This window comes from Glycine max, chromosome 10, assembly GCF_000004515.6.
Source record: "Glycine max cultivar Williams 82 chromosome 10, Glycine_max_v4.0, whole genome shotgun sequence".
In the NCBI taxonomy this organism is placed as follows: domain Eukaryota; kingdom Viridiplantae; phylum Streptophyta; class Magnoliopsida; order Fabales; family Fabaceae; genus Glycine; species Glycine max.
This window is the reverse complement of record NC_038246.2, coordinates 42,873,088-42,979,296: the sequence shown is the minus strand read 5'-3', so window position 1 is coordinate 42,979,296 and position 106,209 is coordinate 42,873,088. Positions and strand designations below refer to the sequence as shown.

At 31.4% G+C, this 106,209-nt stretch overlaps 11 protein-coding genes across 15 annotated transcripts; 3 read left to right on the top strand and 8 right to left on the bottom strand.

The window, feature by feature from the left end:
• Nucleotides 1-4,700: 4,700 nt before the first annotated feature.
• On the bottom strand, nucleotides 4,701-11,054 carry LOC100782028 (NAC domain containing protein 50). Its single transcript, XM_003536238.5, has 4 exons — nucleotides 10,521-11,054; nucleotides 10,049-10,338; nucleotides 9,510-9,722; nucleotides 4,701-5,549 (listed from the first exon to the last, which is right to left on the bottom strand). The coding sequence occupies exons 1-4, from the start codon at nucleotides 10,756-10,758 to the stop codon at nucleotides 4,893-4,895; spliced, it is 1,398 nt and encodes a 465-aa protein (XP_003536286.1). The 5' UTR covers nucleotides 10,759-11,054; the 3' UTR covers nucleotides 4,701-4,892.
• Nucleotides 11,055-24,879: 13,825 nt separating this feature from the next.
• On the top strand, nucleotides 24,880-30,129 carry LOC100500172 (ras-related protein RABC2a). Its single transcript, XM_003536237.5, has 6 exons — nucleotides 24,880-25,354; nucleotides 26,418-26,486; nucleotides 27,599-27,664; nucleotides 28,539-28,660; nucleotides 28,874-29,002; nucleotides 29,681-30,129. Exons 1-6 carry the CDS (start codon nucleotides 24,895-24,897, stop codon nucleotides 29,783-29,785), a joined length of 951 nt encoding a protein of 316 aa, XP_003536285.2. The 5' UTR covers nucleotides 24,880-24,894; the 3' UTR covers nucleotides 29,786-30,129.
• Nucleotides 30,130-32,259: 2,130 nt separating this feature from the next.
• On the top strand, nucleotides 32,260-35,354 carry LOC100820318 (monocopper oxidase-like protein SKU5). Its single transcript, XM_003535434.5, has 9 exons — nucleotides 32,260-32,415; nucleotides 32,511-32,620; nucleotides 32,775-33,045; nucleotides 33,215-33,335; nucleotides 33,425-33,785; nucleotides 34,011-34,379; nucleotides 34,652-34,908; nucleotides 35,041-35,206; nucleotides 35,297-35,354. The coding sequence occupies exons 1-9, from the start codon at nucleotides 32,260-32,262 to the stop codon at nucleotides 35,352-35,354; spliced, it is 1,869 nt and encodes a 622-aa protein (XP_003535482.1).
• A 2,555-nt stretch (nucleotides 35,355-37,909) lies between these two features.
• LOC100819786 (zinc finger protein ZAT5) lies at nucleotides 37,910-40,081 on the bottom strand. Its single transcript, XM_006589288.4, has one exon. The coding sequence runs from the start codon at nucleotides 39,879-39,881 to the stop codon at nucleotides 38,811-38,813; it is 1,071 nt and encodes a 356-aa protein (XP_006589351.2). The 5' UTR covers nucleotides 39,882-40,081; the 3' UTR covers nucleotides 37,910-38,810.
• Nucleotides 40,082-46,586: 6,505 nt separating this feature from the next.
• LOC100780944 (60S ribosomal protein L6, mitochondrial) lies at nucleotides 46,587-48,033 on the bottom strand. The gene is made up of 2 exons (XM_003536236.5): nucleotides 47,893-48,033; nucleotides 46,587-47,185 (listed from the first exon to the last, which is right to left on the bottom strand). Exon 2 carries the CDS (start codon nucleotides 47,160-47,162, stop codon nucleotides 46,854-46,856), a length of 309 nt encoding a protein of 102 aa, XP_003536284.1. The 5' UTR covers nucleotides 47,163-47,185; nucleotides 47,893-48,033; the 3' UTR covers nucleotides 46,587-46,853.
• Nucleotides 48,034-49,832: 1,799 nt separating this feature from the next.
• On the bottom strand, nucleotides 49,833-66,391 carry LOC100780405 (pullulanase 1, chloroplastic). Of its 2 annotated transcripts, XM_003536235.4 has the most exons (28): nucleotides 66,099-66,391; nucleotides 65,845-65,989; nucleotides 65,660-65,712; nucleotides 65,429-65,537; nucleotides 65,058-65,194; nucleotides 64,764-64,963; nucleotides 64,437-64,586; nucleotides 63,673-63,733; nucleotides 63,232-63,352; nucleotides 62,585-62,675; nucleotides 62,409-62,502; nucleotides 62,170-62,265; nucleotides 61,898-62,038; nucleotides 61,448-61,498; nucleotides 61,023-61,093; nucleotides 60,782-60,874; nucleotides 60,404-60,494; nucleotides 58,892-58,963; nucleotides 55,274-55,330; nucleotides 53,509-53,577; nucleotides 53,297-53,353; nucleotides 53,136-53,210; nucleotides 52,365-52,453; nucleotides 52,088-52,165; nucleotides 51,758-51,896; nucleotides 50,835-50,944; nucleotides 50,657-50,756; nucleotides 49,833-50,226 (listed from the first exon to the last, which is right to left on the bottom strand). In XM_003536235.4, exons 1-28 carry the CDS (start codon nucleotides 66,291-66,293, stop codon nucleotides 50,116-50,118), a joined length of 2,856 nt encoding a protein of 951 aa, XP_003536283.1. In that variant the 5' UTR covers nucleotides 66,294-66,391; the 3' UTR covers nucleotides 49,833-50,115. The 2 variants fall into 2 exon arrangements, with proteins under 2 accessions (XP_003536283.1, XP_040861766.1); XM_041005832.1 differs by lacking the exon at nucleotides 66,099-66,391 and having other exon boundaries at nucleotides 65,452-65,537; nucleotides 65,845-65,934.
• Nucleotides 66,392-76,948: 10,557 nt separating this feature from the next.
• LOC100819249 (uncharacterized) lies at nucleotides 76,949-79,707 on the bottom strand. Its single transcript, XM_003535432.4, has 2 exons — nucleotides 79,602-79,707; nucleotides 76,949-79,451 (listed from the first exon to the last, which is right to left on the bottom strand). The coding sequence occupies exon 2, from the start codon at nucleotides 79,419-79,421 to the stop codon at nucleotides 77,361-77,363; it is 2,061 nt and encodes a 686-aa protein (XP_003535480.1). The 5' UTR covers nucleotides 79,422-79,451; nucleotides 79,602-79,707; the 3' UTR covers nucleotides 76,949-77,360.
• Nucleotides 79,708-80,511: 804 nt separating this feature from the next.
• LOC102664161 (probable disease resistance protein RF9) lies at nucleotides 80,512-85,473 on the top strand. 2 transcript variants are annotated; one of them, XM_006589287.4, is made up of 2 exons: nucleotides 80,512-84,934; nucleotides 85,232-85,473. In XM_006589287.4, exon 1 carries the CDS (start codon nucleotides 80,762-80,764, stop codon nucleotides 84,914-84,916), a length of 4,155 nt encoding a protein of 1,384 aa, XP_006589350.1. In that variant the 5' UTR covers nucleotides 80,512-80,761; the 3' UTR covers nucleotides 84,917-84,934; nucleotides 85,232-85,473. The 2 variants fall into 2 exon arrangements, with proteins under 2 accessions (XP_006589350.1, XP_006589349.1); XM_006589286.4 differs by having other exon boundaries at nucleotides 85,186-85,473.
• A 2,136-nt stretch (nucleotides 85,474-87,609) lies between these two features.
• PHR18 (MYB-CC domain-containing transcription factor PHR18) lies at nucleotides 87,610-90,943 on the bottom strand. 2 transcript variants are annotated; one of them, NM_001253220.3, is made up of 6 exons: nucleotides 90,555-90,943; nucleotides 89,164-89,240; nucleotides 89,010-89,064; nucleotides 88,719-88,797; nucleotides 88,552-88,621; nucleotides 87,610-88,284 (listed from the first exon to the last, which is right to left on the bottom strand). In NM_001253220.3, the coding sequence occupies exons 1-6, from the start codon at nucleotides 90,733-90,735 to the stop codon at nucleotides 87,823-87,825; spliced, it is 924 nt and encodes a 307-aa protein (NP_001240149.1). In that variant the 5' UTR covers nucleotides 90,736-90,943; the 3' UTR covers nucleotides 87,610-87,822. The 2 variants fall into 2 exon arrangements, with proteins under 2 accessions (NP_001240149.1, NP_001354508.1); NM_001367579.1 differs by having other exon boundaries at nucleotides 88,719-88,788.
• A 4,036-nt stretch (nucleotides 90,944-94,979) lies between these two features.
• On the bottom strand, nucleotides 94,980-95,955 carry LOC100306362 (uncharacterized). Its single transcript, NM_001250699.2, has 2 exons — nucleotides 95,834-95,955; nucleotides 94,980-95,726 (listed from the first exon to the last, which is right to left on the bottom strand). The coding sequence occupies exons 1-2, from the start codon at nucleotides 95,882-95,884 to the stop codon at nucleotides 94,995-94,997; spliced, it is 783 nt and encodes a 260-aa protein (NP_001237628.1). The 5' UTR covers nucleotides 95,885-95,955; the 3' UTR covers nucleotides 94,980-94,994.
• A 6,400-nt stretch (nucleotides 95,956-102,355) lies between these two features.
• LOC100778812 (SHUGOSHIN 2) lies at nucleotides 102,356-105,228 on the bottom strand. 2 transcript variants are annotated; one of them, XM_003536232.5, is made up of 12 exons: nucleotides 105,014-105,228; nucleotides 104,575-104,735; nucleotides 104,440-104,477; nucleotides 104,232-104,340; nucleotides 104,106-104,129; nucleotides 103,921-103,989; nucleotides 103,787-103,834; nucleotides 103,565-103,655; nucleotides 103,418-103,475; nucleotides 103,136-103,305; nucleotides 102,994-103,051; nucleotides 102,356-102,887 (listed from the first exon to the last, which is right to left on the bottom strand). In XM_003536232.5, exons 1-12 carry the CDS (start codon nucleotides 105,072-105,074, stop codon nucleotides 102,545-102,547), a joined length of 1,230 nt encoding a protein of 409 aa, XP_003536280.1. In that variant the 5' UTR covers nucleotides 105,075-105,228; the 3' UTR covers nucleotides 102,356-102,544. The 2 variants fall into 2 exon arrangements, with proteins under 2 accessions (XP_003536280.1, XP_006589348.1); XM_006589285.4 differs by having other exon boundaries at nucleotides 102,994-103,305; nucleotides 105,014-105,194.
• Between the last annotated feature and the right edge of the window lie 981 nt (nucleotides 105,229-106,209).

Genomic DNA, 106,209 nt, shown 5'->3' with positions numbered 1-106,209 from the left:
GAGAAGAAAAGGAAAAAGAGGTAGAAAAAACCTTAATCTTGGTGAGTGGATGTGCTGCATGGCCACTTCATGATCTAAAACATCATATCAGGATTTGCAATCACTGCATACAATAACAATACAACAGAGTAAAAGAGTGCCACAATTATTCTTTTGTTAAATTGGTTTTTATTACGTTCTCTAGACACAGATTATAACAAGAAGCTTATGATAAAATCAACATTTAGCACTCCTATATCATAAACACACAACATTAAGCACTTTATGTTTTGACAATATATATTATGGGGATAAATATGAGAGAGTAAAACAGTATACAAGGAATGAAAGGTAAATTACCATGGTGTTTCATGATGCATAGATCGAAAGGAAGAGATAACAGGGGAAATCTTGCCCTTTTCTCCATGCGTTCACCATACTTTCACTTAATATATTTGAAACCTTAGCTTAAAGTGGTTATTGTTAATGAACATGATCAACAAGGGCCTGAAAACAACAACAATAATAATATAGCAAAGATAAAATAATTCTACTTTATGAAAGTACAAAATCAGTACCTGAAGCTCCATGGCCAGTGTCCTGGTGTTGCCCTTCACCCCAACCAAGTCCCAAAAATACTGACGAAACATGCAGAATCAGAATAATATATCGTGTTTGATTATTGAAATTTAAGAATCTGTTTTTCCAGTTTTCCTTGGTTATAAGCTCCGAAAGATACAACCTTTAGTAATATTTTAGTCGTAATCAAATACTTAAGAAAAAAAATACAGAAACTTGTGTGAACCAAACAATAACGGTTAAAACTTTTTGATAATGAAGAGGGTAGGTAAATTAAAAAGCTTATCCCCAGTTCGATTAGTCAACAGGTTATGGCAAAGGCAAACAACGGTCATCTTAAATTATTTCTGGAAAAAAGAAGAGATATGAACTGTCCTTGTTGTTCATGACTCAACCAAGAAGGGTAAAGGCCAAAATAGAAGAGGAAGAGGATTCAAAATGTTATTATGGTTAGGGTTTTAATTGGTTAATAAAAACTAACTATTAATATTTATTTATAAAAAAAAATATTTATTGGTCGGGTGAACAAAATAATTAAACCAGCATCTGACCGTATTAATCCCATTTTTTAACCTGAAAACCCGTACGTGCTCAAGTAATTTTCTATATTTTGTACTAGTATTAGAGTAAATTCCAACAAAACTCTTGATATTTTTTCAAATTGCACATAAACATTTTTTTATCATTATTGAAACCTTCTTTGGGATATAAAATATAATGATTTGAAAAAAGAAATAAGAGAGATTAATGTAATATATAAGAAGTATCAATATAACATTGTTAAAATAATTAAAGAGTTTAATCGTGTAAAAAAAATATTACATGTAATTTTAAGAAACCTAGCTTAAAAGTATTACAGCTGTAATTTACTTGTTGCAAACTTACTGCTTCCAAGTTATTTTGGTAATTGGCTTCTTGTGGGCTTACGCCTTAGTTTTGTGTTGTTTCTTTTCTAACTGATATAAAAAATATATTTTTGAAATATTTATAAAATTTATATGCAATAGAGTTTCATATTAGAGAACGAGATAAAGAATAATTTTAATACAAAAATGATATTGGGAACACTCAATTTTGACTAAGTTTTTTATTATTTATTTATTTTAAGATATTGATCTTCTCCTTTTGTGTGTATAAAGAATATATTTTAAAATCTCGCTTTTATTTATTTTATTCATCGCTTAAAATTGTCCTTTTAAAAAACGTTGTTAAAATCACAAATGAATTTTACCTTTTTTTTGTTTGAGAAAAATCCTGAAATGTTAAATAATGAAAAAGAAAACGCAAAAAAAAAAAAAAAAAAAAAAAACAGTAGAAGTTCAAAGAACAATGTTTTTCAACAAAAAGAAAAGAAAGAAAGAAAGAGGAATGTTGCAATGTTGCAAGATGGTGCATGCTATTTTGGATTAGAGGGAAAATGATCTTTCTAGTGTCTCCCCATCTTTTCCTTTTCTTGCCCAACACTGCACCTTATCCTGCCTCTACGTGCCACATTGCCACCTCTTCCTTTTTTTTTTTCTTTCACTGATACAAAATTAACTAGAAGCAAGGTAAAGGGGTCATGGAGGCGAGGGATCTTTCATTTCAGTTTTTTTTATCAAGTAACGATATTTTGATACTTTAATTTCTATATATATATATACATTTTTCTAATATACTTTATTTTCTATTGCATCAAGTCACCTGTTATATAGCAATATTTATTTTTTTATCACTTTCTTTCTTAAGTGTTGAATAGATAGCTAGGTTGTTGGTTGTACAAGAACCAATTTTGTTTTTATATGATCAATAGTCAATACATACGCTAATCTTTTATATATTCTTTTTCACGTAGTCTCTAGCTAGCACACTATCTTCTCTCACCCAGACATATATATACCTATATATCTGCACGTACGATACGTGGTTTCTCTGTCTATTTTACGTGGTTTCTCTGTCTATTTTCTCACAAACAGCACCACTGAGGCAGGGACATTAGTATTTCACAAACACGTAAAGAAACCACTCACAGAGGTAACACATTTTGGGGAATCGACTCAGAGAGCACAGAAGAGAGAACACTAGTCATTATTCTTCCTTTCACTCAGCCATATATGTAGCACTCTCACTAGCTATTTTCAAAACTCATAACACACTCGATCTCATTATTCTTCTTCCAGCAAGAACATAATTAACCAACCCAACAAGCTACCATCAAAGAGCCATTACCCCAGAACAGAACGGCGCCTCCACCTTGAGTTTGGTCCCTCGCTCTCACTTTACCTTTTTCTATTACTTCTTTGTTTCTTTCATTTCACATGCATGCATGCATGATGATTTAGTTTTATTCGTTTATTCACTGTGTGAGGTTAGGTCTCCTTTATTTGGTTAATGTTTGTCATATGCCCCTCGCCGTGTGTCTTCTCTATTTTGTTTCATCTTCTCCATGCCCTCAGTCCTGGATAGTTGCTTTCATATATTTTGTTATTATGCTTAGTAAATACAAGAATAAATCATCAACTTAGATATTGGATTGATGAATATTCAATGATTTACAGGCTGTGTATGACGTGAAAGCAATACGAGTGTATAATAAACATTTTCTTTTCATTTTATTTTATTTATTTAATAGTATTTTATAATATTAAATGCTAAATTGAATACGCTTTTGTTACCATATATGTTGTATGTGTGCAGAAATTACCAAAAGAAATTAAAAAGAATAAAAAAAATCTGAATCACCATAATAAAAATTCAATAATACTTTAATTAAGAATGTTCCCTATTTATAAAATAATTATAAAGATTATGGTAAACTTTATATTTCAGAACGTATGATAAAATAATTAGAACAATTAGAGTGAAGTTCTTATATGAAAAAAAATATATAATCAGGATCCTTGTATCCAAAAAAAATAAATAATACTGCACCAAAATACAATCAGGATCTAGTTTTTATAATTATATGAAATGATAATTAATGGTCATTTTCTTAGAGGAGGAAGGAATGAAAAGAAAAAAAATTTTAAAATAATTCAATGAATCCCCCATACATTGTACCAGCACATTATTATAATTCAAATATTTATTTTATTTCATTCCATTCTACTCTACTAAATTATGCATAAATGAAACCTCAAAATAAATAAAAGGTCGATTAACTGCAACACTATCTAAATTCTTAAAAATCTAAATTCTAAATTCTTAAAAAATTTGGAACATATGTTGTAGTAATTTAATAGTCCTAAAAATCTTAATAATAAAATATTTTAGCTATTAAAATGCAGTGTTTATATAATTAAAACAAAGGTTCAATAATAGCCACCTTGATGCAATTCTGATTTAGTTGCTACGAAAGCCATACAAAATCAATGATAGCTACTTATTTTGATATATTTCATGGGCAGGACTGGTCGATAACAAATGAGACTTATTTTAAATTTTTTAAAAAAAATATATTGGACCTTTTATTTTTACTTTATAAAAATTAAAAGCAAATATTTTTTTTTGTTGGTAGACTTAAAGCTTGTGGTAACCAACAAATTATTAATCCGAGTGATCATAGAATCGATCTTCAGTAAAATTTTAAATTCGAGTCTTATGAATAACATGATTGAAAAGACAGACTACACTAAAAGTGATAAGTCAAATTTTTCAACAAAAATTAATTATCAATAAAATTAATAGATACTCTATATTAATGATATAAAAAAACTAAATAAAAACATAAAGTCTAATTGTTTTATCATTGACCTAACCCTCATCATGAGAGCCTTTAAATAAAAGATTAAATATTTAAAATTAAAAAATATCAACATACAAATATTTTTTTACAAAAAAAAAACGTAACTCCAATTGTCTCATTGCATAGAACCATACTTAGGAACAAAGATTATCCTGGTCAATGTCAAAAAAAAATTTCAAAAAAATTTTAAATAAAAAACAAATAATAAGCTTTTTCATAGACATTCTCTTAATATAAAAATAATAAAAATCTTCATTTTCATTATAATTTTGTAAATAAAAGGGGTTAAAAAAATATTTAAAATTCATTAATATTTTTCCTAACGAACGTCATAAAAGAACCATCAATTTTCCTATTTTCAGCTATCAAATTGAGATGCTAATCTATTCATTCAGAGAAGCAAGAACTAACATGGCCATTTTCACAACACTGGGAAACTGAAAGTCATATGATACACGATGACAAGTTTTAAATGATAACTTGACAAGTTTAGCCAAAGAAACGAACTACAATTCTTACTCAGAAAAATAAGAAAATATCCGGAAGACCGAGCTTCATTACTCAGTTTTAACTAACTTACACTGATACAAGGGATTGGCATTGCCGATTCCTAAGGATTTTGGGCCACCATCCTCTTCAAATCCTCATTTTCTTTGCTGAGAACGTCGACGCGAGACTGGAGAATGTTAATCATTGCTTGTGTGCTCATCATCTCAAACCTCATCGTCTCCTTTTCAACTGAAAGCTTCTGCATCTCACTCTTCATTTCCTTGATGAACTTTGCGCAGCTTGGAGGCATGGATGACTCAAGATTTTCCACGTCAAAATCCGGTGTCTTAATTGAAGCAAGGCTGTCCTTTGATTCAAGGGACTCTAGCAGCGAAAACTCCACCAGTGCGGAAAGAAAATGTTTTTTCGGTGCAGTGTTGGTGGCTGTGCCAGCAGCAGCATTAGTGGTTGGGAGTGCAGTTGCAGCAGTAGTTATTGTAGAGGAGCACGGATCCTGGCTGGTTCGGATTGAATCTCCAGAAACATGAGAGTTGTTGGAGTTCAAGTTATGCCGCCTTCGTTTGTATATTTGAGAGAAAGGCTTTGGATTATCTGTTTGAGGTGAAGGGTAGTCATCCATGTGCTTACAATTATTATCATCCTTTTCGGGTGATGGATACTCAGCCATGCTTTCCCTCTTGCACACAGCTAGAAGATTTTGAGTTTCTATAGGAAGCTTGTTCACATCAAAAGGAGCTTTGTTGAAAGATTGAGTGTCCTGCAACAATTAAAAAACAACAAAATGTGAAGCCAATGAATGGAACTTAAAACAGACAGTCGGTAACTCTAGATCAAGATCATCAAAATTCAGATCCTTGTTGAAGATTTTGAAGAACAAAGGGTTGATATAATTGGCATACACCAAAACAGAAGTTGCATTGCAATAACAAAGACATATTTTTTTATAAAGCAGCATCATACCAGATGATGTGATACGGGCAGAGCATACACCCATATTAATTGGTACTAGACTCCTAATCCTAATCAAATCAAATAAGGAAGTATAATGAAATCTAGAAAGACATGGAAGACCCCTACCTGATATTAGAGAAGAGAGGAATGACTGAATTGTTTCTCTTGATTAAAATGTAAAAAATTTGTACACATATATAAATCCTGATGAGGCTACCCTAAGCAAGGAAATAAGGAAAAAATCACAAATTAAAACTGTACACAATCAAACCCCTAATAACAATAATTACACTCACAATTCTACTCAAATGGATACAGATAGTATCTAATCAAATATAGCCATGCCAACACTCTCCCTCAAGCTAGTGAATGGATATCTATCATTCTTAGCTTGCAAGTAAGAATTTGAAATCATTCTGTGGAAAGCCCCGGGGTAAACACATCTACCAATTGAAGCCCCAAAGGGATGTGTGTGGTAGTTATTAGACCACTCTCTAACTTTTCTTTGATGAAGTGTTGGTCTATTTTTATATGTTTGGTTTTGTTATGTTCCAGATTGTGTTCAATATTGATGGCAAAGTTATTATCACAATATAACCTTATAGGTTTCTCCTACTTTATCCTGATGTCATTGTCATCAAATATGATCTTCATCTATTGCACCTCGCAAATTCTATGAACCATAGCTTGAAACTCCACCTCTGCACTCGACATTGCAACCACAGTTTCTTTTTACTCCTCCAAGTCACCAAGTTTCCAACCAAGAACATGTAATATCCAAAGGTGGATCTTCCATCGCATAGTCTACATTTATGTATACTTCCATGGGTAACTTTTCTCCCCAGACTTGTCATGAAGTATTGAAGAATCCTATTTATTGTTTGTAGATGTCCTTCACGTGGATCATGCATGAATTGAGTGACCACACTTGTCACATAAGCAGTATATGATCTAGTATGGGCCAAGCAAATAATTCTCCCTGCCAGTCTCTTATACCACGTCTTCTCTATATCAGAGCTCTCCTTTTCACTTCCTACTCGGTGATTCTACTCAATGGGCACTCTAGGGATGATAACACTTGTATACCTTTTTGTTTGATGCTACCCAATAAAAACAGACTTGACAACCCAAGGGTCTAACTTGCTACGATTTTGGTTGTAAACATAAGCAAACGAAGTACAACCAAACACATGAGGTGGAAGACTAGTTATAATATGAGAGGAAGGAAAGAAGGACAACATGTGTTGTATCAAAATACTGCCATTCAGGACATGAGAGATTGAGAAGGCAGCCTATTGATCACACAAGTGCTAATTAACATTGCTTCTCCCTGGTAAATTTTGGGAACAAACATTTGGAAGAGTGTGAAATTTTCTCAGTATCCAAACCCTACTGAAAGTGTGTGAAAGAACCCAAGATAGTAGGGTTGTGCAGTCACTTCACATATGCTTTATTTTACATGCAGTGTTTAGACTTTATTTGACAAGAGAAAGAACAATGCAGTCACAATCTAAAATTAATCAGTGTTCAGACTTGTTCATCATTTCTTTAATTTTTCCCTCTTTGTTCATTTTTCACTTTTGAAATTTCATTTTTCCCCGTCTCTCCTCTTCTTTACTTCTTTCTGACTTTCTCATTAGGTGGAAAGGTCCCAAACTCACCCTTAACTTGCTATGTCACATCATTGTTGCAAAAAACTTCACTAGATGCAAATCTTCACCCAGTGGCATCATCCAAAATCAACCCATTGCTCAACCTTAATGGCACCTAAGTCGAGTATCTACATATCCTCAGTCACATTAGTAGACATTAAGCGAACTCTTACCAGTCATGGTCAAAGAGCAAGTGTAAGACGCCCTATTAAAGGAGATGGATTTCTTTTCAAACATAGTGAAGAAATCGTAACCAGCTCAACCTTAATGGCACCTAAGTCGAGTGGCACCCTTAATGTTTACTGTGGATAGTATCCAAACTTTTGTGGATTTTCTCCATTCTACCAAGGAACAATTCTTCCCCAAAGTTCACTTTTCCTTACCCAACCTAACTCCTACATAGGTACACCCTCACAAAGAAACCACAGAATTTTCTAAAAATGCAAAAAAGAAAAGGTAAGGTCCTCTTGGTCGCCAACTCACAATTTGGACTCTGAAATTCTCAATGTTGGGTTTGTTGGTTGAGCTAGAAAGGTTGTTCTTTGAATATCTGCCACTATAATAAGTCTTGGGACATTTACTCCAATGGGGCAAAATGGGTCTCTTTAGTACTCATCTTTTATAGCTAATTTGTGGATTAAGGTTGTTGGACTAGCAGCATCTTCATCATTGTGTTGATGGCAACACCATGCCCAACTAAATCAATGGCCTTGGACAAACTTGACAACCACATCTGGTTTTGTCTTTGGAAGGGTTCACACCTTCACAGTAAAGAGGAAGGCCAGTGAAACAGATTAGTTCCTACGGATGTAACCACAAATTTAGCATCTTTCATTTTCACCTTTTTTTTCAAGCTAAAATGGCCCTTCACCCTAAAACGATTGCTTGCTCATTTCTCTCCCATTGTCTTTGGTATCCAACAGGTAGTTTAAAGAATCCCATGATCTTACACAAACTCTTAAATAAAGTTTCCACAATTCCACAACATGCATCAAGAATTTTCATGTTGCAAGATTCCTCTGAAGATAAGTACATAAGGTAAGTAAAAGCAATCACCTATTTAAGAAAGCTCAATGAACATCCAACATTCAAGATGAAAAATTGTGCAACTCAAAAGCAATCACCTATTTAAGAAAGCTCAATGAACATCCAACATTCAAGAGGAAAAATTGTGCCACTCAAAAGCAATCACCCATTCAAGAAAGCAAAGTGAACAGAGAGAGACGAAGTATTGTGTCACTTGAAAGTGATTCTGGCATACCAAACAGTATCTACTAAAATTTTATTAGTGCATGGATCTATTTTTAATGCTCAAAATCTTGGATTTTTGAAAAACAAATAGCAAAATCCATTGAATCAATTGATATTTTTTATTTGAATTGAATCAACTGATATAAGAGACTAAGACAAATACCCCAAAAAAACATATAACTTACAGCATATAATTTTTTAGTTTTGGAAAAAAGGAAAAGAAAACATTAAGACAACAATAGACAAAGTAGGGGAACATGAAGGATAAAGAATCCACCACGGGGAGAAAAGAGAAACGGACAAAATACCGATGTGGCGTGGGGAACACTATTATTGCACATTTACAACTGACATATGATCAACATATTAAATAGAAACTGACCGTTATCGATTTTACTATTGTTTTTAAAAAAGAACAAAAGAATCATTTCGGCTAAAAGGAAGAAAATACAGTGTGTTTGGAGGATGAAGAGATCTCCTTAATAAGGAAGGCTCAAAATAACTAGAGTAAAAAAAATGCAACAAAGCTTCCCAAACCCATGGCAGAATGGTTTGGGAAGCTTTGTTGCATTTTTTTTTACAATGGCTGCCATGGTGGAATGAAGTGGCGGATTTTTTGCCAACCGCCATAGGCAATTTGTGAAGGGATGTCAGCTATGTCAGTGCCATAGGCCACAATGGTGTGTTTATATGATGGAACATTGGCCTTCCACCGTTGATAACACTTTTTTCTAATGAATATTCAATGATCGTAAATAAATTAAATGCAAAGCATCAATAAACTTATTCCAAGAAGAATCCACAAAATTAATCATTAATAACAAATATTGAATATACACTCAAAAAACTTGGAGGGAACTAACCTGCAAAGCACCATTTCTCCCTTCGGCGCATAAAACACCACTTTTGCCTTCAACATGTGGTTGGTGGGCAAAAGAGCGGTTATCCCCAGGGTCTGCCCCTGGAACCATTCCCGATGCGTCATCCCACTCTTCTTCAATGAAGGGCGCATACCGTTGCCCATTTGGGGGTCCTATGTTATTTTTGTGAAACACTCTACACAAAACATACGCATCCTTCTCCATCGAACAGAGAAATGCACAAAAATTATTAACCATTTGTAACATAATAACAATGTCCATATCGCAGTACATAGCAAACTATTCTTGCAACATTTACTAAAGAACAAAGCTCAAACACCTGCATCCAAGTGTCATATACACAATTTTTGGTTCGCCGGGATTCGGGAACCACGTAAAATAACTTAAGCTAAACTACTCTATTTTATCAACAAGAAAATGAGGAGACCCCCTATTTGTTGCAAGGTAACAGCACAAATTCATACGGATTAAGTCCATCTCAGGCTTCAATTTCTAAAAATTAATTCTGTAATCTCACTCACCTGAGGCTGAGAGGATCCAGACCCAGCCCTCTCAAGCTCCTCTTCAACAAGCCTGTACTCATGCATGACCCAGTTAGTCCTTTTCCCATCAGGAGCTCTGCCACTATGAAACACCAACGTTTTCTTCAGCCCCACGGTCCTTTGGTCATGCCTCACTGGTCGATCATTCCCAGTGGCTTTCCAGTACCCTTTGCTGGTAGCCCTGTTCATCCTCCCACCATTCCCATATTTCTTGTCCAGTGCACTGAAAAAATACCACTCCTGGTCCCTAGTCTTCAACCTTGACTTATCTACACAAACATTCAACCCACAAACATCCACAGGAGGCAAAAAACATCATTAAAAAAAACCCAGAAAACCCATTAAGGTAAAGCACCCAACAAAAAAAAAAACACCCCAGAGAAATAAGACAGCAAAGATTTCAAATTTAAGCAGAGAAAGGTGGAAATAAAGTGGAAATAGTGAGACTGACCTGCTAGGTCCCAGGGTTCGCTCCTGTATATGTCAACCTCGGATATGGCATCAAATCGGAAGCTTTTGCCAGAAACCTTGCGCTTGAGGTAATAGATAACGAGTTCCTCATCAGTTGGGTGGAACCTGAAGCCAGGAGCAAGAGAGGTAGGTGGTGCTGGTGCTGGTGGCGGCACTGGGTTCACTGTGGTGGTGGCAGTGGTTGGTGGGGTTGGAAGGCACATAGTTTCGCGACCCATGTTGGAAGAGAAGAAGCAGCAAAAGGGGGTGTGTGCTGCGGTGGATGGATACGGTGGGATTAGGGCTTCAGTGCTGAAGTTCCCTAAGCCAAACGGAAAAGATGGGTCTTTGATTGAGGATCAAGCAACAAAAGAAGGGTACCTTCAATGACAAGAAATTCTAACACTTCGTGGCCTCCAGATATTTAGATTTTATATTTTTCATCTTTTTTATTTTAATTTTAATTTTAATTCTTCAAAAAATCAGAGAAAAAAAAAAAAGGTTGTCTTGTGGTGTGATTGTGCTGTGTTGCTGTATCTTTTGAAACTCAACAACCCAAAAATAATCCGACCATTTTATTTTGTTTGGATTTTTTTTTTACTTTAGTTGGATTGCATTACTTAAATGAATAAAATAATTAAATGGTGTGGATATGGATTCATCGGGACTTTTTGGGAAAAGGCATCTTTTACCGTTTTACTGCTATCGAATTGGGAAGTGAATAAATGAGATGATTTCCTTCTCTTTTATTCTTTGGGAGGAAAATCATTTGGGACCATCCTCGGCACATTTCCCATATATGGCCCATCGTGGTTATGGTTATCATCTTGTTTCAGGACCAAATAAGTATTGTACCCCTCAAATTATATTATTATACTTTTTTTTTATACAACCTTATAAGTTATAATTCAAACATTTTTTTTACATGATAGTTTTATATTTTTTAAAGGAAGTTTTTACCATGATTTGTTACAGTATGAAAGGTTAACCTGTTTTTTTGCTAAACTCAACCTTCATGTAATTTTGTGTGCTTATTGCTAGCTTTGAAGTTGGTCTCTACTATACCAATTTCTACTTTTTACGTTAGGATGTCTTTGTTCCTGATCTAAAAGGCAAGGGGACGGATGTCACGTGCAAAAATTCAGAAGTCAGTATCAAACTAAAAATATGACTAGAGAATAAGGCATGCGTGAAGTGTATAACTTTGTAGGTTTTTATATTCTTTTTGTAGGAAATGTTGACTTGTATCTGACTTAAGGTCTTGAACTAAAAGGTTCAAAATATATATTTAATGTAAATTAATTAAATCATAAGAATCATGTATGTAATTTATTCATGAATTTATTTTATTTTTAAATTCATTAAGTGTTGAGTTATTAAATTAATAAAATTTCATTTAAATCAATGGTTCAAATAATATTCACTATGACTTTTATGATAGAGCTTGTAAAGTTTTTAATGCAAAGAATTCAACTCATATTTCATATTTTTGTCGTTTTTTTATTTTTTTATTAGATCGATATGCATCAGAAAGAATGAATTTGATTATTCTTATCTCTTTTTTTGCAAAAAGTCAGGCCAATTTAGGTTTAAAAAAGACAATAATAAAGATTTTAAGATTCATCCTCAATCCTTATACATACTTGTCAGGTTTTATTAGGTTCATGGAAATTCAAATAAAAGTTATTATGGTTTTTAAATTTTATTAAGGGTTGAATTATTAAAATAATTAGATTTCATTTAAATCAATGGTTGAAATAAATATTAACCATAAAATTTGTAAAATATTTAATGCTAAGAATTCAATTTATGTTTCTTTTAGCTTTTTCATTAGATATTTTTTTTCTCGCAAAAAGTGAGACGGATTCAGATTTTAAAAATGATAAGATAAAATTTTAAAAGTCATCCTCTTACCCATGAAGTTTTACTAGGTTTGAAAAAAAGTCCACCAGAGTCCAATTACAATTTTATTTAAATTTTATTAAGTGTTGAGTAATTAATATAATGAAATGCCATTTATATAAATGGTTCAAATAATATTGACCATGACTTTTATAGTAGAGTTTGTAAAGTATTTAATGTAATAAATTTAATTTTTGTCTCATTAATTTTATTCTTTTTTTCATTCTTATTAGATTGATAATATGCATGATAAGAGTGAGATTTAACTATGGCAGGGCAAATTCGGGTTCAAGATTAAAAAGCAAAGGAACAACATTTTAAAATCCACCCTTATACCTGCCAAGTTTTTTTATTCAAGAAAACCCACCAAAAATCGTTACAGTTTTTAATTTTAATTTACTCATACAATTTTAAATAAATTGTATATGTAATTATTATTATAATTCAAATTATTTGACTATTAAAATAATTAATTTATATTTTCAGTAATTACAAAAATAAAAACAGAAAATACTATCTTTTATATATATATATATATATAAACGAATCAAATTACTTCATAGCTTTGACTTTCTTTTATTTCAAAGGATGATTAAAAAATATATTTTTTAAAGTGCAACATGATGGTCTAGTGGTGGAAGGCTCATATGAACCCATTTCTACAAATCATATAAAACCCAAACCCATCAAAGTATATTTTTTTAATTTTTTTTTTTCAAATTTTTTACAAGATACCTTTAGATATACTTGTAAGCATATGCACACTCACGCACAGGAACACATTATATTTATATATATATATATATATATATATATATATATATATATATATATATATATATATATATATATATATTAAATTTAGATATCCTTGACCATGAGTTTTATATTAGAGTTTGTAAAGTATTTAATGTAATAAATTTAATTTTTGTCTCGTCAATTTTATTCTTTTTTTCATTCTTATTAGATTGATAATATGTATGATAAGGGTGAGATTTAACTATCAGTATCTTTCTTATTGACCATGACAATATATTATTTAACACCTTTTTAATACATTTTTTTAGTCACCTATTATTAGTACAAAGTACATCAATTAGATATTTATAAAATAAAAACATCAATTAGATATGTCAAAGATGATTTTTTATTGAAAAATTTAGTTTGATGTGGAATTTTCACTCTCATTAATATTTCATTTTCATCCACGAGCCTTAAGCACAATATCTTGCTTTAAAAACTTAAGGTATGATTTTACTTAAACCTATGGCAAACCGATTCTAACACAACCCTTTAAACATATATTTTTATCATCGATAGTTTTATTAAAAACTAAAAAAAAATATGAAATTTAATTGTTATCCACTGTTAGTATAAAAATTTAAAGCTGTCAACTAAGCAGTAATAAAAAAATATTGATTAAGGGACTAAAAGAAATAAGTATTTAATGTAAAAATTAGGTGAGAGCATAAAAAAATATCAATAATACAATTTTGTCCATCCCAATAAAAAAAAAACTTTTTAATTTAACGTATTTTATCTTAGTTTTTAAGAATCTTACAAATTTTACATTTGTCATTTTACTACTAACATAATTTTATTTTTTTACTCTTGAGTTATTACTTTTTAACAAATTTTATCCCAAATTCATAATTTTTTGATAAATTTTAATTTTTTAACAAATTTTATCCCAATTTTTGTGTCTATTAATAAATAAATAATAAAGAAAAAATAATAATAAATTTTTTAAAAGTTGAAGATAAAATATGTCAAATTGAAAATTTAGGAATAAAATTTATTATAAATTAAAAATTAGAGATAAAAAACAATCATGTCATTTATATATATAAAAAAAACTTTCTGTTATTGGAAAGTGTTTGATCCTCCTGGTTCAGCCTTGGCCATTGTTGTTCCAAAGTTGGACAATAATTTGCTTATTTTAAATGTGTGCAAAAGGCAGGGGGAAATTTTAACCTTTGAGAAATGGCAATGATCAAAGATGAAAGAAGGAAAGAGTGAAGAGAAAAAGGCATTGGTGGTTGGTTGGGTTGAGTGCAAGGTGTGTGTGGTTGTGTAGTCCTATCCAAATTCTACAGCCTTTTCCTACCTGTCTGTTTGATTTTACCTTCAGTGATTGAGTTGAGTTGTTCGAGAATCTATCACTATAATCCATTATCCAACCACACACGTTCCAATCAGTTATCAGTACACACCTCACTTTAGCATTTATAGTAACTATATTATTTTCTTACTTCACTTTTTTCTCCAGCCTATTTTACCCTCCTATTATATCTTACTCCTTATTTATTTACTCATACTTATAATTATACCCATTATGTGAACAAAGATTAAATGCCTAATATGGTGGACATGGACCAGTACCCATTTTTACTTAATCTAATTGTGTAATGCAATTTTATTATATTAAATATAAACTTGTCTAATAAAAATTTAAAAATTGTACTTATTTTGTTTTGTATTTATAAATGTTAAGAAAATTCTCAATTTGATTTTTAATGGGTTGTTCACTTTGTCTATTTTTTTATTTCTATTTTCTTTTTAATGAAAACTAAAAATGATGTAACAAATATGCTTGATAAGATTTTTTTAAAAGAAAATCATAAGTATTTTTACAAACAAACTTTTTTGGATGACATTTATAGTATGTTTAGTTTAGAGGATGAAAATAAAAAAAATAAAAATAGAAAGAAAAAAAATTGAGTATAAAAACTGTAGTTTCTATTTAAAAAGTACAATTTTTTGTCTAGTATTATTTTAATCTTATTTTCCAAACTCACTCTTAAAAACAAACTTAATATTGGAAGACAAGAAAATGTTTCCAATGTTTTTTTTTCTATTTGGTATATAAGCTCCCGAGGTGAAATTGTAAAAATGCTCTCCTCCTCTATTGTTGCCATCAACAATTCTGATGTCTTTTTTTTATCAAAGTCTTCCTTGAGAATTTTTTTTTTATTTTTTTATTCATTTTTTTATTACTAAAAATTTTAATTTGATCTCTTAAACTTCAAAATTAAGATAATATTATCATTTCCATTTAATTGACACCCATGACAATAATTTCATAAAACAAGTGTTAAATTCTTATTTTATGTCGGCTAACAATATTAAGTTGGGATTGAGATTTTAAATATGGTTGGTCTAAGAGTAAAATAAATAAAGTTTAAGCTTTAAATGTATTGACAAAAAAATATTTTCTATTGATTTTTATAAAACAAAAAAGGTTACATTTGTTAAACAAAAATGTGTAGTATATAACTCTCTCTTTTAAAGTTAAAAAAACTCTTAAAATTTTCTTTAAATCACATCCATTGGACAGCCTTGGTTTTAAATTTTAAAAAAACAAAAAGCACAAAGAGGATGATTAGAGATAACGAAAAAATATGTATTGTATTTTATTATAGATTAAAAATATATATTTTAATGAGTATTTGGACTAACAACTAAGGTAAAATAAATTAATTTTATTTTACTTACTTATTAATGCCACATGAGTAGGTGATAACTTTAACTTAGGGGTATATGTAATTTCAATTTAATTAAATAACTTTAATTATTTTTAAGTTAAGTTATTCTAATATAATTTTAATATAAATATAAAATTCAAAATTATTTAATTTTAGTATAAATATATATTTTAAAAGTATTTTTTAGTACAACAATGTGATTTAAATTTATTTATTTATAATTTAATTTTTTCAAATTTTTTACACGATATTTTTAAATATACTTGTAAAGATATGCACACTCATGCACAGAACATATCATATATATATATATATATATAATGTATATTTAAAATAAAAGAAATTATAATTGATAAACTTAAGACTCATGTATGACACAATTATTACACTAATAAATTTAAAAATTACTGTAAACATAATGTATAACATTTTTATATTTAATTAAAATATATTAATAATACTAAAATATGCTATTATTTAATCACAATTTACTAAACCAATACTGTTAGTATTATATATTAAAAATAGATAAATTTAAAAGCAAAATAAATTAAAAAAAATAAGAATGAAGACAGGTGGTGTACATAAGCATTAGGATGAGTCCACGTGCAACACATGCCCTGAGGAGTGATTATAAAATCCAGACAACAAAGACCCACGCGCATCCCTTTTCTGATTTTGACTCTGAGCAATCAGACCACTTGTTTCACTTCACACCAGTGTTAAAGCTATAATTCACCTTCGGCTCTACTTGTTACGCAAGAAAACAAAGACACTAATATAAATTATAAAGAGTTTTTCTTTTCTTAATAACTTTAGAGTGGGATAAAGTTATCTTACTTTTTATTTTTTTTCCAAAACCAAACATTATTTTGAAAAGGTATTTTTTTGTTGATTTTTTTTTAAAAAATATACTACTTTGTGAAAAATATAAAAATATATTTCATATAAGTTTTAGTAATATTAGTCTGTATAATTAATTTTAAGTAGATAATAATAGAAGTTTACTCAAAAATTATTTATTGAATGTAAAATATAAAAATTCATATAAAATCTTATAAAATATTTCACTTCTAATTTCTTAAAATTAATCCTAACACATTTAAAACATTACTACCTATGTTCCATATAGTTTGAAGTTTAAGATTTTGACACATATATTAAAAAATATAATTAACACCTTGAATTTCATAGAAAATATCATATAATTTTTTAATATATTCTCTTTAGATTCCTATATAATAAAAACTAATTAATTTCACATTAATTAGAAAATTTGATTAAAATCATTTAATTTTATTATTATGAAGTAAAAATAATAATATTATTCCTAAGTTGCTATTCCTTGAAATTTCATATCATGAATTATATTTTTTAATGATCAATAAATATATTGATATTTAAAATTAATTTATAACTGAACAAAATTATTACAAATCCCTAAATAATAACACATATATTCAAATCTTAAAAAATTATTTTTTTAACACTTATTTTTAAAAATTTCAAATTTAATATTATAAATTTTAGCTTACTAGACAACCCAAGTGGATCCTAGAGTGATTCCTTGTTGGCAAAGTAATGGATTTGAATTTCAAATGTAATACTCCTTTTCTTTTTTATCATTATAACTTACAAGGTTCTTACAAATTTTTTAGTCATTTTTTTAATTTTTAAATACATTAAATATTTTTTATATATTTTTATTTAATTATTCTCTTCAAATATTAATAAAACACAATTAAGTGAATATAAAGATAAAAAAAAATTAAAATGATACTATAAATAATTAATATATTTAATATGATTAATTAAATTAATTATTTTTCTTAAGATGTGTCAATTAATTGAAATAGTCTTATAATTAAAAAAATAAAAAAGTAAATAATAGGATAGAAAATAAAAATACACACAAAAATATAATATTATATAATTTATTATACTTGTGCATCAGCTCATTTCTTAATTAGTAATATATATTTTTTAGAAGGAATTAGAAATATTTAGCATTATAAAGAAATACATTTTTTTATAAAAATGCTGTGACCCCTTTATCTTTAGGAATATGCATAACCTGTCCCTTTCACCATTTTGATCTGATTGGAGCTTAATTTTCATGGTCTAAATTTTAGAAATTAGACTTGTATTTTTGAACACGACTTTACATTATATTTAAGTTGTGATAATTTTATATTTTTTTATTTAATATCATCATAAGATATTAGATTAGGAAGATTTAATCCTATTTAAAATTCCTTACTTGTTATCCACAACAGTATATTGTGTGAGACAATAGTGTATTTTATAAAAATTACTATGATTTTTTTTTATAAATTCAGAATGTGTTGATAATTGAGTTACATTTATTGAATATTGATATTCTTTATTTTTTTAACAATATTCTGTATTTTTTTTTAAAATATACTATATATATATTTTTTTGAATAAGATCAATAATATTTTTTTATTTAATATTTTATGTTTTGTTTCTTTTATCTCGTATTGATTAGTTTAAAAATGAGTGAGAAAAGACTGTTACAATGTACATGTTATTTCTAAAAAAAATCATCAATTTTTATTCTATTAAACAAGTCTTTTTATAATATTTTTATCTTATTAAATTTTAACTAACAAAAAAATGCGTCCTAAAATAGATTTGTTAAAAAAGGTTACCACATTACTCGTCTAATTCTTACACAACATAAAATTCAATACAAATGGATATTTTTCACTCGTCTAAAATACTTAGTAAATACATTCATTTTAGGACTTAGGTCCTTGAAAAATATAATTTGTAGTTTTATTCCTATAAAATTGGGTTCATTTCTAATTCTTATATATAATAAAAATGACATGCTTTTAGTTTCATACTCAAATTAAAAAACAAGTAATTTTTGTAAATTTTAGAAAGGAAAAGCAAATGACTTTTTTATAAAAATAAAAGAAAACACATTTTAGGGATATACAAATGCATTTAATCTTTTGTATAATCTATAAAATTATTTTGTTGCAATCTGCATCTAAATTTAATAAATATATTACAAAGTTTAAAAAATGAGTGGAAATGGGTGCTTCACATCATTATCAACGGGCCAAACATTAGCACTTAAATAGTAGAGAAAGTACACGTTGATGGGTGGGTGATTAGTGACGTTGAAGAAATTAAACAAATGTCACGTATATATGTCACTATCCCCTTATATTTCCTGTCCCCAGCACGGCATCATTTCTTCATTCTTCAACATCTTAGATAGGTTCAATTTTATCCTCCTTTCCTATTTGTATAAATCTGCTTCCTCTGAATAATCCTGCCTTCATTATTTGGGATGTGGGTCGCTTTCTTCAACCCTTAATAATTCAGAAAGATCCATTCATGTTATGTAGTAAATCTTTGTGATTGCTACATCATTTTTTTTAATAGAATATCAAGTTAATTCAATCGATAAATCATTTAATATATTTTATAACTATGTATGTAAATTAAATTTTATATAAATTCAACGGATGTTTGTATATCATTTAGTTAATTACTTTTATTTTAAATAGTATGTTGTCTATTAAAATAAACTAATAATTTTTTTACCCTGAATTAGATATCACAGCACCGGAATCACTTAGTCATATGCTCATATTGTGTGATTGTTACTATCCAAAAAATATTACAGAGTATTAATTAGTTTTTGACTTATATAAAATTTTATAATGTTAATGTATTTTATAACAACTAACAACTGCACTATTCAGAAAAAAAACAGCAGTGTAATTGTAAAAAAAAATGATATATCTTATATTTTAAGGGAATAAATTATGTTTTAGCTTAGTTAAAATTTATATAGGATTATTATGGGAAAAATATATAAACATTTCACTAAAAATAAGCTTTTAACATACACCACTAATTTAACCGTGTTTGTGAGACAACACCATTACAGAAAGAAAAAAAAAGAGTTAAAACATTTAGTCAATATTCATTCAAGAAGTGCTATCTTTTCCATTTTGTTAAAGGTCAAACACCTTGAATAACATTTCCTTAAAATGTAATAACTGTATTAGAGATTGTTAAACCATAACAAAAAAGGAAAACCATCATACTATAAAAAATGAGTCAACTCTTATTTTAATCCACACCGTCGGTTTGTGTATATAATATTAAAATATCAGCAATACATCCCTATCCAGAAGATTTATGCTTCTTTCATCCCTAAACACTTTCAATTAAATTATTTTATTCTCTTCCTATTTGTTTCCCCAATTCCCCTTTCTTCCTTTCTTAGGCCTAACCTATATATACTTCCTTTTCCATCTCTTTTGAGCATTGTGTCTCGTCATTGGAGTCGTTTGAAATCCAAGTATTAAAAGCCATATATAGCAACACCTCCATTATGCCACCCAACAATTGACACAATCGATCTTCACTGTCCAAGCCCCTGCTTTGTGTATTAATGCACCCATGGATGAAGCTTGCTAAACCCCCTTAGTTGTTGCGTGACTAGAAAACTGCCCCACATTTATCGATATAGTTAGTGTAAATGATCAATTAGATATACCCACATTTGAGGTTGTTCGTTGGTTATTTAGTTTGAGAAAATTAATGATATTTTTTTTCTTTAAGATGATGGCAATTCTTAATTTCATCTTTACTATTGGTTGTAGAAATATTTGGAAATTAAAAGATTCATTGTTCGTGTGTGGACAACTGGGCATGTATTGTGTGGACTCTATGGAGGAAATGAATTTTGGAAAATATAATTTAAGTTGTTGTGTGGAGTCTGAGGACACACAATAGCTAGTAACATGTGGTCACAGGAATAATTATAAAGTACGATATTCATTTTGGGTAAATTGTGTGGGTACATGGCTATCCTCTATATTGCTACACGAGTTGACTAAAATAATATTTTTTAGAGATATAGCTTGCCACAAAATTGGCTTGTGTGACCACAATTAGAAAAATTATTATAAATACTTAATTTGACTTTCATATTTTGTACTTTTTACCTTAGAAACTCAATCTAGTACCCTGTAGTCTTTACCATTTTGTGAAGTTGTGCAATGCTTAAAACTTGAGGAATCAGAATGAAGTTATTTATCAACTTTTCATCTTTTTCTACATTATGTGTAATTAATTTCTCATGTTTTTTTAACAGAATTAAAATTCTCATGTTAGAGAAGGATGAATTTTATTTTAATTCTTTTATATGTCTTAATTTAAGTTTAGATCTTTTAATTGTGTGGTTCCTTCCTGCCAAAGTTTCTACGTATAAATAGTTAGGAGATTTCTTAATTTTCCTTATTTAATACGTAATTGGTTTAGATCCACCTAAGGGTTTAAGGTTATTGAGTTCCACAAATTAAAGAGGTTAAGTATTAAGGAATGGAATCTGATCTAATTATGTGAATTTAATATTCAATTAAGAGACATATATTAAGTTGAGAGGGATATTAGAATACACATGAAGAAGAGTAAAAAGATTCTAACTCTGATGCTTGTTGACCATTATTTCTCAATTGTTGTGTGATGCATTCCATAATTTCTTTGTGTATATATTGTTTAATGTAGATCTCCCATTTTTTATAAAACAAAATTCCTTCATCCATTATTAATTAATACAAATGATACATCCACTAATTTTACACACATCAAGGACTTGATTTTTCATCATAATTTTTTTTCTTCAATGCCTTTATTTTTTTATTAATATTCTAATTGATTTTTTTTACTGGAATATTCTAATTGAAATTTATTATGCTATAACAGTGAAAAAAGACCAAATTAAAATTGAGATCATTATCAACTCACGCTTTGTTTTCTACCGTACTTTATCACTTATTGCAAGATATGAGATTTAAGTTTCAAATTCAAGTAAGATATCATGATATGTTGATTTATATGGATTAGCCTCTGAACACGCAATAACGAACATTGCTTTTCTATGGGCCATTTTTAAATGTTTAGTACTGTTCTGTTAAGTACTTTAGTAAATACATGATGTGACAGAATGCATTCAAGAAAAATAAATAGAGTAAAATTACCATTTTATTGGAAAATATGCTTGTAATAAAAAAAAGTTGACTAATAGAATTTTAGACTCTTCAAGGATTACATATATCAAATTATAATGGTATCATTTTAATAATTATTATATCTTTTTATAATTTTTAATTTGATAATATTTTTTAAAATTTATTATTAGATTAAAAGTTATTTTCCCATATATCACATATAAAAAAATTCATATTAATCTAAAATTATTTATTATCTCTTTCATATAAATTAAAATCAATTTAATATAAATATTTTAAAATATATTAAAATATGAATCATTTAATTATTATTTTTTATTATTTAGTTTTAACAAAATTTGGTATAAATAATCTTAATAATATGTAGATATAATTCAAATGTTGAATTAATAAAAATAATATAATTGTTCTAAAAGTTATACCAATGTAATTTAATGTTTCTCTCAATTCTTTTGAATTATTCATCATTTATTTTTTATAAAATTATTCCAAGACTAATATCTTGAGTTACTGAAATCAATTTAAGAGATTAATCTCTTCTAATATATTTTATTTTTTTTATACGTACGAATCATGATGATTCTATAATCATATATTTAAGAGATAATGATATTTACCAACTACGTCACCGTAATTATGGAAAAGAAAAATATATGAAATATAGAATAACATCAAATATATTTCATCTATTTTATTCATTTCTTTATATTTTATTTTAAATAATCTAAACAGTGATTAATATCATGTCATTCAACTTTACCTAATTTCGTTCAAAATTCAAATCCATAATCCAAGTAGAATGATATATCAGTTATCACTGCGCTGTTTGTTGCACAGGGCAAACTGGCGTGGAGTTGCAATCATGCATAGAATCAAACATGAGTCCTGCATCAAGATTACGAGAGTATGACGTGGAGTTTCCATGACCTTTTTGGCTATATATCCCACTTCTATGGACTTTTGTGTGGTTATCCCAAATGTTGTGTATTTCTTTGATGTGCTCAAAATTGTGGGTTTAATACAAGTATTGTTTGGAGGTTTGCAGAGGAGGAGCGGATAAAAATGTACAACATGGATGATTCTGTGCATCTTAATAATAATTACTCCTTGTGTTAATTTCCCTTTCTTTCTGCAAACAATTTGTATTTTGACTTTGGACATTATTCGGCTAATTTAAAACACATTAACTATTAATTTGAATATATTTTGAGAATATAATTATACATTAACCGTGTAAATTTTTTTACATCATCTAATCACAACTATCATATAATAACTTATGATAATAATTTTAAAAATTATATTAACCACGATTATATTAAATCCTAAATTAAAATATTGTATATTGTCATACCATTAAACTCATATTTTTTAAGTTTTTAATTAAGAATTATTTTACCAATATTAAGAATCACATCATTGATACGTGGTAAGAGACGAGCATAAGACGGAGAGAGTTTTTCTTCCAATTGAAATGACAAACGTGGAAACTTCCATAAGCACGGAATTGATATATTGCTTTTGCTTTAGTTCTATGTTTATTTTTTTAATGTATTAGTTATATTTGCTTTGTTTCTGGCTTGTTGCGTTGTTTGGAATTTCCTTCTAAGAAGGAAATTTCTGTCGAAAATGACACCCTTTATTGCTTCCACGAAAATGACATTTACGTCTTCTCAAGGAAAATAAAAATCTGGTGCAGTGGAATTATGTTAATTAATTTCAATAATTCGATAGAGGACACTAAAATCTTTTTAGTACATTATCATTTCACTTTTTGTGAGCTTATACATCACTCTACTTAAATTTTACCTACTAATCAAGTCACCTAGATTGCGTTAAGGGGCACTTTAAAAAAAAAATAGTTTTGACCAAAATTTTAAATTATTTGCAGCTTTTTCCGGTCATTTTAAAACACATTGAAATACCAATTTAATATATTTTAAATAAATAAGTTATTTAAATGTTTTTCAAAATAATTGATATACAACACACTTGTTTAAGCATGAAGTCACCTCTTTATCAGCCAATTAAATTTAAAAGTAACATGATTATGACAAACATGAAATATGAATAAACAGATATTTTTTATCTAAAAAATCAGCAAACAAAATATATATTATCATAGTACAATGGATACCTAAAATCTGTTATAAATCCTTATCCATGTGAAATGTATTCCCGTTAGATTTATTCATGTATGAAAACAGTTATAAACAAGCTAACCAAAGTTATAGTCACATGTAAGTATCATTTCGTATTTATCTGATTACCCTCAATTATAGGTAAATAATATTAGAGAAAAAAATAGTTAAGAATATCGAAATATTTATTTAATCTAGGAAAAAAAATCAGTTATTGTTCATGCTAAAAAATACATTTTAGAGAGAAACTTAAAAAAACCTTAGCTAATTCTATTAAGGTCGCTTTTGATATACACACTTTTAAAAATCACTTATCTAATTCTATTACGGTTGCGTTTCTATAAGAATTAATAAAAAAATAATTTTAAATATTTTACACCTGAATTTTTTTTCCATAAATAATTTTATGAGTAACAAAAAATAAAAGTTTTGTTATATCCTGGTTTTTTTTAAATTTCAGAACATAAAACAACAATATTTATCCCGTGAATTTTTAACGAATGAATAAAAGGACTTAACGTGTGATCTAATGTGATAATGGAGGTATGATGTTTAATTATACCATGTGTTTTCTAATGATTTGATACCAATATTAAAATATTTAAAAATAGTTTTTATTAATTCTTATAATTTGTTTTATTAAAAGATATAGGTTAAAATTAATTTTTATTAATTCTTATACATGGACATAAAGGAATATAAAATGGAGTGAGTAGTTAAGAAGAAGGAAGTAGAAAAAATGATGATGGTGTGGGTGTGGTTATGTTGGGTAAGTTAATCAAGTAGTGTGTGTTTTTGAGTGAGAAGGAGACAAAACTCTAATATGGCCGGCATGCTTGAAAGAAATGTTTGTGTACAACAAGAAACGGCGCGTGGACTCAATCCAATCTATGACACATTAAAAAAAAAAGTGCATAAGATAGAAAGAAAGAAAGAGGACATTTGTCCTAACCATTCTGAACAGGTTTTCTTTCCTAGACCAAACTCTCAACCGCTTGGACTACCTGCCAACTTCACCTCCTTGTCTCATCTTCTCTTCTCTTCCTTTTTTGTTTCTCAATTCTTGAAAGTGAGAGATAATCATCATGGTGGAGTGATTCTTGCTCAGTTTGGAAGCTACAAAAAGAAAGAAAACATGGGTTCTGCTTCAAGAGTTGAAAGTAGCAACTACGATTACTCCTTTAAGGTTTTGTTGATTGGTGATTCTGGTGTTGGCAAGAGTAGTCTTCTTCTCAGCTTTATCTCCAACTCTAACTCCATCAATGACCTCTCCCCCACTATTGGTACTTTCTTTCTTTCTTTCTTTCTTTCTTTCTTAGGAAAATGGAACAAGGTGGCATAGGATCATATATACCACGTTCTTGCATATTCAACACCTTTATCAAGAATTCCTTCAAACAATGATGAGGGTCTCTTTGTTGACAAGTGAAAAGTTTCATAGAGTCATGCATTCTTGTGGAAAGTACTTACCGAGTCGGCTTTCTTTCTGTTTTCACTTTTCAGTTATATTTATGGACTTTTGGTCTTTCGCGTATTTTATTCCAATTTGTGGTTACGTTTTTTATTTTATTTTTTATTTTTGATATCCGGATCTTCTTGTTGAACCTTATGCCAATCTTGATTCTTTGGATTTGGTTTAACTTGTGCCGGAGCAATACTGTGTCAAACTCATTTTGCAAACATCTTTTATGATTGTAAAAAAGAAATCTTTTAGATGGTCTACTTAGAATTGAAATTAGACGTGGTCATACCTTGTGGGAGTGTTTGATTTGATTTTTGTTTTTGTTTTCATTTTTAGTTGATTTCTAAAGAAGCACCATATTGTTTTCATTAAATTTTCAAGATTCTGTGAATGAAGTTTTCTTCGCAAAATCTTGAAAACGGAAAACGATGTGAAAAACAATGTGGCATTTTTTAATTATCAGTGAAAAAGATATGTTGCAAAAGAAAATACGTAACATACTAAACACTTGCTTAACTTTTTGGGGTTCTATGCCATTCGTTTAAAATTGCTAAATCACTTCATTCATTTTTTGAGGATTTTTTTTTTTGTTTTCATGATCACAATATATTATTTGGAACTTTAACTAATTGATCCATTGCATATGGTTAAATGGTGCATTTGTCTAGTGAGGTGATGTTTAGGCCTTAGACCTTCTTTGTTCATAGTCTTTTATTTGTCTGATACATTAAGCTGGTTATGGTTTATTAATTTTGAGGCATTTGACATTGAAGTTTATACTTCCTTTATGATTGAGTGCTTCATAGCATAAGGAATTTCACACTGTAGTTTTTGGTGTCATCACCTTGTTACATACTGAGCTGTTGATTCTTTAATCATTTAAGGTGTGGATTTCAAGATAAAGCTTTTTACAGTTGGTGGTAAAAGATTGAAGCTTACTATTTGGGATACAGGTAACTGATTTTCTAGTTATTTGATCACATTTTCTTTTTTGTTTTGCTGAAGAATTTTCTTATATGTATGCATGTAGTTAAGTATTTTCCTTTTTCTAACTCAATTGTCTGTTCATCTGGGAAAATTGTTGTAATAATAATATTGCTTTCTAGTCTTTGTCGTTTACTATAAACTAATATTTCTATTAGAAGTGATGTTTTTAAGATCACATTTTGTCCAGTTAAGACTTAGCAAAGGACAGGGAGATGTCAGTACAACATTACTTCTTTACCAAATTAAATATTAAGATTGGGAAAACATGAAAATAACTGACATATGAGGATAGAGTAAGTGGGAATGGTAATTCCTTCTACCTCTTGCTGAAACGAAAAGAGTTACATTAAATTATACTTTTATCTGAACATTCAGACAATTTTAAAAGGAGTAAAATATAATGTCAGTGAAATTCTGTTTTATTAGTAAATAAACTCTAAAAATGTCTTCTTCTCTATATCATCTGGGTTGTTAATCATGACTGAAGCAATTAAAGAGCCTTGCACCATACGGACACAAGCATAATTTCGTTGCTTTGATTTGAATATTATCTGTTTCTTAAAACTCGCTTGGACTATGGTACTGATAAGTAAAGACAAGATGTCATTAGTCTCTTACAAAACAAATTTTACAGGTCAGAGCCTGAGTTTTTGTCTCTACTGCCTCCTTCTGTCCAATAGCAAAGCTTTTGAAGCTAAATTTAGTGATATAAAACTTTAATCTCTTAATTTGAATACATTTTCAAGTCTGAAGTTAAAGCCTATAGCGTGAATGTGGTAACACAAAAGTTACTGAAGATTTAGACCCAGTAAAGTAGTTGAAAGTTACTACAACCCAAACATGTCTAGGATAATGTTACGGGAAGGTGATATCTTAGTTTAGTTTCTACATTCCAGTCTTAGTTGGTTAGGATCAGATTGCTGTCTCTGATTGCAGAAGAAGCTATCTTTCCCATACTGTCAAGATCTATGGGGGTACACTATGATCACTATTACTTGTAAATTGAATTCTGTTTATACGAAACCTTGCAATGGTGACTTGTTGCAATTAGATTATAATCCTTATTTATTTTTTGCAGCTGGACAAGAGAGGTTTGGAACAGTAATAAGTTCTTATTATAGAGGCGCACATGGAATCATTCTTGGTATTCTATCTATCTATCTATATATGAAAAATGAATTTATTTAGTTTTGTATATACTAAGGTTTATGACATTTAAATATGTATTTTTATGAAGGTTTATTTTTATAATCTATGGCACACATTTGTGCAGTAGATGGTTTTTCTCTTCTTTTTAACTTTATAGTTAGTCATTTATAATAGTATCAAGGTTGTATAAGTAAATTTGAAATGCACACTTATTTACAGGTTATTATTAACTAAAACAGTAAAAAATTAAACGTCAGTTTTTTTCGTTTGTCTTCTGTTTTGATCATTTGTCCTGTAAGCTATGCAGCACTACTCTTATTCGTATAATGCTTGGATGTACTAATATCTTCTGGAGGTGCATTTTTGCTATAATGTGTGCGATAAACTTATATATCTTCTCTAAATAGCTTGCCCCTCCACCCTTCCCCTTTTCCATCCTGTTTCACTGCTTTGTTCATGACTTCATGTAGATTACAGTTTTGAATACTTGATACTACTAGAGAGAGACAATTTTTGGGCTATTGGTTGAAACACTATGCATTGCCTCTAACCTGAACAATTAGTATTCAAAACCTGAACAAGTATTCAATTCACTTGTGTTTATAATAGGCGAATACTGGAACCAATTGCCGCATAATCAACTCCAATCAATGACCTAAAACCCATACTCAGTCAATTAAATTTGATTTTAATCAGCACTTCCTAAATTCATTGAACGTTCCTTAATGATTTTCTATACTATTTAAATGGTTAAGTACTTGAAAATAATGCTTGTATTTACAAAAATGTGGTGCTCACTCTTTATGCTTTTCAGTATTGCCTTTTAGTGTTGACATCTAATAGCTTTTCTCTTCCAATTTTCTATTTAGTCTATGATGTGACACGACGTGAGACATTTACAAACCTCATCGATATATGGGCAAAAGAAGTTGAGCGTTATTCAACTAATCATGGTAGCATCAAAATTCTTGTTGGCAATAAGGTGGACAAGGTAAATATTATAGTGAATGGGTTAGTCCTTTCCTTACTCAGGAAAAGACAAACAGAAACCATACAGATTATGCTATTTTTTTCTCATACTATTCTAATTTTGAAGTAATAGTTTGTTTCGGAATTAGAATAGAACTTCAATTTGTTCCTCAATATTATTTTGGTGCATTTCACTGTTTGGATCTTGAAGACTTTCAGTTGTATAACTTTTCAGGATAGTGAAAGAGCTGTAAGCAAAGAAGAGGGTATGGCTCTTGCACAGCAACATAGATGCTTGTTCCTAGAGTGTAGTGCTAAAACTAGAGAAAATGTGCAGCAATGCTTTAATGATCTCACATTAAAGGTATAATATGATCTTATTACATCTCAGGTGCTGTAGTTTCTTTGTTGTACTCTGCTTTAGCAATATTCAATTTGTCATATTGTATGTATAATAAAAACTTTATGTTTTTTCATTTTCATATAAAACTAAAAGAATTCACATTCAGGCTTCAGCAGTTTCTAGTGTCATTTTGTAGAGCATGTATCTCTCAAATTTTACTTTTGTTAAGACATGCTAGAAAGAGCATGGTAGGGAGTAGGGTCATATATGGTATCATCTACACTATGATCGGAGGTTTTGGTTAACTGAGTTGAAGATGCACTTCTAAATAATATTTTGCATGCACATAGAATAAGAACTGAATTTCTTTTATTTTTTCCCCTTAATAAAAGTTCAAGAAAGTGAAGTTTATGCGGTTGTTAAAAGTGGTTCTCTAAATAGGTTTATGCATTTGCTCTTTTTTATTATGATTATGATTATACTGTTTTGTAATTAGATGTCCCCTTCTGGTCTTAGAGCTGAAAATATCTTCACCTCGATGGCAAGAAAACTGACTTCGAATTTCAAATTTAAACTACCATCCTAAGTGCCCCTGCATGTCAACATAGTTCTGTTGTGACCAAACTTCTAATTTTAATTCAAAACCTTGTATTATTAGAAAAGTACTAACTTCTTTGTTCTTCCATTTAACATTTACAGATATTAGATGTGCCAGGTTTAAGGGAAAAGGGGTCTGTTGCAGTGAAAAGACAAAAGCAAAAACACATATATGAGACATCTCAAAGCGCTGGTTGCTGTTCTTAGTAAATATGCTGCAACATGATTGTGCAATAGATTTTATAATAGGGATTACTATATATAGTTACTAGCAGGTCTTTTGTATCATATCAAGTGTCACAATCACATAGTTTGGATGATGATATGCTCCAATATTTTTTCCAAGCCTATTTCCTTAACTTCCAGAAGATGATGCTTGAGATGGATATTGCCCTCTCATTATCTTGTGGAGCCACATCATAACAAATTTTGTGTTTTTCAATATATTGTGTTTTTTTTTTCTCCCTTCTGTTATAGTTTTGGAAACACTTACGGTATTGTACATCTTGTGTAAATATATCCCCACTGTGAATGTATTAGGGTTGGTTTGAGATTTGGTTCAATAGGATATACAGCAAAGTTACGAGTACTATTTTTTGGGTTTGGTTTACCCCCTTATAACTTTGGATGAGAAAATATTTTGTATTTCATATCATATCTGCATTTGTTTTCAAACCTCAAAAGCACTGAAAGTGATGTCTTATTTTTAAAATTTCTTCATAGTACTATAAGAATTATCATGGCATGGGAACGTGTTGAATTGCCTTAAGGGTACCAGCCATCATTCTCTCTCTTTTTCACTGAATTTAATACCTTAAGATTATAACCATAATACAAAAAAAACTAAGTCATTTAATAAAAAAAATCTTAACATCTTTGTACAACAAAAATTGTAAAATTACTGTGTGATAAATATGGAACTTCCTCCCCCTCCCCTCCAACACAAATATAGTGATGTTTTTCCTAAATATTAACTAAATTCATGTGTGATAAAGATTCATTCTGTTGTAATTCAAAATGTGAAATAAACATTCTTATCTGCATGGTGATTTTTTTATAGTCTTTTTTGGTGAAATTGAATATACTTAACATCTACTCCCTCCATTAAAGAATAACTGATGTTTTAGCATTAAGCCAAAATTTCATATTAATTGATGTTTTTAATTGTCAATGAAATTTTTAACTTTTATTCCAAATTTACTCTCAAAAATAAATTATATTAATATAATGATAATGATAATGATTTTGAATATTATATTTGGTTTGTCTAATTGATAGGATTAAACAATCTCATATTGAATAATTAATAAAGTTAGATAATGATCTTATTTTGAATTCATTAATAATGCTATGAATATTACATTTAATGTTTAGTTTTTAATTTTTCTTCCATATCATTCATGTGTAATTTATCTGAGAATTTGAATTTTTGTAATCTAGAATTCATTGTTTGAATGTTTTTTTTGAAGAATTTAAATTTTTAGAATTTTAAAACAGAATTTTAAACAACTAAAAATGTATAATTTTAGTTTCCTTCTAGAAGGTGAGAAATTGAAATTCTTTTTTATGAGATGAGAGATGATAATCAAGTTTAATCAACTAGGGATCTTTATTCTTTAACGAAAATGTTTGTAGGCATCTTTCTTCAACTATAGAGTTTTTAACAATTTTCTTAACTTTTAATCTTTTTTAATATATCAATTTCATCTTTATTTTCAAATTGAATTTAATATATATATATATATATATATATATATTAAAATATCAATAGTTAAAAATAATCTTGTATCACAATATAAATTAAAATATTAAAAAACTTTATCAATAATTTATAATATAATTTATATTTTAAAAATATTTAAGTGTGATTTTAAATTAACTTATCCTTCTCTTAATTTATTACATGATAAACACAGATTTTTCGAAAAACACGTCCTTTTTTCATTCGTGTTGTGCTAGATGGTAAATATTGATTTTATGACAAACCATGGAGATATTGTGAGGTTACAAAAGAAGTCCATGAACTGGCATGGGAAGGAGGAGGGTAAATCACGTCGGAGGCAAAGTGGTTTCAGGAGATTTTAGATCAAGGACTCATGTAATACATTTTATATATATATAAAAAAGCTAGGTTCTTGTAACATAAAGCTAAAAATTAAAAATTAGTAATTTTAAAATTATCAAAACAGATTACTTTTTTCAATAAATGATTACAAAAACAAACATTAGTCCAAATTCAAAATGTTACACTTTGGCTGACTGTTCTATTCGAATTTATTCAAATTCTTTCGGACTTTTATTCTTTATTAGTATTTTAATTAGTGTAGTGTACGTGATAAATGTTTATTTTAAATAATTAAAATTTATAATAAAAAATATTTTTAAATATATAAATTATACTATAATTAAAATTCATAATAAATAAATTTTTTTAACATATAAATTATGTTTTAGATTTATTAATTTATATTATGATTAAAGATTAAATTGAAATTTAATTTAAAATTTAAAATAAAAATAAAAATGATAGATTAAAGAAACAAGACATAACTATGTCTAGTTTATATTCCCAGCAGTCATAACTATTCAAATTGTTAAGGCCTGGCTCTTGAAATCTAATGATCAAGAGGCACTAGTAGTCAGTCACATACAAAGCAAGAAGAAGGTGTGGTTGCGTCTCAATGGCTGCTGGTTCTGCTGGTGCTCGATTTAAACTTGTTACATGTGCAATTGTGCTGCTACCATTCCTTGTCACAATAGCCACAAGTGCTGATATATTCCTTGATTGGCACGTTTCCACAGACATTAATTTAAAGCCCGTGTCTACTGATCAACCAGTAGGGATTATATTCATAGCCTTTGATCTATTCATCTTTTTATTTGTTTTTAGTCCTGCTTTGTTGCCTAATTTCATTGCTTATATGATTGGCAGGTTATAACAATTAATGGCTTGTTCCCTGGACCCCTTATAAATGCAACAACAAATGATGTTGTTCATGTCAATGTTTTCAACGATTTGGATGATCCCTTGCTGTTTACATGGTATTTAAAATGTATTCCTCTCTTTCTTTGTCTAACAAATCATAGTTTTACTATATTGAGAGGCATTAGAAGGTCACTGCTAAGATTAGTATATTTTGAATTTCTTTGTATTTGAGTCATGGACTAAACATATAGAATTTTGGTTCTGATGTAGGAATGGCATACAGCAAAGGCTGGATTCATGGGAAGATGGAGTGTCTGGCACAGACTGCCCCATCCAACCTGGCAGGAATTGGACTTATGAATTCCAAACCAAAGACCAGATTGGCACATTCTCTTACTTTCCTTCCATCAATTTCCTTAAAGCTGGTGGAGGGTTTGGTCCAATTCGAGTCAACAATCGACCCGTGATAAGCGTTCCTTTTCCAAAACCTGAGGCAGAGTTTGATCTTCTGATTGGTGACTGGTACAGCAGTAGCTACAAGGTAACTAACTCACTGCTTTTTTGTCATTTGACCATTGATACTCACTTTTGAGCATTGATATTATTTATTATTTTTATTATGGCTTTAACAATTCCTTAGAATGCTACTCCACTTTCTGATGTTTTTTTATTTGCTAATAATGAATATATTGGATATTTTTTTCAACCAGGATATTAGGTCCAGGTTGAATACGTCAGATGTTCTTCCTCCTGATTGGATGCTAATAAACGGAAAAGGACCATTTATGAACAATTTATCTCTATCATATGAGACATTCAATGTTACACAAGGTAAGAAGTGCATAAGAGAAGTGTGAATGACTCACACTTTATGATCATGTTGTCTGTTAATTTAAATCCTTTTCGGTCATGTGTCACAGGTAAATTATACTTGCTTAGGATATCAAACGTAGGGACAGCCTGGAGCTTCAATTTCAGAATTCAAAATCATCAAATGGTTTTGGTTGAAACTGAAGGTTCTTATGTCAACCAGATAGAGTTGGAGTCTCTTGATGTTCATGTCGGCCAATCCTACTCAGTTCTTGTCACAGCAAACCAAAGTGCTGCTGATTACTACATAGTGGCCTCTCCCAAAATGAGTAATGCCACAAATAATAACACTCTTGTCGGTGTTGCTATACTTCATTATGATAACTCTACCGCACCGGCTACTGGTTCTCTCCCAAGTGGTCCTGATCCATTTGATGTGCAATTTTCCATCAACCAAACAAAATCCATTAGGTAATTGCATGTCACAAAATGGTGTTCTGTGTGCTCAAGAAGAGCTGCTCTAATTTCCTGTTTTTGTTAGTTTTCTTAATGTCATCATCATACTATAATAATATTAGCAATATAGCAATAATGCCTCTTAACAGTTTTGAGCAGTTATGAAAACTTAAATCTGAATTTGACGTTATAGTTAGAATATATGCAAACATTCACATTGTGGGTTTATTTATATTGTAGGTGGAACCTCACTACTGGAGCTGCAAGGCCTAATCCTCAGGGAACGTTCAATGTAAGAAATGTGACAATAGCTGAGACTTTCATTTTCCAGGCATCAACAGCAGTGATTGATGGGTTATCTCGCTACACTGTCAACAATGTGTCTTACTTGACCCCAAATACACCACTGAAGCTTGCTGATTACTTTTCTAATGGAACTGGAGTATATAAACTTGATGCTTATTCTAAGAACACTTCAAATGCTAATGCTGTGCGTGGAGTTTTTGTAGCCAGTGCGTTATATAAAGGGTGGACGGAGATAGTGCTCAAAAACAATTTAGACATCATTGATACTTGGCATTTGGATGGATACAGCTTCTTTGTTGTCGGGTAAGTGTAACATACAAATACTGCATTAAGTCTATTTTAATGCAAGTGGTTGTTAAGTAAATTGCTTTTCTTAACATGTGTCACTATACAACCTGATCATGTAAAACTTATACAAGTAAGGCAACACATCAAGTATTACAAAATTTTCTATAGATATATTGACATATTATTATGATCTTGAATTCTTTGTCAGCTCAGCATCATTATATTTTGTTGTATATGAAATTTTCTGGTTGTTAAATAAATGTTTATGACTAATGTTTTGTGTTTAGGATTGGGGAAGGAGAATGGAATCCAGAATCACGGTCAAGTTATAACCTTTATGATCCGGTTGCTCGCTCCACTGTGCCAGTGTACCCTGGAGGGTGGAGTGCAGTTTATGTGTACCCTGACAACCCTGGAATATGGAACCTGAGATCACAGAACTTGGAAAGCTGGTATTTAGGCGAAGAGCTCTATGTGAGGGTTTATGATGCTGATCCCAACCCTGCCAAAGAGAAGCCACCTCCACAGAATCTCCTTCTATGTGGTCAGTTCATAGTTAAAATTTCAAAGTTTCTTCTACTTGTCCTTTTTTTATCTCCTTTACAAACTTTCTTGAATTATTTAATGATGAAGAAAACAAAGGCTATATGGTATTGATACTTGTGAATGTTCACAGGCTTGTTTCAACCTTCACCTCCATCATTGAAGGCACATAATCCAAATGCTCCTTCAGTGTCCCCAGCACCAAATGCTCCCTCAGTGTCTCCAGCACCAAATGCTCCCTCAGTGTCTCCAGCACCAAATGCTCCAGCATCCAAGGCATATAATCCACATAGAACAAGGTATTTTAAATTATTTTTTGTTGAGACCATTTATGTGAAATGCTTATAAGCTAATTAATACGGGTTCTTTCTTTGTAATACCAACAATAGGCCTCTGATTGCTGTGATCACCACTGCCTTGTGTTTCCTCTATATTGGTCTCCATTAATTGAGAAAGTGCACCCTTTGCTAAGGAGCTAGATGGAAGATATGCAGACCAGCATTAAGGATAAAGTTTCTACAGTGTTTTCTTTTTCTTTTCTTTTTTTAGTTCTTGGTACATCAAGAATGGAAGTGTTATTCTTAGATCATACTTGGTGGGTGTTTCTTAATATACAGAACGATGGAAAGTGATGCATGCTTTAGGTTCAACAGTATGCAATGGCGTCTTCATTGGCATATTACTAACAAACATTTTTCACAACTTTATGCTTTATCTTGTCCTTTTTCTCATGCATGTAATTCTCTCGGTTCTATACTTAAATCATGATGTTTCCAATTTCTTTGATTGATTCTCTTAATGTTCACTCTCGCTAGACTGACCTATCAAATCATATAGGTATAAACGGCAACTATATTTCACCAATACCTTAATGAAAACGAAATTACTCTATGCTATCACCGATTGCAACTATTTCAAGACTATTTTGGTCTTAGCAGGTTAGAGATTATGAGTGTTTTTTAATCCTCACTCAATCAAAAATTAATTCTGCTTGCATTATATGTTTGTTGCTGGTCCAAGAAAATTTTACCCACATTAAGAAATATATATTTGTGACCAACAATAGGTAGTTGAGATGTTGATATATAAATTGTATAAGTAACCTGTTTCAATAACTTGTTTACAAAAGACCAGTAAATTTAATAATATGTATTCACTGTTGGTGTATCATATTTTGAAAATGAAATGGTATTTATACATTAGTTGTTGTGTAAGAATATATACCCAACTGAAAAAGACCAAGACACTTGTGAGAGATGCTTATTGAAAAATATACTAATATAGTTATTAAAAACAATATGATCGATGAGTAAGAAATAGATACTTAACACAGAAAAACTGAAGTGTCTAATATAGTTGAACTTAGGATCCGAAGTATCTTGTCACACGCAAAAGTAACATATAAAAGTGGTAGGTAAAGTGTGGGGTAGAGGCAAAGTATATTGAAAATGTATACTCTGCGTATAGTCTACAGTTTGCCCCCAGAAATAGTTTTGAGTATACTCTTTTGTCTTAGCATAAATCTAGGTGTAATCTTAAGTAACAAAAAGCTTTGTCTACTCTAAGTCTAGCAGTAGTTGCACAAGCAAGCTCTATAATAGTTTCGCAAAGAATGTTTTTTTTTCCTAAGAAAATCAAGAACCGAGAAATATGAATGTAAATAAAAGAATGAAAGTAGAATACCTTGCTAAAACTAAAACTCTATAATACTCTGCTTGGTCTTTGCACTTCTTGTGACAAAGTCTTGCTATTAATATATAAATACTTTTTTGCTGTGCAAAAAAAAAAAATGAATGTAAATAAAAGAGGTTAAACGAGGTTAGGAAAATATAATGGTTTCCATTTTAGATTGCACCACACGTATTCGTATAGGACACTAAGGATACTTAAAATATTCTCAGGTGTATTTTGTATTCATTTGCATCAATATAAATGGAAGTATTATAATATATTAAATAAGAATTATAATATGAAAACGATTTGTGTTTATTTTTAATACATTAATTTTTTCAAGTGAAATAATTTAATTTCATATACTATATTATGTTCTGTCTTATATTTTTATAATTTTCTATATGTTCTTGTTAATGTTATATATATTCATGTCTTATTTTTTTGTACCAAAAAAATTGAAACAAAAGTGTCTTTAGCACTCATATAAGAGATGTATGTATGGCTTTTGTTGCTTCGATAGTTTGTTAACAAAGTTATTTGGGCCGAGTTCAATTGCTATCTTTCGTTATCTGGATCTCATCGTATATTAGTAGAACGACATCGTTTCAGGTCAAGTATTGAGTATTCTTGGTGGCTGAGCTTGATGAATCAAGAGGACCACATGGTACCAATTAAATCTGTCTCATAAAATTTAGAATTCAATTTTCATCCCCATCCAACTTTATAGTGACTTTAATGTTTTAAATTCATTTTATTTTGAGGGAAAAAAGGTCATCCGATGTTTTCTTAAATTAATAACTGATCGATTCATTTCTAATTAGAAAAACTGAACTATATTAAATTCATCTCATTTGATTGCATTTGGTTCCATCTATTCTTGACCAATCGTTTTTTTTTCTTTAGAATATTTGATCCAAATTCAACCTTTTCTTTTCATGATCATTTAACAAAAATTGGCAAGTGAATCCCTGATTAGCAACCTACTCAACTTGGTAAAGTTTGGTCAAGTCACCCGTGCCCCTCTCTCTTCATTTTTAGCATATTTATTATGTTATAAACTCATTCTGAGTAATTATAAATAAATCCTCAACTTGATTTACGTGATCTCATGCTGCGATTGACTTCTTAACAAAAAAAAAAAACATAAAAAGAAAATAATAGAAAAGGAAATTTGATTATACAATATTTGTATATTAATTAATCTTACAAATACAATGGCCTTAATTATAATAGGTTGAGTGTAAATCTACGCTTGTGGAGTAACTCAGTTTTCTTCACGGCCTCTTTATACTTCATCAGAAAGAAAAGAAAGCAATGAAATTGAAAATCTCACATAGTTTATTAATATGTTAAATAACTTAATTCAACATAATTGTGATCTTTACTTTGGTTTGTGGATTTGATCCACTCTAATTTTGGCACTTGTTAGTAGCTGTATCTAAGCCAATTTTAAGGATTCGGAGGAGAAATTGAGGGTTGTGAATGATGAATGAAGCACTGGATGATGCTTTCATGAGGTTGCTTAGGTGTAATGAGTAGGCAATTAACTAGCACAGAGAGAGAGCAAGCAAAGAAAAGAACAAAATTATCTGAACAATAATAATATTTTTTAATGACAACATATTGGTAAAGGAGAAAAAGGACACCTTGAGGATTCATGTGGGAATAACAGTTACTCACACTGGCTTTCTTACTTACTGGCTTTCCCTACTTGTACTTTATTTCCATGACCAATATGAGGGGACACAAACACACACACACTGAATGAGAGAGAGAGAAGACATGTTTAATGTTTTCTTGTGGACAAAATAAAGAAACTTAAACAAAGACTTTTTTGGATAGTACCACTACCAACACCCTCTCTGCCTCTCTTTCTCTCTGCAGTCATAATACATCACATTCTCTGGCCTAACACCAATGAAAAAAATAAATAAAAGAAGTGAAAAAAGATACCCCAACATGCGCTATCCATGAGTTGGAGAGGTTTTTTCAGAGAACATATTAAAACTTTTCTCCAATAAACAAACTGAGCTCACCCTTAATAATCACCATGGCTCGATCAAGTTTACAAAGGATCAAAAGAATCATCATGTAATGTAAATTTTTGATAAATGTATAGATCAAAAAAGAAAAAAAAAATCAGATCATACGACAAATGTATGGCTAACTTGCACATTAACCCCAGTTTCGTTTGGTGATCATCTTGAGAAATGCCAATCTAAAACCTTGTTAGTAATGACAATCAACCAAAGCTGGTACGGGGAAGACAAGACTTGTTTGTTGCTGTTGTGGCTGTTGTTGTTTTTGTTCTGGATGATGATGTTGTTGTGGTTGTTTCTGTCCATGTTGTTGTTGTTGTTGCTTGGATGCAAAGGCAAACTTGGATTCTCTATGATCATCTTCAGGGGCAGGAAGGTTGAGATCCAAATCCAAATTCAACACATTCCTTTTCTTTCTGGGGTGATCTTCTTCTGGTTCCAAAGCCAACGGGGTGAAGGAGAGTATGGTGGCGGTGGGGGTGGTTCCGACCGGAGCGCGGTGGCGTCTCATGTGGCCTCCCAATGCCTGTCCTGATGTGAATTCAGCACCACAGATGGAACACTCATGCACCTTGGACTTGTTGTTGTTGTTGCTGCTGCTGCTGTACAAATTCCCATTTGTATTCAATTGAATGGAAAATGGTGACTTATTGGTCTTCAATTGAAACTCTTCCTCATCTGATGACAAAAGATGTTGCTGTTTTTTCTTTTGGCCAATAGCCATCAATGCCTTAGGCTTCTTGTGACTTGCCCTGTGGCCTCCAAGTGCTTGAAATGAAGGGAAGGTTCTGTTACATGTCTTGCATTCATAGACATAGTACCCTGCCCTGCTAGACCCCAAGGTAGCAGCTTCCAAGAATTTCCTACTGTTGTGCTTGGCGTAGCTCATGCCGGCGTCTTCCTCGGCGTGTTTCGGGGATTCCCGGGATTGTCCTTGTGCTAAAAGGATGAGGCAATTCGCCATGTCCTCCTCTTCATCTGTGATGTCTTGTAATTCTGCAGAAGTGGTGGGAGTGCTGTTGATGTTATTGATGTTGTTGTTGTTAATATCTTCATTTTTTATGATGTTGTCATCATCAACATTGTAGCAATCTTCTTCTTTTTCTCCTCCGGTGGAAGAATTGGCGGTGATGGAGAAGGGAATAGGAGATTGTGGCCTTACCCTTTTGGTTCTTTTTCCTTTGGCAATGTTGGTGTGATCTTTGGAGCCCCCAAAAGAGAGTTCTTCTGGTGCTTCCATGTTGGTTCTTTCTGACACCATCAAAGAAAGACTTAACCTTAATAAATAAATAAAAAAAACAAATAGAGAGAGAGAGGCTAGGAGGGTTGTAATTGTAAGGTAGCAGAGAAAGGAGAGTAGGGGTTGGATATTATATATAGATAGGGATTAGGGAGTGAAGGATATAATAAGTCGGAGGGAGTCAAAAGCCACCCAATACAACAGTAACTGTGAATAAGCCCAGCAATCCAAGTTTTGGAAGTGTTTATTTATAGGATAGTAGGGATTGGGAAAATTTAGAAATGAAAAGAGAGAATATAGCACTCGAGAAAAAGATAGACCAAAAATAATTTAATTTAACAGAAAGTGGTCAAATTTGGAGAGAGTGGTGAAGGGGGGAACAGATTGGAAAGAGTGGTTTGTTAAAAACACAGAGTCCGTCTCACACTCTCTTTCTCTCACTTTGCCAACGCACTTTTACGAAATGAAAAACCTACCCCAACCAAAGCTTGGTGGCACCATATTAGCATGCTTCTTTTTTACCTCTATTTATTCATTACATTAGACTCCTAGTCCAAGTATTTACTATTTACCACCCCCACTCTCACATTCATGGGGTGGATTTCTCTATTTCTCATTCTATATATAGCTCGCATGTGACTCCAACCTCTCAATCTTTTTCACTACCAATTTGACTCATTTGTAAACCATAAAATACAATCCAAATTTTATGCTACAAATTGAAGCTCTCTTCACTGAATTAGTAATCTAAACCACATAAAAGGTTCAATAGTAAAATTTATGCCCACAATTAATTAACCTTGTTAGTTACTATTACTATAACTTTTAAATTGAACTTATCATCAATCTATATAATGATTGTTTGTTTCACTTTTATGGGATATTTGAATGAATGTGAGATATGACTTATCATAAAAAATGTTGTCATGAAGGCGCGTGAGGGGCATATATTTGGTTTAGTTACTAACACGTCTTGGTGAAGAAAGAGATTTAGAGGGTGATATACATGTGTGTACTAATTTTAGAGAGAGGGGTGGAGGGTGTGAAGGAAGGGAAGGAAGCAATAGCCCATTACTTTGGCTCAACGATTTGTGCACGAGATGATTGGAGTGCAAGCCTGGAACCACGGAATCTGCGGTGCTCCCTTCTCTTAACTTTTTTATTTATATTTATATTACTCTCTCTTATTATGCTTGCTTTTGCATTCTGTCATGCTTGCATGACCACACATTCCATGGACTTCTTGTGCTTTTCACTCTCTCTTCTCTTTTATGCCTCAATTCTGGTCAAAGACTCATCTCAAAGAGGAACTCTAACTGTAACTAACAAATTTCAGCCTTCCTTTTCCCCCTTTACTTTCCAAAATTCCGTTTCTAAAAGTATTATGAATAAGCCAAAACATTTGTAAGATGTGTAACATGCTCTAATCTTAATTTCAAACAAGATCTCCTCTCCTTCCATTCATTTTTTAAAAAATAGAACATCACTAAATAGCCAATGTCCCGTGATATCTGCTTGTGAAATCTTTCTCTCATCCTACAAGAAATTTTATTATATTAGGAGAAACAAAACTTAATTTAATAATCTTTAGCCCTAGTGCATACTTTTCAAAACAAAGTTAAATAGAAATGGAAGTGTAAAAATATTTATACTATTAACTAATTAGAAATTATTACTAATATAATTTTTTATTGAATGACAATGTAGAAAAAAATTATATATATTATTTATTCTTCATAAAAAATAATCTTTAATTATAAGTGTGAAATATTCTTGTTTTTAGAAGTGTTTACGAAAAAAAATCAAATAAGACCTAAATAAACATAGAATTCTTCACAATTTATTCAGGGCAAGTTCAGGTAATTGATCGGTGGACAATGGTTGTTTTAAATATAGTATACTAGTATTAGAATTCTAAATAATTTGATTCTCTTATAGAATTAAAATATTTGTTTACTCTTTTTTTAGTAGCTATGGAGATAATGTAGTGTGTTACTCAATATCCACCTAGCTAGCTACTAAACAGGGCAAGATAGGGACAGAAGTTTTTTTTTTTTTTTTCTCAAAAGATTTCACTGAAACGTTTCACTTGTCGAGTTTAAATAAGGTACAATAAGGTAGATAACACTTTCTATTTGTCCTTTCATCTTCAAGTTATTTTCAGAAAGTGAGATTAGAACATGAGTTAACTGATATTTCTTTTCATCTTATGTCACAGAAGTTTCCAATAATGTTTACATATAAAATAAGATTCAGATCTCTGTTTTCAATACTTTAACTAGGAAAGCAGAGTTGCTTGATATAAACACGCTTTATGAGTCTATCGCTCTCTTTAGTTGTAACAAAAGGCCAACATCAAAATTGGATTAACTTTTCATTTATAATAACTTTTTAATCAATACGAGTTTTTTTATTCTTAACTTACATAAAAGAATGTACTTTGAGCTTGTAACTTGTAAGTGTTTATGGGAAAGTTAGACGTGGATTTTTTTAAAAGAAAAACAAAATACAATTTGTTTAAGTTATATGAAAAGCTTAATTTATAATATTTCTTTCATTCATTTTATTTTCCTATAAGTATAACGTTTATTCATTTGTTTATCCAAATTAACTCTAATGATAATTAACAATAATAAAAGGCTCACGATTAGTTTTTCTCCCCTTCCTTTTCAGCAGACCTATATGAAATATTTTTATACAAACATTTTGCTCCCAATCATTGAGTTCATGTGAAGTTTACTCACATGTAGATCTAATTTTATAAACTATATCCTTACATCCATCCTCGTACTATATGATTAATGACCAAAACCTACTCAAATTCATGTGAGATATCCAAAAAAAAAAAACATGCCCATATTAATCTATAAGGATCAATTTATTGTAGGATGAAAAGTGATCCATGAAAACCCAAATAACTAAAGTGATTAAGTGAGTGAATCCAATCATGCAAGTTGTATTCTCCTAAACCCAATTTGCTTTTCAGTTTTAACTATCAGGCAGCAGTTTTCTATAATTAATGAACATTTCTTTATCTTTCTAGCATGAGCCTTGTATTAATGGCGTTTTTTTGTCTATACTATAGTAATGGCATTGACATCATACAGTGACCTTAAAGTATGAGGTAGTATGAGAAAGAAGTTGATCATGAAATTAAGTGAGAGATAACGTACACCCATGGATTTGAAAGAAAGTGACTATTGCATTAATTAGTCTAAAACCATTGTAACCAAGAAATTTGAAAATCTCTTCTAAATAATTTTCTCAAAACGCATATTCTAATTAGGAGATGTTTCAATGACATGAATAAAAAGAAAGGAAAAACAGAGAGAAAATTATTAAGAAAAAAGGTTGAAGTATTATTCTTCCTTCTTTCAAAATAAAATAAATTTGGTCGGGAATAAGGATATAAGCAGGCAACGAGCTTAGAAGAGTACAAATAAATGACAAAATTGAATGAAGACTCGTGCATCTTAGGCCATAAAAATTAATCGATGAGCGACTTTTTTTTGCTGCAAATTAAGTATTGGGTAATGATGAAAGAGAGGGTGATAGTTTACTTGCAAACAAGGGAAAAAGACAGATACAAAGGGAAGAATTCTAATATTATTTTACTCGAAGAAAGAGTTGGGGAGGAGGTTAATATGCTTTTCTTTATTTTTAAATGCGATTATGTTAACTAGCTACTATTATATAGGTAATAGATTAGAGATTTAATACATAAAAAATATTGAAAATTTTGTACTGATAATATTAAATGTTATATCTAATATTTTTTTTCCTTTTTCTAATAACTACCCCTAAAACAACAGTTAAAAGTAATTTGTAAATGATAATTTTGCTTCTAAAGATTTTTTTCTATCTTAAATATATTTAAAAACTTTATTTAGTGAAATAACGTTTTTTATTATTTATATTATGTTAAGTTTTTTTAATATATCATTACTTCTTCAGGAATGTCATGTAGAGTGAAATCTTTGTCTTATCATTAGTAGTTAGTTAATTATTGTCTTTCAATAATGGGTATGCATTTGAAGGAACTTTTATACAACTTATGTAGACTTTAAAAAATAGTTTATATTTTCTTAAAAAATAATTTATTTCAATAGTATTTTGATGGAATTATTAAAACAAACTTATTACAACTTATCTTGATAAATTTTATCTCTTCCATTAAAAATAAATAATAAATTATAATATCATTCGGTGATAAATGTTTTTTTTTTCTGTGATGACCTTTTAGTGTGATACATGTAAATTAAAATTGGTCTATTTAGCACCACAATCCTCCATGATTCAACACTGTAAAGCCAACATTGCTACCCTGCGTTTTTTGGGTAATTCGAAGAGCTTGTTATATATTTTTATCATTTCTGTGAAGTTATTCTATTATCCCTAAATTATCATAATTAATTGTTGGGAGGAAAACAAATCGGGTCGTTCATTCTCTCACTAGGGTGTTACGATTGTACTCTAGCCACCATTTGTATTAACTCTTTTATCATGAATAAAATAGCATAATTGCCTTTTGCATAAAAAAAAAATCATCACTATTTTTCTTAGTACTTTCTTTTGTATAATTTTTTTTTTCATCCCATTCCATCCTCATTTTCGAACATAAATTTTCTCTGAATTGTATCCTTGTTATTATTAGTCTTGACATCATTCTTCAAATGGATAACTAGTCTTGACATCATTCCGCTTACAAGTTACAACTAATTCACCTTATTCAACTTGGAAAATTCAATAACCTTTCAACTTGGATTTTTTTTAGATCAAGTTGAACGAGTTCTTAAAATATTTTATAAAAAGGCCCATCAAAAACGAAAAATAAAGACTGAAAGACGTCATAAAAATATAATATTCAAGGTTAAGATTTCCCAAGCGTAAAAATATATCTTTTGATACCAAGATGCTGGCATGCTGCAGCACGTTGTGACATGGACATCCTGGATAATTGCTTGATTTTACATCAAGGTACCTTTTTGTAAGGTAAACAACAACACAAAAGCACCATGTTGTTAGTCCAAGCAAAACAAGACTCGGATCACCCAAGATGACTAAAAAAAAGGTATATGAATTATTAGGTTGAATGAAGTTTATTTAAAGTTGTTATCTAAACCAATTATAATCTTTTATTTCAATTTGGGTTGGCTCGTTATTTTTTTTATATCAAAACTTAACTAAACCAATTCAATCCGATAAAAATAGATTGATTTTTGTTAGATCTATTATCAGTAAGGGATCATTCAAAAATTAAAAAATAATGTATTTTTTTCCTAGCATTCTAACATTTTATAGAGTCAAACAATTCTGGAAATTCAAATAATATAACAAATTAAAAGAGTAACAATATCTTACATAAAAACAAATGAAGTGTAAAAATTCAACTATTTTTAAAATAATATTATATGTATGATTCGGTTAAGTAATACTAGAAGTTTATGTAATTATGTATGATTGTGTTAAGTCTCGGACGGTCAGATTTGTCAGTAACAAACCAAAAGACTCGAGCAAAACAAAATGCGTTTGGACGAGTTAGATTAGGTTGGACATAAACAACATAAAAAACTGAAACAATTACATGGTTTGGGTATAAAAAAAATGAAAAATAATGATACTAAATTATTTTGACTATTTCTTAATGCTGAACTAATAATCATTGAAAGTTCGGTGAAATGATTCAATTAAAGAGGCCCAATTATTAACATGAAGAATTGTTTTTAACAGTTGGTTGTGTAGCACAACCAATACCAAAACCAAGAAATTGTACTTAGAGCTTAGAAGGAAGAAACTATTCCCTTTTGATTATGGATCCTGTACTACGTATGGCTTAGATCTTCTACTTCTGTATCGCCACTACTTCGTACTTATACTCAATCTTCAACGCTAAAGCATATCATTGAGACGTGGAATCTTAATAAAGAAACAGTCCATATCAGATGATAAAAAACTAAGAGGAAACTAAGAACTACTTTCAATGCTCTTGCTTCCGAAACATTGTGAAGTATTCTACTCCAGTTAATGTAGCTGACTTTCAAATATTTTATGGCACTATTATTATTCTGCTTGTGCCTCAGAAACTCATCCACGAGAGAGATTCTTTAGTATCTTCTGGGACACTCAAAAAGCCACCATCTAAAGTAAGAAAACCAAACACAAACTACTAAACAAATGAATTTCAGAATAGAATACAAAAGGAACTGATCATATAAGTCCCAAATCAAGTGCTACAACAATTCCCTGTTGGGTATAAAATACTTGTTCATTTAATGGATAATTGGATACAGTCAATTTAAGCGAAAATAATGCAGCCAAGTTTGCTTTACTTCTAAGTTGGATAAAAAGATCAAAATAAATAAGAACATGAAAATCAACAACCAATAAAAAGAAAAGATCAATCAGATTCCTTGGGATTATGTTTCAATGGTGAAGACGCCCAGCATTACAAGCTTCTTATACATTAAAAGCTTGAAGCATAATGTAATCAGGTTCTTAACATCAAAATAAGCAGCTTTAAGGCACACATCATCTAAGAGCTAATATCAAATTGAAGCTAGTTATAACCCCTAAGTTTAGAAAAGTGCACGTATGAGCTTTAATTAAGCATCAAAGATAAAGTAAATTAAAACTTCATGGAGAAAAATGGGAAAGAGGTGAGGTGAAATTTAAAACGAACCATCCTATAACAAATTTTCCAACCATTATTAGGGAACAAAAAGAAAATGAGACTTTCAAAACAATATTATATCCTTAGACAAAATGTCTCAAGAAAAGCAAGATAAACGCTAAAAGGTACATATCAATCATACAGAAGCAAGAAATTATTGTTATTTCAAAGCATACATGATTACCATAATGCTATGTTCAAGGATTCCAAAACTGAAACTGTTTGAAGGCTAGAGAGAGACCTAGAGTGAATCATTGAGCAGCAAGATGTAGCCAATGTACATCTGAGTCCTAAACTTCATGAAATCAACTTAGATTATATGATTATTTAGATTTCTTTCCTTGTTTTTTCTTGATCACTTCATCAACATACATTATGCCCTTGCCTTTGTAAACTTCAGGTGGCTTACAAGTCCGAACAGTAGCAGCAAACTGGTGCACCCTTTGTTTGTCTATTCCAGTACAGCAAATTACATTGTTTTTGAAGCAGAAAACTCGGACAGCAGGAGGGACGGCTAGTTCCACCTCATGACTGTATCCCAATTTGAGATACAATAGACGCCCTGCAGCTTCAGCTCTGGCTTTGTATCCAACACCCACAATCTTGAGAAAGCGAAAAAATTTGGCCTCCATCAATTCCAAAGCAAATAAGTTGCCTAAAATTGCCAGAGAAGGAAAATTATGGTTGCATTTGTTTCAAGGAATAATGTTACATTCTCAGGAATGATATTTGTGAAAACATACTATGTCCATGTTTGGTATTTTGTATCACTTAAAACTTATTTCTAGGAATATGTAATTATAAGACAAAACATATTCCTAAAAAAATATAAAAATAAAATCTCTTTTCCTCCCACTACTCACTACAAACCACCCACTACCATTCTTGTAAGAGTTCAATCATTCCTTGTGAATAAATTATACCCACCTCTATGGGAATGAATTGGTGGGGAATGGGAATAATGGTCAAAAACATGTCTGGGAATCATTTAGAGATGAGAATGTTTGTAAAAAACATAAAACAAGCATAGGCATGTTATATAATACCCACCTCAACATTCCCAGGAATGTAAACCTAAACCCTCAAACAAATGCTCCCTATAGAAAACGAAAACTCTTAATAAATGAACCAAAGCAGAGAGAAGAAAATAGAAAAGATCAGGAACAAGAAAATATATTGATTATCATTCGAGTAAGCCATTGCAGACAAGAGATTAGGCACAAGTAACAATTATCAAAATCATAGTATGCTACAAGGTAAATAGTATGCATTCTGTAGGAGCGGGTGTAAATTATTATATGAAGTGAAGCAGATGTAAAATTGCATATTCAAATTTAACATTGCATTTTAAAGAGAAGTTACCTCTGATTATCGAGAGAGAGAGGTGCAGCTCACGAATCGCACCCCACCGGACGCTAGCTGTAGAGGCGCTGCACTCTCGCCTGAAGACACATAAACTAATTGGGCTGGGTTGATAGTCACAGGGCCCTTTTTCTCTTCCTACTTACTAGAAACCAAAAAAAAAAACAAGACTTCTAATATGGGCCGTATAAACACTCAATGTCTTAGAAAATTCTAGAAAATAGTAATAAATGTGTATAATAATTATAACGGAGAAAAATAGTTATTTTCGTCTTGAATGTGTAAAGTGTTGACAAATTTATTTCTGAAAATTCAAATTTTAGTCGTTGAAAGTGACAAAAGTACAACAAATCTATTTATCTGTTACCGTTAATGAAAAAGCTTACATGATACATTTAATGACGTATTGTCGCTCTACACATTCAAGGACGAAAATAATTATTTAGTCAAAATATAATTTAATCTTCATTTTTTTTCTTTTTTTAATAGTTACAAACATAACATTACAATAAATACTTAAAAAAAATAAAAAAAAGCAAGCATAAGTTAGAACAAATATAATAATAAACATAATTTGTGTGTTTTACCTTATGATTGTTTTCCTATTTTTTTTAAAGTGTTTATTGTAATGTTATACTTGTAACGATTATAAAAGGGAGAAAATGAATATTAAATTATATTTTGGATAAATAATTATTTTCGTTTCTGAATGTGTAAAGTGCTAACAAATTCGTACATGAATGTGACACGTGGACTCTTTCATTAACGGTAATGGATGAAAGTTAATGCATAGATAGATTTATCACACTTTTTTTACTTTCGGAGACTAAAATTTAAATTTTTATCTTCCTGAAATAAATTTTTTCAATACTCTACAGATTTAAAGATGAAAATAAATATTTATCCTTATAATTATTACTGAAGATATTGTCAACGAAAAAATAATACCGAAAAACATACCAAACACATTTTAAAAAATAAAAGTAAAGAGAATGAACCATCTCAAGAAAAAGGAATACATACAAAGTACATAGATAATAACATTATTTATTTATTTATATCATTAAGAGTTCTTTAAGAAAAATATTGGATGTGTTATTTTAATTTTTTTATTCCAAATCATGGAAATAAAATAATTTTAAAATGTTCTATTGGAAATATTATTAAAAAAAAGAACACTGTTATATTTAGACATTGGAGTTGCTTTAAATATTCAAATAATGGGATGGAAAATATTTTATATTGTAGTCTATTTTATTTATTTTATTTCACCTTTATAATTATTGAACAAAAAGTTATTCTAGAAAGTCATGGTATTACTATATAATGTTGTCTCCCCCGAAAAGATGTAACTTAATTGACAACACACATTCAGTTTATGAAAAAGGATGAGTTTGATCCCAAAAAATATAATATTTTTGTCATTGAACATTAAGCAAATAATTCGGTCAATGATTCTAATTACGAAAAAATGCAAATTATTACCAATCAAATTTTATATTTTTCTAATTACCTTTTTAAAAGGTCACCATTCCCCGCTACCTTGTGCAACTCTTGTGTCACAGAACACTGTTCTAATGACAAATGAAGAGCATAAAGTAACGATGGAGAGAAGTAAACATAGTTTGAATAAAATAGCATACGTAATAGTTTGAAGATGCATATCGTTTCGTTGGTTTGTTTAGTTTTTTTTTTTTTTGAATAAATTTCTTATGTTCTACTTTGTATTTAATAATTGAGTCGAGACTGTTGGACGTTTTGAGATCATAGGTTGTTTGAATTTGTCTCGTAAATCAGCCGATAAGTAGATGGACATTGCTAGTGACACCCTTTCAAGAACTGTATTTTATGGAGAATTTGCTTTTTTTGCATTTCCACATTTGCTAATCCTTTAGATTAGACATGAGTGGAAGATATGCTGACTCAGGACTGCAATCACATTTAGCTGAAAGTCTGACCTCTATAGTCTATAATAAGTTAAAGTTTTTTGCTTAATTTCAGTTTCATTCGTTCCCTTTGCAACTAATATCTTATTGTTTATTTCAGGTTCCATCCCTGGCTTAAGAGGAGATTATTTGGGAACATCCAAACGTGTTCAGTGTGTGAAGGTCACAAAAGAATCCATCCTCATGAACCAAAACTAGCATCATCACCCCATTAGTATCCCAAGGCAACTTTTACATTCTTTCTTGGCTTAAATCAATGTTTGATTGAAGCAGTGACTCACGTTTTCCTTGGCTCCACAAACACAGCTGTTGTCCTTCGAGGCACAACAAAACAGCCAGAAGATGCCTCATATCTTGAGCTCTTAACAAGGTCGTCAGATGATGATACCTACAACATAATACAGAAAAGGGAATTGACCAATGACCACCATTTCTGAAATTATAAATGGATAAATCTACCACAGTATACCAAAGAAACACGAATCAATATGCAGCAGATTCTTTTCTTGTGCATTTGAAAACTAATTCTAGTGTTCTGTTGATTCTTTAGTCCACAAAGGCAAAATCACTCCGCTACAACAGTTATAACAATGCCTTCTCACAAATTTTAAAACCTTATGCAGCAATATAGTCAAGGTAAAATCATATTAAGTTAAATAGATTATGAACATAAAGAAAGGCCACTTAAAACTTCTACCAAAAACTGGAAGTTGACTAATACACCAAACTCGAATATTACATCAAAACATTATTTTTTCAAAACATAGTTTGGAAATATTCCAATTTTCAACATTTAAATACTTAAGTTTAATTTGTACCTGTATGGGATGCAACTGGAGATTTCTCAATTGCAGGGCAGGGCTAACAAATGATACTTCTTTTGGACTCGCATTGAAAACAACCACAATGAACGAATATCTGCCAAACACCATTTGTCAACAAAACTAAAGAATGTTCAAGTCTTCAAAGAAAAAATTACTATATGCTTTAACATACATGGGATCCAACTGAGACAACCCAGGAAAGCCATTGTGACCATCTTCAATGCTCATCACTATGACTCCACAAACCCATGATGGTCCAGTGTTGTGAAAGCGTACTCGTTCCTGCAGATGACAGATAAATCTTAGGTCTTGTATACCCAAAATCTTAGATCTTGGAAAATTAAATATTTATGCATGAATGTTTTCTCTAGATGTTTTATCACTTATCTGTAAGATCCAAGAACACCAAGAAAACATACAAATCATGATCCAAATAAAAGAAAATTTTAGTCAAATTTCATCACAGGCTGAGGATTCTGAGAAATGGAACTCATTCACAAGAACCAAAAGATATGTAATATTTTAAAATATCCAGATGTTAAAGCCTGAGAAACTACTAGTCAGATTAATGATAATGGTAAAGACAATACTGATGATTATATAGAAAATATACACTAAAATTGTGTAGAATATTCTTTTACCTCCCACTTTTCTCAAACTAATTGACCAACTCCTTTAGTTATGGGATTGAAAGTGAAGCAGATTATAATAGTACCATCCAAGAGTTTGAACAATTTTAGGTAATTGGGACCAACATATTAAACCCACCTCACATGGCTATTTATCAGAAATTTATGAATAACTAATGAATTCAGGGATTACTATATATAAAAAAAAGGATTTAAAATAACATGAAATTTGAAAACTTGTTTCAACTATATGTTGAAACAAAATTCCATATTAACTATAAATCTGACATAAAAATGAATCAGAAACAAAATGGAAATACTGATGCCTTGGCCGTAAGAAAATATAATTGAAATAATTAGTCACTGATAAAGAATATCCATTCTGTTGGTTAAGCACTTAATATCCAGGCACTAATAGTCATAGATGAAATAATTTTATATAATGATGAAATTTAAAATGTCTCACCTGGATAGTGTTAGCTGTCTTCAAGCGGAAAAGTGGTGAAGAGTATCTTATACGCAGCAGGTTCAAGAAATTGTCCACCGTAGCAAGGATGTCAGTCTTCTGAGGCCTGAAGGATGGGTTTGCCAGTCTTGGTTTGATTCTGAAAAGTCGAAGGAGACTCAAGATCATTATATAGTAAAACAGATGCAACACAAGCTGTAAACTAACAATAGTAGTACATCACAAATTCAATAACCCAGAGCTCATAATTATATCATATAGTGCTGGACAAGTTGTTGACCAGTGTAGCATATTTTGTAAATGGTAATAATAAAATATTCAGATGCTTACAGTGGCCAGTTCTTTTCATTTTTCTCTTGTGGAGGAAGTCCTACACCCCAATTATTACTATTGTATGTGAAGTCAAGTCTGAAATTGAGAGTGCACAAGGAAACACATTGTAAGTTTCACTAAGTCAATGGAAAATAACAGGATTTTTTTTTTGGTACAAGGAGGAAAATAACAGGATTTGAATGAATATAACTATTAGAACATTATAATGAAGTAGATGATATACTAATTTGGCAAAGTCAAAACAGTAAAAATGATTATTATATATAGAAAATACCTGTTGAACCAATCACCAGAATTGTAAGAATCTCGATCCAGTGATTTTGAGCGGAGTATCTCATCTCCAGAATGAAAAAATGGTATACCCTAAGAACAGAAATTCTTTAGCACCAGAATAGACTCACTAAAAGAAATTGTCTATTATAATCTAAGCAATCAGTTTGGTTATTAAAATATAGGGAAGCAGCTGGGATCCAACTCATCAAAACTCACTGACTCTGAAATCTAGTTTAACAGTGGAAAAAATAAAAATATTTCTGTATGTAAGAAAATTCAAGTTGCCATTTCTTTAAAAAATTACACACAAATACACACACTTCTCAAAAGATAATCAGATGATTTACAAGTCTACTTCTGAGGGGATGAAATTTCAGTTTCAGTTACAGAAGTCAAAAACATCTCCCAATGATTTTTCTTGTAAGTCAAGAGCTTGTCCACAAAAAAGAGTAAAAATTACCATGACATCACAGAGGCACTTATTTACTGAGACAACACCATGCACTCATCAGGCGAAAAGGATTGTAGTTAATTTATTTTACCTCCTCTTCTTATACAAAGTTAGCACCAATCTAAATCTTCTCCTCCTAACCTTGGTGCCCTTATATCTGGGCAAGTTTATCCTATCATATATTTTTTGGTACTTCTATCCTATCCTATTTGGTTCACTTAATGAAGCCTCCAAGATAAGAATATAAATGCATCAACAAAATAATAGACATAAAAAATCTCAAAATTTTAATAGTGAATAAAACCATTTAACTTCTTTAACCTGTGATAATGCTATAATACTGGTTGCCAAATGGTTTATCCTGCATCTCTCAGATACACTGATATCCATTGGAGTCTGAAAGTAAGGAACAGATTTGTATCAGAGACCATGAAAAAAAAAATTGCATGAACAAAACAGAATTTTGAAAATATTTATGATACCTTTAAGCTCACAATGTCAAATAGGGTTTCATTGTCATGAGCAGAAACATAATTGATCTGCAAAACATCTAAAGATGCCGATTAGATGATCTCTGGTTCAAAAAATGATGTTCAATACTGATAATTTAAATTCTTGATGTTTCTCAAAATACAGAGCATGTTTAGATTTAAGAGGAAGAACAGTTGAGGAATATATAAGTGAATAAGCTTACTGTCTCTATGGGGCATGAGGCATATGCAACAGGTGTCCCACCATATGTTAATATTTCTGACCCTTTTACCTGAGACGATCGCAATGAAGTTATTAGGCAAGATTTCTCGTACAAAGGGTACTATTCTGACAACAGGTAAATATCATTTGATGATAGCATGATTAGCATCCAGTGGAGAAAAGACGCCTCCAATTTCATTATTGTGCATATTACAGACCACAATTGCTTTCACATGTATGCAGAATAGAAAACCAATTAAAGCTACAAGATATCTGCATGCTATTCCCAAAAAAATCACAAAAAAAATACTCTCAATCTCCATAATTGTATTGATCAGAGTATGTACAGTAACACCACCAGCATTGGAACCAATACTGTCCTGGAATTAGAATTGGACCTCTGAATTCCAAATGTCAACATCAGTACATCTTTTAGAATTAGAATTCTAATTTCTAATGACAATTCCAGGGAATTGAAACACTGAACAATCCACTCATATATAATAAAACAGAGTTCTTACACTTGATGTCTCCTATCATACCATTTTTCTCCACAAGACACGTTTCACCACAGTTTTTATAATTTTTAAAAATTCACAAATTATTAAGTACTTTTAAACTACATTTTATGCTAAATTTATTTTTTTCCATCAAATGTCAGTTTTTTTTAAAATCATTACTTTTGAATTTTTCTTTTTATGTTAAAATTTCCATTTTCATCTCATATTTAAGTATACTCAAATTAATTCTTTTACATTTTTTAAAGAAATAGATTTTTTCCTACTTAATTTGAGTTACTTATATTTTCTTGCTTATTTATTTGAATTAATTATAATATAAGTATTTCCTTACAATTTTAAATATTTCTCTTAAATACATATTATTTTAATTTATATTTAGATTTTTTTTACCTAAGTTAAAAAAAATGCCCATCTAGTATATCTAAATAAAGCCCTTTCCAATTCTTAACCTAGACCAAACCAAGATTTTAGATTCCAAGAAGCAAGAATAAGCTGCACTCTTCAACCCTCATGCAAGTGATACAACAACTCCAAACACCTCAGTCTAATACTACAAGAACCATTTCTAGATTCTCAATCATCAACACCACAGCTGCCACTTGGTTGTTAACGTTAGTTGCAACTGCTACCTTTCCCACTATCCAACATTGTCATTGCTGTCAATTTTCACCAAAAGTTCAAAACCACAACCAGCATCTTTTTCACAGTTACTACCAATACTGCCATAGTCACTGCCTCCACCATTGTTACACTAGTCCTGTTACCACCACTGTCATCACAGCTTCCACCACACCTACCAGTGTCACTCTCCACAATATTATCACCTCCATTTGCCGCTGCTCTTCAGTTTACACCACCATTGACATTACCACTTGGGCTACCAATTATCATTGACCTTGTGTCCACCACTGATGCCATCTCTATCACTACCAATATTGCCACAACAACCACCCATTCTCACCAGAAGAAAAAATAATAAATTATTTAAACATCTAATTTTACCAACACTGAAACTTTTTTTCTATAAAAGTAAACACAAGATCATACAACCAAACAACAAAATAGGAATTAACTAAGAATTTTAATATTATCTAAAAAATTCCTTGTGCAATTCACTCATTAAAATTAAATTACTGATCCAATTCCAAATAACAAAATAGAGCCACAGTGATATTTGCTTAAAACAATATGCAGAAAGCACAATTTTAACTTCAGTAGACAAAGAAAATTGACCAACTTGAATACCTCTTCCCCTTCAGAATTGGTTAGCACAAAATCCTTCAAGTTTGCAGCCATTCCAATCTAGAAAACATAAAAGAACATCAATGACATGCATATAAAATATACTGAACAATATCCAAATGATCTAAATTTGACAACAGAATATATAACAGAATACAAGCACTCTAGCAAACAATAATGTATGTATCTGGGTGTCTATTTTCTGTATTGCATTGATAAACAGGAGGAATCGCTTTGGTACATGGAATATAGGCACACTTACTGGAAAATCTATGGAAATAGTGGATGTTATGGTGAGGAGGAAGATCAATTTTATGTGCCTACAAGAAACTAAGTGGACAGGTGAAAAAGCGAAAGAATTAGACAACTCGGGATTTAAGCTGTGGTATACGGGAAAAATCAGATCAAAAAATGGGGTAGGGATTATTGTGGACAAGGAGTGGAAGAAGGATGTCGTGGATGTAAGAAGAGTAGGAGATCGTATCATAGCCTTAAAATTGGTAGTGGGACAGGACACCTTTAATGTTATTAGTGGGTACGCACCTCAGGTTGGGTTAGCAGAACACTTTAAGGTAAAATTTTGGGAGGATCTAGAAGGGGTACTTCAGGATATACCCCAAGGAGAGAAAGTTTTCCTAGGAGGGGATCTCAATGGACATGTAGGTAGCGTGGCTAGAGGTTTTGAGGGGGTGCATGGGGGTTTTGGCCTAGGGGAGATGAATGAGGAGGGTAAATCCATCTTGGAGTTTTCGGAGGCTTTGGATCTTTCTATAGCCAATACATGGTTTAAGAAAAGAGAGGAACATCTTATCACTTACAAAAGTGGAGGGACATGTTCTCAGATAGATTTCTTCCTTATCAGGAAATCTGATAGGAAGTATTGCTTGAACTGTAAAGTTATCCCGGGAGAGAGCTTGACTACCCAACATAGAGTTTTGGTTATGGATGTAAGAATTAGAGATAGAGCAAAGAGAAGAAGTCCTAGGGTAGCACCAAGGATCAAATGGTGGCACTTGAAGGGTGAGAAACAAGGAATCTTCCAACAAAAGATATGGGAGGGATGGTGTGGACAATCACAAGGAAGTGCAAATGATATGTGGAACAAGATGTCCCAAGAGATTATTAAAGTGGCTAAAGAGACGTTGGGTGAATCTAGAGGTTTTGGACCTAGGGGTAAAGAATCGTGGTGGTGGAATGAAAGTGTGCAGAGCAAAGTTAGAGTAAAAAAGGAGTGTTTCAAGGAGTGGTCTAGGTGTAGAATTTCTGAAACTTGGGATAAGTATAAGATAGCTAGAAATGAAACCAAAAAGGCGGTGAGTGAGGCAAGAGCCCAAGCTTTTGACGGACTATACCAAGCTCTAGGAACCAGGGACGGAGAAAGATCTATATATAGGCTTGCTAAGGGTAGAGAGAGGAAGACTAGAGATTTGGATCAAGTAAAGTGTGTTAAGGATGAAGAAGGCAAAGTCTTAGTGCATGAAAAAGATATCAAGGAAAGGTGGAAGGCGTATTTCCACAACTTATTTAATGATGGATATGGATATGACTCTAGCAGTCTAGACACAAGAGAAGAGGACCGGAACTATAAGTACTATCGTCGGATCCAGAAACAGGAAGTAAAGGAAGCGTTGAAAAGAATGAGTAACGGTAAGGCGGTGGGGCCAGACAACATACCTATTGAAGTGTGGAAAACTCTTGGAGATAGAGGTCTTGAGTGGCTCACCAAACTCTTTAATGAAATTATGAGGTCAAAACGCATGCTGGAGGAATGGAGGAGAAGCACGTTAGTGCCAATCTATAAGAACAAGGGGGATATACAAAATTGTGCAAATTATAGGGGAATCAAGCTCATGAGTCATACCATGAAATTATGGGAAAGAGTGATCGAACGGAGATTAAGAAAGGAGACTCAAGTTACTGAGAATCAATTTGGTTTCATGCCGGGAAGGTCGACCATGGAAGCGATTTATTTATTACGGAGGGTGATGGAGCAATATCGCATGGACCAACAAGACTTGCACTTGATTTTTATTGACTTGGAGAAAGCGTATGATAGAGTGCCTAGAGAGATTTTGTGGAAAGCTCTAGAGAAGAAAGGGGTTAGGGTTGCATATATTCGAGCTATCCAAGATATGTATGATAGGGTATCGACTAGTGTTAGGACACAGGGTGGAGAGTCAGACGATTTTCCCATTACAATTGGTTTGCATCAAGGGTCAACCCTTAGCCCCTACCTTTTTACCTTAATTCTGGATGTCCTCACGGAACAAATCCAAGAGATAGCGCCGAGATGCATGCTTTTTGCAGATGACATAGTCCTCCTTGGAGAGTCGAGGGAGGAGTTGAATGAGAGGTTGGAAACTTGGAGATGAGCTCTAGAAACACATGGCTTTCGCCTAAGCAGAAGCAAATCGGAGTATATGGAATGTAAGTTCAACAAAAGAAAGAGGGTTTCAAACTCAGAGGTGAAAATAGGAGACCATATTATCCCTCAAGTCACATGGTTTAAATATCTTGGGTCTGTAATACAGGATGATGGAGAAATTGAAGGGGATGTGAATCATCGCATTCAAGCAGGATGGATGAAATGGAGAAAAGCATCGGGGGTGTTATGTGATGCAAAGGTACCGATCAAGCTAAAGGGAAAGTTTTATCGGACTGCGGTAAGACCGGCGATTTTGTATGGAACAGAATGTTGGGCGGTCAAGAGCCAACAGGAGAATAAAGTAGGTGTAGCGGAGATGAGGATGCTGAGGTGGATGTGTGGTAAGACTCGACAGGATAAAATTAGAAACGAAGCTATTAGAGAGAGGGTTGGAGTAGCGCCTATTGTAGAGAAGATGGTGGAAAATAGACTTAGGTGGTTTGGGCATGTAGAGAGAAGACCGATAGACTCTGTAGTGAGGAGAGTAGACCAGATGGAGAGAAGGCAAACAATTCGAGGCAGAGGAAGACCCAAAAAGACTATAAGAGAGGTTATCAAAAAGGATCTCGAACTTAATGATTTGGATAGAAGTATGGTACTTGATAGAACATTATGGCGGAAGTTGATCCATGTAGCCGACCCCACCTAGTGGGATAAGGCGTTGTTGTTGTTGTTGTTGTATATGGTCAGAGTGTTTACTCCCATCAAAAGCACATGCAACTTGTTCATATGACAAAACCAAAGCTTGTGGCTGCTCAAGTTACCAAGAAACCATCTTTCAGTTGAATTTACGTGCAAGTAAAATAATAGTGTAAGTGCTAATTCTTTTGAAGTTAAGCAAATGAGAAAGAAACGCCACCTATCTTATAGTATTAAAAATATGCAGAAAATGGCTTCCAAACGTCAAAATATTATATCCAAAGCATTTCCTAACTATCTCTTTTGTCCATAATGCTAACTATTGACTTAAAATGACAAAACCATTCAAAAGATGAAACAAAAAAAAAAAATAAGGATATATGTTTATCAAACTTAAAATAGCAAAATCTACATGAAGGGCAATCAGGGAAATCCCTATCAAATTTGTCAGCAGGCACCACAATATTAAACAATTCACGTAGTATGTTCCAATATTTTGAACTTAAAAATAAGACATCCAGATAAAGACAAAAATCAATAAATCTATTGATGCAGACCTGGATGTGATCCATTGATGCAGCAAGCATGGATTTCGCATTAGCTTCTGTTCCATGGTCATGGCCATTAGGCTGCACATAGAGGATGAATTTCAACCCTTCAAGAATATGATAGAACACCAATTGATAAACCAATCAAACATAATGCTGAACACAGAAATCACATGCAAGACAGCAATATACTTACAATCCCAGAGCAAAACTCTCCTACAGAGAGTATTCTCTGTCCACAAACTTCAAAGAGAAACACCTTCTCCCCTAATTACACTTACACACCCTACTATCAAATAACCCTAAGATATAACTGTCAGCAATCATTTTCTATGAATAACTGTCACCAAGGCAGTTTCTAATTCTAAAACAGAATAATTCAGGATAAGTTATTTTCTACCGCATATTCTAATAATACATTACCGCTCCTAAATTCTACCCATAACTGCCAAAACAGCTATTATTGTACTGTATCTAATAATGCATGACTGCACATGAGTCATGACAGTTATTGGATCCCTTCAGAATAAGTTCTGGAATAAAAATTGAAGGCAAGAATTTAAAAAGAATTTGCATACAATTTCCTCCATAATTTTTAACAATAAATCACATTAGATTTCTTCTAATTAAGCCAAGCTAATTGTTGGACAGCCGCCTTAATTGCGGTCACCCCTAGCCCACCTTAGTTGTGGCGGGCAGCTGTGGGTAAAGAGTTAGGCCCAAATCCACGTTGTAACACTAATTATTAAGCACTGATAAATGGACAGGGAATATGTTTCAAACTCAAACCAGAAAGGGGTAAAAGAAATGAAAGATTTTATTTTATTTTTTTGATCGGTAAATGTTAATGTGTTAGAATGTTAGTTTTGTTAGTAGAGGGGATCGAACCTGCCACCTTGCCCCTCTTCTCTTCTCCCTTAACCATCCAACCCACCTTATATCTCCAAATGAAAGAATTTATTAAATTGAATGAATTGACAGATCAAAGGAGAAAAATCTCTCCTCCAAGAGTTTTTCCTTTCACAAAGAGCAAAGGTCAATTCTCAAATGATACAAGACTCAATCAATCCCTTCCCCCAGATTCCTGTATTTATTATCTCCTTCTTCCCCTGACAAACTAATAATCCAACCTTCTGAAGTAACTTCTCATTCCCTCTCTTAGCAGGAAATTCAGACCAATACTGCAATATCATATGTGGACAAAATTAAACATAATGTTTATAGGTTTCTAAACATTTTATGTGATACATAATGTCTAGGAAGAAGCATTATTCAATAACTTTCCCTGGGTTTTATTAAATTCTGAAGACAACATATATAGTTTCAATTTTAATAGTGACTTTCACAATATAGATAGCATTTTATATTTAATAAAGTAATAATTTTGAATGTTAAATAGATGATATAAAATAACATCCATAAACATTCCACATGCAGATTTGTGTTTAGATTTGATTGCAATGAGCTTAAAGTTAATGTTTTAAAATCAAACATAAGTGATCAAAGAAAGAAAGAAAATACCTGCAAGAGTAGCCCAGTCACAAAACCCTGTTGTAGAGGGTGGCCAAACGGAGATCCACCAAGTATGGCATCTCGAATTCGGTCATTAAAGCTGAATGTTACATTCCAAAACAACTAATCTAAATCAAATAAAATATTTTGTATAGATAAATTGGACTTCACATCATAATTTTAGGCAGTGATGACCAATTCTAAAAATTAACATAAGAGAACCATATCATGTGAATTTACATGACTAGTTGCATGTTTGGATTAACTTGTTTTGCACCCAAAAAAATCCAATTTAGAAGTTCTATCTTAAGCATTTTGACAAAAAGGAAGAAATTGAAAGATTACTAAGCAACACTAAAAAACACAATGAAAATAGATAAGTCCTACCTCCCAATTTGTGTTCCTGGGAGATTGAACTGAGAAGCATTTACCCCACGGCCATTTTTGGCAACTTCACCAAAGTCCCATCCTTCACCATATCTTTTTTCAATTAAAAAAAAACAAGGTTAAAGAGAGAATATGAGGCTAAAATATAACATGCAAATGAGTGAAAGCAAGATGAATGAAGTTAACAAAGAAATTCACCAATGAATCTAATTCATAAAAACCAACATTGGGGAACAAGTACATGTAGATGCTTGAACCATCAAGTCCATCCTTTTCTTTTGTTAAACATTGGAGAGCAGTTTTTGCTTTCACCTGTATCCACATCATGAAATCAACACTTCAATAGTTTATTTGCGAAATATGATGTCAGATTCATCTTTTATTAGCTTTTTACTCAGATACACATAATCCAAAATATGATAGATTGACATTATTTTTATATTCTGTTTGTCATCCCTATAATTTAGCATTCAACTCTTATTGCAGCATATACTCTGAAATTTTATCTAAATTACAAGCTACACATCCCAAGCAATTTTATGAGTTGCCATGATCAACAGAGTGAAACAACATTACAAACACATTCATTAGCTTATTTACTCATTTGATAACATGTTTTCATATTAAGTCACATAGTAAGATGCCAAAGTGAGTTACAATACATACCATTGTGCTCTTCATTATATGGCCCATAAGATCAAATCTGAACCCATCAATCTGAAAAAGGAAAAGCATCTTGGGGTCTAAGATAAGCAATCTATGGAACTTAATTAAACATTTTTCATTTTGATAGAAAGTACAATTAAGAGGAGGAAGAGATAAGAAGTCCTTTAAAACATGATAACTTATACAACGAAGAACAATAAAACTACAAAAGCTGCCAGCTCTTAAACTCTGCAACTCAGAGCTAGCAACTCCCTTAAAGCAGCCAATGAGAAGAAAATTTTATTATTATGAAAAATTGTAGATTCTACATAAAATCAATATTTCACAACAGTGAAGTACTATGTGGAATTCAAAGGGTACATCCAATAAACAGAAAACCAGAAAAAGTTTATAAAGCATACAAATCTTAGAGTTAATGAGTGAACACCAGTGAATGATATAAACAATCACCTTGTAATTGACAGCCCAGTGTACAAGATCATCAAGGATCAAACGCTCAACCATAAAGTGCTCACTAGCAGTATTATTTATACAAGTACTGTGCTCGATTAAACCATCACTATTCCTTCTTAAATAGTAACCTGGAACAATCTATAAGATACATTGTGTCACACCACAGAAGTAGGTTGGCTTTACAAAAATAGTGAAGAAATACTCAATAGGACAGCTGTGCATATCTCAATAATTACAGGTCCAACAAAGAAAACTTAATAATTTATGACCTTATCAAGGACAGAATGTTCATCAAAAGGCCCACTTCCTTGCAAATGATTGTAGACAACATCCAAGACAACACGGAGGCCGATATGGTTAAGAGCCTGCAACGTATAGAAATCCCAAGAGACAGAACAAAAAAAAATGATTTACTGACTATAGAGAATAGTATTACTGATCTAAATTACGAAATTAAATAGAAAATTAGATCTATGGATCTTACGGTTAGAAAACAATGAATTCATACCATAACCATCTTTCGGAACTCAATTGTACGGTATGGACCGTTTGGATTACTTGCATAGCTGCCTTTAGGAACGCCCCAAAGAACAGGGTTGTACCTTTTGAAGACAACATATAAAAAAGCAAACTTAACATAAAAAATGTTTGGATTGTCAATCAATGTGCCATTCAAGAGCATACCCCCAGTTGTAACCATCAAAGTTTTGGATGGCTGTGATGAGAGCTTGTTGCTGATCTGAATCAGGTGGCAAACTTTCCAGTATTGAGGTATCTATCAGAGTGCTTGTGTCAGATAACAAACATAAAAAATTGAAAGAATATAATCATGAGCTCATATTTCACTATAGGAGAATGTACAAGACAGACAGACTCGCATTTTGCTCACAGACAAGGATATGAGTATCAATGACAAAAAAATAGCATAAGGTGTGCTATGCCTGCATTGATGTCTGTATATAATCAAATAAATACAAAAAAACAGATAACTATCTGCATCTTTGTGTATATAGACTCACAAGTGTCTGACAACACATACTTTTGATCTAATGCAGGATAGATCAGAAATGAACTATGCTATGACAAAGGAAACCCAAGAGGGTGGGAAACAGAGCTTAATCTCTGGCAGTAAATATTATGTGAGATTTCTTTAAATATTTTTTTCATTATATTACCACTATTTTTTAATAAAAAAATCCAGTCTTATAAGGAAGAGACAAGTATAGCCCATTCAAGAAGAGGTTCCATGAAATATGCATGGAAGGGAGCACTGAGGAGGTTTAACTGTGAAACAAGGGTTTGTTCAGAGGATAATCTGTCATAAATTTTACCTACAAATCTCCAGTCCTCCTTTTGATCATCAACCCCAGCAAACTGAAATGTTGGCAATAGATGGACATGAGTGATACCAGCACTTGATAATTTCTTCAGATGAAGTACACCCGCAGAATCCTTCAAACATATGCTCACAGTTACTCCAAATTCCATCATAGCAGTTACTAATGCACCTACTATTTCAGTCACATATCAATCTTGTTTTCAGTATATCATTTAGTTTTAGATTAATTTCTTCAATTTAAGTTCTTTAGTTACATCATCTATATTGAATGGCCATCATTTTGCGAATGGCATTTACATGGAATTTGAGAAAGAGTATTGGAGAGTTGATAGGACTTACATACTGTTCAATATTTCCAATACTATTCATGAAAGATGGAAATTATTATTCTTATTGAACTCCAGCAATAGCAAGAGTAAGATATTAGAATTACCTGCAATGTAAAGGCCAGATAACCACCACGAAATTCAGGTTGCACAGAGAGGTCACTGGCACTATGGCAGCAAGAAAAAGGAAACCAGAATCCATAATGAGAAGAAAATGTCACATAAAAACTCAAAGCAAACAGAACTTCCAAGTGATACATCTAAAAACTAAGCACAATAATTAACTGGTTTAAAGATTATGGAAATAGGCCAATATGTTGTGACATCTACCAGCAGACTAGGAAATAAAAGTCTAAAGTAATATGGAGAAGCCAAGAGAACTGAAAATCAATAAAACTAACAGAGAAACAACAGAAGTTATTTACTTTGCACTAAAAATTGTATATTGTGGGTCAGGGAGCTGCATGGCAACAGAACATGTCTCTTTGTTCTCTCTACCTCTCTATCCTCTGACTATTTTCTCCTCTTTCTACGGAACCAAACAACAAAATCACAAGTATCCATTTCAGTATGTAGGAGTACTCTAGAATGTTTTTTAGGGCATTTACACTAAAAGCAGAATCATAAAGTTCAGAGATTTTCACATCACATAGGGAGAGGACATTATGAAAATTCCATTTTCATACACAAGAAAATATAAAACATTATTTTAATTTTAATTTGAAGGCTTGAGGCATACTTGTTAATGTTTCAAAGCTCACCTAGGTCGTCTAGAATTCTGGGTCCTAGAAAACATCCATTTTGTAAACTTACAAAAATAAAAGACAAAATTGATCCTCAAATAAAATTACAAATTTCATTAAATAGTTACCTGAAATCCCTTATATGCATTTCATATATGCTTATATCAGAGAAAGAATGTATAGTAGGTTTTTTATTTGCCAGATTATCCCATCCATCAGGTTTTAACTTAACAGAGTCAAGATTAAGCAGAAAACTCCGCCTGCCATCTGATGAAAGTCTGCTTAAATACAGAAAAAAGAGGGGTTAAAATACACAAAACATTTAGGAAGTTAAATTTTATATCTAATCATTTAAAATATGTATTACTAAATGTTACTCATGAATGCTAGAATCAAGAGTATAGAAATAATTTGCCAAAGATAATTGATGGCAAACTAGCATGAACAGAGCATACCCTCTTGCATATGGATCACTTGTATAGCATTTTTCAATCCGCATAGTGCTAGGGTGGTAAACACATACTTCATAAACATAGTAACAACCTTCCCAACTTTTTGGTCCTTTAGTTCTCCAAACACCATTTTCCTCCTCAAGGCAAACAATTTCTATGGGATCATCTCCTGATGGGTCCTTATAGATGTAAGCATGCACTGCCTGTTTTTACCAAAAAGATATTATGCAGATAATATGTATTACTTGTTGAAGAGCACATTGATATCAAGATCTTTTTCAATAGAAGAAAATATACTTGAGCAGTAGGTGCCCACAGGTAAAGTGACACAGCTTCCTCTGAGAAAAGTGCACCAAGGGGACCACTATATGAGAAAAGGTCATCTAAAACACCAGGTAATTGCAAACCAGTACAGTTCATGCATTCCCCATCAGCTGTACAAAACGAAGAAAGGAAATACTTAGTAGACACTTGTGACAGCAAAGGCACTTTTCCTTCCATAACATGAATATACTGCAAAAAGCTTTTCTACTTTATAATCTAATGCATGATAGAACAGAAATGAAATATACTATGCTAAATAGCTAATAAAGAAACACGCACGCAACTCTATAACTTGTATGTATAATTCTAGTTCTATGTGATATTGCAGAAAGAACAGAACTTACAATCACAAATAACAACTGCTAACCGGAATTTAAGAAGAGGCTTAACATCCAAAGTAGGTGGCAGGCTGAAAACTTTGTGACCTCGAATATGGGGAAATTTCTCCACCACCTAACCACGCAAAGTTTGCATTCATAAGTGATCATTATTCCACTATATGTGATTGTAAAAAATAATAAAACTATAAAGCAATTAGCAGCGCGCTTAACATTTAGAAAAATCCGAAAGATTACATTTGCAGGAAGGCCAACCCTATCCTCCTGAAGCTTAATTTTCAAATCCTCGCCTGTTAATTGTCATTTAACAATTCATTGAGTCAATGTCCACTGTCACTTGTAATCAATTGTAAATAAGCAACAGTGAAATTTTTCTACTCCACATACTTGAACAAGTAGAAGTAATTGTGAGAAATCCAAACCTTGAATTTGGCAATTTGCAATGGTCAAAGAAGCATTTTTGCTGGCAAGCAGGTAGCAAGAAAACCCGTTTCCAACATCCACGTCCCAAGCTATGAGAGATTCAGCAACCCAATAAGCTCTGGAGTACAGCAAGCCATTCTGCATCTGGCTCATCAACATGTTTAAAACCAACAGCAGTTAGCAATTCCAATAAAAGGGTTGTACTGTTGCAGCAATGAACAGTGAATGCACCAGTATAATATTGAAGAAAAACCTGAGAAGATGAAGCAGATTGTTCCACGTAAGAAGAAGAAGAAGAAGAATTAAGGGAGCAAGAAAGGGGTGGTGGGGTATGGAGGCGAAGCTGGGTAGTTTGGGAAGGAAAGTGAAGGTGGAGATGGAGAGAAGGGCGAGGGAATGAAGAAGGGAGAGAAGGAGAAAGAGAAGAGGATGATGCTAACAGATGCATTCTTCTTCCTCGGATCAGATGAGTGAACCTTAGTCACTATATTTCTATTGTCTATGATTACATTTTGTAGAACAGAGAAAAAATAGACATGCACGTGTGCAGTGTAGTGTAAATATCAATCATTCACAAAAAGTTAAGATCCTTTTCACTCTCAATCGGATATGATCAGATCCCAAAAGTATGGTTAGTATTTTTAATCCCTATAAATTGAATAATGTCTGATGCCTCATATTGATTCTTAAATTACTTCACTCCTTTTTTCTTTAAAATTTGAATAATTCAAAGTTGGACTAAAAAATAATAAAATTTGATTAATAATTATTTTTATCAAAGAATTAAACATAATATGATTCAACATATTACTTATTTATGTTGAATCACTTGATTGATTCTTAAATTACTTCATTATTAAGTGATTTGTTTTAAAATTAAATAAATTTAATCTTTTGATCCATTTTTTAACCTGAAATTCTTATATTCTTATTTTTAAAATTTTCCCACATATTAAATGAATTAAATTATTTTAAACTTTCTTTTATTTAAAACTTACCGATTAAATATTAATTTTATGAAAAAAAAATTTTTTTACTGAGTTTCTAAGTTCAAATTTTTAAAAATTCTATCATGATTGGAATCTATTGTAAGTCCTAAATATTTGATAAAAATTATAATTTAAGAGTTATTAATATAAGAAAACCGATTAAATGATTAAATTTATTTAATTTTAAAATCAAAGAACTTAAAATAGCTTAAAAATTTAGAAAACTAAAATTTCATTTAATTTAAACTAAAAGAATTAAAATACAATTAAATCTAATTTTTTAATGGATGAAATGTTAACTTATCTCAAATTCAATTTTATCTTCATGTTATAAGTATACTTTATTTATTTTTATTTTATACTGTCATTCTGTCAACTGAACTTGTCAAGCTAATTATTTTATTATAATTCAAGACAGATTAGTTTTTTCTTTTTTCAAAACAAAATAAAAAATTAAGCTATGTTAATTTCGAAAATATTTTCACTAAAGCTCAACTAAGAAGCTTAAAAAACAGTTACTGGCCAAAAGAAGCTCGATTAAAAATTGTCAGATGTTTTCATTGAGTTATTGGAGATTTGGAGCCTTGAAGTATGGTGGCTCTTGGAATTCCTCTTAAAAGGTGAAGAAAGGCCGTTTTGGGCCCTGTCACGAGGATTCCTGCTAAATACATCTCCCTGTTTGCTAATTTAAACTCCTTTTTTCTCATTATCACTCACACACGCACACGCATTCTGTCACACATTCAGAACTGCTTCTCGAACGAGTCCATGGTCTCCGACATCTTCTGGCGATTTCACGATGTTACACATCGACTTTCTGATCGTCGGCAATTGCTTTATGCACTCAATTTTTTACTTGGTGCAACCCGTTGAAATAACAAAGTGCCTTAATGGACTGATGCCCTTTGTTCCGGTGAAGGCACCTCCATTGACGCTAGTGACCCCACCTTCGCCAGTGTAGCCTTTGCAATCATCGTTGTTGAAGCCATTATGCAGAATAAGGTAAGTAGTTGTGTCCCATGATTTGTTCTTGCGTACTCCGTAAAAGAAGGCATTTCAAAAATGAGTTTTAGAATATATGTTTATATATTACAGAACAAGAATTTCAAAATACATTTCTAGAATACTTGCTCTTGCATATTAAATGGCCCATATGGGTATTTTGAAATGTATTTTAGAATACTTCTGTAATATATCAACATATATTACGGAATTGGAATTTCTGTATACATTTATGGAATTCTTGTATATTATGGATTCGTTGAATCCAGAATGATACATGTATTCCATACATTTTTAGAATACACGTATCATTTCGGATCAATGATTTCTTAATGTATCATTTTGCATCAATGATTCCGTAATGTGGCAGTGAGCAGTGGGGATGTCTACATCTTCACCGGTGAGTTTCACTTCGGCAACCTTGGTGATGCTGGCGAAAACAAAGAGGTGGAGGGAGCTACTGCAGTCCCTGGAGATGGAGAGGTGACGAATCAGAGGGGTGAGGCCATGGTGGAGAAGGGTAACTTCAGAATATAAAAAATTAACGGGCGAAACCAGCTAAAAATGAGGTGTAAGAAGTGATTGCCCACTTAGTCTTCAAGTTGGATGGGCTTGGTTCACTTCTTCGAGTTGTTGAACTCTTTAGGTTTCTATGTTGGTCTTTGCAATTCTCTTTCCTATTTTTTTTAGGTTTACCCCTAACTTAAAAAAAGAGGGTTAAATGAAATTTTGATTCTATTATTTTGTTCAATATATAATTTTGGTTCTTCTATTTTAAAATAAATATATTTAAATTTAATTTAATCTTCAATTGTGCTTAAGTTTTTCTTTTTTATTGTATCTAATTGAATCATAAATCTAACATATCCATTTAAGCTATCATCAATAAATAATTTAATTAAATAAAATATAAGAATTCAAAATAAGAGATCAAATATTTCTATTTTAAAAACAAGAAACCAAAATTATATTTAAGACTTAAAATAATTGACAAGAAATATTCTAAATGTAAATATGTTTTTGTTGCGTATCTAGATATAAAACATAAATGTATTTTTTAAAAATATCTAGAATAAATCTTGTTGAGATATATAATGAAAATGTGTTTTTGTTGAATATTTCAACTAAATCTTATCAAAATATGCAACAAAAATACATTTTATTGTGTAGTTTGACAAAAAAATTTGAGATAAATAACATAGACATGTTTAATTGTTTATGTTGTGTTATTAGAGGGTCTGAAGATGTGTTGCTTGAGTATTGAAGGGAATTAGCCTCAATAGCTAGGTTTTGTCTTCTTTTAGTTTTCCCACTCTACCAAAAAAATTAGAGGGTTTGACTTCACATCATATAAAGAAAATATGTTTTTGTTGAATATCTTAATAACTCTCTTTGAGACACATGACAAAAAATGTTTTCGTCAATGGTATTTTTGTTAAAAAAATTAAGGTTATAGGTGAACTTAGAAAAAAATGGGTGGAAATACCAAAATCGTTCTCTATTTTGGGCTGCAATCACCCATTTTTGAAAGTTTTATATAAATTTTAAACAAATTCAATATTAACAAACTAAATTGATTATTTTTAATCCTTATGGATTATTTTTTTTATACAATGATCACAAGTTTAAATAACCTCATGCATACTTCTCCATCTCTCATCATTAGACCGACCCTAATGATCTTATGGATTACTCTCTCTATTCTAAAATTATTAAAGTTCAAGTTTTCTTCGTATATATTAATAAATGCACAAGTAGTGCTTTAACAAGGCATGCCCATCGTGTCCCAAGCCATGAACACTGATAAACAAACACACAAAACCAACCCATCCTAATCTCTAAATACAAAGACTGGAAGCACACACCCACAATTCTAATATGACCAGCAAAAAATAGAAATGAGTTGAAATTAACAATGCTAGACTCCCACTATCATCTAAATATGAAATTAACAAGTATTTTAAAGTTATATCTTGGTCATTTTCTAATCAGTATAGAGTACACAATTAAAAAGTTTTCTAAACTAATAATGTATCAAAATTAAGAGAGTTTATCTCAGTTGATAATTCTTTTGCATAATTTTTTTTATTTCTTAATTCCCTAAACATGACCCTTAATTAATACACATGTTAACCATACCTCGTAAATACATTTGGTGATGCTTTTATTGTTCTATACATCAAAGTAGATTTCCAACAGATTATACAATGTCTTTGGAAAATACTCACTGCATAGGTGTTGCTTTGTATGTAAAACCTTCTAATGGTGATTGTTATGGACGTCAAGGAGGTGGCCGGAAGTAGTATGCTGTTTTATCTATATTCATAAGGAATTTCTCGGATCATCAATCTAATACATTGAATTCATATTGATTTGTTAGTGGATTCACCAACAATATAATGAGGAAGGAGTGAAGACACTGAAGCAAACAAGTGCAGCTAGAAGTGATAAGGATATATAATATGGGTTTGAAAGCCGTCACAATTTTTTAAGAGACGATCAATGATGTTGCATTTTAAGGATTTGATTTAAAAAGTTAATTATAAGAACTTTGTTGTAATTATTAAAATTATAAGCATTTAAGTAAAACTGTCATGTTATTATAAGGAATTAAAAACAATTTAGCCTTGTGTATATGTATTATAATTAATTGTATATAACTTTTTAATATAGTTGTTATTTTATAAACAAATATTTTTTAATGTCTATTATAGATTGTAGATTAGTTGTAGAAATCTCAACATTTGCTGTTCATATTATGCCCATATATGGTTCATGGTGGTGCCAGTTTATCCACAATTGCTTGTCGCTAGTATTTTCATGGCCATTGCCGTTGAAGACTCGAAGTCCTTACCAAGCTCCTGGAGCCTTTCTTTTTGATATATAGTTTCCTTTGTGTGTTTTTTTTTTCAATTGTTAACTTCATGAAACTATGTAGATATGGGACTGAAATGGTATTTCTGCTGGGTATCTTCTGATTTTCATGGATTTTCAGCATTGGGTAGAATGCACATTTCCAAGCATCAGTTTATTACTTTTCAATTCGTTTTTATACAGGAAATCCTTAACTTCGTCAACAATGTTAGTATCTTTGCAAATAATGTATTTTTATTCAAATGTATAATTAAGAGCATTTTTATTTTCTTCACTTTTTAAAATAATAATAGAATTTTCTAAAAACAATTCTACACCATTTTAGTAATTAATTTCTCATTCAAATTCCATTAAATTTTGAAAATATTTTCAAAACTAGTGATCCTAAAATTTAAGAAAGCAAACAGTTAGGATAAGTTCTCTTTTTCTATTCTCTTTTCAGTGTTTTGTTCAACTGTTTATGGGACATTATTTTAGAAAACAAATTTGTTTTAAGACACTTTGATATGCATTTATGGGACAAACATTCTGAAAAAAATTGTACTGTATATGCATTACGTATGGATAGCAACGGGATGAAGGGTGCGAGAAGTTGTTATTTTGAATCCATGGAATCATTAAATCTGCATGGGTTATGCAGTTTACTTTTTCAAATGCGATTAGTAGCATTGAATAGTATTAACTGACTTCTTTAATTAACTTGAAATTTAATTCATTTTTTTATATTTAAGTACGGAGAAAATATATATAAATTTTTTTGGTGAAAAGAAAATACATATGAATTGAAGTGAATGTGACAGTGAATTGTGCTTCATATAGCTAGAAATCTTCATGAATGAATGGTCTAAACACACCGAAATGAATTTTTACTTTGTGTGAAATGAAGACAATGCCTGACTTTCTTATGTTTCAACTCATTCTTATTATGCACTCTTCTTCATAAAAGGACTTGGGGATATCATAGCTCAATTCCTTGCTAAACAAGTTGGGCATTTAAAACACTTATGTATTACACGTATGAATTAGCATCCGTGATTCACATTTGATTAATTGTTTTTTGTTAGGATACACCAAAAGCAATGAATGGTGTAAATGGAAATTCATTCAAGTTAGTATTAACTTGAAACAGAAAGGAATAGACAAATTCATTCGTTATAATAAAATTTGCTCATGATGTGTACATATGTAAATTTGTTATAATTTGAGAAAAATATTATAGAAAAGCCTTTTACTGGTTTACCAACTATATTAAAAAATAGTTATCATAATATTTTTTTTATTAGTTGGCAGAAATATTAAGATGACTTTTTGGAGTAATAGAAGTTTGTTTATATTCAGACTGTATCGACGAAAAAAAGAAAGAAAGCTTATATCGAAGATTCTTATTACCAAGTATCAATTTTTTTATTTCTTAGTTGGTTTATCAATATTGACAAACGATAACTTTAGAAACTATGACTAATTCCCTAAAAAAGAAAAAAGAAACTATCCCTCGTAATCCTTATAAATTTGCACACCAATTATTGGATAATACGTTAGTTTCAGATTTAATATATGACATTTCAAATAAAATTATGTATAAATCGACAATTTAATATATGAAACAATGAATATTCTAATTTAATATCTTAATGTGTAAAAAATATAATAATTATGTCTTAAATACAAATTAATGATAAATTAAATTCTAAAGTTTATAACTTAATATTAATTAGTCTTTAAAAAGTATATTTATTATTAAATCAGTCCTTAAATATTAAGATTTAATAAAAAAAATTCATAAAACTAATTACAGGATGTAATTATATTATTTTTAAGAGAATTAAATCAAAATCCTTATTCTTTGATGGAATAGACACGTTCAAGAAAAAAATAGTTTTCCTCTTTTGAAGAGAAATAGTTATTTATCCTTTTTATTTTCTTATTGGTTCTCTCTGCATAGAAAAACACGGAATAAAGAAAATAAATGCTTATTTGACGCTGAATCCGTAAACTGCATGTCATTAATTGGACCTTCATCGATGCTTCTTTTCCGCTCAGTCCATCCTTTGAAATCTCTGAGCATGTCACTGTATGTACTGATATACGTCTTCATTACTCAATCTTCTTTTATCATGCACCTTTTATTGTTTCGTATTTTAAATATGATGATTTGAGGATAAATAAAAGATGTTATATAAAAAAATTAAAATAACTAAAGTGGTGACTTGTAGTGTCTTTGCATCCCCATTCACCTTCAAAAATGCGGATTAAATATGTGATCTTTTTTTTATAGATGGAAATCAAAATAGTGTTGTGGATTATTATAATTCACATATTTTATTTAATTAATTAAATTAAATTCACTTGACAAAATAAAGAAAATTTTAAAATTTAAATTGGATGAAAAGTAAAAGGAAAGAAAAATTTAAAATTTTGTATCTTGAAGTTAATTTTTCTTAAAATTTTCTTTTCATTTTTTCCTTCCCAATACAATTCTTCCAAATGCACTTTTAGGGGGGAAGGCTTCATTTTGGTGGTATTGAAATGGTTGGTTTGCCCCTGCAAAGGAGTAATGGAAGGAGGAGAGACAACTGAAAAAAAAAATAGCGTTGATTTGGTTGACTCTAGTAAACAGCAACGATAGAGAGAGAGAGAGCTTGTACGGGCCATGAGAGAAGTTGAGAAGGGAAGGGAATAAAAGAAAAAAGAGAGGGTAAAGTAAAATAATTAAATAGAGAAACATTTTGCATAAAAAGGGGTCAAAATAATTATTATTCTAATTCTTTTAATGTAATATTAATTAGTTTTTATATTTTTAAAAATATAATGATAAATTATAAAATCTATAAATGAATTAACGATGATATAATATTAATTTATTATTTTTTCTTAATTTATGTAAAATATTTTTGGGTGATAATTATTTTAGAATGAAAGGAGTAGTGTTTTTACCAAAAATAGTCAATAACTTCAAAGTGAAAATATCACCTCCTTTTTAATAAAATTTATTTGTAAATGTCATTGGAGAAGTTTTTTTAAAAATTATAACTTTTAGGATGTATTTGATATATTTAAAAGACTTTTGGAATTCTCTAAATAGTGACTAACACATGTTTATTTATTATCTAAATGATAATTTTTTAATTTTTTTTAATTATTAAGAATCTTAATTTATTAAAAAAAGAATTAAAAAAGTATATAATCAAGTCTCAAATTGATAAAGGTCACTAAAATCATTTTTTTTAAAGTATGAGACAAAATATTTTAATTAAAAAATAAAGTGACTAAAATTATAAATTTTAAAAAATAGGAAGACAAAATTTATATTTTAACCTAAAATAAAATATTTTGATTAAATTTTTTTAATAATTAAAGGATTTAATTGAACTTTTTAATAATTGAAGAATTTAATTGATTTTTTCAAAATAATTAAAGAACTTGATTAAAAATTTTAACAATTGAGGGATCTGTAAAATAATTAAAGAATCTTATTAAATATTTTAATAATTGAGAGATTCAATTTAAATTTTAATTATAATTAAGAAACTAATTATATAATTAAATCTAAAATTAATTCATCAAGACTTAGATTAACTATTTACTACTACTATTCGGTAACCTGTGTAGCTAGGGAAAGAGATAAAGATGCTCTTACAATTGTATCGGTGAGTATGTAATAAAGAAAACAAAAGAGAAAACATACACACAATGTTCGGTTTGTTGCATTTACTGAACATACGCATTTATTGCATAGAGCCAGCTTCAAACTCGCCTATACTTTAGTCTACCGATTTTAATTTGGTTTAATTTTTTATCAAAAAATTATTCAAATCAAACTTAAAAAAATATATATGATTTGGTTGTCATTTAAAATAAAATAAATTAACATTTTACGGTTTAATTCAGTTAGATTTTTTATTTTTACTAAAATATTATTTTATCAAAATTTATATGCTTTTTTCATATTTTAAATAAGATTCTATTAAAAATTATAAATGATGAACCTTTTACATTAAAAATTTATAAAATTTATCTATTTTAAATCAAGCATATCTTAAAAAAAATCACATGAAAAAAAAGTAATACATATTATATAAATTTGGTATATATAATATTATAAAACTTAAATGATATATACATAAAATATATAATAATAAATTAACAGTAATTTAATTCAAATATACAACCCGCACACCAACTGAATCAAATAATTTAAGAAAAAAAGAAAAGAAAGAAGAACAAGAAAGAAGGAGAAAGGAAGAAGGAAGAGGCGGATGGCAAGAAAGACACAGGAGAAAAAAATCCAAAAGAAAAAAGAAAGACTGATTTGCAGGAATCACAATAGAGAAAAAAATTAACCTCTGATAGACATTACTAAAAATTATATTAAAAAATTATTTTTAATTTATTAAATATTTAAAAGTGAAATTTACGTGAGACTTACTAAAAATTATGTAAGATTTTAAAATAAGATTTATTATTAAAGAAAAAATGATAAAAATCTTAGAAAATTTTTCTTTAATCTTATATAAGACTATGGGGTCTATCAAAAAGTAATATAAAATCTCAATTGATTTAGTGTCACTAAAGATACTCTAAACTAATATAAATAAAAAAGAAATAGATAGAAATAAAAAAGAAAAAATTAAAACATTTAAAATAAACTCTAAGGTGACTTTTGTTAAATAAATATAAATAATAAATAATGATATCATTACCCACTACAGTGCAAACAAATTTTTTTTACTAAATTAAGTATGATCTTTCCCTTTTCCATGATATGCTATTATAATAATGGAATAAAAAAATTAAAGTCTAATATCAAAGTACATTAATTTCTAAGGAGACTTTTTGGTCATAATTTCTAAGGATGATAGAAATAAAAAAAATAAAAATATTTAAAATAATTTCTAAGGAGAACTTTTCAATAAATATAAATAACAAAAATCATCATTATTTATAAATAGATATAAATTTACTTTTTATTTTAGTAGTACGATTTTAGTTTTTTAATTATTATACAAGTATTTCTAACTTTCAATAAAATAATAATATAAAAAATCATTATTCTATAATTTAATTTGAAATAAAAATATTGATAAAAAATAATTTTAAAATGATAATTCTGTTATATTATTTTATTATTTATGTAGGAAACCACTCTGAAGATATATTTTTATTCCTTTGTATTCTCATGTTCACGGTGTTTTGAGTAATAATAATTTTGATTTTTATAAATTATAATTTGTTTTACATAAGTTTTTTTAATGATTTATAAGTCTATTGTCCAATATAAAAAATATATTTATATGACTCAAATTTAATTCTTTTAGTTTAATATAAGATATTTCCTCTTATATATATATTAAACTTATCCATAAATTAAACAAGTTAAATTATATCTTTTGACTCATTTATTTAACAAACTCATTTTTTAACTTAAATTAACTTCATTTGATTCATAAACCAAACCTAATTATTTAATTATCAAATCAACTTTCAAATTATTTTTTAATTGATTTAGTTCATTCATTGTCAAGCGATTCTTTCATAAGAAGACTTTAACATATACTTGGAAAATACTTGGAAAATGGAAAGTCTTTTTCTACTTGGAAAATACTTGGAAAATGGAAAGTCTTTTTCTACTTGGAAAATACTTGGAAAATGGAAAGTCTTCTCTCCATCCACCTAAATTCTATTACTCGTTTCCGTGTTGAAAACGTCTTCTTAGAATTGAGTTTTCTTCTTGTGTGTTTGGAGAAATTATAGATTTATTATCTTTTTAATTTCTAAATTAAAAAAAATTATTATTAGTCTTTAATTTCTTTTATTGGGCAACATTCTTTAACCTTTTTTTTTTCGTCCTTAATTGTTTTACAATCTATGCGGTAAAGGCCACCCATTGGCTTTGATAAATGGAAGTTGGTAGATTTTCAATATTTTGCATGATATTTTCCTTGGTTAAGCAAAATATTGTCACTTTTCGTTCATAACCATATATTACTAAAAAACTAGAGGCGAGGAAGCAAGTTATAAGAATTAAAATGGATGGCATGGCATGGCAGGGATCGAAATTGGTTAAATTAGTTTTTTTTTCTTCTAATTTATTATTTAAGTTTAATTTAATTTTTTCATTTTTTTATTTAATGTGTTCATCTAATTTAAAAATTGATTTAATTTGATTTTTAGTTTTTTTTTTCTATTTAATCCTATAATTTTTAAAATCAATTATTTTTTTAAATAAATATTTTATAATAATTTAAAATCACTCAATAATAATTTTAAATCATAATATAATTTCTTATATTTTAAACTAAAGAATCAAATTGAATAGAAATAAATGATAGTTGAAATAAAGAGAAGAAAATATTTTTCTCCCTCTCATTAGTTATAGGTGTAGTAGGATAGCATTTATTTATCCAGAATACAGTAACAGAACAAGCTACATCACGAAGGAAGAATCACATTTTCGGAAAAACTACACTACCTCTTGAACATTTGCAAACAAGTAGCACCGGATTATTTCATAATCCAAACCTTAAATCAAACAGTTCATGAGAGATTCAATAAGCTAAAAAAAAAAGGTAAGAGCAGCAGTCAAAGCAGTTAGAAATCTGCATGTATGAAACAGCACAGAATTCTTAAAGCATATACTCAGCAATACAATTTTAACTCAGAATCAACTTTGCCCTTGCGTGACCTTGTGAAATCTGAAACTGTTCAGTTATACCTAAATGAGCCATTAAAAACCAGACATGGGTAAGCAACTCGCCACCTCGGCTAAGCTGTTTGGCGTGATGAAACCCTCTACACTGGCTTGCTGCATGACACAGCATCTCCACCCAAACATGACTCATCATTTCCCATTTCTCTTCTTTCGACCATTTCTTTTCTCTTTCTAAAGACTCTATCGATTTAGCAAGCCTACGTGCATCAAACAGCACAGACTTGCTTCTATCTCCTTTAACCTCTGATGGTAGAACATCTGTCTTCACTCTCAGTATCACTTCCAAAACTTGATCTCTGTCTGATATGTACTTCCTTTCTTGCAAAACTTCTCTGGCCTCCGCACATGTGTCTTCAAATCTGATCTGTCCTATTCCGTTGGGCAACATAAAAGGACACATAACAAGAATATATAGCATATAATTTGACAAAAGTTTGCTTATTTGACAGTTTTCTAGCTCTGCACAATTTGAGTTAGCAGTTACATCTGAATAATAGCAAAGATCAGTAGTAATATGCCAAAGCAGAAGGCTATGATCAAACTCTACCTCAGTGCTCCAGGCAATGGAATGGCAGTTCCACTTGTCAAGAACTCTATCACCCCTGTTAGCGCATAATTTTTTACATGCTTTGGTATCTTTTGCATCCCCAGACTTCTCCAAAAGCTGTTCAAATATGAGTTTTTTCAATTCCCCGGGGACAGTTTGTGTGTGTTGGTAGTAAGACTTCTCGAAAAACTGATAGATGCGAAGGAATTTCTGGATTTTGATGCATCTGACTGGCTCATCTTTCAAGCAAAAACTAATGAGATTGAATTGTGACACAAGATTAGACCACCTCTTAGTGTGCGAGAGTTTAAAACATCTTTGAAAACATGAGATGGACCTGTGGAGAAGATCCACTTTCCAATTCTTACGCTTGCTTAACCAAAGCATTGCCCAACTCGAAGAAAGTAAAACAATGACCGCATATATCTCAAGAAAAATAGCCCCAGCGAAAAGCACCAAAGTAATAATCCGCTCATAATCTATGTGTGCTTTATGTATCAGACAGCAAAATGTAACAAATGCAGAGAGTGTGCAGAAAGTGCTCACAAATTTGAGGAAAAAGCCTAGGCGAGAGTATGTTACCACTGCCTTTGTATATAGCTTATCATACATCAATCCAAGCTCAACCTCAATCACTTGAAATGCATCATTCCATGATATGTTCTTAAAGAAATGTTGGCTGTTTTGGTGGTCTTGAATGCTAAGGATGAGATCTGCAAATAGCCGCTCAAAAATTGTAAAGAAATAGAATCCATCGTGTAAAGAAGAAGCATCTGCTACATTGTGATTTGCTATTGCCCCTGGAGAATGATCCAATACTATGGAAGTAGGTTCAACCTTTAATTTAACTTTGTATCCTTCAGCTTTTTTTGCAGTGTAGTCATCCATGAATTTGGCATAATTTGGTCCTGGGTCCGGAGGAGGGAGAATGGATTTTCTGAACTTTTGGCTGCTTCCCAACCACAAGGACCAAGTCCTCTCTGCATATTTGATTATTCCTGCCACCATAACTGGAATGGTAACATAATTAAGCTTGTTGCCATTCCATGAAATGTAAACAACATAACCTGCTACTGATAGCTGGTACAATAACCCAAGGAAGTGTCGTAGATATAGCTCATTATCCTCTAGGGAGTAGGCAGTGATTGTGTCAGGGCCACCAAGATGTACAAGAAGGAAGGGTGCCCAAATGGCCATAATTATGAAGTCGGGGTCATTTTCAGGATTTTTGCTGTCTTTGGAAAGCATTCCCAGTGCAACAGTGGCAATCCAATCAGCTGAGAGATAGGTCAACCAGACACTGACTTGTAGCCTTGCATCGGCTATGCATTTTCTTCGGTTGCCAAAAACTATTAGGAATACTTGCAAGAAGAAACTGATTAAAACCAGAAGTCTAAGTTCCAATACATTCCAGACTGCTTTTGTCAGATCCGGAATCATATCATATGACTTCATTTCTCTTGAAATGTATCAAACTTCTGACAACTGGAAAACATGTAAATCACGGTCAATTTGCTTACAAAGGAAAGGAGTACTAACATTGATTACTGAAACCACATACAATATACATCATAGTCATTTTGTATATATGGGAAAGGAATAATTTTTTATTACTGAAACAAACATTAGTCTTACCGGCGAGCAACATAAATTTTATGCTTCTATGTATTACAACGATCATTGTTTTTCCATGTTTACCTCTCATATTTTCTCTCTCAACGATGTGGTCGATTTCTTCTATTTTTGGCTTATAATAAGTTGAAGGTTCTTTTAAATTTTAATAAGCAGAAATTAAATAAAGAATATATATACACATGATAGAAAAATGTTTTATATAGAACGAGAGAATTAAATTTAAATTTTATAGATGATTAAGATTTAATATTTGATGATCACTTAAAAATTAATTTCAATTTTTTAAAAAGTTACGTGACTTTTTACATTAAATATCAAACCTCCTTCATGATTATATAGTTTAAATTTAATTTTCTTCCATAAAATATTTTATCTTATAAAATATGTTATATATATATATATATATATATATATATATATTATGAAAGGAAACTATCTTATATGAATAAGATGATTAAATATTGAATAATTAATATTTAATGTCATTTCATCAGTTAAAAAGTCATGCACTTTAATATAATTTTCTTACTCTCGTATCTATATATGGCCGGTCATAACTAATTAAAACCGGGCAAGAAGCCGGCCATATAATTTTTTTTTAGTAAAACTAGTTAAAAAGTCTATGTTCCAATACAATCCAGACTGCTTTTGTCATATCTCTTAAATGTATCAAACTACTGATAACTGGAAAACATGTAAATCACGGTCAAAGTAACGCGGTTTGACGAGGGTGTGCCAAATTAATGCATTATTAAGCGTAATTCCAGTAAAACACAGGGGGTGTTGGTATATATGCTGAATTTGTTTTGTTTGGTATTTCTAAAATCATGAAATTAAACTAAATTAAATAAAATGATTTTTTCCCCCAAAATCCCAAGTACACAGGAAGACACCTGCTGGGAAAAAAAAAACAGGAGTGGTTAATAACGATTAAGCTGAATTTCCTTTGACGCCAATTAAGCAGAGAGCAAAGGTTGCATTAGGTCAGCATGGCTGACCTTGCAGTTAGTTTCATTTTTTTTTTATGGCAAAGTGTTAGTTGAGCGGCGAATGAGACGGAGACAGATGATGCTGATTAGAGACCATTCCATACGTAGCACAAGGAAGAAAGAGGCGGTTGGAGCATTGGAAAGACCATCTGCAGCAAATTAAGCAGAGCAATGGCTGACCTTGCAGCTAGTTTCATCCTAACAAAGGTTACAGACGAACTAGCTGATTTCCTTGTTAAAGAATCGGCACGTGCATTGAAGTTTGTAAGAAGCCGGGTTGAATGGATTGAAAAAGAGCTGAGGTGCATGCTGGCATTCATAGAGCACCTTGAACACCGCGAAGGCCCCAATCCCAATCAATTAGAGTTGGTAGAGGATATAAGGATCGTTGCTCTTGATGCACAAGATGTCATAGAAACCTTCCAAAGGAGGAGAAGGAAAGGAGTTATGTATTGGTCTTACAAATACAACCTTGGCAGCGAGCTGGATAAGATTAGCAACAGGATGAGACAAATCTCTGAGAGAATAAGGAACGCTGAGTCTGAGCAAACAAACATAGTTCCGACCGTTGAAACTCCAGGAGTGGGAGCCACCACAATAGTAGCCCCAGCGCTGGAGAAGCTTGATCACATTCTCACCCAAAATTTAATTATCCGGGATGAGGAGCTGATCGAGATAGTAGAACATGTGAGAGATGACGTTCTTGGTGACATTAAAAATGCTGTGTCTAATTTAAATTCAACAACTGGGGAGTTAAGTCAGAGAGAAAATGTGTGGCTGGAAGAGGTAAAGGAGGTTTGTGATTATACGGTAGGTGTTGCTGAAAAATTCATTGCCAGAAGAGATAAGCGGTTAAGTATGGGGAGGCTTTGCCAGGTCCTCTATCTTTTTGAGCTTTATGCTTCCAAGAACGAATTTATGAGGCAGATGAAGTACATCTGCACTCAGTTTGAAGATGCACTTTACAGAAGGTGGACTTTTGGGGAAGACATCGGAGCCAAAACGGGATCGAGATCAACACCTGTTCCAAGTGTGTCATCAGTGGCACTGGTGAACACAATAAACATCCTATTCTGGTTTTTAAACTTGGTTCCTTTCCCTTTTTTTTTGTTTGTGTTTGTAACTATCCTGAAAAGCGCAATACAAGGCCGAGAACCCCGAACAACAGTGCGTAATCCTTTGATGACTTTCTTGTATTGCATTTTTGTTGATGCTATGCTTGTCGTCGCCTCACTTGTTTTGCCTTTCAAGGCATTTATCACTCTCCTAGTCGGTTATGAACTTACTAAAGTTATTGCATGGATTGAGTTTATGTTGAGATCTTTGGAACCAAATTTGAAGAACACCGAAAGATATTTAGCTCTAATTTGTGCGTTATTCAGTGATATTGATAGCGTGGAAGGCCTGATTCTGAATGAAAGACAGAAAGTGTGGGTGGATCAATTGAGATCCGTGACTCGGAAGGGCCACTGTCTTGTTGCTGGGGCTCCAAAGGATGGGTTTCTGTTTACTATAAACAGAATCAGATTTGCCTGGTACGTCGAAGAGTTATTGAGAGAAATTATTGATATTTCAGACAGGAAGAACAATTATGCCATTGCAAATATCCAAGGAAGAAAAGAGTCGTTACTAAGCATCCAAGGGAGCCAGAGTGAAACCATAGTTGAACACAATGATACTTCTGGTACGGGTGTAAATTCACGTGCACCACCTGCAGCTTCCTCGTATAGGCACATTACAGGGCTCAAACGGAAATTCCAATTAATCACAGGTGAAAAGCAATTGATGGATGCACTGTCTCGTGATGTCCAAGAGATTGGAGAACTAGAAGGAAGATCCAAAATCTGGGTGCAGCAAATGGAAGATCTTGCTCGTGAAACTGAACCTGTCATTACCAAGTGTGCTAGTGAATTGGAGCATAAATCAATGATAATCTGCATTATGAGATACTATAGGCGGCATGTTATGATGGACGAGATCAAAAAGATTAGAAAGAAAATTGAAGATGCCTCGACAAGAAAAAAGGCGTATGGTTTGGGTCAGCTTCAATCCCAAGCTGAGTTGTCATTGTCGACGGTTCAAATTTTACGTCCGAAGAAGCAACCATCTCTCATTCTTAACAAGCAACCATCTCCCATTGAAATCGTTGGGTTTGATGAAGAAGTAGAGGTTTTGATGAACCAATTACTCTCGGACGAGAAAAGTCGCTGCATTACTTCAATTGTTGGAATTGAAGGTACAGGTAAGACAACACTAGCCAGTTTGATATTTGACAATCAAGTTGTTAAAGATAATTTTGATTGTCGAGTATGGGTGTCAGTGCCTCCAAGTTGTACGGTTGAACAACTTCTACAAGAAGTAGCCGAAGAGGCTGCCAAACAAATTATGGGTGGCCAGCAAGACAGATGGACAACACAAGTTGTATTCACAACTTTGGCGAATACAAAGTATCTCATTGTTGTTGATGGCATCAAAACTTCCCATGTCTTGGATACCTTGAGAGAGACCATACCTGACAAGTCGACAAGAAGCAGATTTCTTCTTACCACTTGCAATGCAAATGTATTGCAACAAGCGGGTACAAGATCCTTTGTTCTTCCTATCCAGTTACTAGACGATGAAAATAGTTGGATTCTGTTTACAAGAATTTTGAGGGACGTTCCCTTAGAACAAACAGATGCTGAAAAAGAAATTGTAAATTGTGGGGGCCTGCCATCGGAAATATTAAAAATGAGCGAGTTGCTTTTACATGAAGATGCCAGAGAGCAGTCCATTATAGGTCAAAACCCTTGGTCTGAAACACTTAACACAGTCTGCATGAACTTACCTTCATACCTGAGGAGATGTTTATTTTATTTCAAGCTATTCCCTGCTGATTTTGGGATTCCAGTAAGAAGATTGATTGTTTTGTGGGTTGCAGAGGGTCTAGTGCATCAAGGGGAAGACCAAGGGCCACCAGAGCTAATTGCAGAAAAGTACTTGGCAGAGTTGATAGATCTGAACATGGTTCAAATTGCCAAGAGAAAGCCCAATGGCAAGGTGAAAACATGTCGTCTCCCTAATCCTTTTCGTGAATTCTTGCTGAATGCAGCAGTACCAACAAATTCCAGAATACGTCAAGTGGCAGATCGTTTTGACGAAAATGATACCTGGCACAGACATATTCATGGCAACACTACTACAAGTGATTCAGCTTCCCTGTTAACCAACTACAAGGATGTTCTCTCCTTCCTGTCCTTTGATGCTCGAGAAGGAAGTAAACCTGGCCAAGATATAAGTAACTTTCTAAACCTGTGCATCTCGAGCAATTGTCTTCTACTACTGCGGGTGCTTGATCTAGAAGGTGTTTACAAGGCCAAATTGCCTAAAAACATTGGAAGACTTACTCGATTGAGGTATCTTGGCCTAAGATGGACTTATGTAGAGTCACTTCCATCATCTATAAGCAGCTTGCTGAAACTCCAGACTCTTGATCTGAAATACACTTACATACATACTCTAACCAGCTCCATCTGGAAGATGGAACTGAGACACTTGTTCTTGAGTGAAACTTATCGCACCAAATTTCCACCCAAGCCAAAAGGTATACGCATAGGTAGTTCTCTATCTGACCTCCAAACATTGTGGGGACTATTTGTAGACGAAGAGACTCCGGTCAAGGGTGGTCTGGACAAATTGGTCAATATCAGAAAATTGGGAATAACATGCCAATCAATGTCAAAAAAGCAAGAGGCAATGGAATCGCAACTTGATGTAGTAGCTGACTGGATTGTGAAATTAGACTACCTTCAATCACTGAGGCTAAAATCAAGAGATGAAGAAGGTCGACCTTGGAATATACACTTGAAGTCTTTGAAAAATCACATTAATCTCACAGACGTGTATTTGCTGGGATGCTTGAGCAGTCCATCCATTTTGAACCAATTGCCCTCAAGCCTTGTTGAACTTACTCTATCACATTCAAAACTAGAGGATGATCCCATGCAAACTTTGAAAGATCTTCCAAATCTTCACTCATTGTCTTTACTTGCAGAATCCTACCTGGGAAAAGATTTGGTTTGCAGTTCTCAAAGCTTTCCTCAGCTTCATGTTTTAAAATTTTGGAAGCTGGAGCAATTAGAGGAATGGAATATAGAGCCAGAAGCACTTCCCTCTCTCAGACAGCTGGAAATCCGATCATGTCCGGGCATGAAAATGCTTCCTGATGGACTAAAGCATGTTAACACTCTCCTTGAGTTGAAATTGACAAACATGCCAACGGAAATCAATACTGACAAGCATTCCATTCCGCCCAAATGTGAAGTCCACAGAGATGATTCTCAGTAGAGCTATCATCATTGCATGGTGAGTTGCCTCCCTTTTGTATTAAAAGGATTTGTATTGCTTGAGTAATTTGCATCAGCTTACACTTGTTTAAATACATGTGCTAGAGAAACAGAAACCTAAAGAATTGAAGATAAGATGTGAAGTTACAATCATAACAAATACAAATCTGATTTGAATTCAAATGATCTAACTTATTTAAAGTAGATGGTCTGTCACTGAGTTGTTACTGATCTCTACCTATATGTATCTCCATTTTCTTTCCTTTTCAGTTGGCACCTAGTGGTTTACTTTTGCAAAATTGAATATATTTGGCAGTGAGCAGCAGTTTGTCTACAACGGCTTGTCATGAGGGGAAGCCTTATATGCACTAGTAGTGATTGAAAGGTAAGTTTGGTTCTAGTTGAAGGCTATGAAATTGAAAAAATGTTTCTTAAAATAATTTGTATTGCGACGTGTGTTTTTCTTTATTGTGTTGTGTATTCCAAATCCAGATTGAGGGAGTTGTTGTTTGTGTGTGACAAGCAAGAATTTGTATTGTGACGTGTTATTTTCGTTTATTATATTGTGTAATCCAAATCTAGTTATGAGTAGCGTTATCAAAACCGGTTCAGCAATTCGATCGGTTGGTCCGGTGACACGTTATCAAACCGGTCCTAAACCTGGTTAAACTGGTGTCTGATTCGGACCGGTCCGTTCATAAATTTTATTCTCCAAGACCAAGGCTGACTGTACTTTAACTTTTCTTCAGTGTTGTATGGCACACACTCACAATAAATCACAGAAGCCAATGAAACGATCATGATTATATATATATATATATATATATATATGATTATTTTAACACTCCTATCTATTTTTATTGTTTCTTCTTTCTAGGGATGTAACGATCATTTTCTCATTTCTCGGGTCCTATCCTAGAATCCCATATATTATTGATGTAATAATTATGTCGCTAAAAAAGTGCTAAATATAATTATACGTATACTTCTATAATAAATTATTTGCATCAATTTTTTATTTAATACTGCAAAAGTTATAATACTAAAATTAAAAAGGTTATATTTTGATTCAAATAAGATATAACTAGCCCAAAGCCGATTTTTTTTCGTAAATATACAGAAAACTTTTTTTACCAAAACATACAACAACAACTTTCATTATTTTTCAAAAAATACACTTTTACTATTTACAATGTAAATTCAGATTCGAACCTGAGTTTACACTATTTGTCTTTTTTTTCTTTCAAAAATCCGTTGAGAAATTGGGTTCTCCAACCAAAATTTTCAATGTGGTTTTTTTTTTAAAAATTAATTTTTTTAAAAGAATTTTAAAAAATGAAAACAAAGAAAATTAATAAAATTAGATAATATTATGATATAATGTTTTAGTTATCATATAGGTATTTAAATAAATTACAAGCCTAAGGTAGTTGAACATATTGTGAATTTTTTTAAAATTAAATTTGTGTTTTGCGGGCAAATTTGTTTCTTTATGTAAATTAATTAAAAAAATAAGAAAATTAATTAATAGTCTTAAAATAAATCAAAAAATTGGAAATAATTTTAAAAAATAAAATTGATTAAGAATATTGTGAATAAATAATTATTACATCTTGGTTATATAGTACACATAAAACAAAGCAGTAAAATACTTGAAATATGAGAGATATAGAGACATACATAATAAACAAAATATGATAAGAAGAAAATAACAAAACATACTAACAAATATAATTAAAACACGAAAATGATGAAACAAATGATAGTTTGAAACATATGCATGAAACATGTCTTCTTCCATTTGAGTTACTGATTTGTTAAAAATTGTTAAAATTTATATTTGGCAGAATCATTTTCCGTAATTGGATTCTATTAATACCTTTAAAACGTTCATTGTTTCTATGTTATTTCATATTTCGATCAATACCACAAGAATACAGACTAATATGAATGAAAAAAAGAGGTCAACCAAAACATTAATCTGCATGCTAATAGATCATTCAAAAAATAGATATTTTTATCATCTTGAAAGTTCTAATCAAGTAAATTAAATTTCTTTTTTTTTTGTTTACTATCAATGTATTTAATTTGAAAGTATATGTAAATTAGAAAAAAAAATTCAACGCAAGTATTTTTAACTAATTTTCTTTAACTTTATTATCTTCTCTTATTTTATTAATTTCTTTTATTTATATTTTTTTAATTTTTTTTTCTAAAATAACGTTTTGAAAAAAAATATGCAAAACAGATATCCGAATCTACACCATGAACATTAAAAGTGTATGTTTTAATAAATAATGGGAGAATTGTATGTTTTGATAAAAAAAATTTGTATGTATGTAAAAAAATGCCCAAAGCCTTTAGTTTTATATATAATACTACACATCTAAATTAGAGCCTAATGATCACTAACGGTGTAAAATAATTTTAGACCTTCATTCAATCACAAATTACTGAAGATATGACTTTTAAAATAATTATCATAAAAATCAACAATCTTATCATATATAATAAATTATAATAAATTATAATTAGATGAAGATATAAAAAAATTTACACTATAATCCTTTTAATACATATTACAAGTTGATTAGTGGCCGACGGTGTTAAATTATGGGGGTATGGGTGGATTCAATTCCCACATTAAACGGACATAATAAGGAAGCAGCAAAAAAAAAAAAAAAGAAGCAACGATTGTCAATGGTCAGCGCCAACCTTTAGTAGTGATAGTCCAAGTTAAGCCACATAGTATTTTCAATTTACACAAAGATGTGAGACAAGTTGATTCCCACCAACTTGATGGGCAAGAACAGATAAGAATCTAACTCGGTACTTCATCCTAAAAGCTTGGAACAAAGCACAATGTCCTCAACTCTCTTCATGAGGAACTAGCCTTCCCTATCCTACCTACATGCCATACCTAGTCATTCCTGGAGGATTAACTTGGGCTAAATGGATTCCTTGAGTTCTGGTGTTGGCTTCGCTCCAGATCAAAGGTGCTACCATTGAGTCCAAGTTCAGCATCCTCTTCTTTGATCCGCCGGGAGATCCTTCTAGTGTCAACCCTCCCAGACTCTCAAGTGATTTTAGGCAACTTTCACTGGAGCACTCAGCCCCTTGAGGCTGGAGAATGGGTGGTACTTCTGAAACATGCATTCCACCCACCTCAGTACACGCTGCGGGAAAAAAGCCTCCATGATCAACTAGGGGACTTCTTGATGTTTTGTTTTCCAGTCCTTGAAATTTTTGGCCATCCCTGTCGATAATTACATCCCCAATAAATTGATCTGCCAACATCTTACACGCTCGCTCAAGCATGCCCATGTATCTCCGCTCTGCATCCTGGCGAATCTGCAAGTGTTTCTCTGCCTGCAATACCATAATTCTTAAAAATAGTAAGTGTTAGGGTACATTTATAAGATATAGAGATAATTTCTTTAATAAAACAGTAAATTACACATTTTCAGTTATTAATTAGTTGATGATATCTACCTACGGAAATAAGGGAGATGAAAAAAGAGTAACGAATCATCATCATGCAACTATGCACCTATTCTACCTCCAATAGCAACCAAAATGGTCTTAAATGTTATATCAAAACAATAAAGCACCTTATATTGTGAAAAGGAAATTTACCTCCACTAGTAAGTGTAGTTTACTTTGCACTTCCATCTGAGCTCTTAATGCCTCCTTGACTTCATGACCCCTATACATGACATCGCAACTCTCAATTTGTTTATCAACAATCACTCAGACATCCAGGCAGGAATAAATTGATTCTCAAGAAACCATGGAATTCTTACTCGTTAGCATCAGAAGCTGGTAACTTTGGAGAAGAGTTATCAGTACCAGGGCTTTCTTGAAGATATGAAGCTGACATTCCTTGCACAGTTTTTTCAACAAGTGAGATGAAGTTTAGATCATTACAAAAAGGTTAACATTATAAACAGTATTGCTAGTGTATGATTTTGGCCCTGTTTTATACAGATGGAAATTCCAGAGTCAACCTTTCTCTGAGCAAGGGAACAGAGATAAACAAGTAACCAACCAATTGAAAAGGGCATTGATGCTCAAAAGTAGAGAGACAAACCTACCATCTTTGAGTCCCTCATCAGAATCTTTTCCTGATTGCTTACCAAGCCTGTACTTCTGTAATGCATCAAAGATTGGTATAAAACAGAATATTATCATAAAGTATCAATTTCACCCAAAAAAATATATAATTGACCAAATAATATGCAAATGAACCTGAAGATGACTCTTCAAATGATAGAGCGTCAAACCCTTGACATTCATGGTCCTCATTATCGCTTTTGGAGTGGCTTCTGCAAATAATAAGTTTAATGATATAACTGTTAGAAGAAGACCAACGGAAGCTCCCAGCAGAAGAGTTGATAAGATGGAGGATGGCCCAAAAATTAGAGGTAGAGGCAAAGGTAGATATTGCTAACATAATAATATTACTCATTTTTATAGGAATTTCCTAGAAAATATTCACAAATCACAAATAACCCCACTATAAAGTGAGAAAATATTAAATGTCATTCAATTTCTAACTTTTGTCTTTTCTACTTTTCCAATGTTATTTTGAATGCCTTCAAACTGCTGCGACATGCATTGAAGTTTATACCAATTACCAGCTTTTAAATCACAATCTAAGTCAAAAGCCAATCTTAAACACAAGAAAATGAATCAAGAATAATGACACGACTAAATCCCCATGATCTTTAGAAAATTCTAAAGGCATACACACATGAAGAACTTTTTCTTCTCCAACAACAGAACTAAGGTTGAGGTGCCAATTACTGAAGGCTTTCTCCTGCACTCTATCCTGGGTCAAGGCATTATGCTATGTAAATGCTAACTAATGTTTTCCGATCCTTAATAAAGTCAACTTTCTTCTCAGAAGAAAATTACATTACCAAAAGCATCATAACATCAGTGAATGAAAACATGCATATACTGCAAAACTAAATATATACAGAATTAGTATGACGACAAACTACCAGAATGAGGCAAATCATCAGGCAATCATGAAAATGAAGACACAATCAGAAGAGCCTCATAATAAGTTTAATACTCTAATGACTAAAAAATAATCGACGAATTTCATCTTGTTAAGAAATGAATAAAAAATTAGGGCTTGCTTTGTAATGGATTAATGTTGAGTAGTTACAGACAGCTTTCATTAATATTGAGCGCTTAATTGCGCCGCAATTTAAAGCACACTGATCATACACAGTCACAAATTAGTAGTAATTACAGAATATTTTCCTTTCAGGCCACAAATCAATGCATGCTTACACAAATTATTTGGAGAAACCCCCCCCCCCAACTAATTCAGCCAAAGCTGCATTTCCCAACACATTTCACTATAGTTCAGAATTGAGACAAGAACGGAAAGGCCCCTCCTTTCCCTGCTTCCATAATTTATGGCCTTTGTAGAGAACAACAACTAAAACCTCTGCACGAATCCCAACAGCATAGAAACAATCTCGTATCATATTAAGCTAACAAAGCATAAACGAATGGTTATATATAAATTTCACAGAATGGGGTCCGTGTCCATCACAATTAGTACTACAGCAGAGCAAGAAAACATGAATGAAATTAGATGAAAGGGCACAAAAATGACTTACTACTGGCACCCCCAAGTTGAGTGACAGCATCAACAAAGCGTTCGTGAAGGTCAGCGGTCCAACGAAGACGAGGTTTGGGATCAGAGGTGAGAACAAGACAAGGGTCTCCGAGGTGAGCGTGGTTGGAACCACCCTGCATGTCTTCCTGGCCTTCATGGGGATGAATCAACCTAGAAAACATCCTATTCCTATGGTGAAACTTGAAACCCCACCGAAGGGAAGCGAAGAAGAAAGAAAAGGTGAAGAAGATTGTGTTATGGGAGAAGGAGATGATGACCCATTTGGCGAAAGAAAGAGGAAGCAGAAAGGGGAATGGGGAAAATGGGGATGTGAAAAGCACAAGACTTTGGGGTTGAGGTAGGGAGCTGGCACTGTCACGCTTTACTGGGATTTTGTCACTTTCTTCTCTTCTTTTTTGCATTTCACGCTCAGCTTCTCTCCCATCATTTTTCTGTGGCCTTTTTAGGCTTCTCCTTGGGCTTTTTATTATTATTTGAGGGTAAAATTTTATTCAAATTATCACATTCAAACATTTTTGAATTAATTCACCAAAAATAGTTGTTTTTTAAACATAACTAGTAAGTCTTAATTGTAAAGTCACATCTTCTAAAACAATTGAAATGATTACTTCTGATTACAATATCGTAATTATTTTCTGAGAATTAATTCGAGAAGTGTTCCCATTTGATAAAAAATTACTTCCAAATGGTAAAAAAAAAAGAAAACTCTTCTCCTTGTGGGGCGTCCATGAAATAACATAAATTGGAAATTTCTCCAATAATATCAAGCCTTTTCTCCTTATCAGCATGAACAATGTGTGTTCATGATCATCAACGTCCTTTAGCATGGGCTCATCATTGCAAGGTTTAGAAACACACATTGTACAGTAGGCCACATCCTTAGTATGTGTGTGTGTGGGCTATGTGAGTCCATTGGATCAAATTGTGGTCCTCTCTCTTTCGTACACGCACATTTTTTGAAACGTGAAAACACTGGACCATGCTTCTTTTTCTTCTGAGTACAGAAATATTAACTTTTTAAAGTAAAAAAAATAAAATCGAGAAGGAACGGTTAAAGAAAATTAGCATTTTTTTATATAAAATTATTAGATTTTTTTATTGATAAATATTAGTTGTTAAATTTTGTATAAAAATATTAGAATCTACATATATAACCCTTTTGAAATTTTGCAGAGGGATGATTTAAGCCCATTTTTAAGTAAAAAAAAATGTTATAATCACAATTTTCTTTTCAAGGGGACTTGTGAGAGCCTATTTGACAGTGTTCATACTTCACACTAGTAGAGATTTTATATAAAAAAAAAACCTTCATACCAGTAGAGATGCATTGGATCGTCTATTAAAGGAATAGTAAAAGGGATAAAAGGGAAGAAAAGTCCACATTTCTAGTAAGTTCTCTTTTAAAGGAAGATTTATGTTTTACTTTTTGTAGGTTTAGAATTACTATTTTGTTAGTTTAAAATGTGTTTGTTTTGAGTGTGCTTGTGTGGATTTGATGTTTTTGTGTGCATTGTTGCTACCCTACTTGTGCAAGTGTCCTTGGACATTTTCAATCAATGAAATGTTGGAAAAAATTAATAAAATGTAACATTTGTCAACCTAAATTTTAAGAGAGTTCAGTAATAAAAAAGTACGTCCACAAAATATAAAACTATAACAAGATAACATGTAATTTACTCTTAAATCAAAGTCAGCGTATTGCCCCTTCAATTGGGCTCGTTGGAACATGCATACCCTAAAGAAGTCATAAAAAATGGAGGGGTTAAGAAAGTGTTGCTAAAAAAAGTCATAATTTGCCCCTTTCACGTTAAAAAAAGAAAAAAGGAAAGGAAAACGTACTTGGAGGAAATTGCATGGACTAGACCCTATTTTTGGCTATACAACTGGTATTGAATGTTGTTCGGGGAACAGCGGTGATTTGATCTTATTGGAGATTAAGCTTGAATTATTGGAGCTACAACTTTAGGCTATGACTTAAGGGCACACAGGTTTTTGTCTATAGTTTGCATCTACCGACACATGTAAATCCAAGTGCTTATACCACCATGAAATAGTATTTATCATTTAGAGGAAAACCAGCCTGCCACGATTTCAATCTCTTCCATTTTTCTAATCTACAAGTTAATGATTTCTATCTCAATGTCAACCCTGTTCATCGAAATTTACCTGTCAAAGATTTGCTTGGTCAACTAGGTACCACCCCTTCTGATTTATAGACCTTATACTTGGTCTTTCTTTCTTTTTCTTTTTTTTGAAATCTTAATCTGATTACATATGATATTGTGGTATTTTATGTAGTTTTTCTAAGCCAACCAATGTACATTCATATAATAATTTTACGGTTGCTCTTTCCTTAGTTATGTTATATATTGAACTGACAAAAAAATGTTATATACTGAACTAGAATAAAATTATTTAATGTCATTCTCAGAATCTTAGAATTAGACTTTTCAAATGACAAAGATATTGAAAATGTATAGTGTATGTTTATTTTTATCACTAGCTTCCTCCTTAAAAAGTCATCAATTCTTTTACAGTTTTACTTTTGACCTTTACCATATTTAATTTTAAAAATAAAAATATAACTTCTAATATCTAAAATGGATTTATATGACGTATAGTCAATAACTGAATTTAAATTTCTGTGGTCATCTAACCAATAGCCCCATCAATACAAAAAAAAAATCACTAAACATTGTATATCAAATTAAATAAAATAAAAAAACTCGCTATTCTACTATATATAGAAAAATAATAGCCATATTATATGCATGAATATCTTACCAATATAAAGTAAATTTAATTTATTTTATTATTATACAACTTAACTAATAAAGATAAATTTCTATATAAATTATAGTTCTAGATATAACATGTAGCATAAGTTATTATACACATGAGGGCACTTACCCCACACGCATATACTACTAGTCACAAAAAAATGTGCCATCGTACATGACAAGTTGGTTGCAAAAGCAATGAGGTTATGAAGCTATGTGGGATTCCATATTAATTGCATGTTCTGCAGATTAAGCGGGGCCGATTAAATAGATCTTGTCCTCATTGCATGTGCAAACCATGATATTTTAAAAGTGACCCGCTACTGAAATGTCTTAATCACATTTTTTTTACAGTATATTTAGTACATCTTATAAAATATTCTTTTATATTTTTAATATAATGAATACCTTTTCATTAAATATTTTTATTTTTATTTCCTTAATCAGTATTATAAAATACTTATTAGCATTTGCTACTTTGAAATCATCGTTCCAAAACCTCTTGTTAATTTCTGTGATTTTGATTGACTAATTTTGTTTAGTACTGGTTATGAGACACGCAACACATGGTCATGAATGATTCTTAGCATGTCCATGCGAAATCAGATGTGTAATTTTACTACATTCGACATTAAATTAGTGGCGGATTTATGATATTAGTAAGTAGCAACGTAATTTTGATGACATGACAAATACTCATTCGATCAAAACATTTCTTAAAGTTTGTCAATATGACCAAGTTGGTCAAGTTAGTAGAGTAAATTGATGAAATGACCAACTTGATTTAACAAAAACATTTTATAGAAACAAATAAAACTTAGAAGAAGACACTAAACCAAAAAGTATTTATTTTTTTAGCAACAATAATTTAACTTGAGTTTAATAAAACAAAAAAAGAATTGGGTACGTGATTTCATGATTTTAAATTTGTTAGACTTGAATAAGAAATACTAGTTTTAAAAAAATCAGAAGTCCCAATTTAAGTAACTAGGTTTATAGAATGTTTAGTAGTCACATTACTGAATTGTAATTATTTTTTTTTAAAAAGTAGTGTGCAGTTTATTTATTTTTTAGTTATTTAGCCGGGTCTGGCAAACATGCATTCTTCATCATGGGGAGTCTAATTAGGTGCTCTTTTAATGGCAGACACTAACATTGAATGAAGTGTGCTTCATGGGAAAGAAAAATTCTTGGAAGATACATGATTGCTCTTGCTGGTCGCTCATACTAAAGTAGTATCATTATTATACTAAGCAAAGAAAGCAACAACTTAAGAAAAATAATTAATACGAGCACAACAGTAGCCTTTTAATTAAAACTAAGCCGTTTGAAGCTAGGCTACATTATATCACCCCCTCTAATATCTACCAAAGTACAAAATTGTGTCATAACTAACTTGAACGAGGCTACTTAATTCCCATCAATCTTTTCTGAGAATTTAACCCCCAATTGGACCTTATATATACATAACAAAAAGATAAGATCGGGGAAAGAAAACATTAAACGCTAAAAATCAAGTCTTTTTTTTTTTTTTTCTAGCATAGAAAAGTAAGTCAGAGTTTGTTGATAAGAGTACAAAGTTGAGGTGATGCATAGTGGTGCCACCTGGTTCTCTGTGATTTTGCTATGCAGAAGAAACATTATGAAAATGATGGGTGTGGTAGGGAATGATGTGAAGCAGCAGCAATGGTAGTGGTAGGTGTTGTTGGCATGTGCTGAATGACCTTTCTACTCCTTGAGAGGACAAGAAGGTCCCTCTTCTTCTTATTGAAAGGGAAAGAAGCACTTTTGGTAGAAGAAGAGTCTTGTTGGGGTGAAATGGCCACTGGGGGGATCTCAATGGAGTTGAGTTGTGGAGGAGGGTGTTGCCACTGTGGGAGTGGTCCTGCTAAGAGAAGTGTCTGAAGCAGTGGTCCAGCTTCCACCACTGCCTTTAAGAGTTTCCCTTTTTCAGGCAATGGTTTCTTTTCTGCCAACTCCATTACCACCTGCAGTGGTGTTGATTGATGTGGGGTTGAACTTCCACCAGGAGAGGGCATGCTGCTGTTTTCTTCACAGTCAGAAGATGCAGAATGCTTTTCAGAGAAGCCTTCTTGCTGCTCTTCTTCACTTTGTGATATGGTATCTCTTTGATGTGTTTGAACAAATTGGTGTTGTTCTAGCTGTTGCTTCTGTTGGAGTTCTAGTTTTTCCAGCATTAGCTTCTGGCATTTTGCTTGTGCCTCATCTCTCTCCTTGATGACCCTGCTTAAGAGGTCATTCACATGGATCAATTCACATTCTCTTCTTGTAATCTCCTCCTTAGCTGATGCAATTGTTGCATCTAGCTCCAAGGTTGTGTACAAAAGAGAATGTCTCAAGTCCTCTAATCCCTGCTAGTTCAACAATGATACAATTATACTAAATAAGTTTAAAAAAACAACTGAAAAGAAAAGAGATTTAAGTAACTTAGCAAAGTAGACAATTAATGTCACCACACCTCTTCCTGGTGGTAGAATTCCCAGCCAAGAGGGCTACATTCATATTCCATTTGTTGCAATGAGAAGAGGGAGGGAGAATATTATCTGTCTTGGATCTTCAAGTTAGGAATAATATCGCAGTACTATCGTTGTGCCTACTACTTTCCTTTTATTCTTGCCTTAACTTTACTTCATGGGACATGGGAGTTGAAAAAAGGACAGAAAGAGCCAAAATTTGAAAAGCACAAAGGGCAAATAGTAAGTGCATTCGGCTTTGTAACAAAACAAAAATAGGCAGTATGTCCACAAGGACTAGAATTCGGTGGGGGTAGGGAGAGGGAATGTGATTTTATTTCAGTGGTTCAACTTACAAATTCTCTTCATATTTAGCCTTTTAGGTAGCGGCGGATGGCACGTGTGTACATGTAAAACTAAAAGTAAATAATTTAAGTATATCAATTAAAAAGTAACTAGTTCCACTTGGTTTATTCAGTTTAGGAGTCATAGGAAACAGTTAGGTAGTTTTAACTACCTAAGTAAATAAAAAATTGTTGATGAAAAGTTTAAATACCATTAACCTTTTCTTGTTTACAAAATTAGTGGGTGCTTAACCTACATTTTCTTTTTCTTGCCGAAAATATTTTTTTTTATAATTACAATCAACTGTAATTATTTAGTTCAGGATTTAATCACACTTAAAATTAATCATCATTTTTTAAGAATGTATTATGTGAGAATTAAACTCAAGTTATTTCTCACAAATTCAACGTGTTACTAACTAAGTTGTATTCATAGAATTGAAAATCCTTATTTTACAATCATTTCTCAATGATATTGTACTTTTTGGAATGGGAAAAATTTATCATCTTGATATAAATTTGACAATAGGACAATTTGGAACCGCAAATGGGCTCAATGAAAATGATCAGAATATTAAGAAAACATTTAGACATATAACAGGGAACCTGGCAGCAAGGAGTGCCTTATCAATCTTGGATTAATGTTAACCACTACTTTTTTTTGTTATATGTTCTATTTGGTCAGACTAAAACAAAAACAAAAAAGTCTAGTTAGAGGAATGATTAAAGGCATAAGATCTTATTCCTTTTCCTTTTGTGTGTATGTGCTTTGGTTTTGTATTTTGACTATAAAGAAGATTTTGTTATAGCTTTATTAGTTACTATCACGCCGTCCCATACCAAATACTATAAAGCAAGTATTGTTGCTGCTTTTTCCCTCCCAGTTCTCACTCCCTCCATCATTTTCCTATTCTCACTCAAATGGTTATAATGCAATGTCGTATCCTCTTGTCTAATGAAAATGACTCATCAACTTTTTTTTATTTTAACCTATGTTCTCTAGCCAATTTGATGGTTAACCTCTACTCACCAGCTGATTGGAAAGTAAAGTTATGTGAATATCATTACACAATCTGGTTTTCCGCTATCTGAAAATGATATTTGGATCATCTAAGAAATTAACCATCCTAAGGTAACATGTGAAAAGTGCTCATCAATTGCAATTACAAACTATCAAGGTATTTTGTATACAAGGATTAATAAGAGCACAAAATTTGAGAGATCATGTTTATGTACATTGCATTGATATCTTACATTACATATCTGCCAGTCAAAGAAGGGAGCGGAGAAGAAAAATTTCACCAAAAAATCCAAAGGGGGCAAGTGAGATAATGGTGGGTCCTTTATGTAGCTCTTCTTCACAGTAAAGTTTCAATCTTTTTAGATCAAAAGGGGGGAAAAGAATAACGGCTTATATATGCAGCACCTAACTCACTGTTTTGGTAAGAAAATGCTGCCATTGATCTCATTGCAACCGTGTAGGTCCTCTATACCCTCTTCACACTTGGTTTCCTAATGTCCATGCACCAAAGTAGTTGGATGAAGAATGTTACATATACGGACAAATTTTTATTAACTTTATTTTAAGAAGAAAAAAAACAAAAAGCCCTTCACGTTTGTCTACGAATACATTGAATATCATTTTCTGCTATGTACAAAATTAAAATCACTATGGAAGGCAACTTTATGGGAACCAGTTAACAATTTTAATTCAAAAGCCACAATTTCTGCCATTTGTAAGAAAATTCTCAATATATAATCAACACTTCAGTTCTATTGAAGGAAGAGATCATATATTATTTGCTTAGGAAAAAATAGAAGAAAAAAAAAGTCTCGGAAAAGGAATCTGCATGGGTCTCTAGAAGTAATTTGAGTGCTTATGAACTATTGTTGAACCAGGGGAAAAAAAGTGGTGCTCAGCGTGCATGAACACTGCAATAATTGGCAAAGATTAGCTTTATCTTTGTACCTGATAGGATAAGATTCTTAAAGATTATTTTATATAATTATTAATTATTTGATGTAATCTAGATGGGTTTTTTTTTTCCCGTCAAGGAATAGATAATTTTTTTATTTTTTTGGTAATGAAGGAATAGTTAATTGATGAGAAATGAATGGCACATAACCGTTACTCATGTGTAAATGGGATTGGTACAATTTTTTTAGTACAGAGTACATTTTATTCTTCAATCTTTCAATTGCATTATTTAGTACTATAATCTCATAGAATGACTTAAAGTAAACTGATTGATGTCGTATAATATTCTTCTTCAATGCTGTTTGAAATATGACTCGAATACATTTTGAAAATGACCTATACTTATAAAATTTTAATTGTCGTTATCATAATATTTTTAAATTTCCAGATAAAAGAATTGCAATAAGTGTAGTCATTATAAATTTCTTATAAAAATATACAACTAACGATTTTATTCATTATTTGCGTATTAAACCAAAACAATTTTCTTCCACTATTTAAAAGAAAAATAAATCTAACATTTTACAAATTGAACCGAAATAGTGTTCTTACTTCTAAAAAAAAGGAGCCAAAAATTTTATCAACACGCTTTTGATAATGATTAAATTATATTACTAAATTAATGATAATTAGTTATTCATTCGTGCAGTGACGCGGTTTTCAGCTTTAGAATGTTGGGCAAATCAGATACTTTTTGTCTCCGTTTGCATGTGAGGAAGCTATAGATAGAAGGCCCACACAACCTTTAAAATGTAATTGTGGACGTTTTGGCTAATTAGCCCAACTCAATTTATCTAACAAAAAAAAATGTTACTACATAAAACTCGACGATTCTAATATTACTATTAATAAAAAAAAATTATACAGCGTAGACAATGATTGAGAAAATTCTAAAAAAAGTAGAAAAACATTAACCTAAACATCTCCCCCCAAAAAATGAAATCAACAAAACTCAATACCTTTGTTTTTTTTTTTTTTTTTTTATCTATATAACACTCACATTCTTTTAAATTTTGGTATGAGGATTTCCTAGATTCCCCCCCCCCCCCCCCCCCCCCCCCCAGATTGTAGTATCCCTCATGCAATTTCTCTGATTCTAAAGTTTTCATGATGATAATCATAATGCATGCGAAAATATGCACGCATAAGGTGGAAAAGATATAAATAAATAGCTTGAGCACTATTCAGAGAAAGCAAGAAAGCAACTGATGTTCAGCAGCAGAATCGATTGTGATGTGAAAACCATCTAGATAATCACATGACTTCATTTACTTTGATCAACATAAAAAGTATAATTACCAAGACCGGTAATACAAGTAATAATGAGTTTATATTTCCAATTTCAATTTGTATAGAGTAAAATAGATATTATGAGAGTTTTGTCTTTTTAATTGAGTTTATGTAGGCCTATTTAAATTCAGAAAAAAAAATCTAGGCCTATTTAAAGTAATGAAAGTTAAAGTTGAATCTCAAATATCGAGAATCTGCGACTAAAAAAATCCATAAAATATATAAATCATTAAGTTTGATTGAATGTTTAATTCTTTTGATTTACATTTATTTAATCTAAGTTTTTAAATTACTTTTCATGTAAATCTCAATTTTTTTAGAAAAAAAATAGAGTTCTCTATCTTTTAACCTACATTTAAAAAAATACTATGCATTTTTTAATAGGATTAAGAATGCACATGTGAGATTGAAGAAACTACTAGCTTCGAGATTGCATGACAAACTTAAAAGCAATTGTTAGGATGTAATGAATAATGCATTAATATTGTAACACGCTAAAATAAAAGGTATTATTTGAGGGGGGGGGGGGGAAATATTAATGTATTGGAACACATGTTTAATTATTCATTCTACAAGAAGCATAAAACTTGATATTTCATGAGTACAAACGTGATGACATTGTTGGTGGTGAAAGTTGTGCTTGTGACTGTAAACTAAGAAGTACTCATGGACTGCCTTGTGCCAACATGCAATGTTTAGCAACTTGTAAGACTATACATTGATGTGCATTGCGTATGGAATGGATAATTCTTAGGGAGAGTTATCGCTTCTGCAGGACGTTGACACATTGTTAAAGCGATTTGCAAAACTTGATGTGGCTATAAAAATTACATTCACGACTAAAGTCCATAAACTAACATTTCCAAACATTAATTCAATGTGTCCTCCTCTAGATATAAGGAGCACAAAAGTCAAAGAAATCCACTAAACATGTTTCTTTGTTTTGAGAGCGAGTTGATACCATGCAAGCAATTGTAGATAGCACTCACAAAATAATCCATAAATCTAAACACGTACAAAAGAGGTGTGTCATTGGTAGAAGAATTTCCTCACGAGTTGTGTGACTGTATTGTTTGTATTGTTGATGTCAAAGTAGACACGCATTATAGTTATCGCTTTAATGCAACATTGCTAGGTAAAAGTGATCAAGAGTGTTTGGGCTCTAATCCATGATGATTTGTTTAGGAAACTTTAGCAATGACACATTGAATATGCTCAATTCTTTGCCACAAAGCAATATGGGATTGAATTGAAAACTTTTTTGTTTATTTACAATAACACACAAGTACATTTTAATAAGTGGATTATCATTCAGGACATGGGTTACATTATTGTTACCCAGTATAACATTGTGTTGGTCTAATTATCCAAAGTACAAAAGCTGTACATTTTTTCCTTTTGGGGTCAACCATCATCTCCTTCACATCACCATATTATATTGCTATTGGTTTTCATTGTGGTTGAGCAACTTTATTATTATTTTTTTCTTATTGGTTTATTTAAAGGATAAGGCTTCTTTACCTCATGTTATAGATACCACAATGATGATGTTGGTTCATGGGAGGTTGCATACTTAAAAAATACAATGTTTTAACTCTTTATTTGTAACTAAAGAACATGGATATGTAGTAAATATTACTAAAGACTCACTTTGATGATATTATTTTCATTGTAGTTTTTCGCAAGACTTTATTAATTTCATCGTACTTTCTATGTCCATTGTTACTAGACTTCTATTTTTTTACAACACTTTATAGGTGATATTAGTAGATATTTGTAAACTAAATTCTATCTAAACAGGTGTATTATGCATTCTTTGATGTTATGTGTGCACTGTATCAAAATACACAACGAAAACTTGCTTTCATTATGTATTACAAATAACAAAAATGTATTTCCGTCAAAGGTATTTTAATATAAAAAAAAGTTCGGGGTGAACTTAGGTAAATAATGGAAGCAATTTAGGGACTTGTTTTAAATCTAAGTAAAATTAATTTTATTAGAGTTAATTTTAAACTGTTAAATATAAACGAGTATTTAAATTAATTTCAACAATAAATTTTATATTAAAACATAGAACAAGGTGAGAGAAATTGAATTTAGATGACACAAACGTACCCTAAACTGTCTCGAACTCTATAGTTCAGTCAAATTTCATCCAATCATCAGCCTTACATTCATTGATTTTTGTAAGTTTTGGAAAATAAAATAAAGGATACAGATTAAACTTTCCTTGTCTCTCCCATTGCAGCCTTGCAGGTAGTCCACGACCGTCAACGTGTTTTCGGAGGGGCAAGGAACATCCAAAATTACGTTTCACGCTCCATTATTCATAATTTATGCTAATCTATTTGATAATTTTTAAAAATAAAACTAAGGTTCTGTTATCTAATTATAAAATAATATTTTCTAAAATTAATCTAAAAATAAAATTAAGGTTCTGTTATCTAATTATATAACAATATTTTCTAAAACTAAGGTACTGTTATCTCATTATAAAATAATATTTTCTTTTCAACTAAGAAAAATCAAGATATGTAGTGACTAAAACATTTTCATAACTATATTATATATTTACTTTTAACAATACTTTGATGTCTACAGTAGTAATTGCACATCCAAAAGTATTTTTTTTTTATCCAAGAATCTAAATATTATTTGATCAAAATCACTTTTTCGGTAAATTTATTTAAATATAAATAGTTTCTTATAAACTTGATTCTCGACAAAATAGAGTTCAGGTAAAATTATATTTTCAAAAACTAATGATTCTCTCTTTTTCCTTTTGTTTTTTTTAGCTGTGAACTCCTTTGTTTCACACTTTGAAAGCAGAAAGCTACTCCTTTTTCTGAAAACTACAACCTTTGTTAAATTTACAGTATAAGAGGGGGAGGGGAGGGAGATAAGCAGCGAAATCAACAAATGGATCAAATATTATCAATTTATCATCTAAAGATGATCATAATAAAGTACATCAGTTCTCAATGATGCAAAGCCCTAAACAAGAAGCTATTAAAAAAAAAAGTTCAATAGAACCCTATCACCATGCACTATAGCATCCGGACGTAGGGCATATCATGCTTTGCAGTTTCCACATCACGCTTCTATACAGAGTTATTGGTAACTGAGTGAGAACCTGATATGAAAATCCCTAATTTATCTCTGCGCATCTTCCGGTTAACTGGAACTTCCTTGTAGGACACAATCTTCTCAACTGTCCGACGCAATGGCCGCCCAACAGATGATCTACGAGTTTCCTGAGGCTCAAATATACAGGCATCATTTTCTTGTTCAGAAGTTACAGTTGATGTTGTTGGACAATTTTTTTCTGACATATTATCAGATAATTGGGAGACATTAAATTTTGCATCATCTGTCTTAAAGCAGTCTTCAGCTGGTTCTGGATTCTCTGGCCTGAACCTGTTAGTTTGTCTTCTCATACTCTGCCTGTAGATAATTCTTAGAGATATGTAAGCAGGTCTTTCATTCTCTAAATTACTCGCAAATTCTCAGCTATTCAAATCCAATCAGAAAGTGAAGTATATGTGTTTACCTCTTCTTCTCAACATTCTTTTTAACATGAACTTGTTCAGGGTTAGTAGGTCTCGAAGCTGCATACAAACAATATATACAAGGCTTGATATAGCAAAACTGAAAGATAAAGTAACAAAATGAAACAAGTTGTGTACAGTTACATTCAGTAGCTTCTCTGGCTTCCTCATGGACCTTGGACCCCAATGATGCTGGTCCATTTTCATTGGCCGAATTTTCTTGTAGATGTGAAATATCAACTACCTCCAAGAAATCTTTTGTTGGTTCAGGTTTTTCAGCTTTCAATCCTGCAGATTGCCTTCGCAAACTATACCTGTATGCATATTCACGGTAGACATATGAGCTGCGTTGTTCCTAAGTAGTGGAGAGTCAAATTTTGGAGTTCAGAAATTAATACAATATAGCAAGCAAACCCAAACTCATACCTCTGATTCTCGACCTTTTTGGTGGATTTGACTTGTTTAATGACAGCAGGTGCAGAAGCTGCATGAGAGAAAGATCCATTTTAAAGGTTATTTACATTGAAATTACACACACACATACACACATATGAATTAGGTCCACTACACTACATTGAGATTTGGACACTCTCTTCCTTTTTGCATTCCCCTTGTTATCTTCTTGCAATGACTGATCTGACTGCTTACTCTGACATGCTCTCACCTAGCATTAGTTGAGAAAAAAGTGAATTGTTGCAGTGCCATTAAGAAAGGAGTGAATTGTTGCAGTGTCATTAAGAAAGGAGTGAATACCAACTAGCAGAAGAAACAAGTAAAGGAAAACTCAAACAGTACCTCATTTGCATCAGTTTCATGCTTCGATTTAACTGTTTGCTTTTTTAGCTAGAGGAAAGAAAATTGTAACAGTCAAAACAAAATTAAGCTTTTCTCACTTGCAATTTAACAGCTTTGAGATGAGTTAAACTGACCGTCAATTCTAATCTCATAGCATTGAGTACACCATTTTTGCTTCCTAGTTCAAGCTGAAGTTCCCTTTGCTGAATGGCAACAAATTCAACATCACTCAATCCATCATTAAAAAAAAAAAACAAAGAAAATGAAAGCAATAGGTGACAGTGACACAAGCACCAACAATCTTCATTTCAAGACTCACCTTCTGTCTACTAGAATTAAGCTCCTGCATTGAATAGACAGATGAAAACAACACACATAAGCAATCATAGATTAGAGTTTCAACAACAGCGACAAACATTATCGTTAAAAAAAATTTGGTCAGTACCACCAGCATTTGACTATTTGTGAGGGCAAGTTCTGCATTTTGCTTCCTTAGTTTCTGAAAGTTGGTTTGACACTTGTGTAGCTCAGCTTTACACGATTCTATAACGGCACTGTCCACACAAGTTGAGAAAAACCCCAGTAAATGAAAACAATCACCACCAAAATTACACAGAAAACTAGAGCAAATTCAGAGAGAAAGTATGAATTACTCTCTAGTAGCAAGATGCTTGATCAAAATTTCCTTTTCCTGGAAAACAAATTCAAAGTATACATCAGCGAAGTCTGAAAGTGAAACCAATGAGAACGAATCACGAGAAGTATACATGCATAGATAATCTATATACCTTGAGAAGGTGGTCAACAGAGATGTGTTGCTTTGGTTGTTGGGGAAAGTTGCTTATGTCAGCAAGAATTTTGTTCTGGGAAGCTCCCACGTTCGCTCTCACTTCCGTTCCAACAGGAACGGAATCTCCCTTCAGCACTTTCACTTTCTTTGCTTTTGTACCTGCAATACATGAAGTAACATTCCAGATCTGAAAAAAAAGAACCCAGATTTGCGTGCATAGTTTTTCGCTAGGACAAATCTAGTAGATGGATAAACATAAGAGCTATGTAATCAGAAACTATATCTTAAAATATGAACTCTTTTTTCCCCCCGAAACAATCAGTGAAATGAGTATCCGAAAAGGGTTTGAATTGGAGTGAGAGAAAACCCTAAACCCTAATAAAGGAATTAGAAAACCCTAAGAGAGAGAATTGAAAGGGGAGAAGAATGAGTAGTACCTCCAAGTCCGACAGTCTCTGAATTGGAGTCGAGAAAGATGGCGCCAACACCTTCTTCCATTTCCACAACTCTCTCTCTCTCTCTCTGGGCGTGTTTGTGAATTGAGAGGGATTATCGGAATCGTCACGAGTCACGACTCAAGAAATTACAAACAAACGGCTTTCCGACCCTAACTCCGAACCTCTATTTTGAATCTTTTTGACTCCCAACCTCCTTTTCTTTTTTATTTTCTGCGTTTATTTATATTTATATCTGGATTTATTATTATCTCTACATTATAAAGTTTCAATCTAGAATTATGTATTCCGTAACTTTAATTTTTTATATATTACTATATTTTTAATTTTTTATATGCCTTTTGCTTTTCATTATATTTTATCTTTCAAATTATTTCTCTTAAATGAAAATTAAAATGTTTCAACTTTTAATATGTACATATTTTATTGCGTGTTAGCAAAACATATTAAAAACTTACTATCTTATGTTTATATATAAATGTTTTAAGTTTTTTATCACTTAAAAGTTACTAAAACCAAGTGAGAATATACAAGTAGTTAATATATTGAAATTAAAATTAAATCATTCATATAATATTTGAGTTGAATTTTTTATGGAAATAATTTTGAATAAAAATTAATTAAGATCAATTTTCCTTAATTAAGCTATTGCCAATTCATGACCTTCTAGAGTCCTAGTTTATGTATATAAATGTTTTAAATTTAGTATAAACTTAAATGATAAAAAATGAATTAGTTTTTTTTTAATAATAAACAAGAATAATAAGAGAAATCCAATTTCAAACATTTGAACTGGTTGGGTTAAAAATTTAAAGACTACATATAAACCTGCTTGATTTTTATGGGTTGTAGATCCTAAAATCATGATTCCATAGTGGCTAGCTAATGGATAATTTCATCCTCTTTGGAATGCTCAAAATTTAACAATGAAAGCTATCGAGAAATTCAAATGGTCATAACTTTTTACTTGAATGTCAGATTCACACACATAATATATTGAGACACTCGAAATTGAAGAAGAAAACTCTCCACAAATTGAAACGGCCATAACTTTTGGCTTTGGTGTATGATTGAGGTACATGATATATTAAAATACTCTAAATTGAACAACAAAAATTCTCAAAAATTACGTCAAATAATCCTTTAGGTTGAAACTTGAAAGAAAAATGTGATAAGTC

Excerpts from the sequence above, each read along its gene's own strand:
- LOC100782028 (XM_003536238.5), bottom strand. The coding sequence starts at position 10,758 with ATGGGTCGCGAAACTATGTGCCTTCCAACCCCACCAACCACTGCCACC. Across the intron at positions 9,723-10,048 it reads CTGGATCCTCTCAGCCTCAG|GATGCGTATGTTTTGTGTAG; the intron begins GTGAGTGAGATT and ends TCGATGGAGAAG. Across the intron at positions 5,550-9,509 it reads GGAGAAATGGTGCTTTGCAG|GACACTCAATCTTTCAACAA; the intron begins GTTAGTTCCCTC and ends TAATTGTTGCAG.
- LOC100500172 (XM_003536237.5), top strand. The coding sequence starts at position 24,895 with ATGGCCGGCATGCTTGAAAGAAATGTTTGTGTACAACAAGAAACGGCG. Across the intron at positions 26,487-27,598 it reads GCTTACTATTTGGGATACAG|CTGGACAAGAGAGGTTTGGA; the intron begins GTAACTGATTTT and ends TATTTTTTGCAG. Across the intron at positions 29,003-29,680 it reads TTAATGATCTCACATTAAAG|ATATTAGATGTGCCAGGTTT; the intron begins GTATAATATGAT and ends TAACATTTACAG.
- LOC100820318 (XM_003535434.5), top strand. The coding sequence starts at position 32,260 with ATGGCTGCTGGTTCTGCTGGTGCTCGATTTAAACTTGTTACATGTGCA. Across the intron at positions 33,046-33,214 it reads GGTACAGCAGTAGCTACAAG|GATATTAGGTCCAGGTTGAA; the intron begins GTAACTAACTCA and ends TTTTTCAACCAG. Across the intron at positions 35,207-35,296 it reads TATAATCCACATAGAACAAG|GCCTCTGATTGCTGTGATCA; the intron begins GTATTTTAAATT and ends TACCAACAATAG.
- LOC100819786 (XM_006589288.4), bottom strand. The coding sequence starts at position 39,881 with ATGGTGTCAGAAAGAACCAACATGGAAGCACCAGAAGAACTCTCTTTT.
- LOC100780944 (XM_003536236.5), bottom strand. The coding sequence starts at position 47,162 with ATGGAGGCCAAATTTTTTCGCTTTCTCAAGATTGTGGGTGTTGGATAC.
- LOC100780405 (XM_003536235.4), bottom strand. The coding sequence starts at position 66,293 with ATGCATCTGTTAGCATCATCCTCTTCTCTTTCTCCTTCTCTCCCTTCT. Across the intron at positions 55,331-58,891 it reads CATCAATGGATCACATCCAG|ATTGGAATGGCTGCAAACTT; the intron begins GTCTGCATCAAT and ends TATGTTTTCTAG. Across the intron at positions 53,354-53,508 it reads CCTCATGCCCCATAGAGACA|ATCAATTATGTTTCTGCTCA; the intron begins GTAAGCTTATTC and ends GATGTTTTGCAG.
- LOC100819249 (XM_003535432.4), bottom strand. The coding sequence starts at position 79,421 with ATGAAGTCATATGATATGATTCCGGATCTGACAAAAGCAGTCTGGAAT.
- LOC102664161 (XM_006589287.4), top strand. The coding sequence starts at position 80,762 with ATGGCTGACCTTGCAGCTAGTTTCATCCTAACAAAGGTTACAGACGAA.
- PHR18 (NM_001253220.3), bottom strand. The coding sequence starts at position 90,735 with ATGTTTTCTAGGTTGATTCATCCCCATGAAGGCCAGGAAGACATGCAG. Across the intron at positions 89,065-89,163 it reads ATTTGAAGAGTCATCTTCAG|AAGTACAGGCTTGGTAAGCA; the intron begins GTTCATTTGCAT and ends GATGCATTACAG. Across the intron at positions 88,798-89,009 it reads TGATGAGGGACTCAAAGATG|GAATGTCAGCTTCATATCTT; the intron begins GTAGGTTTGTCT and ends AAACTGTGCAAG.
- LOC100306362 (NM_001250699.2), bottom strand. The coding sequence starts at position 95,884 with ATGGAATATGAATGTAGCCCTCTTGGCTGGGAATTCTACCACCAGGAA. Across the intron at positions 95,727-95,833 it reads AATTCTACCACCAGGAAGAG|GGATTAGAGGACTTGAGACA; the intron begins GTGTGGTGACAT and ends TTGAACTAGCAG.
- LOC100778812 (XM_006589285.4), bottom strand. The coding sequence starts at position 105,074 with ATGGAAGAAGGTGTTGGCGCCATCTTTCTCGACTCCAATTCAGAGACT. Across the intron at positions 103,990-104,105 it reads TTAATTCTAGTAGACAGAAG|CAAAGGGAACTTCAGCTTGA; the intron begins GTGAGTCTTGAA and ends GTTGCCATTCAG. Across the intron at positions 103,656-103,786 it reads ATGAAACTGATGCAAATGAG|GTGAGAGCATGTCAGAGTAA; the intron begins GTACTGTTTGAG and ends AACTAATGCTAG.